Below are 129,232 nucleotides of genomic sequence, written 5' to 3'. Positions count from 1 at the left end.
CTACTGGCCAGGACATCTCTGGCCTCGCCCCTATGTGTCTGCTGCAGCAGTGCCCCATGTTATTATGTCTTTGTTTCATGCTCGCCTTTTGCAGGGGCTGGGAGGGGCTGCATGTGAGGCTGGCCCAAGCCTGCAGCTGTGGTCTTGCTGTTCATCACCATGCGGGGTGGGGTGGCAAGGGGTGGAGTTTCTGGGCTACCAGTTTGTGCTGCAGCTGCAGCAATTCAGGCAGCTACATGCCCACTTCGTAGTACATTTTATTTTATTGGTGACAGACACAAAACTGCATTTGGACTGAGGCAGGCTTTGCAATTGGCTTATGGGCCAGTGGGTTGCAGCTGATCTTTGCTCTGGCTGGATAGCTGGCAAGGAGATGAGCTGCTTCATTAAGGCAAATTAATGTCAATTGATTCAGTTACATGTGTCCTTTCCTGTTCCAGTGGTTTGTGCTCAGAGGCTTTCTGGGGCTGCTCAGTCACAGGGCCTGACACTTCTACCATGGGCAGGTCAGGTCTGGGCTCAGGGCTGCAAAGAGTGGGGGGGCCTGGAACACAGAGGGGCCTGTGGGGCCAGTGCACACTCTGCCTAGGGGATGCCATACACAGCATATGCCCAAGCAACTTCTCATTGGTCTTAGGGCTGGTTTCACTCAGCTCCACCCCTGTGCTGGTCTGGTAGCAATAACTCTGCCATAGCTGAGGAATGTCAGTGAGCACAGGTGGCTGGGGCTGGGATTTTCTCCCTTAAAGGCATGGGGGAGGGTTGAGGGGAGGACTCAGGCAACTGCCCCTCGGTGAGCAGCCTCTGGCTAGAGGCCTGCAGTGATCTCCAGCCACACGTGGGCCATTAGGCTGGTGCAGTGGCTTCAGCTAACCCCATGTCTGATGGCACCAGCCTCTTCAGTGGGGCAGTATAATTGCTAAGAGAGCTACACTGGGCGGGGAATGAGGTGAGTGGGTTTAAAGAATATGTGCACAAGGGAAACATTTGATACATTGGTACCAATGGCCCCTGGTTTCCTCAGCTACCCGTCTGATGTGTTGCCTTTGAATGGGAATTGGGACGGTAGGAGGCTGGAGTGCTTAGATACAGACTAATACAGTGAGGAGCAGGTTCCTGTCCTGTACCTCTGAATTCAGTACAAAGCTGGCGGCAGATCAGGGAGCTGCAGGGAAGATGCTGATGGCATTTAACTCATTGCTCTCTTAAGGTAGGGATGTGGCATCCAAATTCTGCCTAACCAAGGACCATGGCAGGAGCTTGTTGGGCATCTGCAGGCCAGACTGACATGCTTGAGCAGATTGCGGGCTGCTCCTCTTGGGGCAGGTGGGTCTCTGACTCCCTGGGCAGCAGCATGAGAGAGAAGAGCACAACCCACCCTGTAGCGGGGTTCAGAGCTCCTAGAGAGGAGCCAGGAAGTCTGACAAGCAGCCCCTTGAGGCTTGGCCATATGCCAAGTCCTTGGCAGGCCTCCCTCTGCCTTGTGCCACGCAGAGGCTAACACAGGCCTTGGGCAGTGGGAGAAGTCACCATCTCTCTGGAGGCTGACACCATCTCATTAAGTCTCTTGTTGGCAGCCTAAGTCTATTTGCATCCTCGCCGTGCCTTGAGTGGCTGCAGAGACCAATCCTCATAGCAGTGTGTCCTCCTCAATCAGTGTACAACAGCCACGGGAACAAGTTGGGCAGCAAGTCCCACCCACCCCCTCCAGTCACTTCCCTTCAGCTGCTGCTTTTCCCAGGCTTGCTGGGAGTGGCTAATCCTGGACTAGCCGTGGCTTCCTCATAGCCGGGCTCCTACCCCACGCGCCGTAGCCATGCTGACTTTGAGGCATTTCCCGAGGCCCTGGAGCAGGATTCCTGGGTGATTAGTCCAGTGTTCCATTGTAGGAATCAGAGCACCGGTTGAAACAGCATCTGTGGGAGACTGGCACCGGCACAACTGAGCGCCTCCACAAGTGCTCCTGCCTTATTCTCTGCAGCACCTCCTGCTGGGAGATGCTGTGACTAGAATAGCTTGTAGTGGGCTCCATTTTGTGTTTTAGTCCCGTAACTAATCACCTGCAGGACTGGGGAGGTGGGAGTCCAGCATCCTAACCCAGCTGTTTCCATCCAGTTGTAACAGGGGTTAGACAATCAGAGAAGGGACTTCACTGTTCCATGTGCCTATGAAAAACCAGTCTGAACCTTGGACAGTCACCTGGCTTGTGAAAGCTTTTAGGGCCTGTCAGGGTGCAGGGAGGTTACCAGCTTTGCACAAAGCTCAGACAGCATTCATAGATGCATAGACCAGCATGATCATTTAGTCTGACCTCCTGCCCTTCACAGGCCACAGAACGTCACCCACCCACTCCTGTAATAGACCCATAACCTCTGCCTGAGTCACTGACATCCTTCAATCATGATCTCAAGACTTCAAGAGTTCCTGAGCAAATGGAGCTCAGGGGAAACTCCAGCCAGCTCATGCGTCTCCCCAAGGGGGGGATTTGTTCCAATGCTTAGCCAAGCCAGGAAGCCTCCTTTCAAATACAACCCTTCTCTAACATAATAAGTAATAGACTGGCACCGTAAACTGCAACCAAGCCCACCTCCCTTGGTAACTATCTGGTTTCTGCACCTTTCCCTCATGGAGGTTTAACCTCATGTAGGAGCTTTGCTCCCAGCATTCCCATGGGTAGAGACCAAGAGCTGCAGCGCCACAGGTAGCCATAGCTGCTTGATGCCGGACTATCTGAAATTCTTGTTCTGCTTGCCCTTTCCTACCTCACTATTGGCTTATTTCCTTCAATTAAGTCACGCTCAGTTTAACAGAGTCCTGGCCCAACCACCTCAGTGGAGCCCTGGCTAACCCTCCAGGCTAGGCAGCAGCCACTGGCCTGATCCAGCAATAACCATCACTGCAGCTAGTATGTCACAGCCTCTCCTGGTTAGCACCACGGCAGAGTTCCCAGCACAGAAGCAGAATGTGGTACTAGAGATGGGTTTGTTTTTTCAAAGACTTTTATTGGAAAAGAAAAAAAAAACTCCAGAAGTGGCAAGGGCTGGCCCAACACCTGTGTGAGAGTGGAAAACAAGGACAGGCCACAGTGTCCCGGCACAGACATGGATTAGAAGAAATAGAAGGGAAAGGAAGAGAAAAGGGAAAGGCCCATGAACGTGGGGGAGATTCTTTCCTGGTTGCTGCAGGACTCTTGGGTTTGCACCTGCTGGTGGAAAAGCAGGCAGCAGGAAGGGGTCACCCTGACCAAAGAGGCCAGTCCTCAGGTGAACAACTTGTGAGCAAATGCAGGTGAAGTGGGGGAGGCTACAGGCACGCAGCAGACCACCGCCGGGAGGCACACATCATGCCTCTTGCGAAGTCAAGGAAACCAGAAATAACAAGACACATCTCCAAATGTTTCCATTGCACATGAGCCAAGCCATGCACTGGGGCTCATCCCTTCATGCTCTCATCATACCTGCCCTCTGTGACCAGGTTACTTGCTAATTTAGTGGTTAGCTTTTCTTTTTCCTTAAAGCACCACTGTGAATCAGACAGGTCACGAGCTTGCCAGAGACGTGCCAAAGGCCACTTAGCTGCAACAAAACCATGAAGGGCTCTAGCTGCTCCCAGCCCAGAGCACCCCACGCACATTGCACTGAATAGCGGGAAACAGAGGCAAAGGGAACACTGGGGTCCAAATAAAGGTGCCAAACAGTGGCACACAGCGGGTATGGGGAAGGTAAACAGCACCTCCTTCAGGCGAGGGCGGATTTGGTCTCTACACAACTAGTGATTAAAAAAGGCTTCACAGTTAAGGATGAAGTTGGGGAGGAGGAAGAATGGAATTTGGCAAAACATCGCCGAGCGGAGGGACCATGCTGCAGCGCCGAGTGGTGTATGTCCAGATGGGTTCAGGCACCGTGTCAAGGAGATGGGAGGGTCGGCCCATCCCTTCTAGTCCTTCCCCTTCCCTTTCCTGGCTGTTTGAAACAATGGAACAAGACATGAGTTAGTGCATCTGTGGGATGACCCCATTGTATCTGAAGAGGTCACTTCAGCATGTCTGTAGCTGACCTGGTACAAAGCTGCCTGCACACCACTGGCTTGGGTTTTGGCTGCAGTGGCACATAGGCCAGGCAGCTGCAGTGAATCCAACCAGGACCAAGGGAGGGTGAACCCTGCTAGTCAGTGCACTTGCCTGGAAAGTCTCTGCTCAGTGGGTACAGTGCTTGCCATCTCCAGAGTCCCAGGTGACGCTACCGTCTGCTGGTGGATCACCCAGACCTCCTGTCCTTTGACATACCAGGAGGCACTGTATTATTTGCACTAACCTGGGTTGTGTTTTGGGGGTGCAGTGACCAGGTTCGGCTGGCAGGGCAATAGCAGGGGAGAACATCCAACAACTGGTCATGTCCTGGTCACAGTCATAGAGTGAGGCCTGCCCAGGCATTGAGGAAATCAGCTCAATCTATATACCACTATCTTGCACTCAAAAGTAGATGGCAAGCAGAGATGGCAGTTCCCAGCTACAGCTGTGACTCTAGTGGGCACAAGCAAACTGTATCAAGACCCTTTAATGACCAGCAGTGAGAAGGGACTGGGAGCCTTTCACACCTTGAAGGATCTCAAAATGCCTCTCAGGTTTTATAAGCAGAAATTGCTTAAGCCCCATTGAAATGCAACTCTCTGTAGGGTGCACTGCGATGCAACACACTAGTTAAGAAAGGGAGCGAGAGAGGGTGAAATCCTGGCTCTACTGAAGTCCATGGGAGTTTTGCCACTGGAGACAGGATTTTACCTAGAGACTCCTGTAGTGGGATTTGGAGCCCTGTGGAATGTAATGATCTGAATAGGAATTTCAGCAGGGTAGAGTTAAAACCCCAGCTCTTGTGAAAAGAACGAGGATCTTAAGGAGCCCATGTATCCAGGACCTGAGTGTTCTGTTTCCTCCAACAGATTACTCCTGCATTTGCAGAGAGCTCCATAGACCCTGCCAGCACACAGGATCAGGACTGACTCAGAGCCCTTCCTAATGAATCACCAGCACCACTCTGCAGTGGTAGGGGTGTCCTTGGAAGTGCAATCCAGACAGACCCAGTTCAGCTTGAGAGATCCAACAGGATCGCATCCCCAGCTGGGATGGCTGCATTCCTCTTGAATGTGTCATGGACCCGACATACAACGGCTCTTCCCACGCGGAGGTGGAATAAGGACTTCCAGTGGTGGGGACTGACCTTTGGATTTTGACTTGGTCTTGGGAGAACAGGGCTTGGTCACTTGAATGGTCTCCTGACACTCGGCATTGTACAGGGCTTTCTTCAGGGTACCTGAACGGGCCTTTAGACCTGTGGCAGCATCGCACCCGCCCCAACTCTCAAACTTGTACTTGCAGTCAGCTGGAAGAGAGGTTGGAGGCATTAGTTCTATGCAGGGCCCAGAGTAAATGGCTGCCCGTTAGGAGCCGCAGGAACAGTGTTGGGCTGGCGGCCAAACTATGTTCATGCTGCTCAATCTGACAGCCTGGTATTGCATTCACATTAGTCCAGCCAGCAACCACACTGCCTCTTCCGGCCCTACAAGACACTGGGGTCATCCCACTTGAGTGAATACCACCAGCCACATGCAGAATGTGGGGCCACTACTGCCCCGTGTCACATGGATGCAACACCCTGATAGCATCTGTATAGCTCTCATGCTCCCTCATGGGGACTTGACACCTGAACTCTGTTCTTCATGGGTCCGTCTCAACGAACAGGCCATTCCAAAAGTCTGATACCCAAATGGTGAGGTGCAGTTAGGCAGCTGGAGGGCAAAGGCAGATAAGGCTATTCGCCCCAGTCCCCATCCCCCAGCTCAAGTGATGATTGCAGCACCAGCTAGTATAGTTTTGGAGGGGGCTTGGCAAGAATGGTCCCCAGGTCTGAACTTCTGGAAAGGGAAGCAGGACTCACAAGCTGGGCAAGTGTAAAGCAAAGATCGGTTGCGTGGTACTACTGGGTCGGACTGTCTGGTGAACCCCATTCTGCATTAGACTATGGTGTATCTAACCTGCCCCTGATGCACTGGGTCAGATCAATGGCCCATACAGCGTGATATCCCTAGGTGTCACCATGGGCCTAATGTGGCCTGCAGAACCTTTTCTGCAGGGGTCTTCCCAAATGGAGTCCAATAGCAGCAGTTGAATTTGGCACCCTGCAGCTAGGATTAGTCTCTGCTCATTTAGGCCTCACCCATCCCCAGTGTTGGCCAGGTGCCTACCTTCTCTGGGAAGTGGAGAGCTCAGCAACGGCTATTGCTCCTATGGCAGAGCTAACCTGACTTGTGTCTAGCCTTTCATCCATTGCATTGCACCTACAATGCACTGCTCTTTTCCCTTCGGCAGGGAAAGAGACCCTATCTCACAGACGTGCTGAACCCAGGAGTACCCACTGTGCAGCTCATGGCCATCCCAGCCTTTAACAAAGGTGTGGTCTGCAAAGACTACATGTCCCACCATGCAATCCTCTGCCAGGTGGGAATGGCCAGGCCAGACCATTGCATACGGGGACATGCAGGCTCTGAGACACACAGATACATTAGCACATTGGGTGCAAGGCAGTGGAAGGTCAGGTCATAGATCCACACTTGGGCTCCTGGCTAGCCGCTTGTATGGTCCTGAGAAGGCTAATATTGGGGCTCCTATATGTTAAAGGGACAACAACCACAAAGACTCCAGCTTTTGGACAAAAGTCCTGCCAGTTTCCCACAGCCATGGGAAGCTGGTGGTCCCTGGTTGCCCTCTGAGCCTGGTGAGTCTCTGGAATGGGGCTGTGCACTCACCTCCAAACTCCTTCTTCCAGTTGCAGGGGATCTTGCACTTGAGTCTCTTAGTCTCCTCCTTGCAGGTCCCCTCGCGGTAGCCCACACCACAGTCTTTGCTGTTTGGGGTGCAAGGCCCCCAGCGCCAATCCTCACAATCGGAGCCGTTCTTCTTCACCTTGTCTGCAGGGCAGAGGAGGGAGCAGGCAGTCACTCCGAAGGATACAGAACAGCAGCTGGCCCCAGAGACAGGAGTCCTGCCCTCCCTCACTTGCAGCCAGAGACATGAACATCCCCTGCCCCCACCCATATCCAGCCCCACGGAGTATAGGATGAGGGACAAGTTCTCTTCCTAAGCTGCCATGAGTTTGCCCCTCACCTTTCTTGTTTTTACCAGCCTCAGAGGCTGCAGCCAGGAGGATCAGCACCAGGAGGAGGAAGAGCCCACGGACCTGCATTCTGTGTGGAAGAAGGGAGATATATCAGCACAGAAAGCCAAACCTGTGCACTAGGAGGACCCAGGTGTGAGGGATGGTACATGTGAGGAGCAGGACATGGGGCTGATGGTGGGGAGGGAAAGGTGGTTCTGGAACTGATGGGCAGGATTGCGTAGGCTCAGGGGAGTGTGTCTGGGTCACTCTCTTCTGTGCAGCCCCCTCTGGACTCTCCTCACAACCCCAGTGTATCACTCTGCAGGACAGAGCTGGAAACGTGCAGCCCCAAACTCTGAGCTGAGATCTCTCTTCCCTAGGCAAAGCCCAGGGCTGGAGGAGGGACTGAGGGACAGGAAATGAGGGAGAGACTACCACTCTGAGCTCCATTAGCCCTAATGCTTGTCCTGGCCTAGCAGGAGGGAGTCAGGGGCCTTCCTAGGGCTGTGTGTGTCAAGTGGGAGCCTCACCAACTGCAGTATTTGGGAGGCTCCTAAGCCAGACTTGGGGACAGGGATGGGACACAGACAGCCACTGTAGTCTGGAGGAAAGTGAGGCTGGCTTGCCACCACAGATCAACAAACAGTGAGTGTGACAGGGCCAGACTCCCCAGCCTGCGTGTTCCCAACTTACAAGCCGTCCAGGCTGTGGGCCATTCAGACATAGACAGAGGCTGCAGAGGGTCCATGGTGCAATCCAGCTCCCACCCCAATTCTCCCCTTTCAAGCTGGATGGTCAGTGCTCCCAGTGGGGTGGCTGCAGCCACATTTAAATAGATGCTACCGCTGGTTACAGAGTTGCATGTAAGAAGGAGTGGTGAGTCCTTCCCACTACGGAGTAAGGGATGGATAAGGTAACCCCAGACACCCTGCCCAGCCTATCCCTCAAGCTGGGTGAGAAGCAGCAGCCCCCCTCTCCAATAATGAATTCCCCAGTGTTCCAGCAGCTCAATCCCCTTTATCCTGCTGCTGGCCTCAATACTGGGCCTATGGGCATGAGGCAATGGGCCCAGCATGCATGTCTCTCTGGGAACTCAGTGTAGTCTAAATGCTGCCTCCTCAGACCCACCTTGACCAGGAGCAGGGGGCCTGAGGGGATTTGACTTCCAGGGTTCCACAGGCATGAACAAAGAGGAAAGTCAGCTCCTAGCGGAGAAGGGCCGGGGGGTGAGGGCTGGCGGTGGGGGTGGTGAGCAGAGCCTTCATATGCTAAATGAATACAAACCATTGGGAATCCCAAGGTCTTGCCTACATCAAAAGGCAGTTGCCTCCTCTCTGAACCAGCCAGGAAGGCACATCTGGATGGGCATGTCACCACCCAGATGTGAGCAGGCTTTGGTTTTAAGTTGCCAACCCTCCAGGATTGTCTTGGAGACTCCAAGAATCGAAGATTAATTGTTAATTCAAGATTGTCACACGATGAAACCTCCAGGAATACGTAAAACCAAAACTGGCAACCCTAGCTGGTTTCCAGGTGAAGGAAACCGGAGAGTGAAAAGGAGGGGGCAGCCAAAGGTACCAGCCAGGGCTTGTCCACACCAGCCTGGTGAGGAGGCAACTCGCAGCCACACGCAGAGCCCACCCTGAGAGGGTAACAGATCACCACAAAGCTGTAACTATCTTTATATGCATCTGTGAACGGAGGGTCAGGTTTCGCTGTGGAAGTGGCCGGACTCCTGGCCTCTTCTGGGCTCTACAGGCTCTGCTGTGAAAAACCAGGCCCTGTGCACAAGTTAGAGAAGGCCCTTAGCTTTGGAGAACACTTGGGCCTGATCCTTTCTCATCCCCTCTCCTCCAAGCTCCCACTGATGCACGGTGGTGGAAAGTGCAAGATTGGGCCCTGCTTTTCGGCTTCCCTGGAGTCACGTTCTCTGTCCCCCCTCCGTTGGTGGAACCCCTTCTGGTGAGTATCAGGGTGGGAAGAGGGCTCAGGCCTCCTGGTACAAGGTGTGGGTCGGTACATTAACATCACAATCCCCCCCAGCTTCAGACCAGGAGCAGCCAAGAGGAGGCTGGGAAAGCCAATCTGCCTGAGGGTGGGATTTGTGCTGCTCATGCCCTTGGAAAGCTGTTTGTCCTGTTTGTCCGCTGGTAGTAATGAGCCTCTGCTCCCTACTCCCCATCCCTAGTGATTCCCCAGCCCCCTTCCATGCCCACATTTCCCAGTGCCTCTTTTATCCAGCGCTCAGCAGGCCACTTCGCCCACGCCAAATATCCCCGACGCTGGGGGGATGGCAGCTGCCATGGAACCTTTATCCGACTCCAAAAGAATCCAGGGCAGAAAAAAACCACGACCATCAGTTTTTGAGAACTAAAACAGAAGATTAAAAAAAAAAACCCCACACAATGTGGAGCTCATGTGGAGCTTTAGAAGTGAAGCTGCTCCCCCTGCTGGCTCCCTTAATGTCAGTCCATTACCATATTGCCACAAAGGGACCATGGATGCAGAAGGCCAGGCTGTGTAGGGGGAGGGGGAAGACATGGACGTAGGAGCTGTGCATGTGTAACCCACACATTTCCTGGGTGTGGTGTTCTGGCCCATCTAGTGGCATGGAGACCACTTAGAGAGAGAGATCACGAGTCTGCTCGACAGCCTTAGCTAACAGCCAGTTGGCTTTTAGCTCTCGCGGTAGAGGCTCATTCACTAAGCTCCAGAGCCTCAGGTTCAGTCCTGCCCACCAATGACTGGGGAGGGCTGTCAGTGTTACAGGTGTGCATGCACATGACTCTGTGTTTGAATGTGCAGTGGAGGAACTTGTGCACAGTGGGAGAGCGTGTGTGGCATGCATCTGTGGATGCATGATGGGGGAGCATGTATGTGTATGGAGGGAGTATGTGCCCAGTGGGACTGTGCATGTGTTTGCACTATTGAGCAGTAGTGGGTACGTTGTTAAGTTGACTGAGTTTCTACTTTAGCTCCACCTCTGCTGACTTCTCTCAGAGGGCCCCTGGCTAGGGTTGCAGTCAGAGGCACAGTGTGCCTGCGTTGGCATGTCAGTGGCTTGACTCAACTCTCCTCCTACTCACTATACCCTGTTAGTTTCCAGTAAATAAGGTGGCTAGAAATGGGTCCTACTCCAAATCAGAGACCTGGAGGGTGGGACACAGAATCCAGACTCAGAATTCCCCAGCTCACCTGTTTCTACTGTAGACTGAACTCTAACTAAGCCTGGATGCTCCTACATCAGATGGGGTTGAAATCTAGCTCTGGAGCCTTCTCTAGAGCTGTTCTGCAGAAAGCTGTCCTTTCTTTGGTGGGATCTGAGCTGCTGCTGACATCCATGCATCTGTCCCCTCCTCATAGCTCTAGGAGATCCCGCAGCACTGTGGGTGTGAACAAAGGGGCCTGGCAGAGCAGTGCCAGGTCCTGGCAGTAGGGGGATGGGCAACAGCTTTTCACCTGCTCTTCCCATGACCAACGAGAATTCCTCTGCTGTTTTCCCCACTGGTGGCAGTTCGATGAAGGACAGCAATAGACACATTGAGCTGGTACAGCCAGGGACAATGCCAACTTTCCCCACACCCACCAAGGGCCAATACCAAGGGGCTGGTGGGTGACATGCACATTAAATAAATAGGTACAACTTCACCACCAAGGGGAACCAGACAGGTTGCACCTGAAGCCCAGGCTCCCAGCTAGCAGAAAGATCAAGGCAGCAGGGACTGCAGTAAGCTACTGCTCACAATGCTTTTTTAGCTTGAGGCATCATTCTGATTGAAGAGATAGGGAGAGGGGGAGAGGGTGTCAAGCAGAGGTTGCCCTGGAAATTATGTCATTAAAAGCCCCATTTTCCAAAGTGATGCTTGATTCTTAGAGGTGCTGAGCCAGCTGGATTTGTGGGTCCAGAGCATCTCAAATACAGCCAAGATCAAAGGAGAGAGGACTGTAGCTCCCACACCAGACTTTGTCCCATTCTGGAATGCCAGGCCCCAGTCTTGCCATTACAAATCCCACACACCTCACCCAGGCTTGGAGCTTAAACAGGAGGGGACAGGCCCCAGGCAGCTTGTGCAGAAGAGGGAGAAAACCCCTATACATGGAATGGCAACCGCCAACCCAGGGAGCAGGTGAAATCCAGGTACTAGGAGGGGAGGGGATTAGCTGAGCATTAAGGTTACAGCTGCTTGGAGCCAATGCATTTGCAGATGTGATGCTTCCCACTAGGTCCATATGCAGGGGGCGCAGCTCTGTTTGGCTTCACCTTCTGCCCTGTACCAAGTGCATTGCCAGGCTATTCACTTGTCAGCCCCTTTTCCCCACCTACAAGCCCCAGTAAACCAGGAAAACATGGCATACACCTTCTCACTGTTGCTTATGACTAGGCAGCTCCCAAGTGCGATGGCAGCACACCTACCCTGGCTCCAGCGAATCAACTGCCTCTGCTGTGTGAGACCCTCCCTGCAGGCCTGTTATAGGAGGGGACACACTGGGGGCAGTGTGGGGGGAGAAACACTGGGTCAACTTTCGCTCCCTTCCCCCACAGGGTCACTCCGGCAGCAGGCTGGGGAAAGCAGCTCCGTTCGTTATTCAGGCTCCAGTGCACTCACCTTTTGTGTGCCCGTTGCTGTGAAGCTCTCGGCTTCACTCTGAATTGAACTGTCACAGACAATTACACAGCCTGGCTGGTTGAAGGCAGAGCTGAGGGGACGAGAGCCACCTTCCGCTTTCCCCACCTCAGCTGGGAATTATCCTGGGGAACCCAGCGCCAGCCAGAACGAACTCAAGCCCCTTCCCACCAAACTCGCCTCAAAGAGGCTGCAAGGACAAGAGCTCAGCACTGAGAATGAGCCAGAACAGCCCACCTTCCGGAGGCAGAGGCTGGGAGCTCACTACAGCCAACACTGCTGCCCTGCTCTCTACAGCACCTCCTGCTGGGAGTGGATGGGACTAAAGGTAACTAAGAGCCCCCCTTGAGACAGCGTCCTATCCAATTCCCTACTGGGCCCTCAGAGCAGCACCTTCAAACTATCTCCCCTTTTACTCAGACTCTCCCATTCACCTCCACTCTGTAACCTCTGCTTCTGCCTTGGCCCTGGGCTATCCTCTGCCCACCTCTACAATGTGGCCTTGTGTAACACAGTCTCCAGTCTGCTCAAGGCAATATTCCCATCTCCTCTGGCCTGGGCTAATGTAGCTCCCTCCTCTCCAGCCTCCAATACTTGCAGACCTCTTCACTGGCTGCTCAGTGCAAACTGGCTATCCTTATTTTTAAAACTCTCCATGGAGTTAGTCCATTCTACATTATGGACTTTGTCTCCTTGTTTCTTCTGCTCTTCTAGTACCAGTCTCCTTTCTGCTATATCCCTCAACTTCTTCCCTGCCCCCAGAACAGGTGTGAGAGCCTTCTCTGCAGCTGGGATGCCACACAGGCATGACTGCCCTCCCTGGTGCACAGTAAGCATGTCCTCCAACTTCTGGAGGCAGGATGCACTACCCTGTCTTCTGCCTGTGAGCAAAACCCCCAGGAAACACTTCCAAAAACAAAACAAGAGTCCTCATTTCAGTGTGACCTACCAGAACTCTGTCTGAGCTCCCCTTGCAGGGTCAGCAGCTAAACACTAGTTTCCAAGTGCTGTCCCAGTGACAGACAAGCGTAGGATAGACAAGCAAAACAGGGCAGGGGGTGGACAGGCTTGGCTAAAGCCCTGGCCTACGGAGCAAGGAGTTCTGAGTTCGGTGCCAAGCTCTACTAATGAGTTGCTCTGCAAGTCACTTTCCATCCATGTGCCTGAGTTGGAAAAAAACAAACAAACAAAAAAACCCCCCAACCATTGGAGATAAACTCTGGCCATTATTCAGTCTATGGTATTCTGTGGAGAAAAGGAGGGAACAAAAATATTCAGAATAATTTCAGTCCCCCTGATGGTTCCAATTCCAGATAAAAATAACTTGAAATGTGCTTGCAAAACTGTTGGTCCTTTTTGCAACTGACTCCACCTGCCCCCTTGCTGGCTGGTTACATCGTTCATGAGTTTGGCTCCTCAGATGTTCAAATCCAGGGTACCTATCCCTCATGCCTGCTCTCTCCCAAGCAGGCTGTCCATGCTGAGCTGTGAGAGTTTATACAGATTTTGGCAGCATCTCCCATTGCCAAAGATTTCACTCACTTTGGATCAGACCTCTGGGTGATATTGGAATGGAATCTGAAATGCCAAACATAATAATGAGGGGCCTTGGGACCCCATCTGATCTGCACTCTGTGCCAGGCAATGCCAGCTGCGGTTGCCACTCCTGCATACTTCCCTGCCTCCATACCTGACTGCTCCCTCTGCAGCCACTAGACCTCTGGTTCTTGTGGCTGCTGCCTGGAAAGACCCTGAGAGACCCTAGGGAGTGAGGAACATAGCTGTGCTGCTAATCCTATCTACGTCCCTTTCAACACGGGGACCCCTCTGCTTGGCTCACACTGCAGCTGGGTCAGACAGCTGAGCCTCCGAGTCCGTGAAGCATAGGGCAGGGGCAGAAGGGGGTTAATCCCCCCCCACCCCCCTTGGAACCTTAGTGCTTTCCCTAAAGCTGAGCAGCTCTTACTCCCCAGGGATGGGAGCAGCACATCCTCCCTGCCAGGATCTCAGTACCAGAGGGAGCCAGGGCAGGGGACGCTAAACCTTCCTCATGGTCTCGTTATATGCAACAAGGGGCTGGTACCCTAACGATCTGGGGCCGGTGAGAGAGCAGGATGATATGGGGTTAGTGAGCTTTTGCCAGGGACCATGATAACCTGCCCTTCGTGGTAGGGAAAAGCACCTATTCTAAGGGGAGAGGGGTTGCCTGTTGCCCCTTACTACCTGGGATGGGCAGATTCATTCCACAGCCTTCCATTCAGCCCTGGTTTGCAGGAGCCTGGCTGCCTGTGGTTAAAGCAGCAGCTGGGAGGGAGACTGGAGAGGCTGGCTGCCTACCCACCCATCACATGCACCTCCTGCTAAATCTGCCCTTTCAGGGAAGGCCACTGACCTTCTATACCATGCTGAGACCAGCCCCCTGCTCTGACGCCATTCCCCTCTCCCCTCCAAGACATCCTTCTCCTTCAGTAGTCACATCCCCCTAGGTGTTTCCAAGCCATTCTCCTCCTCTGAGCACCCCACTGCCCTCTTCCTCCACACCCTCTCAGGCTTCTTGCCTTGACCCCTCCTTCCTCGCCACTGAGCGTCTCCTTGGATTTCATCCTCACTGGGGTCTTCAGCGTCTCCTTGGTTTTGACCCTCTCTGTCCTGACTCCCTTCTGTCCTCTGTCCCATAGGGCCAGATGCTCTTCCCTTCCCATAATGGCCCTAGCAGGGTGAGTGCAGATGTTGCTCTAGTACAGGGGTGGGCAAACTACGGCCCGTGGGCCACATCTGGCCCAAAGGACCGTCCTGCCCGGCCCCCAAGCTCCTGGCCTGGGATGCTCACCCCCAGACCCTCCCCTGCTGTCCCCCCTCCCCTGCAGCCTCAGCTCACTCGCTTCGCTGCGGACGCAATGCTCTGGGTAGCGAGGCTGTGAGCTTCTGGAGCAGTGCAGCTGCAGAGACTGGCCTTACCCGGTCTCTGTGCTGCGTGGTGGCGGCAGTGTGGCCTGGCTCCAGGCAGCACGGTAAGGGGTCAGGGAGCAAGGGGGGTTGGATAGAGGGCAGGGGAGTTCAAGGTGGTGGTCAGGGGGCAGGAGTGTGGATGGTGGTCGGGGGGGGAAACAAGGGGTTGAATGGGGGCAGGGGTCCTGGGAGGTAGTCAAGAAGGAGGGCGGGTTGGATGGGGCGGCAGGGGGCAGTCAGGGACAGGGGTTCTGGGGGCAGTCAGGGGACAGGGAGAAGGGGTGGTTGGATGGGGCAGAGGTTCTGGGGGGTTGTCAGCAATGAGAGGAGGGGTTGGATGGGGCGGCGGGGGTCTGAGGGCAGTCAGGCGACAGGGGTCCCAGAGGGGCCATCAGGGAACAGGGGGGTTGGATGGGGCAGGAGTCCCGGGAGGGGGGCAGATAGGAGGTGGGGGCCGGGCCACGACCCCCACCCCTAACTGGCCTTCCATACAATTTACGAAACCCAATGCGGCCCTTAGGCCAAAAAGTCTGCCCACCCCTGGACTAGTGAATAGCCCCAGCTCTGGGGCCAGGGCAGGGCAGGGCAGTTCAATGTGCCCAGCATGCACTAGCCTCCAGGTCTGACTGGATGGCAGCTGCTCTGTAGCATGAGGCTGTATCACCATGGGCTGTTTTCTCCCCTGTTACACTCAGTCCTTTCCCCTGGACATGAGGTGGCACCATTCTTGGGCCTCCTTGGATTTTGCAGAATGAAGCAGAAAGTGTCTCAGCTGCCAGCTCTCCTCACTCCCCTGTGTCATCAGGTCACTAACACCTCCTCCTGCACAGAGAACAGTCCCCACCACCCAACCTGTCCTTCCCAAGGACCTGCAAATCTAGCCCATTCAAGCCTCGCCTTCCCCTGCAGATCCAGACCCAGACAGTGCCCTAGCTCCATAGCCATCCAGCCCTGGGAGATTTCTCATAGACTCTACAGATGCCCTCCTGGAATCTCCCCAAAGTCCTGCCTCTCCTGCTCCCTCTGCCAATCTGGTGAGACTTTTCTCCCCCAACCACCACTTGGCAAAGGAATCCATGGAGTTCTCTTTATCTGGCCCCAGTCCACGAGGGTACCCACAACAGCACCTCCTCCTCCAGCACAGCCAGCTTCCAATTATCCCTTCCCTCTAGTGTCCTTTGGTTCCTGCTCCCCCATTACTGCCTGTGTGGGCATCTCCTTCCCCCCAGACCTTTCCCAGCTCATTCTGCTGCTCTCTCCCCTTCCTCTTCTCAGCAAAGTGCATGAGAGCAGCACTCCCTGCTCACCCAACAGCTTCCTGGGCCATTTCTATCTGAGCTTCACCAACCAAACCGCCCCGCTCCTTCTTGTAGTTAACCTGTAGCTCCCTCCTCATGCTCCCTGACCTTCCTGCAGCTTCCACATTGTGGGGCTAGATTCCCCTCCCTTCCCCCCATTCTGATCCTGCCTTTCAAGACACCTGTGCTGGGGCTTTCCACGAGGCTGATTTCTTAACCCTCTCCTCTTCTCCACCTACCTTTCAGCTAGTGGGAGCCTGTCACTATACAGACCTCTGGTCACAGCTAGCAATCTCTGGGGATTGGCCCCACCCCGGGGTAGGTGTTACCAGAGTGGGAGACAGGAGAGGCAAGGTGGGGAAGCTGCTCCAGATGGTGTAGAGAAGAAGGCTCTTGCACAACCCGTGGTGAGCACGTGAGGGGACAGAGATGGGGAAGGCCTGTCCAGAGGAGGGCAGGGAGGAGAGAGGTAAGGTCTGGGTGGTTGGCTGGAGCCGTTCATGGGCAGTTTTAAGGAGGCAATTGGAGCAATGGCCCGGGAGCTAGTGGAGGTGCTGGAGAGGGATGGGAGGCACACACCAGGCAGGCAGCTGCAGACAGCAGAGCAGGGGGAGTCGCTGCAGGGACTGTGAGAACTGGGTTGTGCCCAGAGCAGGCAGGGACTTCGGTGGGCCCAACACTCTTCCCACGCCCACAACTCAGCCCAGCAAGGGAGCCCCGGGGGCCAGCCTGAAAGCCCAGTCCCCAGCCTTCCAGGGCCCCGGGGTAGGAGTGTAACACAGAACAGAGCCTCCAGCAGCCCAGCCTTAGCCTTCGGGCTGGGGGTGGGGTCACAGCCCAGAGCCCTCCGCTCCCCCCTCCCCCGATACTGGAGAGTTGGGCAGGGGGGAGGATCACAGCAGGGCAGGAGGGTGAGACTAGTCCGGGCCCCTGGGGCTTTCTTCCTGCGGAGCGGCCCCTGGAAAGCCCTGGTGTGGCGGAGTCCCGCTCTAGCGCAGCGGGGGGAGCGCAGCCTGCTCCGCGCCCAGTGGGACCCCCGCTGGGGACGGAGAAAGAGCCGGCTCGCCTTCTTCCGCTGCAGGCTGGAGAGGGGCCACGAGCCAGAGCTGGGGATGAACCGCGCGAGGGGTCGGGATGCGGCTCCGAGCGATCCGCCCGGGAACGTGCTTGATGGGTCCTAGGACGGGATCAGGGCTGGGCACTGAGGCACGGCAGCCCGGGGAACCCCGAGTCCACCCGGGCAGAGGGGCCAGGGGCACCAGCGGCGGTGCCAAGGATTCATTTCCTTTCCCGGGCCCCCTGCAGCTCACAGCACTTCACCTTCGCCTCCCCGAGGGAAGACCCGCGAGCCCCTTGTTCGGGAGTGGGGAAACTGAGGCACGGAGCAGGGACTTGCCCCAGGTCACACAGCGAGTCAGTGACAGAGTTCTGCCTCCCTGAGGCACTGGGCACCGCTAAGGTGCCCATCAGGGTGGTGTCCTGGTGGCCGGAGGGGCAGGGGCACAGATCCCTCTTTTCTGTGCGGAGGGGGCTGGGCAGCAGGTTACCCCCCGGAGTTCTAGATGCACCGCGACTCCTCGCTGGTCCCAGCGTGCCCGGCAGGTGACAGCCGCTGCGAGGAGCTGCTAGTTCCCCCCACAGGCAGCCCCTCCTGCGCGCATCAATATTCCCCGGGAACCCGTCCCGGGCCCTGGGCTGGCGAGGCTCCGGGCTGCTGCCCGCGCTGGCGGGGGCTTTGAGCCGCGTTCCCCATCCCGAGGAGCCGCCGGCAGCGGGAGCGTTGCCCTGCGCTCCAGCGCTGCACTTACTTGTCTGGGCGCTGCGCTTTGCTCCGGTGCTCGGTCTCCGCGCGGCTCCCGGGGGTTAGTCGCTCGCTGCCCCGCCGCCGCGCTCCTGAGCTCCTTCCCTTTGTGTCTTCAGAACTAGTTTCAGCTGGTCACATGTGGACACCACCTCGCGGAGCGCAGCGGCCCCTGACGTCGCTCCCAGCTGACAACAAAAGGTAGTTCTAGCCCAAACTTCGCAGGCCCCGCCCCCTGCGCGGGGAACCAGGCCCGGCAACAAAAGCAGGAGCCCAGCAGCAAATCCTGCCCCGGGGCCGCCTGCGGTTGGGAAGGAAGAAACTGCCCCTGTCTGTTCCCAGCCGCAGGCCTGCTGGCTCCAACCCCATTACAAGACCTGGTGGGACAGACATTGGGCCAGGTCCCGAGGAGAGGCGGTGCTGGGGTAATTTACACCTTCTCAACCCCCCCGCAAGCAGGGCCTGCTCCAGGCACCAGCATTCCAAGCTGGTGCTTGGGGCGGCATTGGGCAAGGGGCGGCAGTCCCTGTTGTTTTGCCCCCAAGCAGTGCGCTGAATTGCCACCGCAGGCGGTGGGGGCGGTCCGTGTGTCCTTAGGGCGGCAGGCGCATTTCCCCTGCGGCAATTCTGCAGCAGCTTTTATGTTTAGCTGTCGCCTAATTGCCTCTGCAGCAGAAACGCATGCTGCCCTAAGGGCACACGGACTGCCCCCACCGCCCATGGCGGTAATTCTGTGTGGTGCTTGGGGCAGCAAAAACTGTAGAGCCGGCCCTGCCAGCCAGGGAAGCAGACAAAGCACAGGCCAACCCCAGTGCCCAAGGCCGGGGCACACAGCATGACAGGGAGAGACCTGGACTGCCAGACCCTTTCTACTCCAGTGGCAGGAGAGAGCCAGGAGACCCCTCAAAGGATCGGGCATCATGAAAAACATCTGATCAAACAGCGAAGCAGCAAAACTGTAACCCAGCTGGGGAGTTAGCGATGGCATCACCCACTCAGCAGCCTGTCTCCAGACCAGGCATGGGCAGCAGTGACCAACAGACACCAGGAGCAAACAAAGTTTGTGACCTTATCCCCTGTGCCTTGTATCCACCCCAGACAGAGATGTGAGGGGTCTGGTTCTTTGTTACCCTTTTGCAGTACTGGCCATGTCAGTGAAGTCTCTTGGGTTCAATTGAATTGACTCGGGGGCAGATTCAAGGGGGATGTGATTGGACGGGGGAAGTTACATGTCAGAGAGTGGATCAAAGGGCATCACTTAGCCACCGAGGGGACCTGAGACAAGGGGCTAGTTCCACCCCTTAGAGTCAGACCCACATCTGAATCTGGCACAGTGACTCCCAAGTCCTATTTGCAGACCGTTTCAGATGGTCTCTCTGTCATGATGGCGTTCTAGGCCCTGCACAGTGATTTCAGTGACTCCTTGGGCTCCACTGCAGCCTCCCAGGCACTGACTGACCAACCAACAGCCAGCCTGTGCTGAGCCTGCCTCCTACTTATGGGAGGCATCCTCCACACATGCCTCTTCCTTATGGGCCAGCCCTGTGCCTGGTGGAGGTGCACTCCCCTCCCTGCTGAATGGACACAGCTCCCGCATGCTGATCCAGGGCCCACCTCACACTGCCCTATACCCTGTTTACCCCCCTTCACGCCACAACATAGCCTATTCATGCACTGATACATTACGATCTCTAGGCTGTCATGGCCCCGTGCACTACTACTCTGAATCTGGTCCAGCGACTCTGCAACCTCTATCCTTGGATGCATCTTCCCCCCCTGCTTGGATATCTCACACTGGGCCCAGATCAAAAAAAGCCATTCAGGGAAATAAAAGCACACTGGTGACAGTGATTTCTTCCCTGTGCCCCCTCCCTCTCCAGTGAGGAGGGGAATGCAGGAGCCAAGCCAGCTCTCCTGCTTTGCTGCCCAGCAGACTGCAGGACTGGTGTCATGCCTAAGGAATGGGGTTGTGGTGGGGAATGAAGTCATTTTTCCACCATCCCCTCTGGAAGGATGTTGCAGAGAGAGCCAAGAAGCCACAGATTTCATAAACCGCTTCAGAATCTGAAAATCTCTTTCCAAGAGAGTCCCACTTTTAACTCACACGTTGCTGGCAGTTTCCTGACTGACTGTCCAGCATGGCATTGGAGGCTTTTGAGAACAGGTTGGATAAACACCTGTCAGGTTGGACAAACACTTGGCCCTGCCTCAGTGCAGGGGGCTGGACTTCTCAAGGTCCCTACATTTCTATGATTCTGGAATGATGTCTAGAGCATACAGGGGGTGAGAGAGCCCCCAAAGCAGTGCAGAGGACACATTCCTTTTGTATTGTCTTATCTCTTTGTACATTACCCAGATACTAGTGGGCAAACAGAACCTCCTACCACGATCCATGACAATCAGCTGCCTCCTTCCTCATTCATTGTTATCACAGGCCCAGGTGTGTGTGTGTGTGTGGAGGGGGGGTGTCTGGCCAAGCCAGGACTGTGTGGGGATGTGAGAGCAAGGCAGTAGGCATCTGAAGAGGGACAACCCCAGAGAGGAACAAGAGTGATTCTTTATCATTCTCCACAGGGATGTAATGAGGAGCAATCGGAGTGAATTTAAGGAAGGGGACATTCCAGCTGAATCTTACACAAAGCATCTTGAAGGCTGGAGAATTGTTTCCCCATGGGGCCAAGGTGAAAGACCCATCACTGGGGATATTTAAAATGAGATTGAACAGAGCCTGGAAAAGAAAGTCCAACTGCACAGAATGTGAGGAGCTGCCTGCCCTGGGTGTGGCAAGCTGGTAGGGCTTGCAAGCCTCCAACATTAGCATCACCATTATGCCCATGGGCATGACCTGTGATGTAACAGACCCTGGTTTGTGGTATCAGTGAAATAGCCAGTGCTATTGCTCAATCCTTTCTGGACCATGAGAACAGGAGGTACCAGGGCCCTGCAACAGGAGCCTGCTAGCGTCTCAAACTGAATCTGCCCAAACTGAAGGTCAATAGTATTTTTCTTTCCTCCATGTCTCTCCCCTTGGCTTTCTCCCATACTCCCAGTGGCCCCTGGGGGACCAGAGAATGGTGATAACTGTTTGGGAAGGTGAGTGGGGAGCAGAGTGCATCTGTAGGGATCTCTAATTGCAATGGAGGTGAAAGTCCTGTGCTTGTCCCTTCTGAGCACTCAGGGAGGGGATGCAGGACATTACATCCTCCTCCGGCACAGAAACAAGGCTCTGTTTGCAAAAAGGGGGGCTCATGCTCAGGGAGCAGAGTGGGGAGGGGACCAAGGGGCCAGAAACCCAAGGGCATTTCCTGCAGCTGTATGGATATCTGTAAGGCAAATAAACAAACAAAATAAATAAAAATAAAAAGTCACACAGAGATAATCTACTGCCTCTTGTCTTGATTTTCAAAAGGCCCTGTGAAAGCATGGCACATGCCCTATAGGAAGATGGCACTGCCTGGGTATAGCTCTGCCCTGGGAGAACATGGCATGGGTCCTCTGGAAGGGTTGCCTTGTCTTGTTTGTAGTTGGGCTGCAGGGTAGCTGATGGGGGTAATGATTAACATGGCCATGTGTGTGCTCTCCCACCCTCAGCACAGGGTCTGGTTAGTGAGGGCTGGGTTTGTGTGTATATTCAGTGACATACATATGCTGGCAGTGCATGCAGCTGGCACTCACTCAGGCACCCCTGACATATATGAGCATGCAGATGCACACAAATGTACTTCTGGCATACACCTCCAACCACCTCTAACACACGCACACACGATTGCATGGGAACCTCTGCAGGCAAGGAGGTTTCAGAAATCCACTACCCTCTGTATGGAACCGTAGAATTCTCCTCCCAGCCCAGGGAGCTGGAGGCAGAGTCCCAAAACCTCCCAGAAGAGCAATGGGATTTTTGAAATCTCTTCCCCACCCTGCTGGAAATTTCTGGTCTCTGTGCTTACTGGCACTTACTGCTGGGGAGAAATGGTCCAGTGCTGAGGGGTCTGGGCACTGAAGTGGAACTGACCTGTCCCTGAAATCCCAGCATGTATGTTTGATCCCTGGCCACAAAACCAGAAGGGCTGGGGCAATTTAGCGTGCACTGCACCAGCCACACACTCCTGCCATTAGCTCCAAAGGGCTGTTAGTGACAAGGCTCCCAGGGGGAGGGAGGGAAGGTGTATATTGGGGGCAGAGGAGAAGCTTATAAACCCCAAATAGTGTACAGAATGTAGGGGGGTGAATGTGGGATGATTACTATGCAACCCTCAAGGTTCTGAATTTGAGGTGTGAGTCAATTTCCCAGCCCTCACCCCACCTCATTGATTAGCAAAATGTCCATCTCCAACACTGTCATAGGTTCAGCTCAGAGCACTGTGGGGGTATATCAGGATTGTTATCTCCATTTTACATAGAAATAGACACAGAGATGAATTGCTCACACTCACATGAATGAGTCAATACCAGAGCTGGAAACAGAACCCAAGAGTCCTGGCTGCTAGCCCTTCGATTCAGGGACTGGCTCCCATTCCCCTCCTGGATGTGGGAAGAACGTCCAGGAATCCTGCCTTCCAAGGCCCACCTCTAACTACTGGAACATGGGAAAAGAACCCAGGAACCTTGGGTCCAGTCCTTGCTCTAACCACCAGCGTGCACCCCTTCCCCGTGACCTGATCTCTCATAGGTAGGCTGCTATTAATGCGACAAGTGCTCTTTGGGAATAGTTAATACAAACATTTCAAATCAAATTAAATTCAAATTATAACAACAAATAACCCTGCAGCTGCAAAGGGCAAGGAAGGTCTGATTCCAGGGGGACAAACTTTCTCCCAAAAGAAAGAACAAGAAGCTGCTCAAAACAAACAGGCAGCAAAATTAGGAGCTCACAGTCCATGCTTGTTATGCTGATCGTCAGGGTAAGGGGGAGAATTTTCTCCATGCTACACTGCACTGTTGGATCACTGGCCAAGTGCACATGGGTGGGGAGGGGTCCTCTTTAAAGAAAGGCCCCAGGTCCAGGTAGGGAGGATCTGATCCAGCAGGGAAAACACCACCTTCTGAGCTCCTGGCCAGGGTTTAGAATGGAAGTGGTGTCACTGAAGGGGCACCTTAGTGCCACACACAATGCAGATTAACTCATTCCTGTCGCATCCATCATCCTTGCAGGTCTCAGAGAGGGAGAGAAACAGTCAGTAAAATGTTCATCTTTTTATTTTAATGGCAAGAAACGACAACATCCAAACTGTCAAAGATGAAAAGCGATGGGAACACAGGCTGCTGCCCAAGCACTCGGCCTGCCAGAGCCACAGTCCCAACAGAGTTACAAATATACAGTCCTAATAGAGTCTAGCAGACAGGAACCGGGCTTTGCACAGAAACTCCACCCTCCAGTATTACAAAATACTCTCCTCCTTGCATAAAAACAAACCAGGCTTGGAATTGCACAGCAACTCAGCTCATGGGCACACACACATACACACACGGGGGAAGTGGTCAGCGTGTGTTTGAACTACCTGTACAAAGACTAAGAGGAGCATACAAAAAGGGGAACGAGAGGATGGGCTCAGGGTGTAAACGCTTCCAGGCCAGGCTCAGTGTCCCAGCAGAGAGCGAGCAATTGGTGCCATTAAAAGAGACATAGTGTCTGTCCTGCTGTTGGCTAATGAGCAGCCATAGCTGGATGACGAGGCCCTTCACCCTGACCCTCTGCATGAGAGAGAGAGATGGACATGGAGATCCATCCATCAGGCTGCATCCTCCATAGTGCCCAGCACATGACCAACAGCCTAAGCTGGTTCAGAATCACCTTCCTCTTTAATGCACAACGGCAGGCCCATGATGGCCCACCTGACCCAAACAGCTTGCCCACAGTGCATGCCAGGACCTTCAGTTCCCAGGCACTGCTGCGCTCCTGCACAGGAGAGCAGCACTCACTTTATGGATGCTGGGTGCAAGCTTGGTAAACTGCCATTCCCCCTCCCCCAAGCATCTGGAGAGATGGGTCACTCTGGCCCTTTGTGCCCCTGGGCACAGCTGGATGCAAGAAAGTCCTATTCCCCCTTCTCTCCCCCGCCCCTGCCAGAACATGTGCTGGTTGTTTGCTGGTGCCCCATAGAGCTCCTGCAGGTCCAAATCCTCCCTTTGCCTCAGAACCAGGGGCATCTGGCTTGCAACTCATCAATGATTATGCCTGTGGTGGCCAGGAATGTGTTGGTTTTCACCATATGGTTCTATCTTCACCTAGGGAGTGGATGTGTGTCAGTCAAGACCATGCAGAGGACGGGAACACACAGCACAGGAGGGGGAATCCCTGGCAGCAGCAGAGACCCAACACCCCTGTCATCATAGTACTGATGGAGCAGGTTAATTAAAACAGCCCCAAGGACAAATCACAGCAACCAGCTCTGTACCAGAGCAGCCCCCAAAGACATAAGCTCCACCCCAACAGGAATAATAGAGGGGAGGGGAGAAGAAGTGGATCCAAGGCCTTCCTGGCCCCAATCCTGCTCTCCTTCCACCCATGCCGGGTACAATTAGCTACTGAAAACAAACCAAAAAGCTGGTTCCCCACCTCTGTAAACAAAACCAGAAGGGTCCTAAGGAACACCAGCCCCTCTCCCTGAGCTTCGAGCCCACAGCCCCAGTGGTCAAAGACCTGCTGGGCAAGTGGAGCTCCCTGGTGCCTTGTTTCTCAGAGCCATCTAGGAACCCAAGGCTGAGATGGACTCATTGGAAGGCAGTCACCTCCTGGCTGCTTCAGGGCACAACATGACCCACTGAGCCTTCATGTTTCACTACTTGTGCTCCACACCAGATTCACCTCTGAACTACTCAAGTTCTGGTCTGGACAGGCCTGGTAACAGCCTGCCCTCCTTCAGCCAGCTCCCAGCTCCTGTGCTCTACCAGGGTCAGACACTGGTGCAGTGTGAAGGGTCACACCCCAAACAGCCCTGGACTATTACAGGCTGCTGCACCCACCCCAGCACAAAGCCAAGTGCAGGTCAGCTGGCTACCTGCTTGATACGTCTCCCAGGTCCCAGGATTAGAACCCTCCCGAGGCAGAGGAGGGAACCTCATTGTTTTGGAACGTTTGGGGCAGACTGTGCTGCCTCTGCCTGGGATCGGGGCCATTGCAGGGAGGTAGCTCCCCCTCCCCTTCTTTATTTGTGTATCTGTTGAAAAGAAGGCAAATAAGTGACGGCAATGGGGCAGGCGTGCGGTGCTGGGTGAGCACGGAGCTCCAAGCAGCTCGTGGCAGACAGGAGGGGCCACACACAGAGAACTGGGGGCCCCGTCCCAGACAGTGGGAATCTGCATGAAAGCCAAGGAGCAAGGGGTGGAATTATGCAGGGCCCCGCAGGGAGCAAAGTGGAGGAGTAGGGAGAGCTCGGCAAATGGGGACAGGCTGCATCTCGCAAACCATGCTGTTAGGGGCCTGGCGTGCAAGCCCCACTGTTTGGGCAAAGCCCTAGGAATAGACTGTAGGGACTACTCATGCCCTGGTCATGGGGCCAGAGGGCTAGACAGGGCCTTGACTATCCCTTACCTCTAGGAGCTGTAGCTCTTAGGCCCTGGGGTGCTTGTACCAGATGCTGGATCCAGCTCCCTGGGACTCTTGGTACGGGAGTATCTGGTCTATGGCACACTCCAAACACAAAAGAGGCCCCCCCCAACACTGAAAGAGTACAGGGCAAGTGTTTCCAATGCGGGTGCTGGCGCGGCAGGAACCCTGTACTAAGGTTAGATACAAGCTCCCTCCTCAGCCTGGCAGCCTCCCTGCTGCATAAGCAGCACATTCTTTTATCCACACTTCAAGCATGCTGGTGTTCAGCAAATTAGAAACACATGTGAAGGAAGGGGAGGCAGCAGATGAACTTGGGGAGAGGAATCAGGAAAGAGTTGGGGGGGTGCCAGAAGGAGGAAGCATGGGAGACCCGGGCACATTGCTGAAATTTTGTTGGGGCACCTGAGTCCAGTTTCAACAAGCAGACAGCTTGCTTGGAACTCAGGGCAGATTTATGGCCATGGCTCCACTGGACATGCCAAGGGTCCCCTCCAGCTGTCGGGGGTCCCTTGTGTGGCTGCACAGAGACTCAGGGCAAAGGGAGGAAGTAGGAGTAGGAGGTGGTATGTCAACTGGATAGCAGTTAACTTGCCCCAGGCCCACAAACATCCCCAATTATTCTGCAGTCTGGACAGCAGAGCTAGTGCCAACTGCAGGAGCAGGGCTGCTCTCTGGTGACCCCCTGTGGCTGTCCCAGGGAGTGGTGTGGGCAGGTTCTGGGGGTAGGCTCCTGAGGGTGGGTAGGGGAGGTACTAGTGGCGATGCGTCCAGTGGAAAGGCAGCACATGGAGCCGTGACTGGGGCAGGCAGGTGGAAGCTGAACAAGAGCCCACAAGGGCTACTGAGTCTGTTGAGGGGGCACCAGTCATCACTCACTCCCACTTACATGGGCAGCACAGAGGCTTCATCAATCTCCAGCTGTGGAGCTGGCTCCTACAGAGTGCGCAGGTGGGAGAGCTGCCGGAGCAGATCCATCCAGTGCAGGGTGTATGGAATGTGGTGGGAGATGGGGGAGAGTAAGCCAGGCTCTGAGTCTCAAATGTCCACCATACAAATGAATACAGCTTCAGCCAGGCCTGGGACAGAGCTGCTGCCGCCTCTTCCCCCTCCTCTGGGACTAAGCAGAGATCCGGGAAGGGCTGGGCCGGACCTGCAGCATGGCAGTCGCCCTCCTGTCCTGCCTGCACTGGCAGGACCACGGGGTAAGGCACACTGAGCACTACACAGCTGTCTCCTGATCCTCCCGCTGGATCATCTGGTAGTGCTGTCGATTTTCGAGGTAGGCAGCCAAGTCAGGGTCGTTGGCCTTCTCGGCTCTGTGCTTGGGGGTGTCTCCCTGTGCAGAGGAAAAGGAAGCAAAGTGGAGGTGAAATGTCCAAACACAGCCCACAGGAGATCCCGCCCCACAGCCAGTAACTTTGCAAATGTCACAGGGGCTCCTCCGTCCCCAATCCGCAGAGGCTGAGAGTCTGTTACAGCCCCCGTCACAGAGCACTGAACCTAGAGCTCCAGCTGTAGCAGCTGGTGCTTTTAGCTCTGGAGGGCCCCAACTCAATCCCCAGTGTGGTAGCCAAGATGGCGGCCACCACAACTGCACTCCTTTCTCTCTGTCATTTTACGTCCTGCTGGGCTGATCATGGGCATCAGAGAGCTGCTCTAACCATGTGGGGAGAACTCTGCCTACAGCTTCTGCTTGGCCTGGTGTCTCTAGGGAAGATCTGCGACACCACTAGCATTATGCTGCTCTCCTTCCAGCAGACACCTGGGTCTGTCATAACATATTTCCCAGATTTGGACCTTAGCGTCCAAAATATGGGTGTTAGCATGAAAACCTCCAAGCTTAGTTACCAGCTTGGACCTGGTAAAGCTGCCACCACCCAAAAAATTAGAGTGTTTTGGGGCACTCTGGTCCCCCCAACAACCTTCCCTGGGGACCCCAAGACTCACATTCCTTGAGTCTCACAACAAAGGGGAATAAACCATTTCCCTTCCCCCCTCCAGGTGTTCCCTCCCTGGGTTCCTGGAGAGATATACAGAAGCAAGCTCCGTGAATCTAAACAGAGGGACTCCACCCTCCCTATTTCCAGTCCTGGAAAACACAAGTACCAACAGAGAGCTAATCTCTCCTCTTCCTCCCTCACTCAGAGGGTATGCAAAGTCAGGTTAATAAATCTAACACAAAGAGATTTTCCCCCCACCAATTCCCTGGTGAGTTGCAGACTCAATTCCCTGGAGTCCCCACTAAAGAAAAACTCCAACAGGTCTTAAAAAGAAAGCTTTATATAAAAAGAAAGAAAAGGACATAAAAATGGTCTCTCTGTATTAAGGTGACAAATACAGGGTCATTTGCTTAAAAGAAAAAAATGAATAAACAGCCTTATCCAAAAAGAATACAATTTAACACATTCCAGCAACTATACACATGTAAATACAAAAGAAAACAATATAAACCTATGGTCTTCCTATCTTTGTACTTACAACTTGGAAACAGATGATTAGAAAGCTGGAGATAGAAAAATCACTCTCATAGCCAAGAGGGTCAGACACAAGAAAAAGAACAAGGAACTCACACCTAAAACTTCCCTCCACCCAGATTTGAAAAAGTCTTGTTTCCTGATTGGTCCTCTGGTCAGGTGTTGCAGGTTACTCCTTTCCAGGTGAAAGAGACATTAACCCTTAGCTATCTGTTTATGCCAGGGTCCCTCCCTGCCTTAACAGCTCTGTGCCTGGGGTAGCCCTCCCATGGCTTCCCCTTTCATGGCTGTGTTGTTTGTAGCCTAGTAAATTGGTTTTCAAACGGTGAGGCACGGGGTGGGGGGGCAGCGCACAGTTAAGTTACTGAGGAGTTGCGAGGACCTGACTGGTTACAAATTTTTTCTTGTTTCTTCAAAACATTGTTGACAAAACAAGAATTCCTCACACTATCTGCCAGGCTGAAAGATGGAGGAGGACGGGCCTCTCCCTGCACAGGAGGTTGGGTGGGGGAGGGAGAGGGGCCCTTATAGGCATGGGCATAAGGAAGGGGGTGCAGCCCACCTGTCTGTGTCCTGCTGGGGTCGCTCACCCGGAGTGGGTCATAGGCAGGCGATGCTCATGGGCTGGGGAGCAAGGGGGCGCCCTGGCTAGGTTGGGCTCCCAGCCCTCAGGCATCCGTGGAAATACTGTTTCTAAGAAAAAGGGGCAGTGCTCCTGAGACATGAATCTCTGAAGGGGGGCTCAGTAAGAGAGTCTGGAAACTTCTGGCCTAGCAGAAGTGCTGCTTTCCCCAAAAGCCACAGGCTGGGAGGAGGGTTTCTAGGAGTGCAGAGCCCAGGGTCAAACTGCTGCTGTCCATATTTGGTCCCCTGCAGGGCCCATGGCCGAGATGTGCAGTGCACTATGTCTGGTGGTAACAGGTCTGCCATAAAGGGAAGGGAAGCATGACTGGAAGATATAGGTGCATGCTGGAAAGGATACTTAGATTTTGCTAAGAGACTGGAAGTTACTGGCTAGGTAAGTCCATGTCAAGTCCATTTTCACCTCCTGCTGGCTAGGACAGAGACCGTCCTGTTACGTGTATTCCCCTCCCCACGCACTGCATATAAAGATGACCAAGACTGGTCTCTCTGACCGTCCAGTCCCTGTAACCTGTGCTTTCTCAGCTGTATGTGGAAGGCAGGCTAGACAGAGTGAGGGGGAGAGAGCTGAGGGAGGTGTAGGGGGGAGGAGTGAGGTGTATGTCTGGGGAGAGCTTTGAAACACCATCTCTCCCCCTCCCCCTCCCCCTAGTAACTGCTCCTGCTCCTCAAGGAGGCTCACATTTCACCAGCTTATTGCAGCCATCTGGACTGTGTCCACTAATGAACTCCCGCACTCCATAAAAAGCAAATCTGTTAACAGCTTTCAGCTCCGTCTCCTCTCTCCTCCCTTCCCCCTCCCGCTGGTTAACTGCCCCAGCTCCTCCACACTGAACAAACCCTCTGCTGAGCAGGGCCAAGGAAACCTGGCACTCTGCCACTTCCATTGAAAACCTCCTCCCCGAGCAGAGTGCAACTTACCCACACTGGCTCTCAGAGCTCAGCAGGGTGAAGGCAGCCAGAACAAGGGGGCAGGGATCCCAAGCCTCTGGGACAATCCACATCTATATTTCATTTGGGCAAACAATGCTCAGACACGCAAGGGTCTCACAAACATGGATGCAGCTGCAGACGCAGACACAAGCCCACACACACAGAGGCACACAGGCAGATAGACGCAAGGCACACACAAGTCCATTTGCAGTCTCTCTCTCTCTCTCTCTCTCTCCCCTCCACCCCTCCTCCCCCCGCAAGATCGCAGGGATCTCCCCCAGCAAGGCTGGAGCCAGTGTGTTGTGCTTCACTGCCCAGTGCTTCTCCAGAGGTCTCCTCAGTATGCAGAATCTAAATGCTCATTTAGCAAAAGGAAATATTGTTTCCCCTCTGACTGCACAAGCCCTGATGCAGCGCTGCCTGCCCCAGTCTGCAGAAACGCAGTCTGAAACAAGAGCTGCAAGGGGCCCCCGGCGCAGTCCAACTGATTCATGTAACATGATGAAGCCCAGCCTCATTCTACCCTTGCTTTGCCTGAGGTGTATGGGACCCAACTGTATTGTATGCACATTACCAAACTGTATTACACTCTGTAAGGATCAGGTTTCCCACATAGCGTCCAGAATGTGGTTTGTTCTTGTCCAAACTACAGGCAAGTTCTAAGAAGTCAGTGCTGGGGAGGATGCAGGACTTTCCTAGACAGTCACAAGGCCAGGTGTGCATTTATATGAACAAATACACCCTAGCTGGGCCCCCTCTCCTACACAGCTGGGCAGTCAGTCCTTAAAATCCCTTCAGCACTGGCGGGGGGGTGGGCACTTGCCCCCAAGAACTCAGGGTGACAGACAGACATCCAGGCCGTTCTCACTTCAGAGAGGATTCCACACCCAGAGATCTTGTGGTGGGACCTCAGCACAGCTGCCCTGGCAAACTCTTCCCAGGCCCCACCCAGTCCTCAGCCTCCTACCTTGGTCCTTTTCTCCTTTGTTTCTATGGCCACTCAATGTGCCCCCAAGCAAAGCCATTCCTGATCTGGACACATCTCAAGGCCCAAGTCATTCGCTGGGAGTTAGGAAGGCAAGGCAGATGCGGGGGAGTGTTTGAAGAGCATCTCCCTGGCTGCTGGCAAAGGGCTTGATCGCGGTCTAAAGCGTTCAAAAGCTTTTATAGCCTCATTAGGCTTAGCTGCCCAGGTGAGCTCCTCTCCTGTATCCCAGCCCTGGGAACCTCTGGCACCAAGACATGACTGCACCTCTTGGCTATCTACCAGCTCCCAGAGCTGGCCCGGCACTGAGATGCTATTATGTTCATCCCAACACACAGAGCCTTGACACAGAGACACGTCTGCTTCCCCACTGCTGTATGCCAGCCCCTGGGAACCTCTTGTATCAAAACATAACCTTGCCCTCTTCGCTACAACTCCTCTGGCAGAGACATGACTACATTCCAGCCCCTGTGTCTTGTTCTTCACGAGCCACCAGCACCAAGACACAGCAGAATTTATTCTGCACATAAGTGACACTGCCTGACCCACTTGCTAACATACTCTGTGGGGCTGGCTATTCTAAAGCACGCCCTGCCTTTGCATCTCTCAGAGCTCCCTCCCCTCCCCATCCCCTCACTCGGAAGAGCTGACAGCGCTGCTGGGAGGGGAACTCTCTGGCGAGACTGTCCTTGCAATGACCTCAGATGGTGGGAAGGGGGGAAAAGAAACATTCTACCCACTCATTTAGAAAACCACAGGGGAAGCAGAGAAGAGCTAGGAGGAGACACTCTTTGTGCAGCTGTAAGGTTCTGCTCCTTAGTGAGTGAGCAGGGCTAGGTGAGATTTTGTGCTCCATGCTGAACTAGTGGAGAAGCCTGAGACTCCAGACTGTATCCAGGGACCCCCTTCACATAGGGAATGTGTGGCACATTTGGCTGGGCTCTAAGCTAGTGCTCTCACATTCCCTTCACCACTCCTCTGTCGAGCCAGCTGGCTCACACCTTCTGTATCTCTGTTCCAGCCATTCACCAGTGCCCCATGTACACCCTTGTTCCCAACACTCCCATCCCCAGCCCATCTGACCTTACCTGCAGGTCTGTTTTCATGAGTGAAGCCCCAGCCTCCACAATGTAGTGGCAGATAGTGCGCTGGCGCAGAGCAGCCGCCTGGTGCAAGCTTGTCTCACCACTGGGGAGAAGTGACAAGAGGAAGGAGTGAGATCCCCAAGCAAAAGTGAGAGGGCAAGTGACATACACTGGGGCTGCAGTGAGGGACCCCTGCAAGGGAGGCCTGGGATGGGAAGCGAATTCAGTCTGGTCACACTTCTTCACTAGTGAACCTCAACCCTGCATCAGAGAGCACCTGGATGAGAGGAGAATTCAGTCCTTGGGATTGTTCAGTCCAAGCCTGGTATGGAACTGGTGGCTGGAGGTTGCAGTGCAGGCACTGGGTATAGAAAACAGGGTTTGGGCAATGAATAATACAAACCACAAGCAACTTACTTCTCTTCTTCTGTCGCATCAAGGATCTCTGCAGGGGCTGGGGAGAGAAAGACAATGTGGGGTAATGAGACCAGCCTGCTTGACAGAGACCTTCTTGCTCCCCAGCAATGCACAACAGAGCCTCTTCTCACACATCTGCGATCTCCTGAATATCACTACAGAGACCTCATCTGATAACTGAGGGAGACTCAAGCAGCTAGGGCTGTAGCTGCCTGCAAACAATGGCGGGATCTGACTGATAGGGTTGTTGAGGAGTTGCCTCTGGACTCAAATACAGAGAAATGTAAAAGAAAAACCAGCCCTCAGTCTGGTGAGATTCACCAAAACCCAAGCTGCGAGCTGCCTCCAGTGGCAAAAGCAGGTATCTAGCAAAGAGACAGGCGAACCAGGTATCAATACTCAAAACACACCAAAATACACCAAGCCACGTTGCAGCCTCAGTAGCCTCTGCCTTTGGTGAAATCACACAGGTATCACACAGGTCTGAGGCCTTGTGTTTGCCAGTGAGAATACAAACAACAGAAAGGAGGGACAGGACACTTCCCAGCCCTTGCAGGGAGGAGAGAGATTTTCACAAACACAGCAAGGCAGAGAGCAGAGCATCTGAACACTAGCATCATCCCCTTCAAGCAGAGACTCATAGGGAGGATCAGTGAAATCGGTCTCCATCCTTCTGTGCCAGCTCCTGGGGTCACGGCACCCCCATCCCAGAGCTGTACCAACAACTGGATCCAGGCTCCCAGCTTACCATTCTCAATGACGTATTTGACAATCTCCTTGCTCCCCGATTTGACAGCATGGTGCAGTACGGTCTGACCTGAGGAGTCTCGCAGCATCAGGTCCCCTCCCGCCTGGTGCACCTCTCGGAACTACAGGAACACAAGTCAGCTCTGGATTAGCTTCTCCTACTCAGACCTCCTCTAACCTCTGAGCACCAGAGCAAGAGCTGTGCCTGTGGGAAGGCCCTCCCCACTCTCACCCTGCGGAGCGGGCCTTCGCCAGCAGAACCTGCAGCAAGATTACCTGGGTAGGGAACTGAACCGCTCTCCAAGCTCAGCCAGCAAGGCTACAGCTGCCTTCATCTAACGCTGCATGTGCCAGCCCTCCCAGAACAGGATTCCTTGTTGTGAGCCTGTCTGGACTCCATCTGACACTGCTCGGAGGAAGCTCACACTGTTAAGGACTCTCCCTGCACTGCTTTGAGTAAGGAGTCACAGCTGGGGCTGGCAGGGCAATGACAGACCCTGGCTAGCAGGCACCAACAGGGTGATGGAGAAGGGATGCTCATGCCACACTGGGGTCCAGCTAGCTGCTGTGGGGAAAGGCACAGCACACCCCCAAGCTCTGTGGCTGGGTTCGTGGCACATGGCAGCTCTTACCTTCTGGAAATCATTACTTTTGGCAGCAGCTATCAAGGGGTTATCTGCAAAGAGGAGACACTGGTCAGGATAACAGATGCCAAGCAGGAGATGGGGAGAGAGAGGGCTGCTTGTGCGGGGGAACTCTCTCTGTATGTGCATGCATGCACATTGGGAGAGGTTGAGCTGCCGCGTATCCTGCAGTGGGGCAAGTGGAAACACCAAGGAGGTGCAGATGGGAGGCAGCCTCTTTTTCCCAGGCTTCCTTCTGTTTCAGTCTCCCCTGGGAGTAAGAGGCAGTTTCAATGGCAGAGTGACACTGCGCTCGCCCCAGGCCAGTTCACATTGTGCACTGCTGGAGCTGTCCTGGGACACTGCTCACAGCCTGTTAGCGCCTGTGCAATGGGAGCTGCCGGAGGCATGTTCCTCCAGCACCACAGTCCGTGCCGGTGACCTCCTCCCAGTGGGAGAAGGGCCAAAATCTCCCCTCCCTCCGCAGCTGTTGGGCATAGCTAGCTACTTCCTGCTGACAGTCCCTGAACGTCAGGGTGCTGCTGGCAGGGCATCCCTGGGCCTGGAATTCCCTTGAGTCCAATCCCCTCGCGCAAGGCTTGGAAGGAAAGGGGTTTGGGGGAGTCTGGAAATCAGAGGCCACTGGCCAGGCTGGTTTTGCCTGGAACATGGCATGCACCAGAGGGTTAGTGGGGGGCTCAGCTTTATAATGCTGGGTGCCCCCAGGGGTGGGGGAGAGGTAAGGAGAAAATGGGGGCAGCCCACAGGCTGGGCTGTGAGGGGAGAAACACCCATGGGAGGGGGAAGGAGTTAGACCACATTCCCGGGGGCAAGGCCAGGCCCCAGCTTTGGCGAGGTCCGCAAGGAATGTTTTCAAGACCATGGGAAAAGTAACTCCTGAGGTGGAGGGGGAGAGCAGGGCAAAGGGCAAACGCGGGGGTCCCTGGGGAGCCTGCCAGCTGGGATGCCTCTCACCAGTGACTCACTCACACTTCCAGGAACCGGCTCTGTTCAAGCTCCAGGAAACTCGTTCCATTTGCTCAGCTGAGGGAGGCCCCTGACCTTGTGCTCCCCACTCCCAGAGCCCCTGCCGGTGCCTGGCAGAGACAAACCTCACCCCCAGCAACACAGCTCAAGGCCTGGGCTTTGCAGGTGGGAGATTAACCTCACCATCCTGTCATTTCCTGCCGTCCCCAACTGGGAGCTCCACACTTCACAAGCAGGCTGGGAAAAGGCTCCCTGCACTGTTCCACTGTGCGAGCAAATTGCTATCAGGTCTCTCCAGGCAGTCACTCCTGCCACTCCCCTCAGGGCATCTCCCCGGAGAACCTGAACCCCGATACCCCTGAATGGCAGTGCATTGTGCAGTCACTGTGGTGCCAGGTGTGACTGCTCCCTAGCCACCCCATAGGCTGCGCAGTGCTTGCAGAGCCTGTGCTTGGGTCTGGATCCCTGACAGAGTGGTGCCATATGACACCAGCAGGGGCGGGGCTCTCCAGACTTTCCCATCACCCCCGTTTTCTCAGACGATGATAGTGTTCAGTTTGTGCGGAACACAGAATCAGGGCAGAGACTCGGGAGCATCTGCTAGTGTAACCCTAAGTGTGACAGGAACAGGGACGCCTGAGATGTGCCAGAGGCCTGCAGCGCAGGTTGAAGAACTCACCTTCATGGCAGGGGCAGCCCCCTGCTTCTGAGCTGGAAGAGAAGAGAGGGAGAGATTCAGAACTGATGCTGTCAAATGCCATTGTACGCAAGTCTTCTGCAGCAAATTCCCTCCCCTGCACTCTTCTCTGTGATCCCCACAGGCAGAGCCCATTAGCATCCCTTGCTGGGAGAGGCCAGGACTGGACTAGTTGGGAACTCCTTGTGGGAATTTTTTGTAATATTTTTTGAGTCCTCTTTGTGCCTCAGTTTCCCCTATGGGCCGTACTGTTACTAAGGGAGTAGAAAAGGGCTGTTTGCTCAGATATAGATATGGGTGTCACCTAAATATCTGGGGCTTGGTCCCCGTATCAATGGAACCTCTCAAGAGAGGATGGAAAATCCAGTTGTCTGACATTGAGACCTAGCAACCAACGACCTAGAGAGAAGTATACTTCCCCGCCTCTCACTGGGGGTCGGGGCGGCGCACAGCTGAGCAGCATTTCCCAGGTCTGGAACAAAGGAGGACTCTAGGTGGGGGGACAAGTATTGGCTGCTGGAGGCAGCCAGGGAGGCTCTCACTTGGAGCCTGATGGGGGTGAGAGGCGAGGAGAGAGAGCGAGTGCACACTTGAACAATGGGGTTCACTACAGCTTGGCTGGGCTCTGGCTAACCAGAATGGAGTAGGCTTTAACCTTCCTTCCTCTCTGCTTACTTAAGGACATCCAATGCTTTGTTCCAGATAACTTCTAAACCCCCCTGTTTTGACAATGCTGTATGTCACTGCACATGCTTTGCAAGGTGCATTAATCCCTAAAGAGCGTACAAATCTTCTGTCTCAGTTGGACTTGCTGAACCGCGCTCACAGTGTGAAGCAGGAGTGCTGCAGGCCCAGAGGTCTAGTCTAAAGAGGCAGTGAAGCCGCATGGCTTCCTCTGAAGGAAATGAGAGACTCCTTTGGGGTCTGGCACACTGAAGGGGTGTCCCCCCCGACACTGTTCCAAAGCTGGGGCTGTAGCACCAATCCTATGGATCTGTGACACTTCCCCATTGCCGGAGCCCTACCTGATGGCTAGTCAAGCTGGGGCTGTGTAAGTGGCAGAAGTTTCCTATGTACCAGCCTGCCACACAGTGCACTGTTGCTGGAGAGACACTGCTGCTGAGAGGCCAGCTGCATCGATGCCAGCTCGGATAGGACAGGAGCAAGGAATCACAGAATCACAGAAATGTAGGGCTGGGTGGACCTCGAGAGATCATCTAGTCCAGCCTCCTCCACTGTGGCAGGGCCAAACAAACCTAGATTATTCCTGACACGTGTCTGTCCAACTTGGTCTTAAAAACTTCCAATGATAGGGATTTCACAACCTCCCTTGGAAGCTTAGTCTAGAGCCTAACTATCCTTATAGCTAGAAAGTTTTTCTTAATATCTAACTTGAATCTCTCTTTCAGCAGATTAAGCCAGTTACTATTTGTCCTACCTTAAGTGGACATGGAGAACAATTGATCACAGGCCTCTTTATAACAGCGCTTAACATATTTGTAGACTATCAGGTGCCCCCTTCAGTCTTCTTTTCTCAAGACTGAACATGCCCAGTTTTTTTAAACCTTTCCTCATAGCTCAGTTTTTTTAAACCTTTGATCATTGTAGTTGCTCTCCTCTGGACTCGCTCCAATTTGTCCACATTTTTCCTAAAGTGTGGTGCCCAGAAGGACATAGCGCCCCAGGTGAGGCCTCCCCAGTGCTGAGTAGCACAGGACAATCACCTCCCCCATCTTACATATGACACTCCTGTTAATGCACCCCAGAAAGACATTAGCCGTTTTCACAACTGCATCACATTGTTACTCATATTCAATTTGTGATCCCCTAGAACACCCCGATCCTCTTCAGCACTACTCCCACCTACCCAGTTATTCCCCATTTTGTAGTTGTACAGCTAACTTTTTTCTCTCTTTTGTGAAGTACTTTGCACTTGTCTTTACTGAATTTCATTTTATTGATTTCAGACCAATTCTCTAATTGTTCAAGGTTGTTTTGAATTCTCATCCTGCCCTCCAAAGTGCTTCCAGCCCCTCCCAGCCTTCTGTCTTCTGCACATTTTATAAGAATACTTTCCACTTTGTTATCCAAGTCACTAATGAAAATATTGAGTAGTGCCAGGCCCTGTACTGACCTCTGTGAGACCCCACTAGATGCACTGTCCCAGTTTGACAGTGAACCATTCAGAACTACTCTCAGAGTGCAGTTTTTTAACCAGTTGTATATCCACCTTATAGTAATTTCATGTAGACCACACTTCCCTAGTTTGCTTATAAGAATGTCATATGGGACTGTCTCAAAATCAAGCTGTATCATGGCTATTGTTTCCCCTTAATCACTAGGCCCATAACCCTGTTAGGCCCATAACCCTGTTAAAGAAGGAAATTAGGATCATTTGGCAAGCTTTGTTCTTGACAAATCCATGCGGGTTATTCCTTATAACCCTATTATCTACCAGGTGCTTACAAACCAAAAGACTGAGGGAATGAACCTTGCCTTAGCAAAGTCCTTTCCAGACTTGGTTTCTTTCCCCCTCCTGGCCCATCTCCACCTCTAATTTCTTCCCTTCCCAGCTCAGACAGTGACACCTACCCTTATCTCAGCTCTGTGTCTCGGGCCCCCAGAGAACCATCTCCCTTTGCCATGGGGGCTAACAATGGGGAACGAGTTCTGGAGTCTCAGTCAGCCCTGGGCTGATGCGGCTAAGCTAGAGCCAAGGGTGCAACCCCCCAGTGCAGCCCCAATGCCTCACAGTCACGCTTTCCTAGGGTGCAATACGCATGGGGGAGGAAGGGGAAGATGGTCGGTCTCCATAGAGACTGACCCCGCTGTGTTTTAGAGACAAGCTGCAGACAATTCTCACTTGTGTCACACAGAGCTGCTTCAGAACTCAGGATTTAGAGCTGCTAAGCCAGCGCCAGGCCTCTCAGGCTGGTCCCTCTTCCACTCATCTCTCGTACCCTTCTCCCCACCCCACAAGGCCATTCTCACCTGCAAACCAGAGTGGTCAGTCTCACCTGAGGGCTGGTGAGGAGAGTGGAGAGGATGAGGAAGAAGGGAAAGCAAAATGGTGCCCTGCGGGTGTGGAGGACGAATCAACGAGGTCAGGCATGGCGGGTGAGGTGCCCACGGTCTGGGTGATCACCAGCTCCGGGTCCAGCACAAAGAGGTCGTCCTGGGAGATCTCCGTCACATAGTTGAGGTGCTCCTGGAAGGCAGAGATCAGCCCTTCAGAGAGGGGAACCACACACCACAGGCCAGTCACCCTGGGGAAACACCCCCCTCCCACCCACTCGTGACCAGAGCAGCATTCAGTGGGGTGATGGCCCATGCCAGCTCAAAGGAGCTGGCATGGGAATGGAGTTGGGACTGGTGCCCATGGCGACTTAGCAAGGGCAGCCCCAGCCTGCCACACAGCTCCCCTTAGACTGATAACCATGACTCCAGCCAGATCAGATGCTGCTGAACAACGATCACTGTGTGGAGCGGAGTCTTAATGAAATGGAAAAACCTTATCAGGGGCTCTTGTCTCCAGCAGAGTGGAGGTTGTGTCCAGCCTACTTTTAAGCTGTCGCTCCTCTCCTGGAAAACTCTTCCACAGCCTCGCACATATCACTGCCAGGGTGTCTGCAGAGATTCCACTGGAACATCACCTCTCCAAATCCCCTCCCAAATCTCTCATTATGACTATGTAATCCCTTCCCACCCTCCGCAGTTACCTCGGGGATGATGTTTGCAGACTGTCAGCACACGCTAAGTGCTCCTTAGCAACTTGGATGGATTCAACTTTCTTAATCTCGTCCTACAAACCCTTGTTCATTCCTGTTGCCCTCCTCTAACGCCTTCCAATCTCCCTCTGTCAGCAAGGGGCCCAGAGCGGAATGCCACAGGCCAGGTGTGGGTGCATCAGAACTGCATAGGAAGGGATCATCTCCCTGCATCTTGACGTGAGGCTTCTTGGCTTAGGAGACCCAGAGCTGACTCCAGGTGGGATCTCTCCAGAGCTGTAGATAGAGGGACTGGCCCCTCCCTACGCTGGGACTGAGGACTTGGCACTCCCACTCCCCAGAACATCCCTGGTGTTTTGCAGCCATCTCACTGTAAAATCTTTTGTTTCCTCCTCTCCTTGCAGAGTCTCTCTCAGCCATTCCTGCTCCCAGCATTCTCCTCCCATTGAGGATCAAGGTTTCGGGTAATTTTTCCCCCAGCTGCAGGATCTACATTTCCCCAGGCTGAGTCTCACTTAGTTGTTTCCTGCCCATGTGCCTAACGACTCTGGGTCCCTCTGGATTTCCTCTATCCTCCCTAGGGTTTACAACTCCTCCCATTTCAGTGTGACCCACTGGTTGCATCATGATCCTCTTTCTAGATCATGAACGGAGCTATTTAATAACACTTAAGTTTATACCTGAGATCAAGCCCTGCAGGTCCTCATGGACACCTTCCTCAACTCAATACACTGCTGTTTATCACCACCCTTTGTTCAGGTGCTTCAGGCACTTTCCAATCCACATCTCAGTGTTCCTAGCCAAGCCAACTTGCATTCATTTTTCAAGTAAGGCCATGGCTGCATTGGAGAGTTGCAGTGCTGGTGGTGGGTTTACAGCGCTGCAACTTACTAACTGTCCACGCCTGCAAGGCACATCCAGCGCTGCAACTCCCTGGCTGCAGCGCTGGCTGTACACCTGGTCTGCTTGGGGTATAACGATTGCAGCGCTGGTGATGCAGTACTGCTCGTCAAGTGTGGCCACCAAAAGTGCTGTAATTGGCCTCCAGGGTATTAGGAGGTATCCCAGAATGCCTGTTCACAACAAACCGGAAGAGTGGCTGAACTCTGGGCACCCCAGAGCTGCTTATCTAAAAAACAAACGCAGCTCCTGTTTGCTCGAGTGAGTGAGCGGAGGCAGGCAGGGGAATTGCTTTGGAATGTTCACAGCTGTTTGCTTGAAGAGAGAAGCTACACGGCGGAGGGGGAGGGGGGAGTTCATGTTGAGCAGCTGCTTATGTGGTCTGAAGGCTATTTAGGAGTGCATAATTTGCATTTAGTGAATAAGAGAGGGGTGGGGAAAGGGGTCAAAACTTTTAAAATGATTGAAGGTTGGTGCTGTGTATCTTCCAGTCCTTAGAACTTGCAAGGCAGGGAGCCGACAACAGTGTCAGCTCCAAAAATCCACTCTTTCTGTCTCCCCCACGCTCCCTGTCACACTCCACCCCAACCCTCTCTTTTGAAAATCAAGTTGCAGCCACTTGAAAGCTGGGATAGCTGCCCACAATGCACCACTCCCAACAGCGCTGCAAACGCTGCAAATGTGGCCACACTGCAGCGCTGGTAGCTGTCAGTGTGGCCACACTGCAGCGCTTTCCCTACACAGCTGTACGAAGACAGCTGTAACTCCCAGCGCTGTACAGCTGTAAGCGTAGCCATACCCTAAGACTGTGAGATGCTGAGCCTAAGTCTGGGCTATGTCCCAGCCCCTTTACATCATTCCAACAGCAGAACGGACCCAGTGCCCAGCCAGATCTCCCTACCGGGAATAACCCAGTATAAGGTGGATTTCCCAGTGAGTAGGGCCAGCAGAATGACCCTCTGCTGTCCCCAGGAGTAGGGGTGTATCTGAGTGAGGGACGTGGTATGTTTGGTTACGCTCTAAGCTCTAGCTATTCTAGGATGCCAGGTAGTCTCTTAGGGGCTGCTGTACCTAGGGTGCAAGTTAGAGCAATCCCTGGGATCACTCTGGTTTATGATGCGGGCTGAATTAGCTTCCAGTAACCTCATAGTCCAAGTGGTACAGAGGTGGCTAAAGTTCCCTTTGCCCCCATGTCCTGGGCTGTGCGGAACCCAGAATGGGGGCCACAGTCTGAGATATGTTACTTGCATCCAGTTATATCCAGCTACTGGACTGCCTCCATCCTCTAACTTTATTATCAACCAGGGCAATGAGATCGGCATGGCAGGGCTTCTCACTAATCCACACCACTGCACATTGCTCCAGGGGGGAATTATCCTCCAGACTTTTTGTCAGTTTTTCCTCTCAATATTTCTTTCATTAATTCACTAGGACAGAGGTTAAAGGAGATGGTGAGATACCTGAAGCATCCAATAACAGATGATCCCAGGGGTGCCTGACTGCAGAGGGCAGAGCACCTCTATTTCCCGGGGTTTACAACCTTCCCAGGAAATTGTATCCCCTCATCCATTATGTAATCACAGGACTCCGGCAGCATGGGGACAAAGCATACAAGCAGTGGCCCTTGTGCATGCGTTTGCATGTCTGAAAACATATGTGCTGCTGGTCAAGTGTAGCTGCACAACAGTGCCTCGGTCCCCACAGTCCCGAGGCCGCACTCACCTGTGCGCGGTCTATCCTGTAAAACCGATCAGCTGTAGTTGCTGAGAGAGAGAGAGAGAGAGACAGAGAGAAAACAGTGTGATTCCTGTCTCCAGAACCTGGCAGGAGACCAGGAGGCAATGGGACTGTCTATAACCACTGCATTCCACCCCTGGGCAACAGGAAACCTGTCAGCCACCTTACAACCCCTTGAGCGAGTGCACTCATGCAACAGCAAGACACAGCAGGGAAAACAGTTAACTCTTGACCACAGATGGCCCATCAACTTCCACAATGTGCCCTAAAGACACAGCCTTTCTCTTCACAGACTACAGATTGCAGCACGCAACATTCCAGCCTGACTGAGCAACCAGCCCTTGTCCTAGGCCCTGATCACCATTAGGAGCAGGAGAAGCAGCAAGGTAAGGCAGGACATACCTGGCTACCTTCAAGCTGCTGGCCTGGAATTCCAGCTTTCTGGGGATTTTCAGGCCCCCTGACCTGCCTCCTGGGTCTCCGGATTTTTGGTGCTGACTCTGTGACTCAGACATCGTACAGAGCAGAGCCTTGCCTGAGCGGGCTGCAGAGATGACAGCCCATTGCTTACACCAGGGGAGAGATTATCCCTCTGGCTTAAAATCCCTCATGGCCACTTTTATTGCGACAGAACAACTGCGGGGACATGGAGCAGCCCAGATGGAGAGCTCAGGCCTTTCTGTTCTCCGCTCCTGGGGATTTGGTGCCACTACACCAAGTTTCTCAAACTGGGGGTCGGGACCCCTCAGGGGGATGCGAGGTTATTAAGTGGAGGGTCTCCAGCTGTCAGCTTCCAACCCAAACTTCACTTTGCCTCCAGCATTTATAATGGTGTTAAATATATAAAAACTTGTTCTTAATTTATAAGAGGGGGTCACACTCAGAGGCTTGCTATATGGAAGGGGTCACCAGTACAAAAGTTTGAGAGCCACGGCACTACGTGTTTACATTATTGACTAGGGCTCATCGCAAACCAGCACCAAGGCTCCAGGCCTTCTGTATAATCCCTGGCCTTGGCAGACCACACTTCCCCAATGGGGCATGAGCTGGACATTGATCCCTGTTCCCCAGGATGGTAGCAGTTTAAAACCAGCACCCAACATCCACTCTCCCAGTGGGGGCTAAGAATTGTACCCAAGCATTGTACCCAAGTGGGTAACCAAGAATTGTACCCAAGCGGGTCCACAGTCTGTCCCTCTGTCCTGGGATGCTTGTTGCTGTCCCTGCTGAGCACCAGCTCGAGGGCCAGAAAAGCCCCACATTGATATACTGGGACAAGAGGAGCAGAGTGGACTGGGTGTGCGTATTTTGGAAGCACTTTGCGACTCTGGGATGCAGCCGGTAACTATGAAAATCACAATCAAAATTCGAGCGAGGCGAAGGGGCTGAGGAGGGAATGGGGGTTCCTGAGCCTTGTTTCAATGTGGTGAAGAGGGCCAGGATAGATCAGGGTTAGTGGGTTCCAGTGGTTTATGGGCATTTTCTCCACGGGCTCTGTGCCCCCCACAGGGCCGAGGACTGCTGCCCAACTGGGGTTGCTATGGCTGGGCCCTAAAGGGACTGGGGAATTCTCTCTAGGAACAGAACAAGAATGGGGAGAGGGGTGTCCATGACACAAGCCAGAGCAGATTAGAGGAGTGAAAGAGCCCCGTTTATCCTGTCCCTGCAAGAGATTTATGGCCACGGAACTGCTAACGAAGGTCTGTAATTCAGCCACTTTAATGAGCCTGTGTCGCCCTTGAATGCAGCTCCAACCTCTTTCCTGGCACATTTTCCTCAGCGCTGAATTTGCTGCTGGGAAACCAGCAAAAGGAGAAAATAATCCAGAGTAGCAATATCTGGGAGCAGAGATCATGTGAGCGGTGCATGCGGTGGGGTGTCTGCCCCGCCCCCGCCGGGTGGGACCCCACACTCCCAGGAGACACGGGACAGCACCCCTCTCACTGGAATGAGCCTAACTTGGCTTGGCTCCCCACCACCGGCCAAATTCAGGGGTAATGTCTGCACCTCTGCTGGGACTGCTCCTGGCACACATACCCCTCCTGGATGACATGGCAGTGATGGGGCCAAGGTGTGCTCCTGAAATCAGAGATTTGGTGGGGAGCCTGGAGGGAGGCAGAGCCAGAGGGAAATGAACACAAGGCAAACAGGGAGAGGAGCAGAAACTCCAGAAACTGGATAGGAAAGAGCAGCCCATCCTCACAGCGTCTGGGACAAGGCTCTGGCCTTTTCATTCCCCTGGTCCCTCCAGTGTTTCCCCTGGGTGGGGTCAAATGCTGGTCTCCCCCTTGAAGGCCAGCTTGTCTGTCCGCAGTCAGGCTCCTCAGGTGGTGCGGCTGGTGCCCAGTGAGTGCCTGGTGCAGGCCTGCTGGCTCTGAAGATCAGTGCAGTGCCCTGCTTGATGCCCTGCATGACCTTCTCCCTGTGTGTTTGGGAACTTGGGCCAGCACCATTACGAGGGCACAAAAGCCCCTACTGTCCCAGGCTGTGGAGGATTCCTAGGGAATCGCTCAAATCAAAAACAGAGACACCAAAAATATGCTAATAAAAGTGAATGTGCAGCCTGGAGCTTCAAGAACAAAGTGTCAACCTCAGGTGGGGGCGGAAAGGGGAGAAGAGGCTGAGAAAGGAGCCGGAACAAAGCCGTGTTTGTAAACAAGTCCCCATTGCTTTGCATCAGCACTCGGGGGCTCCTGCAAACACAGCAGGTTGGGTCACAGGCTCAGCACATCAGGCGCTCTCCTCCTCCACAAGGCACTAATGTACAGCCTGTAATTGAAGGAGATGTACAAACGCATCTCCCCCTGCAGCAGCTATGCTGCTCTGTAGAGCATCTCCTGCTGGAGAAGGCTGCCACTGCAGCAGCTCCCTCCTGACCAAGGCTCCGACACTATTCACTGCAGTGCCTCCTGCTGGGAGAATCTGGAACCAGCTCTCAGTGTTCACCTTCCCTCCCCCCAGTCCCCTTCCCCTCTGGCCCACACTGACTTGTCATTATCACACTGGACTTATTTTTTAGGAGCAGGACTCCTAATTCACTTCTCCCCCAACCTCTCATGCTCTGAACACTTAGTACAGGGCTAGGAGTACTCACTTGCTCTATTGAAGACCACAGTACTATTTGTAGTTAAGAAACTCTCCTTGGAAGTCATTGGGCTGGAGTGCCACTGGTAGTCCTCTCCCACATACAGAGGGAGAATAATGGACCCTTCTGACTGGGGAAGCACCCCGAGTACTGGGGAGGAGAAGGCTGTTTGTATAAGAGGCCAGTCTGTGTCAGCCAGGCACAGAATGTAGCCAGTGGCTGCACCCAGATCCCACTCCCCACGGGCACAGAAGATTCTGCAGTGCGTCCCTGAGGATGCGTTCCCAGCCCGAGGGAGCCCCCTGTCTGTCAGACACAGGCACAGCACCTCAGCCCAATCCTGGAGAGCCTGCTCCATGCACAGGCCAGAAGGAAGGACTTGAGGCCAAGTGTGCTGTTAGCAAACACTCCACACCTGGCAGTCTTTGCTGGATTCACACGACCAGCGGCACTGGGCACAGCTGTTGCTCTGGGGGCAGGGGAGGCATATTCCCTCAGCTCAGAGCTGCCACACTCAGGCACCTAAGCAAACTGAGAAAATAGGTAATGGGGCAGGTCCTTGACTGCTGGGGAGCCACATGCAGATAGCACCAGGCTGATGGCAATGGTGCCATGGGGTGAGTCGGTCAGCGTGTCCCAAGAAACAAGCATTCCCAGGGCGCATTATTGGTCTGGGACTTTTGCTACATCCCTAGAGCGGATCAGAGCTGGACCCCACCTCCCAGGGCAGACCAGTGCTACTGTACTGTATGGACAAGATACTCACAGTCTAAGAAACACCACTTGAGAGACAGCTTCTGGGATGAAAGCATCTTTAATCTGGCTCCATCCCCTTCCTGCACAGAGAGAAAAGAGTGATGTTTCCCAGCTCCTCGTTGTTCCCCCCCAACCTTTCCTAGGTTCGTTCCTGCACTGGGCGTTCAGACAGGCTCAGATTTATGGCCCTTTGACAGAAGCAGTTTGCATCCAGGCATGGCACAGAGACAGTGAGGCACAGAGACAGTGAGGCACAGGAGGTGGAGAACATAGGCATGACATGGGATTCAGCTGGAGACAAATATGCCAAACTCACTGGGGAGGAGTTCAAACAAGCCCAGAAGACTGGCACCATGTACATGACAGAGACCCCCGGGAGGGGAGGGAGGCGGGTGATACACACCTGAAGGAGCAGGCACTGTAAAGAAGGGCATGGAAGAAAATCCTGTGAAGAGGGAAGGGGGTGGGTTACCACATTCATTCAGCTGCCCCCCTTCTGTCTCTCAGAGCCTGTTCTGTGCCCCCTCCTGTATGAGGAGCCAGCCCCTGCCACCACACGTAGCCACCCTGGCCTATGCATTCCCAGTACTGAGCCCCCACTGCCCTGCAGCATGCAGTTGGGGTTCAGAGTTTAGTGATGATGTGCTCCAGATGGAATGAGAAATAGGGGAGAAAGGCAGCAGCTGAAACCAATAGCTACGTGTCCCAAGCTGCCCCGCTTCTGTGTGCTCAGACATATCTAAAGCATCAGCCAGGAGACAGGCCAGGCCACTCTCTAGAACCCCCACCCCTTCCAGCTGCAGGAACTTCCCCATGTTGTGGACATAGCTGCTTTCCATGACTTTATGAGAGGGATGGCACTGGGTAAGGGCTGAGATGCTAGGCCCTCACCTAGCCCATCATCACGGTTGCCCAGCCACCTGCCTGTGAGTGTCCCCGCTCCTGGACACGCAACTCAGCCACTGCAGGGAAGGGTCCATCAGAAATGCAGAGACAAGAGAGAGAGGGATAGGCAGGTCCCTTCATGCCAGCCTGCCTAATGTGCTCTGCAATTAAACATGGTAGATTGCTCCTCTCCCTGTGGTCACGGATTCAAACCAGACAGAGATCCTGCAGCACTTCCTACGCCACAAGGAGCCCACTTTCAAGCTGCTCAGGGCCCCTCCAGGCGAGGCAAAATCCCTTCCAGGAAGTAGGGAAGGAAGAAGCCCAGGTACTGGGCTAGTGCAGTGTCATCGGACACACCCTCCAGAACTTCTCAGTCTGTGCGTGAGAGGAGAGCTGGGCAGGGGAAAAGCATAAATCCACAGGTACTGGGGAGAGGCAGAGGGGAGAGAAAGGGGCACCTGACACAGGTGAGACTGATTGCAGTGTACCCAGGTTGGGGGAAGGACTAAGATCTTGTGGAACATACTTCAGTGAGGGAGAAAAGCCTTTTCTTTCCACCTGCCTAGCGGCCTCTCCTTGCCCAACACCCTGGGGAGGGCTAGAGGGCAGGGTGAGCAGGATGGCGAAAAGGGGAATAGTGAGGCCAACACATGGGAGCTGTCAGACTCAACAGATCCATGAACCTTCTAGCCTGGGATCCGGTTTCCATCAAAGGCCAATGCTGGATGCTCAGAACGCCATCTGTGCGAGGCTACAATAACCAGGGGTCAGGAGAGACCTCTCCAGAGCCTCGCTCCCCTCAATGATTAGTTCCCACCATCTCCCACGCCCCCTGCAGTGCCTCACCTCCTGCAGCCTCTCAATGTGGGTCCGACAGACCTCCAGGTCACTATCTCCCGGAACCACAATGATCCCCAGGGGCACAGCTGAAAGCAAAGCACAGACATCTCAGGGAGCTGCCTGCTGCCAGTCCTCCCCCCAGTGTCTGGGCCCCTGAGACAGCCTGGCCACTGCCCAGTGGAGGACAGCATCAGAGACATGGTGAGAACAACAGGGCATTGCCACTTTGTATAAAACGGGGCTGACCACAGCCACCCAGGGAGACTATAGCTCAAGCATGCAATACTCCATCTGCAGACCATGGCTTCATTACAGCAGAGCTGCGGCTGCCCAGAGCTGCCCCAATGGCCCAAAGTGCTCAAGGAGGCCTCATCCATCACTCCCTGGGATAGCACATTCCCAAAGCCCCCAGGCACCCGGGCTGGTCACTCACAGGCTTCCTTGAGCTTCTCCTTGTCGTAGTGAAGTGCCTCATAGTCATGCATGCTGATTCGGTTCACCCGGATTCGCAGCCGCTCGGGCACTGGTTGCTGGCTACACGCAGGCAGGAGGAAAAGGGCAGGGTTAGAAAGGAGGCCCTATAGATGTAAGCAGAAGCTCATAGCTACAGTAGCCCAGCCTCCTCCAGCAAGAGGCAACTGAGGAAGCTAGGCAAGAGCACTGTCTTAGGAAGCTCCCAGCTAACCAGTACTTCTCTCTCCCAGCAAGTGGTGCTGTAAGCAGGATGGGAGGAGCACTGGTGTGGCAGGCTAGGGACGTGGGGTGATGTGCCCTGCCATTCCAGTACTTGACTCCCCCAAGGAGTGGTGCTGCAGGCAGTGTGGCAGAACCCCCTTGCTAACCCAGTCCCAGCAGCAGGTGACAACAGTTAAGGCTTTGTTTTCTGCAGCGGATGGCTGCCATAACTCAAGCCTCCACTCACTCTGCTTCCAGTGTTGCCCAGAGATCCTTTGGAAGGCTCCCTGCTCATGCCTCTTGGAGGCAACTGTGAAGTGTGAAGAGCCAGGAGAGGCCACTTAGAATAAATGGGTGAATAATGCCCTCTTGGATTGGTGCCACCCCATGCCCTGCTGCTGTGGAGGCGAGGAGCCGATCCAAATTGGACAAGTTGCTGGATTTGGGCCCCCAGGGTTGCCCTGCGCCAGGTGAACGTACTCATTGAGCAGGGGCATGGAGTTGCGTCGTTTGGTCTTCTGCACCATATTGGCCTGGTTGCGCAGGGAGATGTGAATACAGGAGGCTGCCAGCTTGCATGGCTCCCCGTCCACCTGCATAGGAATGGCCTTGGATGTGGTGAGCATCACCTCCCGGCACTGGTGCAGCCGCTCTCCATGTCCACCCACCTGCAAGGCAGCCTGCAAACAGAACCAGGGTTACAGTGGGGCTGCCTGTGGTGAAAAGACTCATGGCCATACCTCAGAGCAGCAGCATCCAACACCAAGTGGAGTCACAAGCAAACTGAGCTTGGAGGGGCTCAGCTCAGTCCCCAGGGAGAAGGAATCCACAAAGACCAGCACTCGCTGGAGTCCTCACAGGTGTCTCAGCTGTGGAGAGGCCCTGGGTGGGGAGGCAGGCGACAGGATGCAGAGGCACACAAAGATCCCAGCAAACAAGGCTTATGGATTTTGAATTCTCTCCCACCACTAGCCACAGGCTGCAGGCTGGTGAGTGTTCTAGGGAAGGCTGCTCTGCTGTTCCTGGCAGAGGTCCCCCCAAGCTATACCTGGGGGTGCACCTCCAGGGTCCTGCTCCTGACTACACTGAGCCATGCTGGCTGCAGACTGGAAGGTCCCACAGACTCAGAGGATGGGTGCCGCCTGGAGCTCTCAGGCACAGCTGGATTTCAAGTCAAGGTCGCAGGGTCGGGAGCTGTGGGTCAGGCAGGGTGCAGGACAACAGAGCCAGAAGCTGCTGCAGTGGCTGAGTTGATTTACCAGGGATGTCATGGTGAAGCCAATGACCTCAATGCAGCCATCGTCATGGCGCTGGGGCTCAAAGTCATGGTGCTCCCCAGGATTGCCCCAGGGCATGGTGCCAGCACAGTACCTGCAGAGAGAGAACGGGAGCAGAGTACTACCTGGGACCAACAGGAGGGCTCCTCAAACACCGGATAGGGAGCTGCTCAGCATCCAGGGGCGCAGGAGCCACTCACCTTGGAATGTTCAGAAAGACAAGGCACTGGGGCTTCAGGTCCTGGATCTTGGGGGTCAGGTCTGTCCCATCACACTGAAAACAGACAGACGGACAGACAGTCAAACACCTACGCTGGCTGCAGGAGAAGGGCCCAGCCCTAGTATTTTGGGGGGAATGAACTCCCCATTTCTGAGTGAGAGCTGTTGCCCTGCAGCACCCAAGGAATGTCCCACATAGTGCAACAGCTGCTTCAGCCGCTGCGGTACCAGTTACTGTTACCCCAAGGGAACAATGCCCTGGATTCACCAATCCCCACCGCTCCCAGAGAATGATCCCAGACCCTCCTCTCCAGACACTCACCACCACTTTGACGTGCTTCGCTAAGTCTTTGGAGCTGCCCGTGAGAAAGTCGGAAAACGCCGTCTGCCAACACAAGGGACAAGGTTAATACCTGGAGACTGCGTCCCTGAGCAGCAGCTGGATCGCATGGACCCTTCATGCTCTGCTGAGTCTCAATTCAAGCCCCTGAGACTCCTGAGACTGGGCACATCCTCTTCCAGGCCTCACTGCACCTTCTGCAGATTGCCCCTCCTGATACAGTGCTGCAGATGCTCCTTACTCCTGACCTGACGCACCCCTTGATAACCCAGCTCCGACAATGGACTTCAGTCCCAACTTGCAACTCCCCCATGTCCAGGCCGGGCCTCCAGGAGCAGCTGTGATCTAGGGCTAGGGCACCTCCTTCTCCAGGTGGGATGCAGTACTGGGGGGACGGAATGCAAGATCATTCTCTGGCTGTGAGAAAATATGTCCAAACAAAAGTTACTGGGCCCAATACAGGAGCAAGACACCAGCCTCCTCAGTGCGAGACAGTTATGAGAGGGCATGAAACAATATGACATGCAGTCTAGGGTAACATAGCTAATTCCCCAAACCTAGATCCTCAATGGGAGGGACAGCTCTGGGAAGTAGAAGCAACCGAGACTCAAGGGGAAAAAAAAATTAGCCAGGGGGCTGCACTGCGATAGGGTTGGACAAAGGCTAATGCAACCTGGGGACTGCATATGCAGAGACCTCATCCCAGGGCAGGAAGCAGATAATCACCCTCTAATGTAGGTCTAAGGAGGTCCTGTCTGTGACACTGTTTTTGGGCCTGGGCCCCTCAGTACAAGAAGGCCAGTGGGAGGAGTTCAGAGAAGAGTTAAAACAATTATCATGGGGCTGGAGGGACATACTGATGAGGAGATTAAAAGAGCTGAGTCCTTATAGTTCAGACACCCCGTTAGTAGCTACCCAGAGAAAGCAGTTTTGGAAATCTCTAAGAGTAGCTGGAGCTTAGACAGACAGTGCTCATCTCCAAGGAGTCCCACACACTCACCCCAGCATAGAACATTTTATTCCGAAACCGGCTGTTAAATTTCTCTGGATTGGCCTCTAGGGAAAGAAGAAAAAAAAAACCAAAACAAGAGGATAGACGTTACTGTCATTCATTCACTGCCGGGAGCAACTCAGCCGCCTGTCACCCCAGCCTCGCTCTCCCAGGCTCACTAACCAGCCTTCCCCAAGATTCGCCAGCTGCCTCTGCCACACGCCTCGGTTTCTTCCTTCCCCTCCCATTCATTCACACACACTTTGCCGTTTCCTCTCCCCTATCTGGCTGTTCCCACACTCTTCCTGGTCAGTTCCCCCCACCCTCTCCCCAGTTGATTCTCTCTTTGCCATCCCCCTACCACAAAGGTGTTTCAATTGACCACACTGGGGGCGCCCCCAGGTTACAAACCTGCTTCCCCCATTCACTCCCACTCTAAATCCCAAGATTCTCCCACTCTGCAGCCCGGCCCTGCAGCTCTGCGCAGAGAGCACCAGCCAGAACCTACTCCAGCCCCCACCTACCTCGAGATTCGTGGAACTCGAGTGTCACACGAGCATCAAAGCCGAGGCTGAAATAGTTATTGAAGACATCGAGGGGAAGCTGAAAAGGAAAAAAGAGGAGGCTGAGGCTGGGAACCGTGGTGCCCAGACATGGGGCTAGGAATGTAGCGTTACTGCAAGGGAGAGACGACACTTCACTAGCCATGTACAGGGGCCACTGCCAGCAGAGGGAATAATTGAGACAGAGGTGGCTTTTGGCCTGAAAGAGGGATATACTGAGGGGGATAGAATAGCCCTTTCTGCTGCCGTGAGCACATCCATGCTCAGCCCAGGCTCAGCATCCACACAGGCAACCGAGATGCAGTGTCCAGCCCAGATCAGCACCTACGGTGAAACGGGGTGGCAGCTGCAGTCAGCGAATGCTTTCTCTGTGCCAAATGCACTGGGGGTTGGGGCCTGTTTCCCCAGGAACCTTCAGGATCCCCAGAGAGGGTTTTCCAGAGAAGCAGGGATGTCTCCTCTCCACCAAACCCCATTCCAGCTGCTCAGTCCCTCTTCTTACAGGGTCACTGCTGGCTCACCAAGCAGTCAGTTGATCTCTGCTCTCTGAGACACTTGCTATTCTCAGGGTCTCTGCGCCAAAGGAACGGTCTTCTGCTTGCAGCAAGTCTTCCAAGTCTCTTGCAGACCTGCACCTTTGGGCCAGCTCTGGCTGTCACTAACCCCTGGGGCTGCTTCTCCCAGATGGGAGGCAGGGAGGGGCCTCTGAGCCATGAGGAGAGAAAGTGGAATCAGGGGGGGGAATACTCCCTGGGGAGTCAAGTGCTGCCTGAGCTGGGGACAGATGGAGAATGCTGGCCCATGGTGGAGGAGCTCTGTTTGTCGCTCACCTTGTCTGTGGCAGTCTCGTCTTTTTCCTCGGGGTTCACCTCAGAGTTTGATTCCACCTGGAGATTCCAGCGGTCGAGCTGCACAATGTTTCCCTCCTCCACGTGAGAGAGGATCTTTGACAAGGGCTCGTCTGTGTAACCCTATGGGCCAAAGCAGAGCTCACTGAGCCACCCAACTTGGCTCCCCTAACCGGAGAAGGGGTGGGCAAGTGCTCCAGAGCAAAGAGTGGGGAGAACACAGGGCTGGGATTTGTCACTGGGTAACCTGCAGCCTAAAAAGCTCCATCTCTGTGAGTGTTTTCCACAGTGACTTCCAGCCCACCACAGCGGCTTGCCAGGTGGCACAACTAGTTATTTCTCCCAAGGGGGTGGATTCCTATTTACAGCTGATGTCATTGGTGGGGGCAAAGGTGATCTGGGGAGAAACCAGGCCTCTGGGTGATGCATACACCACAGGGATCCCCATGTGCCAGCCACAGGCCAATTCCAGCCCCATGGCATCTATGCCACATACCACATCTCTAGCATGTAGCCCTTACCACATCCAGCCACAGCCGCCCCTCACTGCACTCACCTCCTTTCCTGGGAACTCTTGGGCACATTGTGCATGGCTCCAAGATAGCAGCACATGGAGTGCAAGCGGGAAAGCTCCCCACGCCAGAGAAAAGAGCTCAGCCCCGCCCCCCACAACTCTGACCCCAGGGGCTTAGCTCCGCTTCTCCCACACACCAAACCTCTGTCCTGCCATCACAGCTCAGATCCCTCCTCCCCTCCAACCACCTGGGCCCAAGCTCGGGAGCCAGTAGTACTAGGGCCCTATGAACCCCTCTCCCAGGGCAAGTACCCCTCTCCGCCCCCTCCTCCCGAGTCACTTACCCCACCCCAGTTCAGAGTCCTGGCCAGGTCATTCCCTGTCCCCAGAGGAAGGATGGCTACAGGAGGAGGGGGATTCAGACGTAGCTGGTCCAGGATGGAGAGGATCCACCCAACCTGGCCAAACAGGACAGACACCAAAGAGGCAGCTGGTTACTTCAGAGCCCTATGAGGTGATCAGCTTGAGGGGGTAGAGAGTTTTACCAAGAGCCAGAGACGAGGAAGATATGGAGACTGGGACCCCCAACTCCCCAGCCATTACGGGAGATGCTCAGACAATAACCGTCAATGCTCCAGAGGGGACAAACCGCATCTTTCTACCCAATGTTCTGGGGAAATGCAAGTGAGTGAGGCTCCCCAAAGGTGGCATCTCATGCAGTTAACAGCCTGTTGCTGCCCTAGTATGTGTCAATGCCCCTGTACATTGGATTCTGCCAGGACCCATGGGGCTGAGAATCCCCACTGCTATTTGCCCCGACGGCTGATCAGACCCTTTCTATACCTAACCTACACTGGGAGCGTGAGAGTTAATCTTCCAGGAGTGCTGCAGACAGCTTAGATGGGGGAAGCCTGAACTCACTCTGGTTCCCAAACTTTGCCCAGCTGAGGGCTGTGCCAGCAACTTGTCACGAGCTCAAGGGCTGCACCTATAAGGCATCAAAAGGAGACCATTGCAGCTGCCCTCATCTCTAGAATGGAGACAAAGACCACAAGGACTACTGGTCCCAGCATACCATGCAGCTAGCTTCTGAGATGAAGATGGAGCATGGCATGCTGCGATCTGTAGTCACAGGGAGCGATGAGCCATATTATAGAACTTGGGGAACCCATTTTGCCCACCTCTGGATTAGAGCAAGGAAGCCGCGACCTCTCCTGGAAGGGCAAAGGGTTTGGATCAAGGCACCAGCCACATCCCTTGATAACTCAGTGAGAGCTGAGAGGTCAGGGTCACTCACCGTGCCATCCCCCCCACACGCCAGGATCCGCAGGTTGTGCACTTTCCGATACATCTCCAGCCTGCAGGGAAGCAGAAAGCGGAGGGGGTCAGGGAAAGGCAGGAGAATCCTGGAGACGCTTGAAACTGGGAATGCACCAGCCAGTGTTTGCAATGGGTTCCTCTCTCAGGCTGTCCACTGGAGGAGTCACAATCCTAGACCCCTCTCTTCACCCTAGAGCCTCATGGCATTTGACACATTGTAATAAATTAATTTTCATAGGCCCCTGGAAAAGGAAGCCAGGATTATCATCCCCATTGTACAGACAGAGAGAAACAGATGTAGAGAGGGAATGGGATTGGGCCCAGGTCACAGAACAGGCTAGTGACAGAGCTGGGAATAGAACCCAGGAGTCTGGCTCCCAGCCTTGTGCCTTAACCATTCAGCCATCCTTCCTCCTGGAAACACAAGGGAGCCAGGACTGACTGGGAAGTGAAATGGGATCAGTCCCCAGAGACACTTCCCAGGCTTTGAACTTGCAGTAGGTGTCCAGCCACACAGTTCTTCCCAAGGGCCTTTCCTAGAGCGTTAGTCCCTCACTAGCGGCCAGCTGGAAGAGAAGGGGCCAAAGTTCCTATTTGGGAAGAAAGTGGGAGAAGAGGATGGGGCTCCCTGAGTCAGTACTCACGCCTCTTTGGGGCCACCCTGGTTGAGGTCAAAGACTTGTCGTGGGTTGAGATACCACATGAAGGACTGGATGATCTTGGCTCCCTAAAAGGATGAAAGACTTCAGGAAACAGTATACAGACACTCTCAATGGGGTGGTGGGGGGCAGGAAGGAAGCAGAGTCTTAGACAGAGGTGATGGGAATCTGCAGTCCTGGGTAGTCAGGCAAGGCCTGGGCTCAAGAGGCTATGCCAGGGAGTAAGCTGCTTCTGTACTTGCAGCTGAGACATCACCGAACATGCTGGATTCTCAGCAGTTGGGATAGAAGGCCTCCATGGAGCTGGCTATCCAGGAACATGTCAGGAAATGTCCCTACCTGATTCCCACCACTCTTGGGGTTCACAAACACAAGCAGGGGCTTCATGAGTGGGGCTGGCGTAGGCTTGATGACAAAGGGTTTCCATCGCCCCTCCTGCAAGAGACACCACAACACCATCAACAAACATGGGGAAACACAAGCTCTTGCCTGCAACGGAAATTTAAAGTCACTAAGGTCTGTAGTTGGAGACAAAATACTGAATATTCCAGCCATCCCCAGAGCCCCAGCACCGGGATCCACCCCCCAGGACCCTAGCACTCCAGTGAGAGTGGGATCCACATGCCAGCCTCTCTGTTCTCTTTTTAAAAATCCCTTTGAGATACCTTACCATTGCAAACGACCCTCATATCCCAGCACCTTCCCTCCACCTCATTTTTCTCTGCTCCATGTCTCAGACCATATCGTGACCAGCGATATTCCTTCTCCAACTCCCACGCCCCCCTTGCCAATTCCCAGTCAACGCAGGCCTCATTCTCTGACCTCTGCCCCCTTTTTGCTGGATTTCCGCTTGAACGACGTCCTCTTCTTTTTCTTACTGGACTTCAGTGGATTCTAGCAAAGGAGAAAAACCAAGTCAGCAGCTGCCAGTCGAGCAGGAGCTGCTGATTAAACAGGAGCGAAGCCTGAGGGAGTGACTCACCTGGGGGCGTCGGACCCGCAGAATCCAGGTCGGCGGGACTACAACAGCAGCATGAGCCCCCAGTGAGCACGGCTCCTCGATGCATTGCAGCATGAAGCATGACACCTTACTGTGATACTGCGAGGGAGAAAGAACACAGCGCTCGATTGCTAAAACCTGGCCTGGGAAGTCCCGCTCTGAACACTCACAGCACCTCTGTCTCCAGCAGAGAGTGCTGTATGAAATGCAGCAGGAGCCTAACAATGTGAAGGTTCCCAACAGGAGGTATTGCAAGGAAAGGGCGGGAACCCTGGCTGTGAGAGGCACTCCCAGCTACTCCAGTCCCAGCCTCTCTCAGTAATAGGTGCTGCAGGGTATGAGGCAGGAGCTTCCAGCTTGCACTAGAACATACCCGGCCATCAGAAGTCATTAAGGCTGGTAGGCATTAGGGTAGGGCTGCACTCACCGCTTGCTTACACCAGGAACAGCTGATGGCTACAATCTCCTTGCTGTGAAAGGCAAACTTCTGCTGGAAACCCTGCAGGGGGAAGGAGGAGGGTCGTGAAGCTCCTGACAACTCTCCGCAGTACAGCGAGGGGCACACAGGAAGGGGAAACAGCAGCTCCCCAGCTATGGCAGATGTTAGCCACAAGAGTCCTTCTGCAGCCAATGCAGCTCAGGTCTCAGTTGGACAGCTCCCCACCCACAGCCCTGGCATGAGGGAATTCAACATGTTTGGGACAAGCATCTCTGGACCCAAGGGCAACGACTCAGCCAAAGGTGCCTGGGGGGGGGTCCCTCCAGAACAGATTGGGAGTTCAGTTTGTGTGAAAATCTGGTGACTGGATGAACATGGGGCTTGACAGAGTGCTGTCAGTAGGTAGCAATGTAGGGAATGGTAGCATCACTGACTGTGAGGGGGCTGCCCCGCCCAGCAGGGCTTGTGTGCGTCCTGCTCCAAGTGGTTCCTCTCTATGTTCCCCACACCTACCACCTTCCCCTTCCCTGCCTAACCTCGGCTTTTCTTCAGCCCTTCTCACCTTTCCGCACTGCCGGCACTTCCCTTCCTGGCGTCTCCGGTGCACCCAGTGATGCCGGACGACTATGGGCTAAATGGAAACAGAAGGGCCAGGTTCAAAGAGAATGCAGAGAAAAGTACGGACATGATCCTGTTAGCACATTCCTTGGCTAGGACCCAAAGTGGCCTTGCCTCTTCTCTGGCCCATACAGAATGGAATCCTCCTCTGCAATTTCTTTAGTACTGAGAGGACACTGCAGAAGCCCCTGGGAACATGTCAGCCCAGACACTGGAGAGGTTCAGAAGCACGAGCACTCAGCTTTGGGAGAGGCCAGGGAGATGAAAGCCCAGACACAGGGTACCTGACTGAGATGCCAGGTGTCTTATCCTCCAGTGCTGCTCTCAACAACCCCCAGGAGAAACCCATGTTGGGAGGGGAGGAGGAAACCCTATCATGAGGTGCACGTCAAAGGTTTGTTCTGGTACATTTGGGGGGCAAAGAGAACACCCAGGCATCCTTCACCCTAAACAGACAGCATGTTTGCATCACGAGAAAGGAATTTCAACCAGGCTTGGTTGAAAACGCTGGAGAGTACTGTAGGTGAGCTGAGCTTCTTTAGACAGGAGGGTAACTTGTTCGTTACGTTTAGTCTCTAGAAAGCATATTGTGATTTTGTATTAACGTAACCATTTGTTTCCAATATTCTTACTGTCACCTGACTCTCTGTTCTTTGATAATAAATGTATTCTTGCTTTCACTGGGAATATGTGTAAGTGCTGTGTGTTCAGCAGACCTGTGTAGTCAGCTTTGGGACAGCAGGCCTGATAATTGGTGAGTGTCCAGTGGAGCAGGGGCTGGACTCTACAGGGGATGCTTGGAGGACAGGGAGGTTAGGGTGTGCCTACTACTAACCTGCAGAGAGAAAACAAGGTCTGCAGAGGCTTGGAGGGGAGTGTTTGCGTTGCTGGAGGCTGGTGGAGTCAGGGAGCTAACACACAGCAGGCACAGACACGACTTCCTCACCCTAAGGACAGGCAACAGCGAGGTGCCTCACAGCCCTGGGTAGTGTCACAATTACGGCGAATAATCAGAAAAATAAATGCTGTGAATCCACACTGCCTCCCCCCAGGCAAACCATTTCTCTGGCACAGGCCTAATGGAAAACAGATGCCCCACCTAGCTCACAGTCACAGAAGACACACTGGAGACACCTGTGGCCCTGAACACAGATGACAAAGGCAAAGAGCTGAAACTGCTGAGCTCCAGACCACAGTAGTCACTGAGGAGAGAAATTAAGTTCTTCCAAACTCCCTATGCTTACCCTGTTCTCCCAGCAGTTCAACTTAATCATGAGTGGAGCTAAATCCGTATGCCGATGGTCGGCCAGCACGTGCTGCCTGAACTGGCGCCTCCTCACGCTGGCAACAACAGAGTGCAGGTCATTCAAACACAGCCATCTTCTCTGTGCCTGAGCCTGGGAGCCCTGTGGGGCAAGGGCAGCTCGTTCTGTGACAGGGGATCACCAAGCACAGTGCTGGTCCTTAACGGCTACCGAGATGGCATGTCCACCCTCCCCAGCCAGGGGAGTAATTTTAGGGAGAGATGGAAGAAGGCGGTAGTACATTCCCCCCAGTTTGTACTGGGTGGTGAGGAGGGAGAAGGGGTGCGTCTGTTTAAACACAGCGTTTCTTCTCTCCCCCCCCCCACGTTTTACTCCTCCATCTGGTGGGGAGAAGGAAGCAGTACAGGGTGGGGAGCACAGGTGAGTCCGAGTTTGCTGCTTAGTCCAAGAGCACTCTCTGCCTCCACTTGCTGCTGAACAGCTGCTGTCCATGCATTCACACCTCTGTTTATTCTTCCTTCTCCAGGTTCTGTTTCCTACTGTACAGTGGTTGGAATGATGAATTCTGGAGGGTGCTTTCCTTACAGCACCGTCAAGGTCTGGGATCTAAGCCCTATTTCCTGGTTAAAGCTGGTAAGGTAAGTTTGAGGGATAAGAGAGCCCAGATACAATAATGATGGGCACCTTGGAAACAGATGGGATTAGGTTCTCTATGGAGACCGCAGAGGAGAGATCCTCAGGTGCTTCTAATCTAAAAACTAGTGCAGTAGCTGTTCAGGTGAATTCCAGGTGTGCATATTCCCCATGGAGATCCCTGGCCTATGTCCTACCAAAAGCTCCTCTAGACATATCTGCTAGTTTGGAACTGCCTTAGGACTAGTTTGTGTGGATACTCTCCAGTTCCCTCCACCCACAACTTTCAGCACCACGGAGAGTTCCACATCCCTAGGGAAGGCACAGGGTGCTGTTGCTGGTCACACCCCTGCGGCGCAGAGGTTTGCAAGAGAGCTCCTGAGGGGGCATGCAGACATTTACTCCTTCCTGGGTGGCACTGTAGGTCATACTGGAGAGATGGCAGCAAGGGTCACCACAGGGAAAATGGTTTAAAGAGCTACAGTGCACGTTTAACCTGGCCTGGACACAGCCATGCAGTACAGACTACAGGGGACAATCCTGCCCTGGTTGGGAGAGATGAAGTAGATAAACCTAACAGACATACAAGGCAGAGTCCCCACAGGTAAGGGGTGCACAAGAGTTAAACAGGGGCAAGTTCAGGTACTATGGCAATAACTGCAGCTAACCTGGGCTGGGCAATAGAGCAAAAACACAGCTCTTCTCCCCAAACTCCACACAACCTTCCAAGAGGCCTGCAAAAGTTCAACTGTTCTTTCATTCTCTCAGGGCCAGCACCAGATGGGCTGAAATTCCTCCTGGGAAAGGCTGGCCTTGAGGTGTCTTTGGCCCAGCCTGGCAGGCCCAGGAGGTTCTGAGAATGCAGATCAGCAGCTGACTGACCAGAAGCGGATCTGCCTCTAAATGATCTGAGATTCGCCTCATATTAGCACCAATCTCGTGCAGGTGCATTTCAAAGAAATGCCCCACAGGATGGGTGACTGTGCCTCTTCAGTGCCCAAAGGTTTCACAGGTAGCACAGACTCAGGGGCTCCTGCCACACTTGAAAATGCCCAGACTTTCTGCTGCTTCCACAACAAACCAAGCTAAGCCCCTTCCCTGGCATCCTGAGTCCTCTGCCACCAAACTAGAAGGGGACGGGACTTCCTCCTTGCAAACACAGCAAGCAGTCCAGCTGAGTCGCTCACCTCCCGAACGTTCCTTGATCCCGACTCCCTGAAGGAAGGTTTGCAGCGGAAATTTATCTGCAGATTTAACACACACAAGGGAGGCAACAGTGAAACCATCTACTAAAAGAAACCTACTGGACTTGTGTTCAATGAGGCAGGCCTGCGAGCTTTCTGGGACATTTGATGCTTATCTGGAATCCTCATCCAACCCCTTCCGAAGGAACAATTCACCAGCTCTTGGGGCTAAAATGCCCGGAGATCTGCTAAAAGTCTGCTTCCCCTACTAACCTGCCCCCTCAGGAGGCACCTGCCTGTCACGACAATGGTTAGCCAAAGCACATGGGGTTCAGTGCTGGCCCCATGCTGTTGCCCTGGTAAGGAGTAACCAGTAATTCAGGCCCAGGAGCGGCCTGTGTTGGGCTTTACTCACTTTCTCCAGCTGTTCTATGCAGGGCGTATGCACTACAATTTTGCAGGCTGCACACTTGCGTCTGGTCAGAGGTTTCTGCTGAAAAAGGGAAAAGTCCCTACGTTAACGTCAGTATTTATTTACACTCTGGAAGCCTTGGAGCTCCACTCACTCACTCCTCCTCCACTCCGAGGCGGGCACTCCTGAGAGCGAGCAGCTCAGTACGCTGCAGAATGGGAAGCCATAAGGATCACCGCAGGTAAAAGCCTCCTCCCTTGATCTGAATGCCCAACCCCCAGCCTGCTTCAGCCCTGCCCTGGGGCAAGAGGCAAAGGCACTCTCCATTGGCCAATCACTCCTCAATCTCTTCTGATACTGGCACCAGGCAGCCAATCACTGCCACCTGTGGCAGTTTTGGTGTTACCCATCAGGCTGTGACCCCAAGCTCATTTCACCCAGACTAACGAATATCCATCAGATGGGCACCATCCTCAGATCCCAGCACTCGCAGCTGGACATGACCTGCACTTAGAAAGGGATGGCTGCAGCGTCTCCAAGGACATTGCCCCTATGGGCGGCCCAGCCTGCAGTCATGTAACTGCAGGGCATGGGCCTTCATTTCTTGGTTCTTCCTTTTATTGCAAGATCCTTCTGGAAAGTTCTGGAATTAAACTCTCTTGGGGCACCTGGGGTCACTACAGCCACTCTCAAAAACTCTGTAGCAACTCAACTAGCTGGATCCTAGCCACAGCCCTGGCGCCTGCTGCCTGCTCAAATGCAGCAACTTTTCAGACTCAAAGCAGCATTAGCAGCAGGCAGAGTCCAGACCAAAACGTTTTCCATGTCCCTCACTGGCCCCACAAGTGTTAACCCCTTCTTTGTTGGACCCCAGAATGTCTGAGAACTTCCACTGGGGTTCTCACAACAAATTTTTTGGTGGGCTCAGAGTGCCGCTCAATTTTAGGAAAAACTCAATAAATACGCACATACACATGTCTAAACCATTGTAATTTATTTATGTAGCCTTTTTTTGGCAGACTAAATAAAAATAATGTACAGTTGTCTCTATTCTTTATAAGCAGAACAGAAACACAAATAAGGTGCATAGCATGTTCTTGTCTTTTTTCTTGTTTTTTTTGCATTTCTGGTTGCTTTTTTTGAGGGGGAAGGGACTGGCTAGCTACTAAGTCTGCTGTGAAAAGTGATATTAACTAACAGTCAAATATAACTTTTCACAGCAGACGTACTTTGTTCCGGCAAGCCTGGGGACAAATTAAGCCCTGGATAGGAAGGTGGGTACAGAGGCAGCAGGGGCCAGGGGCAATGGGGCACTGGGAGAGGCAGCGGGGGGCCAGAGGTGGTGATGAGGGATAAGCTTGGGGCTAGAGCCTGCCACCGCAGAGTCAGAGAACGGAGACTGAAGCCTCACGCACAAGGGATGGGACCTGGGGATGGAGCTCAAAGCCCCATGGGTGGAACCTGCCACCAGCCACCCCAAGGCTGAAGCCTGACACCCCCCCCACACCCGCTCCAGAAAGTGGGGAATTCACATTGGCTGTCTGCTCCTCCAGCTTGTCTCCCCCAAGAGGGAGGCAAGGCCCAACCCTTGATGGCAGCCCTAGGGGAGGGGCTGCTGCTTTGGGTCCGTTCCCCATAGCCACCCAGCAGGCTGTGCCAGCAAGAAAAGACCCTGGTGGCCGCATTTGAGGGTACGTCTACACTACAGGATAAATTCGAATTAGCTTAAACCGATTTTATAAAACAGATATTATAAAGTCGATTGTGCATGTCCAAACTGGGCACATTAATTCGGTGGTGTGCGTCCGTGGTCCGAGGCTAGCGTCGATTTCTGGAGCGATGCACTGTGGGAAGGTACTGTAAAATAATGAAGCCAATAACGTCGATTTGCGTCCACACTAACCCTAAATCGATATAGCAATATCGATTTTAGCGTTACACCTCTCGTTTTGTAGGAGTACAGAAATCGATTTACAGAGCCCTTTAAATCGATATAAAGAGCAGTGTAGTGTGGACGGGTGCAGCGTTAAATTGATCTAATGCTGTTAAAATCGGTTTAACAGCGTAGTGTGGACCAGGCCTGAGAAATGGCAGGCGAGAGTGCAGAAAGGGATCGCCAGGTTTTTCCACTAGGTGGCAGCACAGTCTTGTATCTAACCAAGCCAAGCTGACAACAGGGTCACTGTGCCTGACTTACCAGCATCTTGGCCACACAGTTCTGTTCCCCCACGTAGCAGAAATCCCCAGAGCCGCTGGTCTCAAACCAGATGTGCTCCCCGTAGATTGCAGTTTCCTGGAAGGCACAAGAGATACATTGCACTTCTCCTATGGGCCACAAGAGTCCCCAAACTTTCAGGGCCTGGCCTTGGATCCCAGCAGTCACCTCCAACATGATGAATATCCCAGCTGACCATCCCAGACCCACAATACACTGTGCTACAGAGCACTACTGTGATCACAGGCTGCACAGAGGCCCACTCTCCAGAGCAAGGGCATATCCAGAAAACCTGCCCAAAGCTCCCACCATGGCCCAGACGTGTCAGAAATGTAGAAATACTGTCTGCAGGATGCTATCCTGTCTAGCTGTAAGCAATGGGGCTGTCCAGGAGAGGATTCACCTCATTGCTAGGGAGTTTTCCTGAGATTCAGCTTACATGTTCCCCTTACATCCCGTCACCCGCTCCGTCCCAGCGTCCCATCCAGAGGTCTGCACCCCTCGCTCCGTTACTGGGAGACGGTCACATCCCCACTCACGCACTGCTGAGCTGAACTGGACACATCTCTCCTCACAGGTCAATCCTTTCAGCCCCCTGACTGTTTCTGCTCTTCTCTGAATGCCCTTCACAGTGTTCCAGGTGAGAACCATCCCCTCTCAGCTTCCAAACACAAGGCCTCTGGGGACGAGGGGACCAGAGCAGAAGGCACTATCCCAGCTAGGTCTCTCCACAGGTGTAGAGAGGGATTGTCCCCATCCTGCACCAGGACACGAGGCCTCTGAGGATGCAGCTCACAATGGGTCCAACTTTGTCTGTGCATCTCCGACAAGGAGAGCAGTGCCTTCCACCACTCACTAGGTCTCCATTCCCACATGCAGAATGGATGGCTGTGTAGGAGCAGTGGGGAATGAGAGCAAATGCACTGTCTGTTTTCCCCAGCATCAAGGCACTTTACCCAACATCAGAGAGCACCAGCTGCTAGCCACAAGGCTATGAGTGTCAAAACAGGAGCCACCTGGTACAGCCTTATAGCCCTCCTCCTGGGAATGGCCACAAGCCGAGTCAGCCACTGTAACATCAGAGAGTCCCCTCCCAAGCATCAAGGAAAATTAAAGGCAACCTACACTCCAGTCCACAGTGCTGCGGATCTGCCTCTCTGATTCACTCCTCAGGGCTAGTGTGGGGTTCGGCTGGGCTACCATGTGCTGGAGGCCGGACTTGGCGATAGCTTTCCTGGAAGAAAGAGGGAAGGGTGGCTATAAAAACAGGCGGGAACATAAATGCACGCAAGGCACCATAAGCTCTTCAGAAGGAAGAGGCTAAGGGGGGCAGAGCATCGTTCATTAGTATCATTCAAAGGCAGAAACCTGGGCTGAGGCTGAATTCACTATAATGACAGACTGGGCAATATCCACCCTTCCTGCATACAACATGAGGATGAGCTGGTGAAGGGTTCCCTGCAGTGGTGATATATAGGCTCTCACAAGCCATACCCACACAGTATGCCCCTCTAGCGGTGACTGGGCTACATAGCAGCTTGAGAGTCTGCTAGAACTCTTGAGCTACAGATCTGGGTTTTGGCCAGGCAGTAGACACTCATGTGTTTAGATTCAGTGGCCCTGAGGGTTGATGCCTCACTCAGGGGCATCACATTACACACAAAAAGCTTCAGACTTGACCTGGTAGGAGTAGTCCCTCTTCCCAAAGATGGGCGAAGGTCACAAGGGTGGGGACTCTTTCTGAAGACATTGAGACATCCCAGAGATGCCCCCTCTCACTTGAATGTCACAAATAGACAGACGATAGAGAGTCGGCAGAAGTGGGGCAGAGTGCGGTGAGAAGTGGGGGAAGCAGCTCATGGCCCCTGCTCACAAGAGGCTCTTGCTGTCTCCAGGTCAGCAGTCATTCGCCTGGGACTGACAACCTCAGCAAAGACTTTGACCCCTCCCACCACGGCAGTGCCATTTCCAGTAGCTGCCCGGGCAGGGAGTTGTGCAGCCTCTGAGCCCAGCAGCCAGTGGAGCTGGGCACAGAAAGCCAACTGGAGAAACTGGACACATCCTTCCCCCATCCCAGAAACATCCCCACTCATGATCCCTTATTCACGCCTGCACCTGGCACCAGCAGCTGGGAGAAGCAGCAAGCACAGGGGTACTGCCAACAGCCTGAAAACAAACTCAGCAGCCAGTCGGACACACACAGATGGACAAGAGGGTGATTGGCCTTTGACCAGAGGAGAAGGAAATGGAGACACTGACTCCCTGGCTTCTCCTAGTCCACAAACATATGGAGCACAAGGCTGGGAGCTGCAGTGAGCCCTGGTAGAGGGTCCTGTGCTAGCCCCTTCCCTCATCCTACCCCAAGGCCCCATGCAGACCCTTCAGCTCCCTTTCCCCATCCCCTGCACTTGCCCTGATCCAGCAGGGCTTGGTACTCCATGCCAATGTGTCAGCCATGCCCTCACCTTTCCCACCCATGCCAGATAAGCTAGACACACTATGCCAGTCTCTGCTCCCTTCAATACTGCCCCAGCCTTGGCCTGGGCTATCAGTCTGAGCCCTTCCCCCCTCCACCTCCGAGAACACCATACATACAGCAGCTGGGGGCTCCAGGCTTTAGGGAAGGCACTGGCATAGTTGCCATAGGCAGGCTCAATTCCCAAGCATTCATATGTGGTTTCTGATGGCCGCCTAGCTCTAGTAGGAACCTTCCATCTCTTGGCAGCCAGCCGTGCTCTGCATGGTGGGAGCAGAGCGCCTGGCCTGGGGATCTCCCCTGAGAGCCGTGACTGGCTGAGGCGTCGGTAATAGCCCTGCAGCCCGCAGGCTGCCTTGCTGTACACAAAATCTGCAGGCAGGAGGTGGGTGGAGCAGCGGCGCAGGCAGCCTGGAGCTCGCAGGAGAGACCTCATGCGGATAGGGTGCAGGGTACGGCACCCGTTCCTTGGGGGAAGCTTAGCCTGCAGCTCATGCCGATCCAACCTGGCTCCTGAGGAGACAGTCTCCTCCCTGCCACAGCCCTTCTTTAGCTCCTCCCAGGGCGACTCGGATCCAGAGCCTTCGGCACAAGCCATCCGCCTCCCTTCCTCTGCCTCGCTTACTTGGATGAGGCTGGCCAGTAGCATGGAGGGAACCATGAGTTGGGTATCGATGGTGTGCACTTGGCCCCCGCGCTTCTTCTGGACAGCAAACCTGGGGCTGAGGTGGGGCGGGGTGGTGCTGGAGCGACGCCGGGGGCTCATGCTGCCCTTATCTGGGGAGCCCAGGCAGGAAAAGCTCTGCAGCTGGGTGCTGGACCTGCGGCGGCGCTGTGCCAGTGAGGCTGAGGGCATGCCCACCATGGAGCGCCGCCTGGCTTTGCCAGTGGGCACTGACACAAGGCTGGCACGCTGGGAACCCAACGACGACACCTTCCTCCTGAAGTGCCTTTTAAAAAAGGTGTCCATAGTGATTGGGGGTGCCCCAAGCAGTGGCTGTTAACACAGAAACCAGCAATTAAAGAGGGAGGGGCTCTCGTCAAACCTCCTACAAGGTTTGCAAGCCCCAGTCAGGGATGGGTACTACCACTCTCTGCAGGGAAGTATGCTGTGAGGGAGCTCTGGGGGGACTCAATGAGTACTGTTGTGAGGGGCATCAGAGAGAAAGAGGAAGGAGGGGGACACATGGGAAAGCTGACACGGGGTGCTGCTGCCAGGAGACCTTTACTGGATATTACAACATTAGAGGCCAATGCAGGGCAAGGAAACCCCCGCGCAAGGCAAAAAAGGAGAAGTGGGATGGTGAGAAGTCTGAAGGGCTTGTCTGGTGGTTCAGGAGTTGTTCATGAGTGATGAGGCAGAACACCTAGATTTGGGGACATCCCATACTGGACCAGCTGGAAGATAGGAGATAAGTCCCAACCCTGCACTTGAGGACAGCTAGGGGCAGTAGTCTCCATGCAGGAGACACTAGCCTGGATTTGCAGCCAGTCTCTGCCTTCCAAGGCAGCTGGGGGTGGGAATGCTGTGGAGGCACCACACTCAGCCCCACTGAGCGGTGTACAACATTGCTCCCTACCTGCCAATATATGGAGCACCTCAAGGATACTCCAATTTCACGCCCCCTCCCCCCTCGGGGTTGCTGACCATGGTTAGGACAGGAGGGAGGGAAATGTGTTGGGTATGATCTGGCCTCCATCTGGGTTACAAGGACCTTGCAAAGATGAGTGCCATTCATTCTGCCCCGGGAGGGAGCAGAGCTGGGACCAAATCAAAGAGGGACAGCTCCAGCCCCATGGTCTAGTTCTGGGAAGGGGTCAGGACTGCAGATCCCAGCCCTTCCACTGCACAGTGAAGGGATTCTAAGCTCCCATCTGTCTTGACTACTACAAAGTGCATGTCTGATGGTGCTGGAAAAGGGCATAAGCAGAAAGGATTCTGCACAGGGGACCCCTACTTCAACCCAGTCTCCTGGTTAACAGTGCAACAGTGTATGCTCCTGCAGCAGCTTTCCACAGAGTGAGACCCACAGCACTCTCGAGTACAGGACTCCAACCTCAGTCCTAACCGAGCAGAGTTACGGACACCCCTGGGGAGTCTGGGCCTGGGTGTAAACTCAGTCCACCACTTGCTGGTTAAAAGAAGACCTGGAGGTAGTTGTGCAATGATGGAGCACCGCAGTGAGAGTCACAGTGCCACTCTGCAGACAAGTGCTTTTCTTTGGCCCGGTCTATGCTTAAACATTTTCTCCATTTAGCTGTGAAAAATTCCTGTCCCTGAGCACTGTATGCCAACCCACCCCCTGGTGCAGATGGAAGAATGCTTCTGTGGCCCTAGCCACTGTCACTCAAGGAGGTGGATTGCCTACAGTGCCAGAACGACCCCTTCAGTTGCTCTGAGAAGTGTCTACACTATGGCTCTACAGCGACGAAGGTACAGCACCATAGCTGTGCTGCTGTAGCGCCTGCAGTGTAGGCATGACCTTAAAGAGATGCAGCCACGAAACACCACTCGCCCCAAGCAAACATTTAGACCTAATGCACTTGTCCCCACTGAGGTGGTTTCTGTGTCCTTCTCAGCATGCTCTGCTGCTAGTTCCCTCTGCATCCTGCCTCCATCACCATGGGAGCTGGCTCCTGAGGCTCCTTCTCTTGTACTCTAGTTTTCCCTTTCTATGTCTCATGACTAGCCCAGGCCGCTATGATCTCCTGGTTCCCAGCACTGGAGGAAGTTGAAGGATCTCATTGTCTAAAACATAAATGCCCCGACAGCACTGAGTTTACAGATCATTCCTAGATCCATTGCTCTGCAGAGAACTTCAGGTAAAAAACAGAACTGACATTTTTTAAAGCCAGGTGTAACCTTTGGACTTAGCACTGCTGAGAGGCGATTCCCTTTAACCCAAACTGCATTCCCAAACCCAAATTCGCCTACATTCTCACTTGAGGATGAGGTAACATGCTGAGCAAGACGGAGCATGGCACAGGATGCTTTCAGTGCAGGTATCTTGGAGCTCCCTGCTCCAGTTACACAATGATTCCTGCTGGATTTCCTATAGTCTGCAGGAGAACTGCTCCCTTCCTGTGCACATCCCACTGGTGCATGATGATAGCTCCCCTCTGGGAGATCTTGGGAAGACCCCCTCTTTGCCCACTACCCTCTGTTACTCAATTTCCTCCCTCCCCCTCCTGCCACCCCATCAAGTTTTCTACTCATAAATTCTAAGTGCTGACATTTCAGACATTACAGAATTCTAGACATATCAGATCTTAGCACTCAGAGTTTACAAGTAGAAACTAACAGTAAATGTAGGGTAGAAGGTAGCTGCCTCGCACTTGGAGAATACAGACTGGTTAAGAGACTTGGAGCAGGGCTGGGGAAATAATCATATCTGCTTTGCTCAAAACCTCACTCTTCAGCTGGAGAGCGCTTTAAATGACTCTCAAGCTCTTTGCCCAGTGCTGTCAGGTTGCCAAGATACTGCAGCTGCAGGAGAAAAGCTTTGAGCAGCAGATGGAGAAGGCTTCAGCACTGGCCTGATGGGCACATTTTTAAATGGAGGCGATGTTATTTGACCAGATCCACACTCCCATTCTCCAGCGAACAATTCTCCTCTGCCTCTCCAAGATTCGGTTTCCAGCCACGTGTCCTCAGCCTCCATCCATTTCTTCTAGCCTTAATCCCAGCTATATAGGGTCTGATCTTTGAGTCCTTCTTCTCTATTCCACTGTCTTGAAGTTTCTTGGCTAGGCTGCAGCTAATGAAATCCTTTTGTATGACATGCATCCTCCTAGATTTGGGTTTTCCAACCCTTCCCTCACCCTCCACTTCTAAGTTTAACACCCTGTTTCCTATATATTCTTCCGATCTTTTTTTCACATGCCCTAACCATCAAAGCCTCAACTCCCTCAGCTTCTCTCTAAGGGTATGGCTACACTTGCAGCTGTACAGCACTGGAAGTTACACCTGTCCAGGTGAGCAGGGAAAGCACTGCAGTCTGTCCACACTGACAGCTACCAGCGCACTGTCGTGGCCACATTTGCAGCACCTGCAGTGGCATTGGGAGCGGTGCATTATGGGCAGCTATCCCAGCATTCAAGTGGCTGCAACGTGCTTTTCAAAAGGGGTGGGGTGGGGTGGAGTGTGACAGGGAGCGTAGGGGAGTGTGTGGATTTTTGGAGCTGACACTGTGTCAGCAGCTGCCTTGCAAGTTCTGACCCCCTCCCCCACCCCTCTCACTCACTGAAAGCAAACAGACCAGATAAGCAGCTGCTCCCCAAAACAGACCGCCCACTCCCTCCGCACGCTGCTTCTCTCAAGCCACCTCCCCCCCTCAAGCAAACACTAGCTGTGGGCGTTTCAAAGGGAGCCCCCCACCTCTGCTCATTCACAGCAAACAGAAGCTGTGTTTGTTTTTTTGATAAGCAGCTCTGGGAACCCGGAGTTCACAACAAAACAAAGAGCAGAACCTTCACTTAAAAGGATTGGGAAGCTTCGGGAAGTCAGTCACAACGTACTAAAATTATTCCCTGTTTACACTGGTGCCCCAGCAGCAGCGCTATACTCTATTCCTCTCGGGGAGGTGGAGTACAAGCAGCGCTGTAGCCACGGAGATACAGCGCTGTATGTGCCTTGCCAGTGTGGATAGGGAGTGAGTTATATATAGCGCTATAAAGCCACCACCAGCGCTGTAACTCTCAAGTGTAGCCAAGGCCTAAGTGGTACCACTTTCACACTTCCCTTCATCTGTTCATTACAAACATGGTCCACCCTTATAACTCCAAGCATCCACCTTAATATTTTAATTTCCACTGTATTCAATATCTGCTCCTTTCTCTTCCTCAGCCCCATACAAAAAGTGAAGGCCTAATTACTGTCTTGTAGATCTTACTTTTCAATTTGATAGGCACTCTCCTATCACAATCCACTCCGCTCACGTCTCTCCAGTTAGTCTATACCTTTCCTGTTCTGCTTATAAATTTGTCGTTGAGTTCACTATTATCCTGCACTATCTAACCTAGGCACTTGAATGTCTGTGCCTTTGATAGTGGTTGGCCCCAAAGACGTACAGTCTCGTTGTCTTCCTTTAGAGTACAATCAAATCTACAGACACACACTCGGTTTTATTTCTGCTGATTTTCATGCCATTTCTTTCAAGTAAGCATCTCCATCTTCTTCCACTTACAAGCACATTGTCTGCAAAAACATGCACCTGGATGTTTTCTGTAAGCGCATCAAGCACCAAGGCAATCAAAAAGGGGTTCAGTGATGAGCCTGGACATTTCAACTCTTACTAGAAACTCTTCATTTTCTCCACATGGCCTTTTAACTGTGGTAACAGCACCTGTATAAATGCCCTGGACAAGTCAGGTATCTTCTTCATTCTCATACACCATCAGCCAACCTCACTTGAAACACGGTCATAAATCTTCTTAAGATCCACAAATACCATGTGCAATGTTTTCCCTCTTTTTTCTATATTTCTCCACATCAATCTTTATGCAAAGAGAGCATCCATGGCTGACTTGCCTGTCATGGATCCAAACTGATTGTCACTGAACTTTATTTTTCTTCGTAGTCTCTTACCAATAACTTTCTCCCAGATCTTCACTGTGTGACTCATGAGTTTAATGCTGCCATAGTTACCACAGACTAGGTAAGTAAGAGATAGTGAGCATATGATTAACTCCTCCTTCCCCCTCTGCCTGGCATGCGGTACATAAAAATCCCAGAACTGTAATTTTAAGCTAAGTATCATTACGAAGGTGGGAGGCATGATTGGGCACTGCAGAGGTCTTTGAAGTTCTAGCATGGGTGTCTTGTGGGCTACATTCCTGCTAAATCGGAAGTGAATACGAAGGGCCTTGTCTACAAGACAGATTTTCTGCTATTCTCCTACCATTGCATTATTATGCAGCTCCACCACAGTGAGCAACAGTGGCAAGGCTAGCACAAGCTGGCCAACATAACTTTAACCACCACGTAATCTAGAGCAGCTCTGAGCAGCCTTACAGAGTTGCTAGCACACTGGTGCGTGGTCACACTCAGGGTCATGCCGGTGGTATGCTAAATGCCTGGATGCTGCTATTGTGGTGGGTGGGAATGACTTGTCTTAACACCATTTCCTTCCTTTTTCAGGTTGACATTTTTCAGAGCAAATACACTTGAGCAATCTGAATTCTGAGCTAAAAGGTTTTGTACGGTACTTTGCTATGGCTCCTTCTACCTGGAGGGGTCCCAAAGTGCACATCCAGTACACATAAGAATCGTGTTACTTACTGTTGGCATGGGACACACATGGCAGCTATTTAACAGCTGCACAGCAATGCTACACAACATCTTAGATCTAAGATGGAAGAAGAAACCCGTGTCCAGTGGAAATTGCAGGGAATTTTAGAGCAGGTTGCCAGAACAAAATAAATCTTCCAAACCACACCATGGGATCTTTTAGGGCCTGCTTGGGTTTGTCTACACAGCATTTTTTGGAGCGTGCGGGAGTGAGCCCCTCCAGCCCAGGTTGACAGATTCTGGGCAATAAGGCTTGTGCTTTAAAACTAGCTATGTAGGCAGTGCTTTGGAGTCACAGCTCAGGATGGAGCTCAGGCTCTGAAGCCCACCCCATCAATAGGCTCTGGAACCCGAGCTCCAGCCAAAATGGCGATTTCAAAGCACTAGTTGCTCATTTAGTTTTAGACTCCTAGTATGAGCCCTGCTAGCCAGAATGTGTGAGCCTGGGCCGGGAGGCTTGCTCAAAAATATGTAGACATACCCCCAAGGGCCAAGACTAATGTGCTTTGGCAGTGCTGTAGGTGGGGTGGACTAGCAAGGGGGTGCCGCAGCCCAGGTTTGAGGGGCAGAGCTGTGTGCAGAGCCCAGACCTGAGGGACGACTGCGTGTTGAGAGTCAGGGGCATTAACAGAGCTGTGAGAAATTCCACAGCAGCCATCGGTCTGAGCCTTTCAGATTTCTATCATCTTGCTGTGGTTTGGAAGCTGTTTAAAATATTCTTTGACGGTAAGATGGGAAGGAACGTTTAGTGCCTGTGATTATTCCAGAGTGAACTCAGGGTACGTTGGCTAAAGGGGCCTTGCAGAGGCAATCTGGCATTCACCAGGGTGGGGGAAGAGAAATAATGTTGCATACTCCAAGGCCCTGCATTATTATAATCCCTCTGTACTCATAATGTGGTGGCTTTGATCTGCTAATGATCTGCCATCAGGGTCATGATGAGCTTTCCTAATGGAGATCATAACACTCTGACAAAAGGCAGATGGGGCCCCAGCATAATAAAACAGACTGGCAAAGTCACGCAGGCAGGGTCCTCTGGCTCTTATAGCTGGAAGCGATCACGAATAAAGTAACCTTGGAAAGAGCCTTTTCCCCCAGGCAACACATCTCCATGGTCCCATCCTCTGGAGTTGCCTGCCCAGGTTTAGTTTGCACAAAGAGAGGCAGCTGCAGCTTCAGAGCTCCCCTACACGGAGCCCTGGGCAGCAGGGACAGCACTGTAGACCAGAAAAGCCAGTGGAGGGGCACACAAAGCTGCCTCGGCACTATGAGGAAGAGAATAAGGAAAAACATCAGGAATCCTAACCATTAAACTTGGTTGCTGACCATACTGCAGAGTTACAATTGGGGATACTCTGACGACAACACAGATGGAGAGAGAGTCCAGTGGCGAGGTTGTCAGTTGCTGATCTACAGCTTCTCTGTGACCAAAGCAAATGGCAAGGTTTCACAATAGCAGACGGGCCACAAGTTCCTCACTCAACATCATCTTCTAGGCAAAGGCTGCCAGTGGCCATACAACACAAGGTGTTCAAAGCTTTTCCAAAGTCTCTGTATCAGCCATCTTTGATCACCACAGGCCTGTGGATATCAGCAACAAACGGCTTACCAAGGCCCAGTGCAATTTTTGAAAGCTCAATGGGTCTTTTAAACAGAACTAGACACATCTGTCAGCAAACTGGCTGAGTTGGACTTGACATGTCCAACCAGTATAAATGACACCAAATTTTCTGCAAATTAATTTGTGTAGCTGCTAATAAATTGATCCCTAGAGGCTATTGCCAACAGTATATCCCTAGGTGGTGGTCAGAGGCAATTAAGTTGTACCAGGAATTCAGATCAGCTGGTGACAAACAGGAACTCATTCAACTGCTGGATCAAACCAAGCATGATCGATGGAGAGACAGTGAGTCAATTAAGATTGACTGTTCTCACTCTAGCCGGCTAGCCTGGCAAACCATCAAAAGACTTTCCGGAGATAATTCTGTCCTTTGCAAAAAGGCGTTTCCAGTCACCACAAATGCATCCCAGCTAGTGGACATACACAGAACTTGGGTAAAAGTCTTCAGCCATGCAGTTAAAATTGATCTTTCAGAGAAGTAGCAGGCTCCTAGTGTGGATTCAAACCTGATGGCTCCTTTTTCAGACAAAGAACTGGACCAAGCCATAAAGCTTATAAAAGCCAGAAAGACTACAGGTCTGGATTATATCTATAGAGTTCCTGCTTCACCTAGGCCCAAAAGCTGACTGCTTTGGCTCCTCAACTGATGGAGCCCAGGCATGATGGGTCCCTCCTGCACATTTTCCAGGGCTTCTCCGTCAAGAAGTGCTTCCTGAGATTCAGCCTAAGTTCCCCTGTCTCCCCAATCATCCCTAGTTACATCCCTGCACATCACAACGAACAATCCCTTTACATCTTTCTCTGATTGCAGACTGCTACTTTGCTCACCCATTAGCTGTCCCTCTAGCACTACTTGAGTTTCGTGTTATTCTTTGAGCTCCTCCACTTCCTTGATCTATTCCTGGTACTGAGCTGCCCAGAACTGAATGAAATCCCAAAGTGGCATTCTACCTTACACACCCTGCCAGTCCTGACACTCCATCTCCCACCACCAAAGCTGCTAGGAGGGCAGCGCTCCAGAGGCTCAGACCAGCAGCAATCAAGACATGCTCTTGCCCTGGGGTAGTGGGTGGGTTCCTGTGGCCTCCTCCCTGCACTGTTAGTGATTGGCAAGAATTTGTTTCAAAACAGAGGGGAGGGGTGTCATAAACAGATAGCTAAGGGTTAATGTCTCTTTCACCTGGAAAGGAGTAACCGGAAACACCTGACCAGAGGACCAATTAGGAAACAAGACTTTTTCAAATCTGGGTGGAGGGAAGTTTGTGTGTGAGTCCTTTGTTCTTCATCTTCTGCCTGCACTCTCTCGGCTATGAGAGGATTTTTCTGCCTCCTGCTTTTCTAATCTTCTGTTTCCCAGTTGTAAGTACAAAAGATAAGATAGTGATTTATATGGGTTTTTTTTGTATTTACATGTGTGTAGTTGCTGGAGTGTTTTGAATTGTATTCTTTTTGAATAAGGCTGTTTATTCATATTTCTTAAGCAATTGACCCTGTATTTGTCACCTTAATACAGAGAGACCATTTGTATGTATTTTTCTTTTTTTTTTTTACATAAAGCTTTCATTTAAGACCTGTTGGAGTTTTTCTTCAGTGGGGAACTCCAGGGAATTGAGTCTGTAGCTCACCAGGGAATTGGTGAGAGGAAGAAGTCAGGGGGAAATCTGTGTGTGTTAGATTTACTAGCCTGACTTTGCATTCCCTCTGGGTGAAGGAGGGGGGTGGGGGTGGGGGAGCTTGGCTCTCTCTCTCGGTAATTCTGTTTTCCAGGACTGGAAATAGGGAGGGTGGAGTCCCTCTGTTTAGATTCACGGAGCTTGCTTCTGTGTATCTCTCCAGGAACCCAGGGAGGGAACACCTGGAAGGAGGAGGGGGAAGGGAAATGGTTTATTCCCCTTTGTTGTGAAACTCAAGGAATTTGGGTCTTGGGGTCCCCAGGGAAGGTTTCTGGGAGGACCAGAGTGCCCCAAAACACTAATTTTTTGGGTGGTGGCAGCTTTACCAGGTCCAAGCTGGTAACTAAGCTTGGAGGTTTTCATGCTAACCCCCATATTTTGGACGCTAAGGTCCAAATCTGGGAATATGTTATGACAAGGGGCAGGCAGGCAGGCTACAGGAACTTCCTCACCTCTGACTACCAAAAGCCAAGAGCATGGCATGGATGTTTTGAGCGCCCGCGGCAATGTCCTCCTAGCAGACTGCTGATTTGCTAACGCGGTGCCAAGGCTGGCAGGGTGTGTAAAAGGCCCTTTCTGGTTTGCTAGATGGGGGTTTTCCTCTCTTGAGGGCTCCACTCTCCTCAGCTCAGGAAAACATGAAGTACAAGTGCTATTAATAGCCCTCGCCGCATGACACAGAGACCTTCTGGGATCTGCTGTGTCCTTGCCATCAGGATGCTGAGGGGACCAGGGGCACCGGCCTAGGAGTTTGTCCAGGGAGTGCATTATGACTCCTGCTCAGTTCACATACCATAGCTTTCCTTCAGCTTCAGTTTCCATAGAAATTTCCTACTCCCCCACTCTCTTAATTTTCTCATGTACGATGCTTCCTCAATTCCCCTTTGCCGAGATCCCTACTCATCCCTCTTCCCAGCTCAGGGCCACTGCTGCTCCCTCCTCCATGACTTCCCCAGCCCACACGCAATGTTGCACAATTGGCCAGGAGCACTGGGCGAGATTTCCTTTCAAGTATCAGGCACTGGCCATCGCCAGAGACTGGACACCCAATTAGATGAGCCAACAGTCTGATGTGGTGCAGGAAAGCCGGATGTGCCTGAGACCTCATGGTCATACAGGTGGGAGCGTGTGCTGCTCTCAAGGAGACACTAAGCATTCTGTGGTTTATTGCTAGGGGAAATGGCTGGTAAAAATAATCTGCCACACACACAGCATCCAGATAAACAGAGTCTGAAAATAATCTGAGCATCAACTGACATTTCTATACGCTGTTCTTGCCACCCCAGGGAATGCAAGCACTCTAACTTTATACTGAGGGTACAGGTATCACCTCACACAGCACTGACACATCTCTGGGGTAGGATGTAACAGCAGTTTAATCACACACAGCAACACTCCACAATGGTTTTATGATAGCAGATGAAAATCTCTGGGCTACAGGATTCTTCGACGGTTTTCACAGTGAGGACGAAAATTTAGCAGAAAGCTTGCCTCATGTACACCAGCTCTCCCATCTGCTGTCACCCAGCCCTTGCTACCACTCCCATTCGCTATCACAGACTGTGCATGAATAACACAACACATACAGCCCTTGCTCACAAGAGCAAGAAAACAGGCTTGATACTGGGAGGTACACAGCACCCCTTGAAGCTCCTACTGCTCAACACCTTGATATGAGCCCTCAGCACTTTGCAGGATCAGGCCCTTAGTGAGACAACTGCCCCTCCTTATCTGTCACTTGACCCAAGGGGAAGGGCTCCTAGGACATGGAGGGCTCTGGAATACATTGGAACTGATAGCACAGAGGTCTCAGCCCCTTCTGGGCTCCCCGCCTCTACAACTGAGATGCTGAATTACTGTACAGGGAGCAGCTGCTGAGGGGGATGGGCTCCTGGCTGTGTTTGTTTTATATTTTAAGCTTCACTCAGTTGATAAACTGCAACAAGTGCCAATGTCTGTGTGAGGAACGGGTGCAGCTGTTCACCTTCAGGCTCAGTGGCTAGTGACAGAGTGCCACGAACACATGATCTTTTGCTACCCCTCAGGCCAGCTGTGGCCCGGGCAATCTCAGCTGTACGATCCCCCTATTTCCTGTGAGAAGAAAGGGGTAAGGAAGACCTACTAGACAATCTTCAGTTCCAGTCAGTTTGATCCAGGGGAGTCTGAAACCACATAAAGAGATAGGGCCCCTAGCATGCAGGTGAGATGTCTAGGAACAGACTGGCTGTTAACAGTGCAGTAAACAGCAAATGACTTCCCCACAGCCCTGAGATCTCTGCCTGTGCAGCTCGAAGTGCTCAGTGAAGGCATCTCTATAGGTGGCACCTCAGACACACCCAGCTGTAACCACTGAGAGACCAACTCCACCACACACCAACATGACATGTCAGACACCTTCTTCAGGAGCTCCTCCCTGCTACCCTAGATGAATGGCTCTCAACCTTTCCAGACTACTGTACCCCTTGCAGGAATCTGATTTGTCTTACGTAGCCCCAAGTTTTGCCTCACTTAAAAACTACTTGCTTACAAAAATCAGACATAAAATACAAGAGTCTCACAGCCACAAGTACTGAAAAATTGCTTACTTTCTCATTTTCACTATATAATTGTAAATTAAATCAATTGGAATATAAATATTGTACTTACACGTCAGTGTATAGTATCTCAAGCAGAAAAAACAAGTCATTGTCAGTATGACATTTTAGTTTGTACTGACTTCGCTAGTGCTTGTTGCCAGTTGTAAAACTACGCAAATATCTAGATGAGTTGATGCATCCCCAGAAGACCTCTGTGTACCCCCAGGGGTACACATACCCCTGGTTGATAACCACTGCTTTAGACAACACTTCACTGAACACAGGAACCATCCTCTCGTCATGTGGAGCCAATAGTCCATGGCTGCAGACGCTGGTCGTTCGCTAAATGCGGAGCACTAGGCCCAAAATACTCTATTTCTGAAAGAAAAACGCACATGCTCCAGGGTCGTGAGCCACATGTTCAGTGGGGCGGGTTCTTTCCCTCTTATTCACCGTCATTATATTGCCCTCAATAGTCAGGGACTGCCTTTCTGTCTGGCTCTTCCTCCCCATTCCTGTCTGCCACTCCTCCTCCTTCTCCTTATTCTTTTCCATCTTTCTCTTTCTTCGCTTCCCAAGAGGCTAGTGACCTGGTTACATCTCCCTCCCCTTCTAGTTCCTGTCTGCTTTCTCCAGCCTGCTCCACCCAGGAAGGAAGAAGCACAGTGAAATGACATGCTTCTGAGACAGGCAATCTTGTCACTCTCACTTTAGTGCCTGGCTCCCACCAAGAATGGAACAAACGGGAGAGCAGTGACATGCAGTGTCAGTGCAGAGGCTGCTAACTCACACGTTTTACTCCATAGGGCAGGAATTTCATGGCCCAGCCAGAGGACATACCAGCCAACAGCAGCCCAATTCAGCGAAAGGTCTATACTACAGAATTACTTCGGATTCCGAAGCCCAGCGTAGCTTACACAGGGGTAAAGAACCAGAAACAAGACAACTTTGCTGACAGTTCTACTATACCAGTTCATCATGCACCTTTGTATTTTTTGTGCCAGAGGGCAGCATGCAGACTCCCAGGAAAAAAACAGCAAACAGCCAAGTAAGGCTTCCATCATCAAATGCGAGTCGAGTCGGAGTGAAAGGAATGGTCATTACACAATTTCCCTCCAGATCTGCCTAAGGGCAGGTCAGGTGGCTACCGCCTTTCCCAGCAAACATGGAACTAAGCCCCCTTCCATCTGATAAATTCCTGGTCATTCCATTCTTGCTTAAATATAATAATGCTGCCTGTCTCCCCTGCCTGGAGTCATCACATTGAATAATCCCTCCTCAAGGCCTTCTCAAAAGAGCCTCTCTCAATAAAACCTCAGATCCCTCAGCTTCAGCCTGCCAAGCACCTTCACACCTTCAAGCTTCATGTTATAATTAAGGCTACAATTTAATCACAGGTATTTTTAGTAAAAGTCATGGACAGGTCACAGGCAAGAAACAAATAAAAACAGTCTGCGACCTGTCCATGAATTATACCATAAATACCCCGATTGAATCTTAGGGGGAGGAGGGGTGCTGTGGGCACGGGAGAAGCCCACAGCACCAGCTGCTGGAGGGGGAAGCCCCAGGGGACCCGCTGCTTGGGGGGGGAAGCCTAGCGGGGACAACTGCGGAAAGAACACATTAGTTGGCTGGCCCTGTTGTAACCAAGGGCAGCCACCTTAGGGTTAACATGACCAGCTAACAAACACCCTTCTTCTAATCAAGACAAAGCTTGGAGAGAAGCTGAGCAAACACCACTCACCCCTAAACAACCACCACCTACTCTCTTCAGACACCCACCACGGTACCACCCAGACCTGCAGGCTCCCTCCTGCTCTCATGCAGTAAGGATCTGACTCACAGGAGTGCTGGTAAGACCTGCCCCTTAACTCCTCCAACCCCTGCTACCAGCCCCCATAACCCTACACTCCCCCAAAGCTCTTTAGCCATATCTTCACTGGTAAAAGAGATGCATTTTACATTGAGACTGCTTTTTCGATGTCAAATCCCAGTGCAAACAAGACATGGGTAGCTTTCACCTGAATACAGTCAGTGAAGTAAACTTCAGGTGTGCGTGGGGTGGTATTGGGTTTACCTCCGCGATCTACATCGAAATAAAACCACCTGTGACTTGTCCTCGCTGCAATTTTACACTGAGATGCCTGACCCCATGTAAAACACACACACTTTTTTTTAAACCAGTGAACACGAAGTCACTCACATTTTTCTGGTGAGTATAAGACAAAAGACAAAAAACAAAAAGTGGAGACCCCAAACTGATGTGGGGAGCTGAAGGCGACAGAGAGATGACAACAGTTGGAGTAATAAACAGCGGTCACAGCACACTGACAGCCTAGCCATCACTGAGTGTTTTGTAGGCGTCACGGCAGAAGTTAGTTTTAAGGAGGGGAATACAGGAGCTTTGAGGTTCTTTACAGAGAGCAAGTGCAATAGGGACGAGTAACTGCTGATTTTATGATTTCTCCCCACTACCCTGCACAGGAACTGAACTCTTTCAGGGTTCTGTCTGTAGGACAGTGAGAGAAGGAGAGTCAGAAACCAGCTGGGAATTTTACTGACCACTTCTTGCCCCGTCATTCTGCACAGCAGTGTCCCTGAGACTCCACAGGTCGTCTTCCCCACTGCACACTCAAACCATACCCAGCCATCCTGACCAACTTCAGAGGGAGTGATAGCTCAGTGGTTTAAGCATTTGCCTGCTAAACCCAGGGATGTCAGTTTAATCCTTGAGGGGGCCACTTAGGGATCTGGGGCAAATTCAGTACTTTGTCCTGCTAGTGAAGGCAGTGGGCTGGACTTGATGACTTTTCGGAGTCCCTTCCAGTTCTATGAGATATACCTATCTCCATATATTAATTAATATTAATTCAGCACACGCTCCTATAAAGAGTTACCAAATAAAATGTCCTAGCTCCCCTCTTCATAAGCGGCGCATGTGCAATGCAAGCCTCAGACTGGCACCAAAGAGCAGAGCATTTCACAGTTCCCATAGCTATACACCAACCCCAGATGATACAGTACAGGTTGCCTCAGCCTCTCAGTGCAGTCCTTTCCTCATCAGTTACACTCTTTTCACTGCTCTGCCTGCAGCCCAAAGTCAGTTCTCAGCCTGCTTAAAGGGATCCCATCAAACTGACTCAGGGCCTACATTTAAGTTTTATATTAAGGGTTTGCCAATCCCTAAGACCAATGGAAAAGTTCCTGTACAATACTGGAGACGTGTGTGTGTGTGTACATATATATGTACACACACACACACCCCTCCATTTTTTTTAAATTTTTTTTTATAAAGGCCAAAGATAAAAATGTTTTGTATGGATCTAAACAATTCTCTGTTGTGTTTGCAACACCAACATTGCAGCCTTGAGCTAATGCAGGAGATCCAGAAAGCAAAAACGACTGATCCAGTTCCATTGTCCAAGCAGAATGAAGTGCAAAAAAATGAGCAGGTAGCACGAGTTGGGGAAGACGACCATTTGGTTTCTGTTTTAATCATCTTAGGGCAGTGGTTTTCAACCTGTGGTCCATGAACCTCTGGGGGTCCGCAGACTATGTCCAAGATTTCCAAAGGAGTCTGCATCTGAAATTTTGTAGGGGTCCGCAAATGAAAAAAGGTTGAAAACCACTGTCTTAGGGGTTACTAGAGACTCAGGGAGGGAAGGACATTACTGTTTCTTACCTATCCAAGTGCCCTCTGCAGAATTCCATGCATAAGAGCAAAGTAAAGCATGGTGTGAGTTAGACAGTCTCCCCTGGCAGCTTGGGAGCACTGCGAGGCCCAAGATGCACGGCATAAGGAAACTAAACTGGTCTTGAGCTGATGTTCTGTCACAGACTTCAGTGTCCTCCCATCTTACAGTATATACAGCTCTGGGGCTCACGCGCTGGGGTTTCAACAGACTCAAACCAAGTGACACATTGTTTACAAAAAGTTTGTCCAACAGCCCAACAGTCTGATTCACAGCTCCCTGCCTGGGTTCCAGTGTTTTCCCCCAGCCGCACAGGTACAAAAGGGAGAAATTCCTGGCAGGGGTCCATCTGAAGGGCTGTTTGTACTGCTATGACAGCTGCCTAGTATGGACGCAATGAAACCAAGATAAAGGACTCAGAGCAGCATAGCTTTGCCCATACCATTATAGCTGGACAAGGCTGTGGGTAAACGAGTGTAAGTGCTTCCCACTGGGGAAGCTGGAAAGACTAGCTGAAAGCATGCAGGAAAGGCAGCCGAGCCCTAGTCGCTCAGCTGCAGGCTCGTGGGCAGCTGAAAACAGAGACACCGACACAAAAGCCATGGGCCTCCCTGTGATATGCCATGGGGACAGCCCATCCTACAGTCAGAAAAAAGGGAGCTTCCGAGAGCCCAGCAAACTAATAGAGGATGAATTCCCGGTGAGATCATCAGTTTTTCAGGGCAGATCTGCGTCAGGGACTTTTCCTGAAAACAAGAGTCCCTGGCTGCACAGAATGACTGTTATTTCCTGAGCTCCATTAGCATGCTGGGTGTGCTGATGACACACAGGCAATAACAAACCGACAGGCAGGTCATGCAGCTGGAGACTTGTGTCCCCTAAGACACCCCTCTCTTCCTCCCTGAAGTAAATTCATACTAGTGCGCAGCAGGGTGGCACTGTGACTAAAGTTGCATGCACCGGGGACCATGTCAACATTCAGGAAACTGGTAGCTCAACAGGGCAGCTCTGACCTGCTCCACTGCCCAGGGAAACAGCTCAGCAAGGAGTAGGCTGGAGGGCTCAGAGTTCACCCTGAGATTGGTTCTCTCCCCCTGCCCAGGGCCTGTCCTCCCTGTCTTTTAACCAGCGTGGTGGGGTGAGGTACCCATTCAGTCTATACCCACTGAGCCAGAGATTCACCCCCTTCCCCAAAGCCCTCATTTCCTCCACCTCCCCCCTACAACAACACACAAATGAGAGACACGACCCTAGGGGAGAGGAAGAAGGGGAAAGGGTGGGAAAAGCCCATGTGACCTGATCCGATGCAGAGGAGCCGAGTTCCTGCAAGTGAAGAGCCCACAACAGAGGAGCAGAGCCAGCCCTGCACAGATTAAGTCCTAGTTTGGAGAGCGAGGGCTCTGTTTATCCCTCCGCCTCCTCCCCACGCTGCAAACTGTGACAGCGCTTGTTAAAATAACTGAATGTACTTCCTCTTTGAGCAGCCCCGAAGGCAGGCTCTCCCGGAGGCGGGGGGTGGGGGGGGGGGAAAGAAAGAAAAGACTCTGTCTCTCAACTCTCAGACACCCCAGTGGCCTCCAGCACACACACCTGAGCGCAATGATACTTTATTGGTCTGACAAACTCAAGCATAAAAGAATGAGCTCTCAGCTGCTCTGTGTCCGAGATGGGGACAATCTGCCTGGGATAGGACTTCACCCTGTGTTCAAGGTACCCTCACCCCACCCACTGTCATTAGTGTCCATTCCCGACCCAATGGCAGGCTTCTGTGTATTCCAAACACACACGGACACAGCAAAAGGTTGCAGGCAACCCAATACCAACTCAGATAACTGTCCTCATTTCCACCGTCGCCCCTCGGCTCTCCCTTCCATGTGTCCCTGCCATTCAGTCAGGGCACGGACATGCCTGGAGCCATTCACTCCAGCAAATGTCACCCTTCCAGCTCATTTCCTTCCCTTTGTTAACAGCTTCTCTAGATAAACAGATTTAGTGACATGGCTCCTACTTACAGGGACACTTCATTCATTGGGAGGGATGCGACCTGGGCACACAGTGACGTGCTGCCTTCTCTGTGGGCAATGACGTTGCTGTTGCACACAGATGTGATTTCATGGAGTAATCTCAACCCAACCCCCCACCTGCCCCAGGCACCACCCCGGGCTGGAGGCTTGCCGAGAGCAGGGAACTTCCTGTTGGACAGTCCCTGTCTGGCCTCCCTGCAGTGACACAGTGAGGGGCACACGCCCTTTTAATTCCTTTCACAAACTGCCCACTTCTGCAACTCCATTTGTACGTGTGACAAGAGTTTCTTCTTGAGCCCAGGCAGAGAGATAGAGAGGTGGGGGCTGGGGTGGTGACATAGCAGGGAGTGGGGGTTTCCTGCTCACTTAGCATTTAATAATTAAAAAAATAGTAAATGTAGTGCTCCTGAAAGGTGCCGAATTGGCAACCCTGGAGACTGAGGTGTCTGTTTTTCCACAGGTCAAGTACAGCATCCCTCCTGTCCCCTTGAGAGATCCCCCTTTGGGGCAAGAGGTCTCCATGGCTCATTCAGTTCTTGGCCTCCCTGCTGGGTCTACCAACAAGGAGGGAGACTAGCATCCAGGCTAAGGTTGGTACATGTGCTGCGGATACCAGACCATTGCGTCTGTATTGAGGTCCACCAAATCATTTCACACAGCAGCTAAAGAATACCTATCAGATGGGAACAGCCTTTGGTTCCTATTGACATATGCTGGACTGGAACCAGTGACCTAGAGGTGAAAGCCTCCCTGTATCCTATTCACCAGGCTCCCTTAGCCTGCCAGTCCCCTTGATCAGGGTCCAGATAGGAACCAGTGACCTAGACAATTACAGCCCTGCATCAGAGTTCACTTGGGCCTGTCAGTCCCTCAGGATTCTCTCTTGTGACCTGTAAAAGTGTTATGGTGCTTTGCCCAAGTTTGACTACGTCCACCCACGACACCCAGAAAGTAGTCTGGGGGTGCGACTGTAGAGAATGCAGGCGCTGGAGGGTGTTATCTGCTGACGACACTTTGTACACCCCCCCCAAGTTTTTTTTCATGTTGCACTCCACCCTTAGGGCCCCTCCCAATTCCTATCTGACCAGATGGCAGAGCTGTGACTGATACACGAGGAATAGCTCCGCAGGCTATGAAGGGGCCATTGCTGCAGTCATTTTGCAGAGCAGAGTGGCACTGAAGACTCACTCTTCCTACGGTATTCATAAGTAGTGAGTGAGTCAGTGGTTATTGTTATTTAAGACAAAACCACTGGTAATTAGAGCCTCTTGAAATGCACACAGCTGTACTGAGTCACTGCATGACCTTACTGATGGACCTCGTCTTTTCTCCCCTTGTCTCCTTTGACGGTTTGTTCCCCTCACCTCACCATGTCACCTCTAAAATTAGCCTGGGAGAACTCTTTGCGTTTGTTTGAACAGCACCCAACACACTTTAGGGGCTGGTGAGAGACTATAGTAAATTCATAACCACCAAATGTCAAGGTTCTTTCTGCCAGAGCAGCACAGTCAAACACAGGGCCAGCTCCCTTGCTGCTGATGGGTATCTAGAAAGCAGCTCACAGGAAACCATTAACCAGAGGAGAGCCAGGGACCAAAGGCTGAGCAGCAGCTACCGTTACATGCAGCTATATATCCTGACAAGATCTTTGTCACTGCAGAGGGAACAAACAGTTGTAGCAAAGCAGCAGCAGGAGATGTGGATAGGACAAGACATTAGCAATTCTTGAACCTTGCAGTACAGAGCTGCTGCTTTTGCAGCAAATGCAGTTGGTTTTGGCCCTATTTTTGTTTTGCTGGCCGGGAAGGGAACCAGAGTTCTGCAGATGCCCGGGGGGGGGGGGGGGGCAGCAGGAAACATTAACTTGTTGAAGCCCATGCTCAGCTCACTCTCCAGTAAAGCCCAGCTCACATACAGGGGAGGAATCTGTCCTCCTCCTACTCCCTGCATAAACACAATCACTTATATCTCCCCTTCTGATACCAAAAAGCATCTGCAGAGAGCTCCTGCAGGGAGGGGCCTAGCAGAGAGCAGACACTATGCCTCTCCAGCCCCTACAGCATCCCTTTTCCTGCCAGCTCCATTCCAGGCTCTGGGCCATTTCCTGCCCCAAGTACCTGTCTCTTCTAGCTATGAAGAGCAACAGCCCTTAGCTCAGCATGATGTTCCAAAGGAGCCTAAAGGGCCTGTAAAGGGGCTGCCTGATCTCAGGATCTGGAGGGAGTGTGGATTTCTTGGGCATGTAGGTATGCCTCGGCACTCCCAGAGTGGTTGGGGTGCTAGCTGTAACAAGCATGGGTGTGACGCTGAAAGGAAGGGGGCACAGATTGCAGCTGGGCTACCCAGAAGGTGGTTCCTGAGCCGCCCATCATCATCATCCAGATTCACATAGTGGGACTGGGCGATTATTTTTCCAATTTAATTTTTTTTTAAGACATAAAAATTGAGATGTATTTGGCCTCCACTGCTTTCAAGTGTCAGCGAGATGCCAGGTCAGGGTGGCTGGGAGCGGCAGCACAGATCTTTCTAGGCCCCCCATTGTAGGCAGTGACATTCACCCTGCAGAAAGCAGCCAGAGGCACTTGTGTCCTACTGACACACTTTGCATCTCTGGGCCTAGCGGCTCTGACAGCCCTAGGAGAGAATAGAAGCTCCATCAATTCCTGTTTCTCAACTATGTCACATGCAGACTTCCTGTTTTGGCCCCGCAGGAGGTGGACATGCAAGTGAAAATACTACCGCCCCACGAGCAGGTGCTCAGCTCCATGTGGATTCTGGCCACCCCCTGAAAAGCCCTTCATAATCCTGAGTTAAGAACAAGCAAAGCTCCACTTCCAAGGTGCTTCCAAAAGGCAAAGCAGCCAAAGGCCCCTCCACGGACCCAACCAGTCCTCCAAAGTCCTGTCTGTCAGAAAACTGTTTAGAGGCCAGTGTGGAATAAATGGAAGGTCTCATCCAGTTCCCAGTGCATGAATGGCAATCACAGCACAGAGCCTGGGAACTGAGTGGGCCACAGAGGCTGAACTCTTTTCTCTCTTCCCAAATGGGCTGGTGTCCCCTCCAGCGCGGTTCGAAAGGAAAGAGAAACTCTTGCACAGAATCAACAATGCAAATCTCTTTCTAAAGCCCACACACGTGAGAGACTAACACCCAGGTGCAGTTTGGACGGGGAAACTAAAGGGCTCTGTCGCCTTCTATTGCTGTCACCAGTTTCAGTCTGATGCATTCAAGCAGAAACCACAGCTCTCAGCAATGATCCTCCGAAGGGCTGTTCCCACTGAGCCACCACCACGTAGCCCTGAGTCAAGTTTTCCAAGCAACTGAGCTTGGGCTCCATTCTGGGAAATGCACCTGTAACCACAGAGCAACAGCAGTTCCTGCAGGTGCCCAAGCCAGCTAGCAGAGTCTGTAATGAAGAGGAGAGAGAGGACTTGGAGGGCTAGGAATCAATGGCACTTCTGAAAAATCAGGCTCAAAGCATCTTGCCTAAAGTCACACAGGAAGTCCATGGCAGAACCAGGAAACAAAACCCAGACTTTCCAGGTCCCAGTCCAGCGCTTTAACCATAAGACCAAGCATGGTATGCTTTGGCCTAAGCCCAGGAGGAGTTTCCATCCCAGTTCATTTAACTGTGGACATTATCATTCATGTAAGCATCTAATCCTGTTTTTAATCTTTGGTGTCACATATAATTTGTGGCAGTGAGTTCCACAGGTTACTCATGCATTATGTAAATAGTAATTCCTTTTAGCAGTTTTAAATTTTCTGCCTTTCACAAAATGTCCACTGGATTTTGTATTATGAGAAAGGGTAAGTAAGAGCGATTTCCCTCCTCCAGACCATTCATTATTCTGTGTGCCTCTATCATGTCCCCTCTCATTTTCCTCCTCCCTAAACTTATCATTCTCAGTCTCTCTTCATGTGAAAGTCTCTCCAGGCCACTAATCTTTTTCATGCACGGTCTCTCTGGCCTGTTTTTTTTTCTGTGCTGTCCTTTGGGAGACAAGGTGACCAAAATTCCAGAATTCCAGGTGAGGAGGTAACATTCATTTGCAGAATGGCATAATAGTCTCCCCTGTCCTTTATACAGCTGGACACGCTGATAGGAGCTAGCAGTCCAGGGCATCACGCAACATGGAAAGAGACACTTGGCCACTGGCCAGGTTTCTGCCTATTGCTCGTTGACACTGCCTTTGCACACAGTAAGATGACTTTGCTAGTGCCCCCAACCCCAGACTGCTGCCTTTGCTCTCTCACTTCCAGTACTGCTGGGGAAAGCACTCTGGGAGCACCAGTATAAGAAAGCAATCCAAACACCAGGCATCAGTGTCTCACAACGGCTGGGTGGATGTTGCAGGAATGGGCACTAAAGGGTTAACATACACACTAATGGGACCCAAGAATTGCTGTCAGCATAGAAGCCAGTTAGCTGGCTAATGGCTTCCTTTGGCTATGTATTTGCAGGCCTGAGCGTCAGGGGAACTGGGGCCAGAGCTAATTGGTAAATGCTATTGATCTCACTCATTCCACTCCAGGCCAGAGCTAAACAACCCATGTGTGCAGACTCTGCTGAGCTTCCTCTCTGAGGAGTGATTTTAAAAAGCTAAACAATCTGCCTCTCTAACTGGGCTAAGGTGCATGTGTGTCAGAAAAGTCTCCAAATGTTTGGAGGGGAAAATTTCAAAAGAGGGAGATGACTTAGAAGAAACTTGGGGCAGAACTTGGAGCATGAGACGAAGTGACAATGGGTTGGTTTGAAAGGCTTAAGATTTTTGTTGGTAAATGTTGATTTCACTGTATATACACAAACTGACCAAAAATATTTCCACTGATAATAATCAAAGTGTAGAGAGGCAAAGTAAGAATAATGCTGTGAGAGAACTTGGAGTTTGATTTAAGGTGAAGATTTGGACATATGCTGTAGACAGTGTGTGTTTGAATGGTAATACAGCTTTAACGTTCTGAATCTCATCTACTATCATTACATAATTGCTGGCTGACACCCCCCACCCATTGTCTGACCCTCCATAATTTCCCACAACTGCAGAAGTGTAAATTAATAAAAATTGGGGAAAAATACTTAGAAATAAACATCAGCGTCGTCCATCAAAATGATTTAAAAAAAAATCAAAATCAAATTTGCCAAGCCTATTAACGGGACAACAAGCTGAGCTCTGGAGAAAGGTCTCAATAGCAAGAAGGACGAGGCTGAGGAATTATCTCCTGGTGGGAGTCTCATCATTGGGGATGGTAGAGCATGGCTGGACAAAACACCAGAAAACTGCTGTTGATCTGTGCTGAGCCCTAGAGACCTTTCCTCCATCTCAAACTCCTCTAAGAGCACAGCACAGAGGAGCGCACACGCCCCCTGACGTTTAACCTGCAGCACTTCATTTCCTTCCAAACCTCTTCATTCCGCCTCACAGAGATTTGGGGCTCGCTCACTTGTCCCCCCCTCCCCCAGGAGTGCCACACAAAGATGCAGGGTCTCAACCACACTGCCTCCATCCAAAAGACTTCCAAGAAGTCCCAGACTGAGCAGTGAACTGCTTACATCTCTGCTTGATTAAGCCTTTGGTGTCTAACAAAGGAGGCGTCAAGTATCAGGGGTAGCCGTGTTAGTCTGCATCCACAAAAACAACAAGGAGTCTGGTGGCAACTTAAAGACTAACAGATTTATTTGGGAATAAGCTTTCGTAGGTTAAAAAAAACCTCACTTCTTCAGATGCATGGAGTGAAAATGTAATGCCTGCATCTGTATTTTTCATTCCATGAATCTGAAGAAATGAGGGTTTTTTTTACTCACGAAAGCTTATGCCCAAATAAATCTGTTAGTCTTTAAGGTGCCACCGGACTCCTCCTTGTTTTTAACATAGGAGGGACACAGGACAGGGGATCACAAAGGGACTTGGCCTGGAAGGCACTGCTCACCACTGACCTGCCACCCACCACATGGGCATTGAGGGAAGAGCAGGAAACATGGAAACACAGGGGTTATTGTGCAGAGAGGATGGCACAAGCACATTAAGGGATAGGGTGACCAGATGTCCCGATTTTATAGGGACAGTCCCAATTTTTGGATCTTTTTCTTATATAGGCTCCTATTACCTCGACCTGATTTTTCACATTTGCTGTCTGGGCACCCTATTAAGCAAAAACAAGGAAACAAAGATCTTCAGAGCAGGCACTACACGCTCCAGTGTGTCTGTGCAGCACCCAGCACAGCGGGCACAATGGGAGCCTCCGAGTGTTCCCATACTACAAAGAACAATTAAAGAGAATTTGGGACCAAGTCCTGGGAACACCACCTCAGCTCACCTAATGGAATCTACCCTCAGGACTCACCTCTTTAGGTCCTGCCTCACTTCAGTGAAGAGAGATGGTCTGAGGTCTTACTCCTGGGGCACAACTTGTCTAATACCAGACATGGCCTGACCAAAGGGATTCCCATCCGTACCCCACCATACCTGGCATGCTCAGACTCTCCTGAAGCTTGGCTTCATGCCCTGATCTGACCCACATGCCCTTCTGCAACCCCTTGGACACTCTTGTTTAGATCAGTAGCTCACAACCTTTCCAGACTACTGTACCCCTTTCAGGAGTTTGATTTGTCTTGCGTACCTCCAAGTTTCACCTCACTTAAAAACTACTCGCTTTCAAAATCAGACACAAAAATACAAAAAAAAGTCACAGCCCACTAGTACTGAAATATTGCTTACTGTCTCATTTTTACCATATAATTATAAAAAAATCAATTGGAATATGAATATTGCACTTACATTTCAGTGTATAGTATATAGAGCAGTATAAACAAGCCATTGTTTGTATGAAATTTTAGTTTGTACTGACTTTGCTAGTGCTTTTTATGTATCCTGTTGTAAAACTAGGCAAGTCTCTAGATGAGTTGATGCACCCCCTGGAAGACCTCTGCGTACCCTGGGTTGAGAACCACTGATTTAGATCATCTACCAGTCTTAGGTCTTTATAGAGTGCGATTTGTCATGGTTCTAGGTACTACAGTGTCATAAATCCGGAACTGCCACCAACTGCTCCACTGTCCACCCCCTCTGCAGCCAGCAGAAATGCTCATGGACAGCGACACTGTAAGGTCACAAGCTTCACAGTAGCAGAATAACCAAGGCAAGGCTGCCACGTTAGCAGATTAAAGTCCAGCACAGAGTGCTGCCCTCTCGGACAAGGTTAGTGACACACAAGATGGGCAGGCAGCCTGGTCCTCAGAAGCCTTTTTTAGTGCAGACACAAGAGGGTAACGTTAGGTGAGACACGCATGGGAGGGAGGAGAGCTCTTGATCAGCAATGCTGCTGCAGTTGCCGAAACTACACGGCTTGGGCAAGTTAATAAAAATGCCACATACTTATACACGGCTGGCCTGTGCTTTATCCTCCTGGATCCCCAACGGCTGGGCTGGCTGCCCTGGAGGAAAGGGAGAACGCCTTTGTGGGGCAGGTGGAGTCTAGGACACAAAGAGAGTGGTCAGCAAGCTCCACATACCCCCATCTGCCAACACTATGACATGCACAGCCTCCCCTCCCACCACGAAGCAACCTTGCCCTCTCACATCCTCAACATCCAGCACTCTGAGGCCCTCACCTTGGTTGCACCCCCACAGTGCATGCACCACCACTCCTGGGAAGTTATTATTTGGGGGAAGTTCTGTGGCCTGTGTTACACGCGTCAGATTAGATGATCACAATGGTCCCTTCTGACCTTGGCCTGTATGAGCCACTCCAACAACTTAATGCCAGCAACATGTCACTGGAGCCCATACCTGTGCCTTGGGTGTAATACCACATTACTAAATTCACTTTAAATACAATAAAAGGTCACACCATGGTGGGAAGGGAAAGACCTCCGTTTCCATTTTACAGCCAGCAAAGACCAAACACAGCCCTCAGGCCGCTACTGCCATCAGCTGGGACTATCCTGGGAAGTGGGCAGCAGAGCCAGTTTGTGCCCATAGTCAATCAGCCACCAAGCCCAAAACACATAGGGCAAAGTCTGAAAATTTGCACTACTGACCCTCTGCAAGGGACCCCTAAGCCTCTGGCCAGGAGGTCAGGATGCCCTTCAGGTCACATCTCTAATTCCTGCACCCCTGGAAACACTGTGGGGACCTCAGGAACCGCAGGGGTGGGGGCAAATTAGACCATCTCTCTTCTATATCCTCTTCCACTGATTCACAGCACCTGTAGGCTCAACTCTGAGACAACAGAATAGATGCAGCAGATGACTTTCACTACCAGGTGGCAGCACTGCCCTATGAGCAGCAAGAGTGCATGGGTAATGTGCTTCCAACAGCTGCCTGTGTGTGACCCAGATACTTGTCAGCAAGGCTGAGGGAGGAGAGTCAGGTGGTTGATCTAACAGCAGGAACTGTGTTCCCACCCCCACCCTCCTGCCCATTGCACCACACTGATTCCTGTCCCTTGGCAGCCCTCACTCCAACACCTTGGCTGCTAGTCACAGCTATTGATTTGAATTTCAAATAAAAGATAGAGGCACCTGACAAACTTTGCATGAACCAGCACAAAGTCTTGTTTAGTCAGGGCAGCTGGGAAAACAAGAGCCAAGATAACTGCACCCCGAATTCCACCACAGCTCAACCTCTGGACACCAGCCTCAGGGAAAAGCAGTCGCACTTCCGACCAGGCAAAAGGGCAGTGGGAATGGCTTACTTGGTTTTTGTTCAGCAATTCAAATCCAAACCAAATGAGTGGCCTATGTGTGCAGTGAATTAGCCACCACAGAAACTAGAGGTGGAAAAGGGCCCATTTAGCCTGCTGTCTGCTCTCCACAGTATTCAAATTACAGTCAAAGTTTTCAGGCAGGTGACGGCCTGATGTCAGGCACCTGTACAATTGGGTCCTTGCTGGTAGCTTCGGACAAGAGTTGTGATGTCCTCCTTCACTTCCCAGAGGGGGCGTGCAGGGCAGTGATGAGATATACACACAGCACCCAAACCACCGATGAACAACAGTGTCTATAAAAAGCCGCTACCTGGACTGACAGCTCCAATTCCAAGCTCCAGCTGAATGACACATCCTTGAAACAAGGTTTATAAGGCAGCCCCAGCACAGCCTGAGAGGGTCGCAGGACCGCAGTGCTGCCCACCTTAAATGTGAAACTTGAATTGCCCTGCTGCTCCTCCTCATGTACCACACAGGCCAGCCCAGTCATACATCCCCGCCTCTCTCTTGGGCAGCCCACAGCTTCCGCCGTAGGGCACCACCAGCTCTTAGAGCCAGCATCCTGCCTGTCCCATGTGCCTCTCCCACTGATCTGATAACCACATGATCACCTTCTGATGGCACCATGCCCCCTATTGAAAGGGAGAGGGGGAAGCTCATGGGGAAGATTGCAAGAAAGGAGCTCTTGTCACATGCATCTGGAAAACATGGGACAGCAAGGCAGGGTGGGTGTGTTCGTTGGGGGAGGAGGATTACTGCTGTTACAAGGACTACTAAGTATCTAGATAGGTAGAAAGGCAGATGGATTTACAAGTGGAGTTAGCTGGGTCTGGAGGAGCAATGACACATGCAGGCCTATGTCCGCCAGCATCCAGCACAAGGGCGCAACAGCAAGGAAACAGCCCAGCAAGTGTGTACGAGCCCCTGGCCTAAGCCCTGCTGTTCCCTACACTGGGTTGATCTACTGCTCCACAGAGGAGAGGAAGGATTACTGGATCTTATCTCCTCCCTGATTAGGAGCTGGCTGAGAGGGATGCTACTGTGTTAATGCCCATGCAAGCCCCAGTAAAACAGATCCCAGTTCAATGCTCAAAGAAAGTCACTGAAGGACCCCATCCTAGTGGAGCAGCCCCTTAATCCTGCCATCTGCCAGCCCCTAAGGGGGGCAAAATCCATGGAGAACCTCTTGTGTTTTAACACAGTCAGCTGGCTGCCAGGTGCCTGCAGCAATGCTCCTGGGTGTGATGTGCTTTTTAACAGTGATCCCCAGTTCTGCAGTAAGAGGCTTACAGTAGAATCAGGGCAACTCAAGGCACTGGTCATTGATGGCACTGACTAGAAGATAAGATACAAATAATCCGATTGAGAGAACTTTCACACAGAGCAGCCAGCACGTGGCCCAGCACATTCCCCTTCCCCTGAGAGGTACGTGGCAAAAGTGGGTCCCAGCCAGCATCTGCATGGACCCCCACTCCTTAGGCACTTCAGGGCTGATGTGTGTTGAGGCTTGAGATTCTTCACCCCACTAATGGAGCCAGACAATCTCCCCTAGGAGGAGAGGAGAATTCAGCTCTAGGCGTCCCTGGGCTCCTAACACAGACTTCAAGAGAGGGAGGGGGAGATGTGACCTAGGAGGAAGAGAAGGGAGACTCCTAGGGCTGGAGCGTCAACTCTACTGGATACACGTGGTGGAACTGCACCTGGGCCATCTGTCACACTAGAGTTCCAGCAGCGGGTGAACGGCAGGCTGTTTGTGGCACCAGCACTTCCTGTAGAGACAAGCTGCACCACAGTAGGGGAAACCCCTTTGCAGTGAGGTGCTTTGTTAGCTTCCTGGGACAGAAGCCCATGGACTCATGTCACTTCCAACACAGACTTGGTTTCCAAGACCAGGACTGCCCCCAAATAGCCATCCTGGGAAGAGATGAACCTAGCATCCTGTGCCCCCTTGAAATGGACCTGGGGTGAAGCCCCTCTGGAATGTGAGGAAAAATGAACCTGGACCAGATTGCTATGGCCCAAGGGGATGGCGTCAGGGCAGCATTTATTGGAACACACCCAAATGTGGGGTTGTGACCACCTCTGCATTGTGACTCAAGTTTGCCATTACTTGCTGCTCCATGAATAGTTTGCTGAGCTGTTAAACTACTCTGCTTAGTGACCATTACTGACAGCAGGGAATGTTCTGCAGGGCACACTGAAAACAGTTGCAGTAGCCTCTGTAAGCACAGTGTGGCAGGCACATGCATGCACATGTGACTAAGTGAGCAGTTGCTGGGGATTAATCTGGGATGTTTGAATTCAATCAAAACCATGCTTCAGTCCTATAGCACCATGGTCAGGTCTCACCTCCCAACCAGGAGAGCATACAACCTCCCCCAAAGGTGAATGATCCTCAGTGCACCAGACCAACATCCAAATCATAGGGATGAACAAATAACTACAGTTGCCTGCAAGGATCCCTCACCCCAGCAGATCCCTCATTGCAGGGAGAGGTGCAAACCTATGACAGACTCTCATCAGATGCAGAACCTGTGATCATAAATCAGAGGTGGAGACTGAGTTACAAAGCACATTCCAAACCTAGCAAGGAGCAACTTCAACCAGCATCACAGGGAGAGACTGGCCATGGTCCGCACACAAAGGAGCCAGAAAGTCTCCAAATGATCACGGACAAAAAAAAAAAAAAAAAAAAAAGACTTAATCAAAAAGCAATGAGGAGGAGCTGGGCCTGGACAAGGGAGAGTTGTGGAGATGGCATCAAGCTACCTATCACTGGGTATTAACCCAACAGAGGGTGAAGCCCTGCCCTAGGCAGATCATGCCATCTGTGACACAGACCTGAGAGCTCCACTTCCGTTATACACTGGCCGTGTTTGTATAGTTTGTCAAGCCAATGAAGTATAAACTGAATGCAAGCATTTCACATCAGTGTCTCGCTGAATATACCCAGTACAGGGAGGGGAGGGAGAAAAAAGCCTCCGTTCCCCTTTCCTTTCTCCCACCGGCCACTGGCTCTCAGCTTCCCTGAGTGAGGCAGTGGCCATCTGCACAGCACAACCATGCAGAATTTAATTTTTTATTAGATGAATTTGGGCCTGGTGAAAGATGCCTGACTCAGAGCCCAGGAGATGGAGGCCTCTATTTCTCCCCAGACTGGGGACAGCATAGGAAGCAGACATCCCACACACCCAACTTTCTCCTTAGCCAGATCCGAACTCCACTGAAGGATCTAGGGATCTTGCTGCAGAAAGCCTCAGCATTTTACAGCTACTTCCGATCCATGCTGAAAAGTGTGAAACTGTCTAACGGTCGCTGCAGCTTGTTTTGATGTTGATGTCCCCACACTTTTACTAGGCCACAGACTCATCTTGCTGAAGAGTTACAGTCCTATCACAGAGTGGCTGGCCCCTGTAAAGGACGCATGTCCAGCCCTCCTGTGACAAAACGTGTGCTCCCAGTTTGGCCAATCAAGAGGGTAGGGCAGCACCTGGGGGCTAAAAAAGGTCAGGAGTTACACCCAGTGAATCAGAGCAGTGTGGAGGAGACTGGAATAGGTCTCTAGGGAAAGCTTTGCATGATAGAGGTGACAGAGGCCTCTGCAGAGAGGAAGGAATTATCATCAAGAATTAAAGCAGAGGGGCTAACTGGCTGATCTTATAGACCCAAAGACAGGGCTGGGAGGCTGAAAAGGGCGGGGCGGGGGGAGGAAGCCAGGGAGAGGATAGCCAACTGTCCTTACTGAGCCAGAAAGCCAAGGCCAGAGAAGGCTGGAGAGGGATGAAGGCTGGGAGCAGCACTGGGAGATGCCTGCTGGCTCTTGGAGCCGGACAGCTGGACCTAGAGGACCCGCGAAAGGCAAGGGAAATGAGGGAGGATGCTCTGGGGGTTTCTTCTGAAAATAGCAGGACTGCATGCCACTGGGAATGGGGGAGAGGACATCTGCATACAGACAGGGGAGGACTGAGAGTCTGGGCATGGTTGAAGGCACTAGTCGCTCATTGCTCCACATACCACACACAAGATGTCCTGAGTTTTTATGACTGCTTTACTGGGGTGAGAAACAGATTGTGTGGGGGAGACTTTTGTTATGGACCATTTGGACTATATTGTTTTAATTATCCAACCCCATCGAGGTGTAGCATTGAGACAAAAAAGCCTGAAGTGAAGTTATTGGGCCACTGTAGAGGGGGGAACTGAGGCAGGCAGGCCTCTCGGGGATATTGTTTCAGGCCCTCAACAAGCTCAGGAAGACAATGCTGTATTGGTTACCCCTGGGTTCACCTTTCTGAGGTTTCCTTCACCACCACCACCATGGCAAGAAACTATTTATTTATTTAAAAGCAGAGATTCCAGGACACAGTTCTGTGGCCAGGGGTGAATTTAATAGCCACAGAATCATGGGATACACCGCATCCTGCCAATGTCCTTCAGTCACGTCCTGGAAGGGCCAGCTGTAGGGGTGCAAAGGACATTCAAGTCCCAAAACCTATCTGATTTCTTTGTTAGGACTATGGACTGGGGCTAAAGAGTCCCACCAGAGGTGCTGGACTCTGCAATGCAGACACCTGCCCACATGAGGCTGGACTGAGAGCCTGACAGTGTCAGATGGCAAGGATGTTCACCACTGACCTGGGCTGCACTGGAATCAATGACCTTGAGGAGGTAACAGGCTCCAACCCTCTCATCACAGGAGACAGCAAGCACATGCTTGAGAACAGGCTCTTGGGAGTCATCTCAAGGGATGACCTGGGAACAGTAGGAAATGAAACCAGAGGACCAAGGAAGCTATATTTAGAGGCTTCAACAGGTCTCAGGAGAGACTGTCTGCTCCTCTGCATTACAACACAAGAGACCAGCCCTAACTCAGTATCTCTGCCCTCCTTCCAGAGCCATATCACCCTCTGAAAGAACCTCTGTTCTCCCCACCTGACAAGGCCTGTCCAGCTCCTCACAACTCAGTGTTTTTATTTCCTGACAGAGCCCAGGCCTGCCTGGCCAATTCACAACATCTCACCACATGAATTCGACCCCACTACTATCCCAAGCTTTCCTCATGCCTTACACAGCTGCGTTCTTTGCATATGGGTAAGGACGGCCCTGAATGTTCCCCTCTGCACTCTAATGAAGGGCCCACTCCTCTGGACAAAGGGGTTTGTAGCCCTCCCCTGGGTCTCCTGTCCCCTTGACCGGATTACAGAGTTTCCTGGAAGGCACACTCTGGCCCCTAATCAGATTAGGAGACCTGCCACCTTCTCCACAGCAGCAAACATGGAGACATGGACAGCCCACTGCTCTGACCTCCGCAGGGCAGCACAAGTAGGAGCTGTAGCTTGTCACCTCCCCCACAAATAAACAGAAATGTCAGCAGGAGAAGAGCAGCTGCCCGAAACTCCTGCAGATGCAGCTCAGCTCAGGAGCTCAGGCCTTGGCTCCTGCACAGGCATACAAACAGCAAAGCCCTCCTTCCCTTTTCCCTGACCATGCTCATTATCTGTGAAGTGAAAGGAATGGGAAGAACCAGAGGTTGAAGGGCTCACCATGGGTCGCTTCCGGGACCCCAGCTAGTATGTGTGTGTGGGTGGGTGGGGAAGGAGGTGTCTTTTCCCACCCCCTGCTCAAGAGCCACATCCAGGTGCAGCTGTCTCCGAGTCCCTAGTGGGACTTCTGTGTTGAATTCTTGACGGGAGCTCTGCTTGGATCACAGCAGGTTGCAGGCTTTAAATTCTAGGTCATCCCCATGGCTTTCTGATCTCCATACAGCAGTGATTCTCAAACTTTTGCTCTGGTGACCCCTTTCCCCATAGCAAGCTTCTGAGTTCAATCCCCCTTAAATATATAAAAAGGTGTTTTTAATTGATAACACCATTGTAAATGCTGGAGGCAAAGCGAGGTTTGGGGTGGAGGCTGACAGCTCGCGACCCCCCACATAATAACTTCATGACCTCCGAGGGGTTCTGACCCCCAGTTTGAGAACCCCTGCCATATAGGGTTTCTCGGTTCCTGGAACCAGTCCTCCGCAAGGTCCCTGCACCATTAGCTGCTTTTCCCTGGCAACAGCATGGAGATATATACAAGGCCCCGCGTACTACTCCGCAGCAAACTGGGCCCATATCCTGTGGCAAGGCCCCTTGGTTTGTGACAAGAGCAACAGACTGAAAATTTGGTAGTGAATTTATCTGAGTTCACATACAGAAAGGTAGCCAATTAAAGAGGACAGTGAACAATAGTTAGTGCAATGGGAACTGGGGGAGGAGGAGACAGCCCAGCAGAGTACAGGCTACAGAGCCTCCTCTCACCCACCTCCACACATACATGAAACAAAGAGACACCATGTCCCCAAACCGAGTAACACCTCAGAGAGGCGTAGGCGGGAGTTTGCTTTGGTTTCATGTTTGCCAGCACACTGCCTCACCCCACAGACCTTCCCCAGCGTAACTGCTCCTCTCACCCCATTCCCAGGGTCACAGTGTGACAGCACAGTGCCAAGGGAAGGAGGTCAGACAGATTCATACCACAAGCTAGCTGGCAGCTCCATCTACAAGCCTGGACTGGGGCTTGTACCTCCATCACTGCTGATCATTAAAATCCCCATGGTTTACAACTCCCAGTGTTTGTTCTGATCACCTTATTTACCCCCTCTCACAAAAAACCCATTACACTCCATGGGTGGGGCCCTATTTCAACTACTCACCTATAGGGCAAGGAAGGTTAGGAAAGGATTTAATCCTCATCACATGCACCCCTCCCCCCTCATGGGAGGGACTTCATTCTGACTGCTCACTTACACCATGAGGAGTAGGGTAGCCAGAAAGGTGGCGGGGATTAAATTCCATATCACCTGATCAGCTCTAACCTCCTCATCAGCCCAATTAAAAGAATTGCCCATCTGGGGCCCGGATGCATGCACTGTGCACTTGTCTGTATCAATTCCAGAGCCTCCCTTTATGGCAATTACAAGATACAGAAATAAGCCTGTCCTCAGAATGCATGAACCTAACTTGTTGCAATTGTGGTTTTCACAGAAAGCTAGTGCCACTGCCTCTTCCACCTACCAGGCCCATTCCAAGCTCTTCAGGGAGTACTTTATTAGAGGTGGCACCAAGTTCACAGGCATCACGTGCCATTGAGGCCCACTCTGGATCCCAGAGAAAAGAGTGGGAAGCAGGGGGAATGCCCTCACCATTTGGATTTGTTGCCACTCCAGTGATACTGCATTTTTATGAGAGCTGAATGTGGTTGTAAGCAGCTTGGGCTATGCTGCAATCCACCTGCAGGATTCCATTGCAGTGAGGTAGTGGTGACACATCAGGTGTCAGCTATTTGGGTGGGTGGGTATCTGGGGCACACATTGCTGGTGAAGGCACACGCCAGGCAAAGGGCAGTGGGGCTAGCATTGGCTCAGTCTCTCCTACACAATATTGCCTGTAGTTCCATGTACTCACTGCTTATCTGATTGAATGTGACAAGGCTGTCACCATATCACCTGAGGCGACAAGCTCATCAGCTCAAGTTACAGTGAGCAATGTCAGGTCTGGGCAGTGCTAAGATGGGAGACTTTCAAGGGGCACTCAGGTGCTTCAGAGAGTGGTGTGAACGACTCAGCAGGGGGCGCCGACCTATATAAGTGAGGAATGACCCAAATGCTAGGGGACATTGTGATGCTGGAGGGAACATCTTTCCTACAGGATATAAACACAAATTCCTGATCACTTGTGGTCACAAAAGGTCCCTGTGGATTTAACCCCTATGTGCTGGCCACATTCCAGCCTAAGGGAGGTGTATGCTTCTCAGTCAATCACTGTTAGAAGGAAGTGTATACTAGGGATAAAGACTGTCCAGTACTATCCTCCCCAAAACACTGCCCCTAATACACCAAATGCCAGCCTCACCTCAATCCCAATCAGGTGGGACTCGAACTCACTGGCCACTCTGAAATTCACATGGGAGCCACTTGCATAGCAACTGAAGCAGCTCACAGGTGATGTCCTACCCGGTACTCACATCCCACCCCAAGGATCACTGTACAAGGACTTTCCCTTTCTCCAAGGCCCACAGAGAATTCTAACTACCCTATATTTTTTTGCAGAGCCGATGACTGAGGTTCTTTAGTATCTAAATCATCCTCATCCAGAGGGGAACAATCTACTCCTCCAGCATGGTGCTTCTGCTGAAAGAAGAGGTACAAGAAAGGGTACAGCCACCAGATAGTTGGACTAGAGATTCCAGCAATGCTGGACAGTACAATGTCATGAGTATGCAGAACCTACACACACACACACAGCCTCCTTCTATACTGTCCTGTGTGACACTCCATCCTCCTCATCACCAAGGGGTCCACACAGACACACATCCCACAGTTCTCTCCCTACAGATAATGCTGCACTTAAAACTGCAGTACATATACCCTCAAGGACACGTACCCCTTGGGAAGGAGAGGAGAGACACAGTCTAATCTTGGGAGAAGGAGAGATGGCATCATGCACTGTCACAGCCTCTGCCGCCACATCTGAAACCGGAGCAGAAGGAAGAAGCTCCCACTCTGCCACTCAGCCTCTGCTTAGAGCCTTGTGATGGAATCACCTTGGCAACATGTCAGGCCTGCTCATATCAATATAAGGGCTGGCAAGGGAGAGGGAGCAAAGAGGGAGACTCCTGACTGGAGGATGGGAATCAAACAGTCTCCAGAACACTGAACAATGAGCTAGTGCCCCAGAGCATTAGGGCTGAGGAGGAATGGGGCAAACACTGGAAATCTGACAAATTCAGGTGGGTGATGGGGGAGGAAGCAGCACACGGGGCCTGTAGGCAAGAAAAATGGAGTACAAGCAAGCACCCCAGAGCCTCACAGCCATGGGGACATCACAATCATTGCTTGAAGCACCTGCTAGGCTTGCAGGCTTAATGCTCTGTGGGGGGCAGATGGCACTCATTTCCTACCATCTCCCAGGGGCTGCAGGATTGTTCTGTCACATGGAGAGAGGAAAGCAGATGTTACTCAGTCAGCTTTGAGAGTGCAGAAACAAGCCAGAGAAGCCAGAGTCCCATATTTGCAGGAAAGAGAGCTGTGGGGGAGGATAAAGTTTCCCTTTACTCAACTTACATTCAGAGATTCAAAGGAAACAGTGCTCACTGAGAGTCCAAGAACATCACCAACCCCTTCACTCTTGTGTCCTGGGGATGAGCTGGACACTTCACAGCTTAGCCAAGCTCTTAACCTGTAAGATTCTGCACCTGCCTCAAAACTTCTGACATTACCAGGAAAAATAACCCTCACATACTCCCTGCACACAGTCAGCAGCTTCAGTTGTGGAGATGTCCCAGGACTGGAATAGCAGGGTGTGGGGAAAGGAGCATGTCAGGATCAAGGGGCATTGTCAGAGCTGTACACGGGCTGCCCGGGACCGGAATAGCAGAGGCCAGGAGGGCAGGAACAAGGTGTATTTGATTCACACTTATTCACCACGTATTACCTTGAATTATTTTGCAATGTGTGAACAGACTAGCAACCGTTCAGTAACATTTACCATACAGGTGACCACTTAGTAACACCCACCATACAGAGCACAGTGCAGCCTCCACAATGACCAATGTGATTACACACCGATTCAACCAGCTGTCACCACAACATCTCGTCCAGTCCTTTGCCATTGCATATTGTTCACTGCCTAATCAGACACTAGGCCGCTCTCTTGCGGGCAGGAGCCTCTAATTACATCTCTAAGACTGAAATTATGGCCTGCTCCTATCCACACCATCAGCCTCCCACACAGAACTCCGTGCTCAGCCCAGCGAGGGTACATCTGTGACACACAGAATCCATGAGTCCAAGGATAGCAGCCTGACCCTGCTTGCCAGGCACAGACCTACACAGCCCCTTCCCACACTCCCCATCAAAGCAAGTGGTACTGACACTACTTGCACAAAAAGTAAGCAGAGAGCTCAAATATCTTTCTGAAGAGAAGCTCGTCAGTCGAAGGATGGAACGTGGCCCAGTGAGGAGAAAGGAGCACAAGATACAGAGGAAGACATGGTGCTTGCTCCTATGGCTACAGCTATATTGCAAAAAACATTTAACAACTCTCAGCAGCGAATCTCAGAGCCCAGGTCAACTGACTTGGGTTCACACTACAGGGCTCAAAATACCAATGGTTCTCAACTTTTTTTTTTTTCCCACAGACCACTTGAAAATTGCTAAGGGTCTCAGCGGACCACTTAATGATCTTTCCAAATGTTGCTTGTACCATTAGCTAACTATTGTAAAGTGTTTTGGATAAAAGTGCTATGTGAATAATAATACATTTTTTTTGTCCTACAAATAAAAGCAGAAAACTCATATTTTAATACCAGTAGTCTTACCTTTCTAATGCAATGGATGTGCCCTCTCTCTCCTGCTGTGGCAGCCCTCAAGCAGGAGCTGGGAAGGAGAGGCGGGGGGTCTCTCCCCAGCAGCCACAGTCTTGGAGCTGGGGAAAGTCACCTCTTACTCTAGCTGCCGCTGCAGTCCTGCACATCTCAAATTCCCCCCACCCCTTCTTCTCACCCCACTGCCCCCCTCCCACCTAACCCCTATTCCTAACAAGGCCATCACCTCACTTTACACCTTCTCTAGGATCCAGGCACCTAATTAGCAGAGCCACACCTGCACAGCTCCACTAATTAGGTGGGTGGCCCTTCATTTTTTTGTGTGCAGCCACTCAGGCATGCGCACCTTAAAGGGAACTATCTGCGGACCATCTGAATGAAGCTCGTGGACCACTGGTGGGCTGCGGACCAGTTTGAGAACCTCTGATCTATACTATACTACAGGTATCTATACTGCCATTTTGAGCCTTGTAGCATAAGCCCAAGTCAGTTGACCTGGGCTCTGACACTCGCTGCCATGGATTTCCTTCCCCTCCCACTCAGTACAGACATACCCTAAGAGACCCAACCCTTCCTGGTCTGGAGATCCCCCTGCCCCACAAGCACTAAGTCAAGTCACAAACATTGGAACAACAGGAAACCTGAAGAAACAGCTCCTTCTGGTCACCAGTCCCCATACCCCAACCCAGCTGATATGTGCCTCTCTGTTCATCTGGCATGCATACTGTCCCTAATACTGACTCCTGGGATGCCACTCCCAACACACTTCTTCGATAGCCAAGCTCTGTCTCCACTCCAACTGTGCTCTTATCTCTAATTGGATAAGAGACCGGAAATAATGAAAATTTGTGGGAGGGTGGGGTTGGTTTTTGTTTTTGTTTTAAAACAGTGAAGGTAATTAACCATTGGAACAATTTACAAAGGGTCATGGTGAATTCTTCCTCACTGACAATGCTTAAATCAAGACCGGGTGTTTTTCTAAAAGCTCTGCTCCAGGAATTATTTAGGGAAAGTTCTATGGCCTGTGTTACTCAGGAAGTCAGACTAGATGGTCAAAATTGTTCCTTCTGGCTTTATTATAAATGAACAGTCCTGCCTCCTCTCAGACCTCCAAGGCAGGCTGATCCAATGCAATTTAAGGAGAGGATGAGACAAGGGCTTTATATCTAGGAGCTCCTAGATTCTCCACATAAGCCCACATAGAACCTCTTCCACTGGTGTTGCAGGGGAGAATTCCCATTCTGATTATTTAGTATTTCTATTACATAAATACCCAGAGACTCCAGTCAGGATCAGGTCCCCATTATACTTGGTACTGTACATACACAAACAGTACAAAGACATGGTTCCTGCTTCAAAGAAGCATACAGTCAAAATTCTACAGGAATCAGCAAACGTCAGGAAGTGTGAACCAGCAACAACACAGCTCAAGTTCACTCACCAGAGGCTGAACAGTACTATCTGAGGGTCCCAGGAGCAAGGGAAAGGTGTGTCTAGGGGAAATAGACTGGGTATGAATAATAGGGAGTTTCGTGCCTCATATCACCTCCCACCGTAGCAAAAAAAACAACAACAACAAACCAATGGTTCATGTAGCCTCCTCTTCTATTGCCAACAGCCAGAAGCTAGTTTCATGACACTATACGCTTGGATTTCTTGCTGACCCCACCTACTGATCGACGGATGTTCTGAAGTATGAGGATCAATACCCTTTGCGCTTGTACAAAAGCCAGTGTCACTGCTGTTATACTAGTGAGTTTTTTCTTTTTCTGACTCAACAGTATTTTGCAGCAGTGAGTTCCAAAGTTTAACCATATAGTAAGCAACAAAATAAAGAAGTCCAATGGCGAGCATGAGGGAAGGGGAAGAGGTGTTGTGCCTGACTTGTGAAGTTCTTTGGAAATGCTAAATTGTAGTTTGTTCTCTCCAAACTCTACATACCTCCCACCCTGCAAGTTGCAGCATCAGGAATATGACAGTAAAGACTTGGGCCTGATCTACATTAGAAAACCATAGTTATAGTAACAAATCCTTCTAGCAGAGACGCAGCTTACACCAGCAAGAGTTCTTCTGCCAGTATAGCTCAAGCCAGTCCTCAAAATGAAATATGCTATACTGGCAAAAAGTACCTTTCTGCCGGTATAACTTGGCTGGAGCTTTTGCAGGCATTGCTACACTGGTTAGGGGCATGATTTATTTCCCCTCGTAAGTGACATAGCTATACCCACAAAACTTAAGTGTAGACCCTAAGACCAGAGTTTAGGGGGAGCGAGCTCTGGGCACCAGCACAGCAGGCACCTGTGTTAGGGCAAGCCAGGCTAGGGTGCCCAGGATCCTGAATCGGAGCCCACATTAAGACACAGCTGCAGACAAGCGGCCCCGGGGACAGTCTGGCCGCGAACACTGCAGCCCAAGGCTACCTGCCCCGCGGCCCAGTTCCCACGAGAGCACGTTGCTCCCTCGCCGCTCACCTGCGCCCGAAGATCCTGAGCCCCGTGAATCTCTTGTTGCTGTGCCTTCGCCCCAGCGCCGGGCCCTTCTCCGGCTCCAGCGAGATCTCCGAGCTGCTGGAGGACGGGGAGCTGGAGGCGCTGGCTCCCGCGAACCCCTCCTGCTCCTGCGGCTCCATGACCCGTGGCGGACCCGGCCCGGGGGCTCTGCGCTCACCTGCCGCCGGGCGCCCCTGTCATAGCCGTGGGTGCCGGCGGTCAGCGGGGGCCACCTGCCCATGCGGTGCCGCGGCAGGAGCGCGCCGGAGACAGCCCGGCCCCGGGGCTGGGAAAGCACAGCACGCCCCGCCCCCGCCGGCAGCCTGGCTCATGCCCCGCCAGGGGCAGCCGGAGCGATGCAGGAAGAGGCAGCGCTGAGCCGCGCAAGGTAGCGCCCGAGGACCCCCGATAGCTGCCCGCGCAGCTGCCTCCGCGCAGCAACGCCAGGCCGGCAGCCCCACCTGCCGTCGGAGCCGCACACTGCAGCCAGCCGGCGGGGCCCGCTCCTGCCTCCAGGCGGCAGCGGGCTGCAAAGGGCGCGATGCGGCGCGGGGGCAGCCGGTGCAGAGCCGCCGGGGAGGGGACAGCCCCGCTCTGGGGCCGCCGCTTTCGGGCCCCGCGGGCTGCTGGAGGGAGCTCAGAGCCCCGCGCAACAATATCGGGCCCGGCCGGGCCCGCCGGCGCCCCAGTCCCCTGCCCTGCCGCTGCGCTCAACTCAGCGCCCGCTTGCACGCTGGACAGTTCCCCGGGGCACTGGGCAGCCTGCTCTGGGGGGACCGGCGCAGGGCAGGAAGGGGGGGAAATGACTCGCCAGCGGAAACTGCAGGGGGAAATGAAGGAGGCCAAGGGGATTTGACTGAGACCCTAGGGAAAGAGCTCTGGGGGATCCTTCCGGAGCTCGCTGGGATGGTTAATCCAATGGCTCCCGCACTGTGTAGGGAGACTAGTTTGGTGCTGATTGTGCATATAGTGCCACCTGCTGAAGCCCCAACGCCCTGGGGATGTTCTTCGGGGGTCTGCCATCTAAACACTGATCCGAACTGACCCTGTTTAGCTTGAATTAAGATTCTACGGATGTGAGCTTCCTCAGAGCAGTGCCTTGTTGGTGCCAGTACAAAGACTATCTCGGCAGTGCCTTCGTTATGTTTGGATTGGTTCATCTGCAGCAAAGCCACATCCTGCCAACCCTTTCACTTTCATGCAATTGTCTCAACACCTTATTTGTCTTAGTGCATTAAAGAAGCCTTACATTATCTGACACCAAATCAACCTCATATTACAACAGTTGACACATCTTAGCCAAAAAGCTGCCGCACAGAGACAAAACTCAATGCCACTGATCCACATTAGAATGAGGATGGTGTCATTCTGGTTAAGGAAGAGCTAACTAGGACTTCAGTAGCACAAGCTTCTACACAGCACTGCCAGGCAATGCCATCTGTGACTCTAGCTGTGTGAACTTCCTTGCTGTAGTGCCCTGTTGATATCCTAGATTTCCGGGCACCTGGTCACCATCACCCCAAAGCAAGTCAGAGGCTGAGCTCCAATCTCATCCATTCTCTGTCTAAATGCCACCTTGGCTTCAGCTGGCTCTCCATGTCCCAGAAATGCTTTGCAAGACCTAATTGACCAGGCAGCAAGAAAGCATGATCCAGGGACAGCCTCATTCCATAGACTTGGTTCCCCCATGGGAAGCTGTTGTTGCTCCCCTTTGGATCAGTAGCCTGCAAGCAACTCACACAGCAAAACACAGATAGCCACACTAGTAGATGCTTGAGTGGTGAAGCTTTATTGGACTGGGAGCTGGTATCAATAGGAGCAGGTAGCTTTGAAATGAACCCATTCCAGCTCACAATGTACCTGGAAGGGCAAGGATGTTTCAGGACCTGTCCCAAGGGCCACCCCATGACTGATTCCTGTGGCTACTACTGTTATTGGCCTATGGGCCATAGCAAGGTGTATGGAGAACTAAAGTGTTTACACAGCAAAGGGAGGAGGAGAAGGACTAGGGCTTACCACTTATCCAGTACTTCTGTGATGGGGTGTTCACCCCACACCACCCCTGAAGGAGTTAAAATGACTCAGAAGGATCTACCTGCCAGGATGGGCTGCACTGAGTGAGGTGTACGCTGGTTATACAGCCCTCATTGAATCTGAAGCCCAGCTAGGCAGGAAGAGGAGAGCAGAAAGGGGCTGCTCCAGAGGGAGAGAATCAGCGGTCACTCTCAGGGTGGAGAGAAAGGAGTAGGAAGAAGCCTAGGGGAAACAACAGCAAGGCTGAAACTATCTCGATCTTAGCTGCTGAGTGTAGGGTCCCTACGCTGGAACCCAGTGTAGAAGGTGGGCCCAGGTTCCCTACCAGTTGCTGCGGGAGTGGCACAGACAAGGCACTGGACTTTGAAGATTGCCTGAGGAAGTTTGTTTACAGAGACTGATACTTAAAGAGGAAAAACTATAGTGACCTGGCCGGAGGGCCAAGCAATGAAGAGAAAGCGCTGAAGTGTGTGGAGTGTGAGAGAGGCCCCAGAGTGAAAGACTGGGACAAAGGGCAGAGAAACCACAAGAAAAGGTGTCAAACCAGTGGCAAGTCACAAAGAGGTGCCCTAGCAGTGAGTGGCACGAACCCTGTGACAACCTCCCATTGTTAAAATTCTCTGCAGACACTACTAACTCCTAAAGCCTCACAATCCCTCTGCCAAGAGGGTCAAGACCACATCCCCCATGTTACAGATGGGAAAACAGAGGCAGAGAGGGGAAGAGCCCTGCCCACGATTATGTAGGGCACCACTGTCAGGGCCAGAATTAAAACTCAAGGGATCCAGACCCTCAACTGTGCGTTCAGCACCTTAGAGTGCAGGAGGCCTGTACATGCTGAGCTCTCTCCCAGTCAGCCTGCCAGCTCAGGAAGTAAAGTAGTGTTGCTCACACTCCCTCTCTCATGCTAGCAGGAAGCTGCTGCCCAAACTCAAAAACAAGAGAGCTTCCCCTTCCTTCTTTTGTTACACTCACTGTAGCATCCTGTTTAAAAGTGGACTGTGAGTCCTTCTGGGCAGCATTGTGTTAACACAGTGTCCAGCTCAATGATACCCAATGCTGATTAGGGCCTCTGGATACAGATAATGATGATACTAAAATCAAAGCAAGGGGAAAGTGAGGCCAGATTCTTAACTGTGCATCTCCCCAGAGGAACCATCTGAATTTTCCCTGGGTGTGTCCCCAACAGCTGCTTAGGCCCTAAAATCAGCTCCCTTGATGCATATCAATTCAGGAAAGCCCCAGAGACATGACAGGCACTGTCCAGCAGCTTTCAAGTTCCTCTCCTTAAAAGCTGCCCCATGCTCTCTGTCCACTTCTCTCTTTATCCCCCACGTGTCACACAGAGACCTGGACAAATTAGTTCTCAAGTTCCTCAGCAGAGAGATGATTCCAGCAAAGGCAGAAGCCAGGCGGGTTGCTTATTTCCTTGTCCAAACCACAATACAGGTTGCAATATGTTCCTGTCACAAACAGTGAGCGCTATTCCCCCACTGCCAGTATTCTCTAGCCCAGCACATGTTGTGGCCATATCATACTTGTTAAATGGCAAGATCTTTGCAAGAAGCAGGGAGCTGTAAAATTATATTACTCACTATACTCTGCTCTCCAACACTATTTGCCCCCTTTGCACCAAGCTCTGGCAATATCCTGTGCACAAGTTCTGAACTGCAGTGTCTCATATTCTGTATGGCTAGGAAGACTTGTTAAATCATGCACCATTGTTACCTGCTGCTTGGCCAGCCTTAGCCACATGCTCCTGTTTTCTGTGGAAGAATGGGCAGGAACACCACACACAAAGGTTGGGCTAGTAGCCAAACAGGCATCCTTCCGTTCTGCACTTAAGCTCGTGAGAGCAGGATCTCAGAGCAGCCCAGGAGCTTGCTGGAAACTCCTCTCGCTACATTCTCCAGTATTACTGATTACAGGTCACTGCATTTTATTCAGAGTAAAAATCCCTCCCCATCTCCTTGGTGGTTGGGAATGAGAGATCAGCCCAACTAATTCTTACCCCAGAGAGAGACATGGGCTGAGCTAATATAGCTGCCTCAGAAACTATCATTCCCCCAGACTGCCCTCCTTCAGCATCTCCTACCCCCACAACCTCTTGGGCTCCAAGCCCCTTCCTTTTGCTGCCTCACTCATACACCCACAATTCAAACCTATAACGCTCAATTGTCAGAACAAGCAGTAGGAATGCTACTAAAAGGTCAGATGCAGACCACGAGGTTCTGCAGAGCTAGAGACAGCATCTCCTCAGGATAGGGCTGTACAGTGGACTTGGGTTTAATCCCCTCTATACATTTCCAAGTCAGCGTCAAGCTTATTTCACACTTTGAAGGTCTCTCTATTTTCCCCCATGTGCTCAAATGTTTTCCTCACAGATTTTGAAATAGAAAGTAGGGCTGTCAAGCGATTCAAAAAATTAATCGCGATTAATCGCACTATTAATAATAGAATACTATTTATTTAAATATTTTTGGATGTTTTCTACATTTTCAAATATATTGATTTCAATTACAACACAGAATACAAAGTGTACAGTGCACACTTTATTTTTTATTACAAATATTTGCACTGTAAAAAATGAAAGAAATAGTATTTTTCAATTCACCTCAGACAAGTATTGTAGTGCAATCTCTTTATTGTGAAAGTGGAACTTACAAATGTAGAATTATGTACGAAAATGCATTAAAAATAAAACAATGTGCAGTTATGAAACAAAAATATATATACATTTGTAAGTGGCACTTTGACGATAAAGAGATTGCACTACAGTACTTGTATGAGGTGAACTGAAAAATACTATTTCTTTTATCTATCATTTTACAGTGCAGATATTTGTAATGAAAATAATATGAAGTGTGCACTGTACACTTTGTATTCTGTGTTTTAATTGAAATCAATATATTTGAAAATGAAGAAAAACATCAAAAAATATTTAATACATTTCAATTGGTATTCGATTGTTTAACAGTGCGATTAATCGCCATTAATCTTTTTAATTGCCATTAATTTTTTTGAAAGCAGCAAAGAATCCTGTGGCACCTTATAGACTAACAGACGTTTTGAAGCATGAGCTTTCGTGGGTGAATACCCACTTCGTCAGATGCATGCCTCTGACGAAGTGGGTATTCACGCACGAAAGTTCATGCTCCAAAACGTCTGTTAGTCTATACGATGCCACAGGATTCTTTGCTGCTTTTACAGATCCAGACTAACACAGCTACCTCTCTGATACTTAATTTTTTTGAGTTAATCGTGTGAGTTAACTGCGATTAATTGACAGCCCTAATTGAAAGCTTTGCACGTGCTGGCCTGCTCCACAGATCAAAATCCCTGAGGACACACCGAGGTTTTAGAGTTATGTTTAATAACGGAGATGTTGATTTCACCAAGGAAACCTGTTTCCTGGTGATGGGAGTTGCCAATCCTTTTTGCACAGAAAAAAAGTAACTTTGGAAGTGAGATGGGTCCTGTGAGCTCAGTGTCTGTCCCTGAACCAGGCAAAGTCAGGCTGAGGGCTCAGTGTGTAAAGGCTGGAAGGGGAAGACCCCCTGCTAGAGATCTGGGGGGGGTTGTCATTGTGGGCCAGGCACCCCAGGGAAATGCTTAGTCCTAGGTGTCCCCACAACCATTTCTAGGCAGGAGTTAAGGAGCCTCATCCACAACACATTTCCAGCAGACTCAGGAGAGGGGGAGGGGCAGACAGTCTTATGAGCCTCTCCCCCACCCCTTTCCCTAGCAGGATGCACCACACGCTCCATGTGCAAATGGAATCAGATGCAGGAACAAACTGACTATGTACGTAGACACCCATTTAATGTTAGAGCCAGGAAATCTCAATACCCTACCACAGCCATTGGGATAAGGGAAGGGGATTACAGGCAAGGATCTGGGAACACAGGAAGCTCCAAAGAAACCTTCCTCCTCAAGGTAAGATACAAGTGGCTGCTGTCAGCACTAGAAGCAGAAGGCATCAGCCCAACAAGCAAGAGAAAACTAGCACTCAAGAGCAAGAGACCCAGCACAGGGGGTACCTTGTATCTGTGGCCTCTGGTAGGCTTTGGGGGACGTCCCATGACTGGTACCGCCACATCTGCTGCAGTGCAGGCAGGTGCTCTTCACTGTAGCCTGGGTCCTCTCTCCTGCTTCTCCCTGTGGTTGAGTTTTGGAGTCATTCCACGGGCAGGTCCTTGCCAGCTCTCTGCCATCAGAATTGTGAGGGAATAGTGGCTTTGTTCATTCTCTTCACCTGGTTCCTCTTTCTGCACTTCCTGAAAGCACAGCTAACGCTGTTGCTGCACCTCGCTGAACAATGCTCCAGCCCCGGACAGCCCACACCACAAGCTAAGTTCCTTTGCAGAGCTGGGATGCCCAGAAGCGTGTCCAGAGAAGCCTCTACTCCAGCTTAGGCGAGAGGAGACGAGCCTTGGTGCACAGGACTCTGGGATGGAGAAATCAGTCCCCCAGGGACAAAGCACCTCAGATCAGCCAGACACCTCAAAAGAGGCAGCCTCAGTAGCAAATACACTGAATGGCACCCCAGGCCGCCACCTGCCTGGACTCAGGATTGACTCAGACACTGCAAGTAACACACAATATACACGCTGTAGGGACAGTTGTATTCCGCAGGCTTGGGAACATTTCATCTATCCAGGTTCTTATATCACACCCACCGGTGGGATCCAAGCACCTTTCAGATCCAGTAAATTTCACCACAAATTAACAGATCAACAAAACAAGAAAGCACAAGAGTAAAGTCTCCATGGCAGACTATAGAATGTCTCTCACTCCCACCCCCATCATACAGTCACAGAAAATGGCAGCTGCTCAAGACAGGCAGAGAGAGACCTGAGATATTTAAAGATCCAGTATACAGAAAAACTCAGAGCTGTCACAATCACAGCTACTCAGTCCGTCTTATTGCAGCTACCCCATTCTCACTCCAGAACAGCACTAACTAACACTGAGACAGTTTCTGGCAGTGGCAGATCAGAAGGAAGCCGGGTAAACAAGCTACAGACCTTGTGGAAATGGCAAAAGCATATTATGTTATGAGACTGATATGTCTGAACATGTCTATTATGGTGACTGAACATACCTGAAACTCACAGTCACCACCTGCATCAGCAAGGGAAAAGCAAGACCGCCCGGTGTAATGTGGTGGGAGCTAGACAAGAATGAGCACTTTTACAAGCACATGGATACTCAGCTTAGTCTGAATCTGCTCAGGCTTTAGGAAACCTTTAGATCTCACCAGACACGCCCAGAGGCTCAACACAGCCCATACTTGCTGAATACAGTTACAAGGTATAGTCCTGGGGGAATTCTGTGCCACTGCGCATGTGCAGAATTTATGTCCCCCGCAGATTTCTTTGCTTCCCGCAGAAAAATGACTTTCTGACGGAGAAGCCACAAGAGCAGTCATGCAACTCTCCCCAGCAGTATGTTTTGGGTGCCCAGGGCAGCCAGCAGAGAGGTAAATCACTGTGGTGCAGGCGGTAGGACTGGGGAAGACTCTGCTCCCTACCCTGTTCAGCTCAGCTACTAGTCCTGGCTGAGCTGGGGAGGACAGGACTTCCTCTTTTCCCACCCCCAGATTTCTCCCCCAGCTGCAGGAAGCTCTGCAAACTTCCCCCCTGCACCACCACACCCACCCCAACCCTGATTCCTGCACCCATCACTCCTTAGCTGCAGGGGGAGGGATGCCTATACAGGGAGCTGCTCCCACAACCACTCAACCCCTGTGCATCCAGAACCCCTCATACCCACAACCTCCCGCCGATCCTCACCCCACACACACTCAGAACCTCCGCAATGAGCCCCACTCCCCCTGCACGTGGATCACCCCAATGAGCCACCTGCACCCAAATCCCCACCCCACTGAGCCACACTCCCCCAGCATCTGGACCCCCTCAAATCCCTCACACCCAGACCCACCTTCCAAGCTCTATCCTCCCCCACATCCAGACCCCCCCCACTGAGCCCCAACCACCTTCACCTGGACCTCCCTGCAGAGTCCCATTACTGTTGCACCCAGAACCCCCCAATAAGCCCCTGTGCATCCAGATCCCCCGCGGACCGGGATCCCCCACTGAGCTGTCCACACCCAGATTGCTCCACATAGAACCTTCTCAACCCACAGCGGGATCCCCCCACACTAAGTCCCTCCACACTTGGATCCTGACTTGCTGAGCCTGCCTGCCCACACCTGGCGCACATGGCATGGAGGAGGGGCATGTTTCTGGGGCAGGTCCAGTCCTTGTGCTGTGTCAGGCTTGGGTGCAGCCTCCCCACTGAGTCCATGTTCAGCGTGGGAGGGAGCTGCACAGTGATCTCCTGCCTCTGTGCAGCCAGTGGCCTGTGCTCCTCAATGCCATCCTGGAGCCTTCACATTTATCCTGCAAATAAAATATGCAGAATTTTAAAATATTGTGACAGAATTTTTAATTTTTTGGGCACAGGATTCCCCCAAGAGTAAAAGTGGAAGAGCCAAGCACTGCATGTTAGTCTCTGACCCAGAATTTGGGATGATAATTCCTCTGGCCGTTACAGACACTATCCAAGGAACACTGGCCCTGTGACTCCAGTTCCACTGATCAAGACCTTGCCACACAAAGGAACCCCCTGTTCTTTGAGACTTTCATATTTCTGTAAATTCCCCCTCCCATTCTCCCTCTTTCATTACAAAGTAGATGGTAGGGCTAACACAAGCCAACTTTCCCTGTACATTTTATAGCCTCCAGCAGCTCCTACTTACTTAGGCTGCATAACTCCTGGAAAACGCTGGGCACTTTTGCGACCTGTTCCTACTGTACTGTGGCAGGTTAATGGAAACACAAACATGCTCCAGCAAGGTCCCTCGCTGGATCCCATTCACATTGCATGTGTATCCCCTCAAGAAAGATTCTCTGAACTTCCAGAGTCCTGCCCCGGCATGCACTGGGTATAATATAAATGCTAGAAAGGCGTCTCTGGGCCAGTCTCTGGTGAACAGCACAGGAGCAGAGGCAGCCTGGTCAATCTGCTCAGGCTTCAGGAAACCTAGATCACACCAGGCAGGTCTAGAGTCTTAACACGGCCCAGACTTGTTGAATGAGGGTTACAGGGTAAAAGAGCCCAGGGATTATATGCCAACCTGCTCTGCCCCGGATTTGGGATGATCATTGCCCCCGTCACTCCCTCACAGACACTGCACCCAGAAAACTCGGGGAAGCAGAGACAGGCTGCATCCCTGTGTCACTAACACCCATGTGGGAGGACCTGCAATTGCCAACTGACTCTCCCCTACCATGCAGCAGACCCAGGGCAGTTCACAGCAGCCCTAAGACAGGATCTCTTTGCCTCAGCACTCCCCGGCCAGCCAGCATGGTACTGTACTTCCAGAAGCCTGACAGAAGATGGCGCAAGGTTTTCCACCGCACTGCACACGTACTGAGCGTGCGCAAGGAACGCACCGTGGAGGGAAGAGGAGAGGACCGGGCTGGAGCAGGGTGCTGGGAATGGCACATGCCTGCCCTCCACACAGCCAGGCTCGGTCACAGCCTGCTGCCTCCATGGGCGCTGGAACAATTTGTAGAGTGGGGGTGCTGAGAGCCATTGAACCAAACTGTAAACCCTGTATAGAATGGAAACCACTTCAAGCCAGCCTTTCCCAAGCCAAGACCTGGGCTACACTAAGTGTGAAATAGCCTGCACTTACATGGAGGAAATGGGGCTGTGAGTGCCTCCCCCATGCATTTGGGAGCAGTGGCCTCATTTCCTAAAGCAGTTGCCCTCCCCCAGACTTTTCAGAGGTCTATATGCTCCCTTAGGTCTTCCACTTCTCCCACCTTGTCAGGCTATAATATCACATACGTTCTGTATTCTGACTCAACTTTGCCACAACATTTTTCTGAAATGAGGCCCCTGCCTGGGAGCTCTCAGCCTGCTGAGCCCAGGAAGCACCTGCCTAGCTCTATGCAGCTCCTGAGAGGGGAACAAACTCTTGGTCAAAAAGCTGACTGAGTTCCAGAGCAGGAGTAGCCAAGTGACTCCCTGACACATAGCACAGGCTGGATTTTTTCCACATCTTCGGTCCCATGGACAGGATTCCAGCTAGAGCAGGGCAAGTGGAAGGAGAATACACTAGCAAGTGAATCCATCTACCCACGTGGAACAAGGGAAACACAAGGAGTCAGGGACACCTCCCCAGATTCTTCGGAGATCTGAACTATAAGGAGCAAACAGTTTACCTAGGCCTTCCTGTCAGAGAGTAGCTGAGACTCTGGCAGTGTGAGCTTCCCCACAGCGGTACCCGGCTGGGACTCCAGAAGCGTGAGCTTAGCTACAGCAGTGCCAGTGAGCGGCAGCCTCTTGCAGCAGCACTCCCTTTGTCCCGGATGCACAGAGGGAAGCACAGATGGATGGCTCTGTCAAAGAGCTGCAGGCACAGCTTGGTGGGAATAATTGGGAATTTGATTAGGTGGTTCTGTGCAGCCGATTAATGTGATTAAAAGGCTAGCAGGCAGGATTCAGAGGAAAGGCTGAGCTGGAAGAAGCTGTTCACCCCTTCCGCACACAGCCCCCCTGCTGGGAGCTGGTGCACTTGATGTGCTCTTGCATCTCATTTCCTCACACCCACATTCAATGACAGCAGCTCCAGGATTCTGCTCGGTGTTGAGCTACCCAGGACTTCGTGACAGTCCATGAGCTGCACAGCAAGACCACCCAGAGACTCTCAAAGAGCAGCAGGGACAGAGCTCAGGGGCTTTTGCTCCATAAGACACATGGGCTAAAGAAGAATCTCCATTACCTGTTTAGCAGTACAGGACCTATGACACACAACTGAGCAGTGATATTTCCATCCACAAGAGAGCAGTGGTGTGCACCGCCTTACCCAGATAGCTATTCTATTATGTTCCTAATGCAGTCAGCGGAGTCAAGGAGAGAGATTTAGACCACCTTGTAATTGATGGGGAAGGGAGCTCATTGTGCTCAGTGTAAACATGGGATAGTTTATAAAAGGGTCAAGTTCTGCTGACTTTAACCTTATGAATTAATAAATCCCAACCCTGCACATCCCATGCACTTTTAACAAATAATGGTCTGGATAAGCCTTTACTTTACCTGCCTGTTACCCATACAGGGAACAGTAATATCATATGCTAGCTGAGGCTACAGGAATTAGTGTGTTGGCCATGCAGATGCAGCTCCTATTCTGATTTCAGCCCAAGCCTTACTTCACATCAAGGGGAAATGTCCCATCCCAAAGTAGATGGTGTCATCCGCAAGTACATAGCATCTGGTAGTAGTTTGTCTGACTGTTGGCACATTCAGGCTGGCACACAGCCTGGCACAGGGTAAAGTGGAGGCACTTGGACTGCCAGGAGCCCTAATTTCTGCCCAGGTGCCTATGTGCCTTGCAGCTTTTGGGGAGAATCCAGGGTGCAAGAACACCCAGCCACACTTCCTGTGGTCCACAGTCCAACCCTATTCCCCAGGGCTTTTGCCAGGGCTCATAACCATCTCTGCATCTCCTGCAGAAAGCCCTGTCCATTGGGAGTACCCTCCTGAGGGCCCTGTGCAGCTCCTTTAATCTGACTAAAAGAACAGGAGTACTTGTGGCACCTTAGAGACTAACAAACTTATTTTAGCATAAGCTTTCGTGGGCTACAGCCCCTTCATCAGATGCTTTAGCCCACAAAAGGTCATGCTCAAATAAATTTGTTAGTCTCTAAGATGCCACAAGTACTCCTGTTCTTTTTGCGGATACAGACTAACACAGCTGCTACTCTGAAACCTGACATTTAATCTGACTATACCACAGCAATTGCAAAGAGGCCATTAGGGAGTGGCTCAGCAGAAGGGGTTTACAAATGGGCTGCATCTCAGAAATGGAGCAGGGCACAGTTTTTCTCCTGTGCTCAGCCTCCTGGTATCAGCTGCCTGCTCTGGGGTTTGGATGCCTTAGCTGTACCCGTGTTTCAATAGTTTTTCTCTGCAACGTAGCAAGCAGAGCAGCTAATGAATGAGCCATAACCCCTGGGCTGCACAGAAGCCAGCCACAGCTGAATGAGAGCAGAGGTGCAGATGCAACCAGCTCCCCTGGCTGTCCAGATTCCTCTCCTCTGCAGGTCTTGCTGACTCTCCGTGGCTCCACTCTGCCCTTTGCATGTGAAGCAGGCTGCCATAGAGCTCTCTCCCCCGCCTCGTGATTTACAATGCAAAGCAGCCCCCTCCTTTGGCTCTGGGTTATATTTAGCTCCCTGGCACAGCCTGTGAGAAGCATCAGGTGCATACTACCTGCCATCCCTGTGGCCCTGCTGAGAAGCCATGATGCTGTTGCCCCAGCCCTCATTAGCGGCCCATGAGTCACCTTGGGGCCTCATTCTCTGCAAAGCAGGCATAGGAGCAGACACGCTACAGCACAACCGGTCTCCATGTGGGGCTAATGCCACGCTGGAGGCCAGGGCAGATGAGAGCTCATCGCTGGACCACTGCAGGCAACAAGCACGAGGCTGCTGCAGCAGGCCCTGCTCTGCCTCAAGAGGGGCAGCATGGGGCTGTCAGCAGAAAGCGTCAGGATAGACCAGAGGGGCTGACTGGCCCAAGCAGCCCAGAGGACAGGGTCTGGCAGGGCAGGAATGAGACGTATTAGCCCCAGCCTTGGCAGAGCAAATGGTGGCCAAGAGGTAGGGATTGCTGAGTGTGGACTTGGGCCAGCAGAGGTGAGCAGTGCTGGAGCTGGCTGCTGCCTTCGGGGACGTCTCCAGAGCCCAGGTGGAGCCCTGCTGGTTGAAAAGGAAAAGGGAAATGGACTCCCTCCCTGCTGCTCTCCTGCCCTTGCAAGAGCCACCGGACATTTCCTGTCCTGAGCACATGAGCAACAAGAAGCCCAAGCCAGAGGGACAGCTCAGCCTCAGGTTGCCACGCTAGGCCCCTGCTGTTTGCTTTCTGGGTGCAGTGCAAACAGGCCCAGCTGCATTGGCATAGTCTGACTTCAATACTGGGGAGAGGAAGGGGTCATAATACTATTAATAATAGGCCTAGGCCTAACTGCTGGATTTAGCGATTGTCAGCGCTACGTAAATTACAGTATACTTGACATCACAAATGTGGTTCATTCATTATTTAATCTCCCGTAGTTTTTTGTTTTAACTTAGTTGCCATGTTTACTAGCTACCACTTAAAAATCAACACAGCATAAAAACAAATTCTTGAATAAACAGAACTGAGCACTTTCATGTAACTATGTTGTTGACATACTAAACTGAAATGAAATCCTTACATGACACGCGTCAAAATGTGTGTCTTTCAGCAAGACTGGTAGGTTAGATTTTCTCTTTCCCTATGTCACCTTTTTAGAAAGAAAAACACCCTGCTCTCCTGGGATGGGAGGGCTTTGTTGCTGTTCAATAAAACAAGTGTGAACTGTTTTCTCAGCACAAAACAGACCCTGTCCAGTAATTATGATTTCCTTCAGCACATGCAATGCATACATCAGAGAAAGCCGTTGCTAAAGCCTGTACTCATTGCCCATCTGCCTAAGCACATTCCACTCACGTTTAACCTTCCCTCTTCTCTCGGTCACTCACCTGAGCTTGACACAGTCAATGCTGTACACTGAGATGCTTGGGAAGAAGCTCAGATCTTACGTTCACTTGCTACGATGTGATTAGAATGTGGCCCCTATGTCTAGAGGTCTGTGTTTCAGGGACAAGTCTCTTATTTTAAAAGCTAGTAAAACTGAAATGGCCCCACACTGGAGTTCTGCTGCGAGGGTGAGGAACAGCTCTCCTGCCCTCCCCTTAGGCAGCCCATGTGGGGAAACTAACAAAATCTGGGAGCCCCCACCTCTATGCATCAACTCTGTGATGTATCCAGTGTGGGGGCGATGCCCTCCCATGCCCGCCCCTCACCCCAGTCTCTGCCCATGCCCATCTTCCTGCACAGCCCACAAAGGTGGGAGGTTGTGATGGTGAAGGGAGGCTCATGCTATGAGCTGCATCCCAAGCATCTGCAGGGAACCTCTGCGGAGGTGCCAAAGACATGAGAGACCTAAACTGCTGAGATCCCTGAGGCTGCAGCAGGGACAGGCCCAAGCCCTGTCATGCAGCCCCCAAGTTTCTGCTGGAGAAAGAAGAGGATGCTCCGCTGCAGGCAGCCAAGGGCTTCATCACTTGCCATGTGTCTTCTGGGGCAGTCTCTGATTCCCTGGCACCGAGGCAGCTGGTGCAGGGATGATTATTGACTCAGCCAGTGTAACAGATGAATCCGAATGTGTCACTTCCTGTGCAGGGCTACCTGGGCCAGTGAGCCAGGGTGAGTTCCCCGTTGTCTGGGCGTGAGTTCAGGACAGAGTGTGGCCCAAAATATTCAACCACGCAGGCCTAAAATGAGGCACCTCAGTCTGGTAAATGGACTGATTCTCACAGTGGCAAAGCACCCCTGATTGCTGCTGCCAGGCCTGGGAGCTACAGGTGCCTCGCACCGTGGGAAACCAGCCCACTTCAGTAGAAGGGCCTAAATAAAAGGGGATTTGAGCCTAACTTTATGCCCCTTACTTTGACAATTTTGGCTAAGTGTTGCCCAGAGTCACAGCATGAGTGACTGTCAGAGCGTCAAGCATTAAAATCTGGCACCTGCTTAGCCTCTTATCGCAGTGGCAGAGGGAGCAAGAATTGCTGGTACTTTGGAGGTATCTCCCCAATGGGGCAGTTGTCCCTGAGGCAGTGAGTTTGTGGCATAATTCAGCGTCATTAGCAGGGTTAGCACGAACCTGCTGCTGGAAGCACTAAATATAATCTGTGCACTGAGCCCCCATTCCACCACTCCATGAAGCACAGGAGCTAATTCTGGAAGGCACTAAATATCCAGAGGCTTAAAATATCATTTCCGATCATTTCAAACCCCTTTATATAATGACTGATGTAACCTCTCCCTCATGCTGGCTAATGGGGCCACAGCAGGAGCTGGGCAAGCTACTGATGCCAGCACGTAGGGACTCAGAAACCCCATTTATTCTGCTGGCCAGTGCACCTTCACGTGGCATGAAACCTGCTTTGATCAGTGTGACGCACAGAGGAGACCGTCCTGCACAGCAGTGTCCACGCTCAGCAGCTACCGCAGGAGCCCTCTGCACCCTCCCACATGTAAGCCCTTGGGTAAGCACCTACCGAGTCTTACGCCATGACTGAGCAACGGCCAAAGGAAGTGCTCAAGTACAACACGCAGGGCTGCCCTTGTCTAGGGCTGAGCATACGAGAGAAGAGAGCAGGGGCTAGATGCTGCCTGCAGCTCTCTACCCTTCCAGCTGCCAAAGGCTCCATCATGTCCTCACCTCACCCAGAGCTGATCTCTGAATCCACTGTATCATAATGGAATAAAGACCTGTGCCCGTTCCACAGTGTCCTTACGGAGCAGCCAGGCCTGCTGGCTTCACAGGACCCCTAGGGCAGAGTCCTGCTCTGAGACACTTTCCCACTACAGCACCCCCATCCCGTTTTTGCTCAGATGCCAGCAAAGCCTGATCAGGGCACAAGTGAGATCTCCCTAGTTCTGAACACCCTGTCAACCCATCACCTTCACAGAAACACCATGAAATTCAGTACCACAGGCAGAGTCTCTTCCAAAGAGCCCTGGCGCTGGGGGTCAGGATGATGGGCATCTGTAAGCTGTGTAAGACCCAGGGCTGGAAGAGTAGCAGGGGATCTGCAGGTCAGGACTGAGGAGTATCAATAGAGCTGTAAGTGGAGGGAGATCAGGCCTACCATAGCAGGATGAAAGTGATCCCCAGAAATATTAGAGCTGGAACAAGTCCAGGCTGATTAAATTAGGTTGCAATATGTTCCATTCCTCCCCTGGGGGGGTTGGGATAATTGCAGCCAGCTAATCCGTTCATGCACATCTGTAGGAAAACAGCTAAGAAAGGAAAATCCTGCTCTGCGGCCTCCACTGTGCAAGATAAGCCCTCACTCTCGCTAGTGATAGGGCAGAAACCTTTTAAAGCAGCTGATAAAGCACCAAACTAAGGCAAATCATCCCCATGGTCCAAACCATGCAGCTTGCTGCACCTCCTCACTTTTGTGAGTACGTGGGGGGTGCAGAGATCCCGACCCAGTAACATGGTGGGGAGGGACCTGCCCATGCAGGACTGGGACTTCTCCTTTCCCCATTCAGAGACTAGCAACCAGGTGAGTTTGGTCAGCTCTTGGCAGAAGGTTGCCATACTGCCCTGCCAGAAAGATAGGGATCTTTCTAAGGTACCTGCGTGGCCCCCCGATTAGGGCAGTATTTGAGTGCCTTACAATCTTTATTGCATTTAGTCTCATCACATATCTCTCAGCTAGGGAAGTGCTAGTATCTCCACAGGGAACCGAGGCACAAAGAAACCAAGTGACTTGCCCAAGGTCACACAGGAAGTCGGTGGCAGAGCAGAGAACTGAACCCAGGTTGCCCCAAGGCCTAAGTGAGGATCCTAATCATGGGACCAGCCTTCTACTCTGCATGTCTCCTCAGCACAAGATATTTAGACTCTGAGCTCCTCAAGGCAGACTCTCTTTGTAATTCAGCAGGCCCCCTGATGAATAATCAATCACACAGAGCCCAGGGGAGAATGCAGGATCCAGTGGGATGGATTATCCAAGCCAGCTCACAAGAAAGCAAGAGCTGTTCCCCACCTTTCTCCTCTTGATCCAATCCCACGGCATCTAACCATCTCAAAGTCCATACTATATGTGCCCCCTCCTACTCTGGCAAGCAGTGCTAGATCCTGGATCTCCTCTCACTTACACCAGTAAGACTGAGGAGCAACTCCACAGAGATCAATGGTGTTACATCAGGGTTCAAATGGTGAGAGAGGACAATCTGGCCCCAACCCTCCCTCTCGGAGGAGGGAGAATGGAGTCCGAGCTACTGGAGGCACCATGACATGAGCAGAACCCTAGACAGGAGGCTGGAGCTACTCAGGAATAAAAATGCAACTAGGTATACAGACAGGGAATGTGTGTGGTAACGGCTCACAGAAGTGGGCAGCCTCATTAGGGGCCATGAAGGGTAGCAAAAACACTGTCTCTCTCCCCAGCTAACTCCTCTTGGATGTAGAGGACAGGGAAATTGGGGGCAGAGCAAACTCAATGGAAGAAGAGCCATGCAAGGAGCAAATCATTTCATACTGGGTCCCTTTGCAACAACGTGCCTCAGAAGGTTTCCCAGGTCAGAGCTAGAGAACTGGCATCAGTCCCCTCAGCAACTTATCACTGCTCAGGGGTTTTAAGCTCCCAGGGTGGCTGCAGCTGAGGCCCACTGACCTTGTGGGATACCAGGGGGAGAGAAAGAACAATGTCTCAGCTCAGACCAGGAGAGTCCAACAATGAGGAGAGGGAGGAAAATGGCACCATAGAGGGCAAAGCAACTGTCAAGGCAATGCCAGTGTCCTCAGGAGGCAGCTGTGCAGATGTGTGGGGCCCATCATGCTAGGGAAGGGCCTGAGGAAAGCCATAGCCCCATGGATAGAGAAGGGAAGCAGGAGAGGGCTGTTAGAGGAAAAGGGGGATAGGGGTGTGGGGATGGTAGTGGGGAAAAAGCCCGGGGGAGGGACGGTTGTTTCCCTGGGCAGAGGTTGTGGGGGGACCCTATTTGATCTGTATCTCCCAGGATTGCTGGGCCTAGCACCGGACTTCGGGGAAATTTAAAGTGACAGGCATGATGGAGAAAAGAGCCGAAAGGCCCGAGGTCAATGAAAATACAAGCTATCAGCTATTGAACCAAGAGATACCCCTCACCACTACCCTCTTTCTCTGCATGGTGACTCTCCCTACCCACAGCAATTTGGAACAAGGTCCCTTAATGGGACAGGTGCACCATGGCTCAGCTCCCACAGCCTCTTGTGTAAAATAACCCCACACCGGCATGTGTCAGTGAGGGGGGTCAGCAGGTGCCCCCAGAGTCACGCACATTGGGACATGGGCACAGACACATCTCCCTGCTATCCTAGGGGATGACCTTAGAAATCTGGGGTGGGAAAAGAAGCTTCTGTTGCGCAGAAGGTCCCACACGCACCTGCAGTGAAGGGCTGACACTGTTTTGCAGCTCCCGGCTGCTGTGAAGGGAACAGGGGAGCCGTGAAGTTTCCCAGGACTGGCCGGGGAAGCTTCCATCACTTTTAGCATTAGCCTCAAAGTCGTGCAGTGAGGGGAAGGCTCCTACCTGTAGGACACCTGCTTTCTGATGGCCAGGTTCAGGAACTGCTCCTCCATCTGTGCCCTTGCTGCCACTCTGGCTCCTCTCATCTCGTCCAGTTGAGGGTCCAAGTCCTGGTGCAGTTGGAGGCCTGCAGGCTGCATCACTCCTAAACTCTCTTCTCTTGCTGCCCCTTGGGGGTTTCCCTGGGTCCCCTCATCCTCTCTGGCTGGCATGCAGCCTCTCCAGCTCCGAGGCGCTTCAGCCATTCGAAGTGGTGATAAGAATAGCCAACCAGACAGCTGCCCAGAAGAGTCCTGTTCCCTCTGTGCACGCTGCTGGTATGCTCAGCCCAGCCCCAAAATGGTGCTGCACCTCACTTGTTCTCTAGGGCCCCAGTGAGGTTCCTGGGGTGGATTGAGTTTCCTGGGAAGAAAAAAAAAACAGTCCAACTTTTTGCCAATCTTATTTATCGGCTTCCTGGCTGAACGGTTAATGCAGCTCAAAATCTGTAGTTCAGCCTCGGTCTGTCTCCTCTGCCCCTTGGAGGGTGGTCAGCAAAAGGCAAACAGGAACAGTCTGGATGGGGGAAACCCAGGCACGGCTGAGCTCCTTGGCAGAGATCTGCCTGGCCCAGCAAATGCAGGAGGATGAAGGGGAGAAGGGTGAATAAGAAACAGTCCTGATCAGAAACAGGGATCCCAGGAGGCAACAAAGCCGTGAAGAGCACAGCTCCCACCAGGAGCTGGGGAGCCCAGCTCTTCGGCAGCTGGGAGAAGGGGTCAGGGCTGAGTCACCAGGGACCTCAGTGTCTCCTCCAGTAGCAGCCAAACTCAGAAGCAAAAAAGAGCAAGGTTCCTGTGCACAGATCCTGCAGCAGAAGCAGCAGCCAGAAGACAGACAACGCACAGAGAGAGGGGGAAAGGGGCTGTGCTAGTGCTACACCAGAGCGCAGTGACACCTAGATACACGCCAAAACTGGCACTTAACCCTTTGGAGCCCAGAGAGTTGCAGAGACTGGGGAACACGGCACAGCCTTCACTGCTCTCAGCCAGGGCGTCCTCTGACTGACACACACTATTCTAGCTCGTCTCTCCTCATGGAGCTAGCCGCCCAGTCAAGTTAACAAGGCATGCAAATTCACACGCAGTGAGATTTGATTGGCCTGAAAAGTTGCACAAGGCTGCCAAAGAGTTACAAAGAGTTTCAGTGCTCTAGTCTCCGACATGGGGTGGGGCTGGGGGTGTGCAGCATGCTCAGGGCAGGGCTTCACCCTGTGCAGGGGGATGAATGCCCAGTGGTAGGTAGGTCCATGCTGTCTCAGTGACTCTCCTTCCCTCAGAACCAGCCCAGCCCCAGCTCCTGCTCGTCCCTTTTTGATGAAAAGTCATTTCTCCTCCCTGATCATCTGGGGACTTGCCTTGTGTCTCCCTCGCGTCCAGACCCCGGAGCAGAAAGGCGCTCCTGGGACATCTCTCCCTGTCCTGCCGGTTGCAGTCGCTCTTTGCTGCCCTGGTCCTACTGCCCTTGTTAAGGCCACCCACCCCAGTGAGTGCCATGCTCACTCTCCATCATCACCTCTCAGCTGGTACCCAGGCCAGTCCTGCTGCAACAGCCTGAGTTGGTCTCCCCCCTGCCAAGGCTCTGTCCAATCCCAGGAGCTCCCACCCTTGCCTTCTTCCTCCCTCAACCTCACTGGTTCGCTGGCCTTCCAGCCAAAGTGGGGGTGGGCAGAGCTCATCAGCATGTCTCTGAGAGTGGTTGCTGGAGAGTGGCATGAGGTGCTCCCACTCCCACTCCTGGTCCAAATGCAGACTGGAGGATCATGCAAACACAAACTAGAAAAACCCATCCCCAGCCTCAGGGACCAGGACAGCACAGGACCCTCCAGTCTAGTTACCAGAACTTTGTCCAGCCTTAAGTGTCACTTGTGACATTTTCCCCTTGTTCTTCCCCTCCTTGGGGTTTACACCTTACAGATGCTGTGCACAGTGATCAAGCCCAGCTCCACCCACCCCACCCACATAGTCGTGACTTGTCACACAGCCAAGCTCCCAACATGCAGCTCTTCTCTCTCTGTGCGTGAGTCAGCTCCGCCAGCCCCCACATACATTTTGTTCCTCTTCTCTGGATTCCCTCCAGTTGATCATCAGCTTTTCCCAAGCTACACCGTCTGGGTGGAATTAACACCCAAAGGTTGCAGACATTCTCGGTCCCTGACAAAATCAGTGCATTCATTGTTTGCCAGCCAGGCTGAGAGCTGACTGTGTGTTGTGCACCGTGTGTTTCCTGCTTGCATGGATGTGTGATTGTTTTATGGTTTATTGCTCCCCTCAAGAAGCCTTGAAATCAAGAATATTGGAGCACAATGGAAGAAAAGGACATTTTTCTAGTACTGAGGTCCCCAGGGCTGAACATGGCAACCCAGGTGAGGTCTCTCCAGAGAGTGACTAACCCCCTCTCTGCTCTGGGACTGAGGCCTTTGAGTACCCAGCTTAAGAATTTCACCAGTGTTTCGTGGCCATATTGTTGCAAACTATTATCCCGTTTTCTGCCCCGCAGCCCTGTCTTTCTGGGCCATTCCTGCCCCGTCCCCCTCCAGTTCTCCCTCCTACTGAGGATCTAGGTTTCAGGTTATTTTTCTCCAGCTGTGTTTCCCCAGACTGAGTCTCACCTTGCTGTTTGGGGCCTGTGCCTCTGATTTGCCTCTCAGGTGCTTTTCTGTCTTCACTGGAGTTCATGGCTCCTCACAGGTTGACATAATCTATGCTATTCACCCATCATGTTTTAGCTCAGTCAGGAAGAGTCCAGTATTACTGAGTCTTGACCTTGACTCTAGGTTTACTCTACTTCATACATTACCCTTTGCTTATGTGGCACTGGAGACTGTGCCTTTAAGGGCGGAACTTCCCCGAGAAGAGAGTCTAGATTGGGCCCTGGGAAGCTCCTGTTGCCATGCGCAGTCAGTCGGCTAGAACCAGACCCAGAGAAAAGCAGCCCTCTGCAAGCATCATAAGCACTTAGTGATCACTGAACACCATGTGGGAGCAGGAGTCGAAAGGAACTAAGAAATACCCTGAACGGAAGCATGGGGACTCTGAACTGTTCTAGAATTAACTCTCTGGATACAGAAAACAAGAGAAGGTTTCACCCCTCCCCAACCCTTTGTATCTGAAGCAATGGGTGCTAGCAAAAAGGAAGATAGTCAGAAGGCAGCCCTTATTCCTAAGAGCTGGTTCTGAAGCACACGATGTGCTTACCAGTTGTCAGGGAACAATGAAAGCGCATTACAGAGATTTGAGCAGTACTGTGCACTCCATGCCAAAATGAAACGCAAGAGAGAGGTTTTCAAGCAGAGCACAGAAAGAAAGTGAAACCACAGAGGAGTTTGTGCTGCTCCAAGGCTGCAGAGCCAGTCTTGCAAGTTTAGGGTGCAGAGTCCCTGATAAGGGACCAGGTTGGGGTTGGAATCTGAGAAAGGGAGAAAACAGCGAGAGACTATTGTAAGCCCCAGAATTCACTCTGCACAAAGCAATCCGAATTTGCCAAGCAAAGGAACTCACGCAGTCCAGAATGGAGCTTATGAGGGCTGGACAGTGCTTGGACTGTGGAGACATGATAAATGATCCCAAATGTGACAAGAAAAGAGACATGAGGCAGTAGGGCAGGGAGAGCTCAAAAACAGCACATGGAACCCACACATACGGAGACAATGCCTGGCCTGCAGGCTGTAACAAGCTCCACTTCTCCTCTCTGCCACACCCCCACTCTCATTCAGGCAGCTTTATTGTCCATCCAAACAAACCAGTTTCTCAGCTCCCTCCTTATATTTTAGGGTTTCACTTTCTTCAGCTTCTAGGCCCTCTCAGCCAGTCTCTCCTCCCTCCCCTGACTCTTTATAGCCTCACCTTAACTGATCCAACTAGGAGGGAGAGCCTCTGTTGTATGGGGGAGCTGGACTTACTTCAGTTAGAGGGTCAGCCACCCTGAGATATACCTCCCCCCTTTTCAGGAAAACCTGCCTCTTTCACAGGCACTTACTTTCAGAGCTGCAAGGCCCCATCTGGACAGCTCTCACCCCAAACCCTGTATAAATTCATACACATCAGTGTTCCCTACATTCCCCACAATCCTTAAAGCCAGCCAGCCTTTCAGTCTACCTTCCCCACCAGGTAGGGTGACCAGATGTCCTGATATGTAGGCATTTGTCCCGATATTTCGCACTCCTGCGTTTTTGGTTTTGGTTTTGTTTTGCTCCGCTGGTGCGACTCATCTGTCCCAATGTTTTCTTCATCCCATCTGGTCACCCTACCACCAGGGTAGTCCACGTAATCTTCTCTGACCTTCCAGCTGTTTCCACATAGAGACACTAATTCTCCCTCAAGGTCATTGACCATGATGATCAGGTGACTGGTCCCTTCCAGAGTGGCCCAATGTGCTACAGCTTGCTGCTTTCTTCATCGGAACCATCTGTAGCTTGTATTCTGTGGCTGCCAGTTGCTCTGACAGTTCCCCTGTCCTCATAATGGAGCCCATAGAGCGGGTGTCCTCTACCCACAAAGGACCACTGCATTTGCCCCGGCCTCTCAGGCAATGCAATCACTCCACTCTGGGCTCTGCAAGCCCTGCTCTTTCCCACCGGAGGATAGTAGGTTACACACCCCACCTTGTTACACCTGAGGGCCCAGGCCCCTATCTTCTGGCCACCCACAATGTGCACTGATCCACTGCCTCCTTTTACTGGCTTTGCCTCATTTCAATACTCTGCTTAGCACAAGGCCTTAGACATGTTAATAGTAAAACCAAAGTGAAGTTTATTTAACAGAGCTTGAGTTTAAGGTTCAAATAAAAGGATTTGGAAACAGGTTACAGGTAAAAGAAAATGTACCATGCACTCTATAGCTATACTTAAATAAGTTACTTTCCTGACTAATTAGGTATTTCTCACTCAGTGGTCACTCCATACCTCGCTTGTCCAGTCCAGAGAGCTGGGATCTATTTTTCATGAGACAGTCATGCTGGCAGTGTCTCCCCCATAATGGATACTATTTTGTGCCCCTTTCCCTTCTCTCACACAGTCCCAGACTTTTGTCTCATTTTGTAATCAGGGCGTTTCATTAGCTTCAGTTCAGACCTGATGATCCCTTACTGAGTGTTTTCCTTTGGGGTTCTTTTGTCTTTGTCCATGCTCAAGCCTGCATCTACTCCAGACTGTATACAGAAGGTTGCACTGGATCCAGGGATGTCAGCATTGACTGAGTCAGCTCTGAGCCCCACCCTGCCTCAGGTGACATTTTTCACCTCCAACAGTTTTGGAACCTAATATTCTACAAATTACATAACTCTAAAAATATTTCTCATACAATGTCCCACACTAACAGTGATAACCAGCTAGTGCTTAGCTTGAAGAGACCCCACAAGATCCTCTTCAGTGAAATATTGGGGACATGGTTGGACACAGGTATAATATTCCTTTCTGGACATGTCTGGGTAGCAGGACTCTCTAGGTATCCACTATAACCCGATCCATCTCTGCCATCACTGTTTGTTCCCTGGCCTCCTTCTGTATCTGGAGCCCAGCCAATTCCTGAACCAGTATTAAGCACTGCTGCTTCCCACTCTCTGCCTCTACCTTATCCTGGGCTAATTTCTGAGCTTCCCAGAGAGTGTTGTTATGCACAGTCAGCTGGAACCAGACGCCAAGTAAAGCAGACATTTTGCAAGCATCTTAAGCACTAAGTGATCATGAGCACCACAACTTATTCTCTCTCAGTTGGTTTTCAGTATATGGGAGAGAGTCATGCACAAGCCAAGTAGAGTTAATATGTTGATAAGAAACTAATTCTCATTGACATCAGCTCAGTTACACCTTCCTTTATCCCCTCCACTTGCGATTTTATCAAAGGAAGTGATTGAATTTATTGGGCATGGATTGTGCTGTGTTCCATGCCAAACAAGAGAGAAGTTAGATAAAAACATAAATACTTTTGCTGGAAGGTTGCATTGTAACACTACTTTCTCTCTTTGAATTCAGAATAACACATACGAACCCCAAAACAGAGAGTGAGAAAACAGGCTGCTCCCTAAAGCAGTAAGGTGCAACTCATCCCTCCATACTTGGCTCTTTCCAGACTGGCTGGCTGCTGACTGTCTCAGATCACATGGTTTTCCTCAGAGTTCCTTAGCCTGGAAATGATAGCTTGTCATTCTGAACCAGTTCCCAACACACCACATTTTACTCCTCATAAACTTCACCATGATGATAGCTCCCGGCTCCATCACCAGCCAGAAAGACTCACCATCTGGTAGCACATTCCCTGCTACAGGCTGTTAGATCAGCGCTGTCACCCAGGGCAGGGGGTAGCAGAGCTACCACCCTTTGCCCCAGCTTTCAAAGTTGCCTATTATGCAGTGACCTGTTTTTCCTTTGGGAGGAATGATATGGTAGTAGTGTGTGAGGTCATGAGCCATTTGTTCCTGCAACAGCTGGGAGAGAGGCAGCTAGCGCTCATATCATGCCAGTCCAAAGTGAATTTGAGAGGATCCAGCTCCCTGTCCTTGAAGGGTCTGGCTCAGATTCAGCGCTATGCTCAACTTTTGGAATTTTTCTGACATTTCCAAAACAAGCTGGGGCTAGTCCCATCAGACTGCCCAAGTGAGCCCCAGCCACGCCCTTCATTCCCCCTACCTCCGATTGTTAAGTTAGCACCAATGCCCCGGCCTGCTACAGGAGTTCTTGTAAGGAGAGATGGAGGCCACGTCTACACTACAGCATAAAATCAAAATTATTAAAATCGGTTTTATAAAACTGGTTTTATAAAATTGATTTTATGCGTCCACATTAGGGCACATTAATTCGGTGGTGTGCGTCCATGGTCCTAGGCTACCATCGATTTCCGGAGCGGTGCACTCTGGGTGCTCAGTAAAAGAATGAGACCAATAACTTCGATTTCCGTCCACGCTAACCCTAAATCGATATAGTAATATCGATTTTAGGGTTACTCCTCTCGTTGGGGAGGAGTACAGAAATCGATTTTAAGAGCCCTTAAAA

At 52.0% G+C, this 129,232-nt stretch overlaps 2 protein-coding genes across 14 annotated transcripts; both read right to left on the bottom strand.

The window, feature by feature from the left end:
• Positions 1-2,987: 2,987 nt before the first annotated feature.
• On the bottom strand, positions 2,988-18,000 carry MDK (midkine). Its single transcript, XM_050955541.1, has 5 exons — positions 17,832-18,000; positions 7,160-7,239; positions 6,802-6,963; positions 5,217-5,378; positions 2,988-3,962 (listed from the first exon to the last, which is right to left on the bottom strand). The coding sequence occupies exons 2-5, from the start codon at positions 7,236-7,238 to the stop codon at positions 3,937-3,939; spliced, it is 429 nt and encodes a 142-aa protein (XP_050811498.1). The 5' UTR covers position 7,239; positions 17,832-18,000; the 3' UTR covers positions 2,988-3,936.
• Positions 18,001-23,002: 5,002 nt separating this feature from the next.
• On the bottom strand, positions 23,003-123,205 carry DGKZ (diacylglycerol kinase zeta). Of its 13 annotated transcripts, none has more exons than XM_050955244.1 (33): positions 122,209-123,205; positions 89,797-89,895; positions 63,195-63,303; positions 62,052-62,147; positions 59,858-59,935; positions 59,446-59,502; positions 56,305-56,373; positions 55,731-55,802; positions 55,286-55,402; positions 55,126-55,197; positions 54,643-54,738; positions 54,289-54,371; positions 53,622-53,682; positions 52,669-52,782; positions 51,793-51,933; positions 50,924-51,002; positions 50,409-50,464; positions 49,391-49,453; positions 49,050-49,123; positions 48,832-48,943; positions 48,053-48,252; positions 47,331-47,431; positions 46,904-46,983; positions 45,573-45,614; positions 45,180-45,249; positions 41,314-41,354; positions 37,981-38,171; positions 34,946-34,977; positions 33,289-33,332; positions 32,658-32,778; positions 31,910-31,946; positions 31,496-31,595; positions 23,003-26,709 (listed from the first exon to the last, which is right to left on the bottom strand). In XM_050955244.1, the coding sequence occupies exons 1-33, from the start codon at positions 122,448-122,450 to the stop codon at positions 26,593-26,595; spliced, it is 3,066 nt and encodes a 1,021-aa protein (XP_050811201.1). In that variant the 5' UTR covers positions 122,451-123,205; the 3' UTR covers positions 23,003-26,592. The 13 variants fall into 13 exon arrangements, with proteins under 13 accessions (XP_050811201.1, XP_050811202.1, XP_050811206.1 ...); XM_050955245.1 differs by having other exon boundaries at positions 59,858-59,932; XM_050955249.1 differs by lacking the exon at positions 122,209-123,205 and adding an exon at positions 110,058-110,222.
• Between the last annotated feature and the right edge of the window lie 6,027 nt (positions 123,206-129,232).

The sequence above is a fragment of the Gopherus flavomarginatus genome, chromosome 5, assembly GCF_025201925.1.
Source record: "Gopherus flavomarginatus isolate rGopFla2 chromosome 5, rGopFla2.mat.asm, whole genome shotgun sequence".
Taxonomy (NCBI): Eukaryota; Metazoa; Chordata; order Testudines; family Testudinidae; genus Gopherus; species Gopherus flavomarginatus.
Note: the sequence above shows the minus strand (reverse complement) of the source record. Positions and strands in the feature narration are given on the sequence as shown.

Bases quoted from the DNA above. Each gene is read 5' to 3' on its own strand.
- MDK (XM_050955541.1), bottom strand. From the start codon at position 7,238: ATGCAGGTCCGTGGGCTCTTCCTCCTCCTGGTGCTGATCCTCCTGGCT. The intron at 5,379-6,801 runs GTGAGTGCACAG...CCTCTCTTCCAG, and splicing joins CTGGAAGAAGGAGTTTGGAG to CTGACTGCAAGTACAAGTTT. The intron at 3,963-5,216 runs GTCAGTCCCCAC...TGTTTCAAACAG, and splicing joins GACCAAGTCAAAATCCAAAG to CCAGGAAAGGGAAGGGGAAG.
- DGKZ (XM_050955241.1), bottom strand. From the start codon at position 65,515: ATGGACACCTTTTTTAAAAGGCACTTCAGGAGGAAGGTGTCGTCGTTG. The intron at 55,403-55,730 runs GTGAGTGCAGCC...TCTCCCTCGCAG, and splicing joins GTTCCTGGTGTAAGCAAGCG to TATCACAGTAAGGTGTCATG. The intron at 54,372-54,642 runs GTAGGGACATTT...TCATCCTTTTAG, and splicing joins CCAAGAGTGGTGGGAATCAG to GGAGCCAAGATCATCCAGTC.